Here is a 144,179-nt window from a genome sequence, read left to right on the forward strand (position 1 = left end):
ACTTTTGAGGACTGCTCTAACAAATCTCTTACTAGATCCTGCTAGCTCGCTTTATCTCGCTCTTTGGCACGCCATCAGTGTCAATCATTGTAAACTACCCTGACACCTAGCCTGTCCTAGGGCTGGAGACTTCAGGCTTTCAGTCTCACTGGCTTCCAGGGATGATCGGTACTCATCCTGGGAAATCCAGCTCCCACGGCAGCCTGCATGCAGTTGCTGAGCTCTGACACCTCGGTACCTGTTGAGCAGAAGTGAAAACATAACACACCTCACAAGCTGTACAGATTTTGATGAGACTTGTTCGTAAAACGACCCCTTAAAATAATTCAACCAGTAAGTTTCCCCTTAATTTTTGAGACCTATTTATGCATGAAAATGACTTAAGGAAACCTTCTGTAACTCCCTCGATGCTCCTCTGCTCAATACTGCCCCTGTTGCAGTTCCTGTTCCCTCCCATGTCTCATGTACCCCACCCAGGTCCCTTCACAAGCTGCTGCCTGTTAGACAGAACCACGTGCATGCCTGTTCCGTAATTCCTGCCAGACCAAGAGAGAAGGCAGATTTTCCCCTTCGCTTTCTCAGACTTTCTCATAGCACTGGAAGTAGGGGCTTTGACCTAGCAAGAAAACCAGGAGTGCTGTTTTGAGGGTTTTTTCTTTTTTTCTTTTTTTTTTTTTTGAGATATTTGAGCCAATCCACATTTAATTCACATTTTCCCAATGAAATGTTCTTTGCTTTTCCTTTGCTGCCTGCATGCAGAACTAATCAAGAAAGAACATACCTTTTAAACATTACATGCTGTAAACATTGAAGGGGGAAAAAACAAAGCAAGATAATTCTCTTCCAAATTTGGTTGACTGGGGAAAGTTCAGTGAACTCAGAAAATTACAACAAAGGTGTATCACGCAGTAAAAAATGGCGTTTTTTTTTTTTTAAGGTGAAGCAGGAACGCACCAATCTCCTTTTGTTAACCATTCTGAAGAGACCAAGTGTGTGTGCGCACACATGTGTGTAGATGCACTGTAGAGATTTTCCAAGCTAAAGAGATTCAGATTAAGTAATTATAAATAAATTCTTACATTAAAAGAAGAAAACAAGTTAAAGAAATTCTCTAAAGCTTCATTATTGTGGCAGTGTCTCAGTCTCTGGCATGGAATAAGGTCTAACAGACAGCGACTTCAGCCTCATCCCCACCCCACACAAGCAGATCTTTTCAAGCAGCCTTGTTCACTGTAAAAGATTTAATACTGGGAAAACCTTTTCTTGAGATGGACTAGTGGATTTATATACCTGTTCGCAGAGAAAGGTGTAATTCATAATTTTTTCTTCTAGTGTTTCAACAGAACTACTTATTATCTAAGCATAGAATTAGACAAATTATCTGGAGTAAACTAGGGTATGATATTGGAGTGCCTTAAATACTGCAGATAAACAGTGCTTTCAGGTTCTAACACAATAAACACAAGGAAACCTTCAATGAATCAAAGGGATGTTTTTTGTAAGAGAGCTTATAGAATTAATGTAAAACAATAAATATGGCAATCTACAAAGAGTCATATGAGCTGTTATTCCTGCAGGGCAAAGGTGCCTCTTAATCACGTTAAATCACAATATACAGAAATACTACGAAGTGCATTCACTTGACTTTGAAGTTTTGCCATATTTTTTAGTAAGAATGCTATCAGGTTTTGTTTTACTTCATTTACATATTGTATTTGCCAGTGGACATTACCTGATCAAAGAATCATTTTTGGACTTCTCCAACCAATTTTATTGCTCCATTATAGAAAAAGTCTAACAATTCACAAAGGAAAAAAAAAAAGTAATCAGCAACCACCTTCTGACAAAATACTAGAATTATTTTTAAAATCCAAAATTGCGTTTGGAGTATCAAACGGAGACATCCTACTAACATAATCTGAAAATTCACATCCCATGGAGTGTAAGAAGTTATTCATAAATCTCATTTTTAGTAAAATTTTAATAAAAACGATGCTTCGCATTTTCACATTCTGAAGAGCTAAAAATACAACAGAAACTTATTTACATTTTATAACAACAAAAATGTACAAATTACTATACAAAATGTAGTACCACCTAAAGAAAAACAAGTTTTTTAAAGTTCTAGCAGTTAGGACATTAAACCTGCATTTTCTGAAGAGATACCACTTTAGAGACTATGTATCAATAACTGAACAGTGATTTTCTTCACGGAGTTAATAAAAAAAGCTTCCATGCCAATTACAACTATCATTGCTTTTAATTTTGACTGATACAAATATAACCTTATAATAAAAGTTACTGAATTTATAACAAATCAAATTCAATATATATTCTCTCTCTTGAGGTTTTGCCAAGAACTGTTCAAAATGAGAAAAGTAGTATAGAAACTTTTTTTTATGGAAATAAGCCTGGCAAAAATGAGTAAGTTACAGTTTTACAAAAATTCTGGATTTGTAAACATTTAAACCCTGCAGATGTTTGAAGTTATTTGAAAATTATACACATGGCAATTACTGTATGCTATCTGATACAGATGTTTTAGATTGGAAAAAGTTTGGCACATGCTGAACCCATGGAATGGTAAATTTCTGTTCACATTTCTATTTGAAACACGCACTCGTTCTGATATTCAAAAGGAAATCTGACATTTTTACTTCTAAAAATATGGGGCACCATAGTATATAGATGAAAAATTTAAAAGATCAGCTCAGTCAGACCCTTAATTGCTGTTCAAGTCAACCAGGAGACAGTAACACCAATGAATTTGGATGCCTGAGTTGTAAAAATATGTTGATTCACAAGTTTCATGTACGAATGGATCTGATTCTATGAGCAGTTCAGATTGGGTGATCACTGTGATATATGGAGTATAACTTAAGTCGTATCTTGAGTGTATTTCTGATAAAACAGGTAAGAACCTGATGCATTTAATTTAATGTACTGAAGACTAATGCAAGCCCCCTATGTTATATACCATGACCTTTAAAAAGCTGATAGCTATTTATTGATTTGAAAGGCAACCCAAAGAACAGACATCAGGTCACAAAGTAGTACAATGTCAATAAATCTACAGTAGTTGTACTGCAGAAGTGACAGAAAAATGCTTCAAATTGAACAGTGACAGCTTTTACCCATGTAATGCTTCAGGGTCATACAGTTGCTCTTAAAGAGGTTGTGCGTAGAAGGTTTAATCCTACTTTGAGCGGAAAAAACCCCACAGCAATCAAAGTAGTATGAAGAAACACTATTAAAGTGCCCAAACTGTTTTTACATTCATTTGACCCCATGTTTCTGAAAAGGCGAAATATTCTGGTCTGGAATATGTATGGTCTGCAAATCTAATGTTAAAAAATTTGTTACTTTAACCCATGAGGATACTGTATGATTAGTAGAAAATCTTTAGCAGACACAAAAAAAAATGAAAGATGAAACTGCAGCAAGAGAGCATGGCAAACCTGAGAGATCTATTAGTGCATAAATCTGCTTGAAAACTAAAAAGATAGAAAGAGAAAGCTAACAAACTACAATAAAAGTTATGTCTTCAAAGCAGTAAGTTATAACAGGGTGGGAAATGTTTAATATGCACGTTTGCCTGCAAAAGGGTCACTATCTTTCTGAAAATAAAGAGCTGGTATTTTTCACAGCATCAGATTTATGATAAAAAGCCATAAATTGTATTTTTTAATATTATGCTTTTCCCACCCTGGCAGAGAATAAACATGAATTTAGAAGCACAGTAGAAGTGAAAAACAAAGAAGAGGAGAGATAGAAAGCAGCAGAGAAAGACAGAAAAGGTGAATACAGAGCTACAGAAGTGTTTATTGAGCATGCTACAGAGGTAAGCAGAGTACACATAAAATGAAATTAAACAACCATCAAACCTCCCAACTTTGTTAGAAAATTAATTTTTAATTGTGCCACTTTCAAACTATACTGATTTTTACAATTCTAAAGATGTAAAAACTCAACTAATAGAAAATATACATGACCTTTTTTTTCTACATAGATAACAGAATCTATGAATCTTGAAACTAAGTACATCAATTTCAAAAAGTATTGGTCATTTAAACAGAATCAAGGTAACAGTTCAGAGTGACAGAACTGCTTTCAAATTAACTGGATCTGTAGATTCTGAGCCATGTTTATAGTAAAGTCAGATCAATTTCTAAATACAAAATATTTTGAAGAGATTTATTAAAACTGAATATTACAATGCAAGGTAAATTAAGACTAAAGGCACATAAACTTTGGTCCCACCTGGTTGTCAGTTTTAGAAAACTGCCCCAAAATTTCCTGCAAGCATTTGCAGCAAACTTTCTTCATCACTGAAAGATACATGCACCATGTCCTGAACTAGCTTGACCAGTCTGTACATGCTCAGAAATCCACAACCATATTCCATATCTTAATTACAAACTAAAGATGGCAATATATATTGAAATGCACATAAGTCATGTCAACTTCAAAAACATCTACGAAAAATATTCAGCCACAAACAAGACATTACTTAGTGCTGACATTTATATGATACATCCCACAAGAGTGTGTACAAAAAGGTTAAGATTCCACATTGCTCTTCACATGGGGCTCAAAGTCACAGAAGTCACTTTTTGTCCTTTAAGAAATTAATATTCTGTACCTTGTTAATTTTAACTAATGCCTACATTCATAATAGAATCTAGACCAGAACCCTGAAATAAAAAAGGCCTCTTTAAAAAAAGAACACAAAGCAAAAAGTAGCAGAAATCAAATAATGTGATTTTATTCTTTCAGCATAATGCATCTTATCCAATTAAAAAGAAAAATAAGTGACAAGCCAGCAGATGAAGGAATCTATCAAGCAGGAGAAACAAAAGCTTAACCTTTTTACACACCCCTGCCTAAACATATTTAAATTATCATGTAACAATGTGCCCCAGACAACCAAATTTGCTTTTTACTAGTTATGCAACTCCAGCAGTACTAGTTTTCCTTTTTAAGGCACGTACATCAACTAAGTTGAAAAACTGTGGTATTAACTTGAAATCTTTTAAACAGAATGATGGTTTATCTAAACAACAGTTGAACAACAGCAGTTAGTATCACTGCTTTAATTCTTTTTTTTTTTTTTAAAACAACCAAGGAATGATAACAGCATGAAAAAAAAAATAAAAACCAACAGAAGACAAACTCTGGTCCCCACTTTCCTGAACAGTCAATAGGTGACAACACCAAACAATGCAACACATCCTCATTTTCAATCTGTCTTTTTAAATAGTTGACTTAGAGAAAGAAACTCTCAGATGGTGATTTTCTCCAAGATTGTAATTGTGAAGATCAATCAAAGCCTGAATAGCTTCTTCTACTGTTGACATCTGAAGAAGTGCCATCTTGTGATCTCTTCTGAAACAAAATAATGGCATTAGGGACTTGAACACTACAGGGGTTCTCCTAGTATCTGCTATTCTCTATGTACTTTTCCTTAAGACATGCTGCAAAAACGCACTTAAGCAGTGTTTTGTTAAAGCTATGTACAGAAAAGTTACTTACTGAAAAAATTTAAATGCTTTCACAGTGCCTCCAGTGTTGGCAAACAATGTGCGTAGATCCTCTTCTGCTACTGATGGTCTACAGACAGAAAGAAAACAAGCATAGTAAGAAATTATTAGTTAATTCAGTGTGTTGTGATTCACATTAATACTACTGGCTTACGGACAGCCAACACTTACGGAATATTGGACAGATGAAGTGTCGCAGAAGGAGGGAATATATTTTGAAAGTTTTTTGAGCCAGGCTTCTTGAAACGATGAAGAGGTGAATTTCCAAAATCTTTAGTCAGCCCTTGGTCATCAAGTCCCTCTCGAGGTAGCTGTACTGTCTGATGTTTAGACAGAGTAACCCGAATAATCTTTCCATACATTTTTTGTCCATTAAGATGACTCATGGCTAAAAAAGACAAGAGGTTTACTCAATTCAGCGTTACTTTTCAATAGCTTGTGGGACATCACACATAACTCTGCAAACAAGAAAAAAACCCCAAGTAAATCAAAGGGTCAACGTGCTAAAAGACTGGAATCGAGAACTAGGTCTGCAAAATCTGCATGAGTATTTAATTTTATTTATTTAAAGACCATCACATGTGATTCAGCTGCTGAATTCATTTAGGATATTGTGCAGACCTTCTGGAATACAAGTGGATGCAATAAGATTTTGGATCTTGTGGGTAACCAGGATACAAGACAAACTGACAAATGTAAACATGCTTAGTTCACCTGATTTTACAGAGCATAATGTCAAGTACCTAGACTAATGGGAATATAAACAGAAAACCGATCTTACCCAGCTGTGACTGGTTTCCATCAGCCATCTGTATAAGAGCACTGTCTTTCTTATTGTATAAAATCTTCACACGCTGCACATCACCATAAACACCTTTTCAAAGTCAAAGGTAACCCAAAAGAAAAAGTTCATTTTAAAGCCAGTCGTCTAAGTAATATATTTTGACATATTAATGGAACATTCAGACAGCAACAAGATCACTCACTCAAACGCAACACTCTCACAAATGAATAAAGGAGATAAAGATTTTGAATAGTGAATTTTGAAAAGAATAATTTCTGATAAACCCTCAAAGCTATGTGAATGATATTAAATTAAAGACCATGCAAAAATATATTAGCATGCATTAAAAGAAAATTCGTGTCTATGGAGAGTTTTAAACAGCAAAAGAAAAATAGCAAAAGATTTACTATTCGACTTTAAGCCAAAGTGCTAGCTACAAATAAGAATTAAGGTGAAACAAATAAACAACAAAAAAAACCACAACAAAAACAAAAAAAACCAAACCAAAATCAAATCAATAATAAAAGTATAGTGCTAACAATAACATACCGAAGAGGGTAAACAGACTTTGGGGCGTAACCATCTTTAGAAGGAGAGAAGAGCAAGCAGCGTAAGACAAGAAGAGAGAAGAGTCGAGGAAGAGCGGAGATGAACAGATCATCCATAACGAAGGGTGGTTCCCGCAGAATGGTGAGGTGGTCATGGATCATGGTTTCAAGGCGGTTAATTGGGGCAAGTTGGTCCGAGGAACATTTTGTTCAAGCACAGAAGCATGAACATAAGGAATGAAGACAGGGAATGTGGACAAAGACGAGAAGGGTAAGACAGGGAAGGGCACGGGAATTTGGATCAAGACAAGGAAAGGGAAGTTGAACACACGGGGAAAAGGATGAAATGGGGAAGGGAATACAGCAATGCAGAAGAAAAAAATAAGGAAGTGGGGAACAAAAAAAAAAATAAAATATAGGTCAGTACATAGGAAATGCAGGAATTTGGTCAGAAAATGGTTGGTTTATGTACTGTACAAGAAAAACTGAGTAAAATGTAGTCACCCAAGACAAATATGGGTAAAGTACATTCATATCAAGAGTAAACTACAGCATTTCATCTCAACATGAAAATAAATTAAAAAAGCATGCAATAGAAATTTTAAACTTTGAACTTTAACTGCATAAGCATGGCTGGTTATGAAATGCAGGCAAAAAATCTTTCAAAATGGCACTCTGATCTAAAACATTTTAACATGCAAGACTGTGGATGACAAAATAGTACCAGATGATAAAAAAAAAACTTAATGATCTACAGTGACAGAGGCCAGTTAAAAATGGAACAGCTAGACTGATACAAACTTCCCACATTTCATACCAGCTTTCACAGCCATCAAAATAAGTGTACAGGACAGTAAAAATGCAAAACTAAACAAACCCCTCTAGATTTCAGAGTTAGCAAGAAAGATACAGTTAGGGTGAAAATGCTTTGCCATATTTTTTTAATTATTATTTTTTAAAGACAAATGAGTAACTGCAAAGAAAAAAATTACTAAGAGAGACTGGAAGAGTGCCTCGTCAAGATCTTTGGGAGAACCTTCAAAGAAAAATGTGTTAGAGTAGTTTACATAAATTAAGACCTTAAAACATGAGATACAAGCATGAAATGAAACAGCAAACAATTAGAAGAAACAAAACAGAAATTCTAGTTTATGTGATTATAATTGCAAAAGAAAGCACAGTTGGTATTTTGTAAAAATAAAGCTTTCAATTCAAATGTCAAACATGCAGTAGTTACCACATTTTTCATAGAAAAAATAGGTAGCCGACTATCAAAGGACATTTAAAGTTGTTAGCTACCTGGGAAAACAAAAGTATTTAACAATCATGGCTTTAAGATTAACTTTAGGGGATTTTTTAAAAACATAACAACAACAAAAAAACCAGCAAAAATACTTTGAGCTTAAAATACAAATGTAAGAGGCCAAATGCAAAGAAATTATAAAATACTGACAAATGAAATGTGGCTAAAGAGGAAAAAAAGTAAAATTGTTTCACTGACCTCTTCGTTTAAATTGCTGACCAGGAGGACTGTGTTGCCACCAGCCGAAACTCCAGGCATTCCCACACGGCCAGCAGCAGCGGCTGCAGCTGCAGCAGCAGCATTTGGAATAGCCAAAGGACTCAGTGCTCCTGGAACAGCTGCAACAGGAAGCCCTAATTTTAAAATAAAGCATATTTTACGAAACACACACAAGTCGTTTAAAAACGTACCTATATCAATAAAAGTGTTGCATACAACACTCTACGAAGCACACCATTCCACCGTTAAAGTGATCCAAAGGGTTGCGAAATGGGTTGCTATGTTAAAATAAGGGAGGGAAATCTGAAAACTTTTTTGATTCAGACCAAGTTTTCAAAGGTGTAAGCCATGTTTTCTTTCCAAATAAACATTATTGTGCACCAAAACTTTTTCCACTGTACTCCAAAATGTGTCTAGTTTATCAAAACAGTTTAAAGTAAATGTTGATCAAATCAGTAAGAAGAAACACTAATTGTGCATCATTACACCCCTCTTGTCCATCCCCCCTTGAGAGCCATTCCTGTCTCCAACCTGACGCTTCAGACTAAACACACACCTGAGCTGGGGATGTGAACAGGCCCACACATCTCTCAGAGCCTTGGCATAAACAAGGCGAGGAGGTCACCTTCTACACACAACATCCAAGGCAGCACCACTGATGATGCTCTGTGGCTTTTGTAATCCAGTTCCCTGAAGCAGCTGGTTTTCCCTGGTCAAGTCACAGAGAGTGTGCTACTCCCAGGACCTGCGAAAGGTTCTTGTGGCACATATGCACCATACACACTTTATGTAGGAAGAGCTTTATCCCATTTGACCAAAATTTTATTCGCACATTTTAAGAGAGTTCAGTAAAAGGCCACTAACATAGCAAAATGTATATAAAAACAAGGAAACAAATTCAGCATTTTATTTTCCTTTACTGCAATTGGGTTCTGAGATTTCAGTATTTTGACAAAATTTCTAATGTGTATACAATCGTGCTAACACAACTTTTGACCAACCTGCCAAGTAGACGGTCTAAATATAACCTTTACACTATGCACCTCAGACTACTTTCCTTCCCACATTAAGTTTTATTTTAAAGAAAGTCATAAGAGAAAATTCTTCAGTTTCAGTCAGTGCCCAAATATTAGGCAGATAATATTAAATGTAATCAACCCTTAATTAAAAAAAAAAAAAATCAGATTTAGTGTCAAAAAGTAACACGGAGGGGGACAAAGGGGGGCAGTAAGCAAGGTTGCTTTTTTAAAAAATTATTTTTTTATTTCCTAAAATGGCACAAATTTGTGAAAAATTACTAATAAAAAAAAAAGGGGGAGAGATTTTGCTGGGCTGGACAAATGATCCCTCAAAGGGTACAGGACATCATCCATCACTACTTTGCAATAGTGCTTAACAGCATCACTGATCAAGCATTGGAAAATATTTCCTGGTAATTTCCTATCAAAGCACATACAGAATTAAGAACAGTAAGTGTTCTAAGAAAGGAAATTAAAGATATGGAATGCTTGACGAGAAAAGTTTAAAAGATTTAAAATGTTAGTATTCAGGGGTCAAACCAGAGGAACAGTTCTGAGTAGTGACAATTCTAGTCATCTCTCATGATGAGATGAGGGAAAATCTACCTGAATCAAAAGGCAACAAATATGTTCTTTTTGTTCCATTATATGTTGTATTTGTGGGACTGACTGTAATACAAAAACAGAAGGAAACCCCCTATCTTGTCTTCCTTCCATCCTGCAAAAACACTTAATAGATTTGAGAATGTGTTACATGGTCTATGGAAAAAACAGGCAGTTACAATAAACAGGAAATAAAGTGACACCCAATATGCTTGATCACGTAAGACAAGCAGCAGCTACGCTGCCCCAGGGGCCCTGCTGCGTGGTCCCTGTCACGGGGCTGTGCTGGGCCCTGCAGGGACCACAGGGGCTGTCACTGTGAGGATGTGGAATTAGAGGCACCGCTGCTAGTCGAAGCACAGCATTTCACTTCTCAGAGTCCATTTTGTGTGAAAGTGTAATACCATACACTTACACATATTAATAGCAAGAGAAAGATCTAACGTGAATATGATACATGTTTTGCTCGTGGGTTAAAGCTGAAGAATGTAGCTTTACTGTCACGAAAAAACACTTCATAAAAGACGCAGTTAAAGAAAGTACCCCTGTGGAAGACGTAAAGAAGTTTATTCCCAAAAATCAGACTCTAATACACAGGGAAACTTGTGAATATCAAATTAAACTCCTCAAACAACTTAAACACCTCCCAGTTCTGTTCTAAAAAAAAAAAAAAAAAAAAAAAAAAAAAAGTTTTGGAAATGTACTTTTGAGTACTTTGTATTGTATATGCTGAATGTCACGTTTATTTACACTCAGCTACTCCAGAGGTCACACATACAGAGATGTGAAGAATGACAGTCCGGTGTGACAGATGTCCACCTCAAGGGAAACAACTTACTTTATACTACTAGGTCAACAGCAATCATTTAGGTATTAGAAATGCCAAGATAGCAGAGCATTTCAAATCTTCTAACGTGTCTAAGCACCTTTTCGTAGCCTTAGAAGCTTTAAGCCAGTCCAGCACTTTAGGAATAAAGGAATCCGAAGATGACTAATGCAGTTTTTACAGCTCTTTCCATAGTTGGGCAGAGCAGAGCTGAGTAAGTCATACTTTAAAGGGCAAAATTCTTCACAGCATCAAACTCTCTACAGGACATTCTTTGGTTCCACGGAAGTAGTTTAAAAACAAAGATTAACTCAACACCATTCATACAGAAATATTTTCAAACATTATCCTTTGAAACAGACTAAATTAATAAGAATCTTAAGAAGGGGCATTAGTGTAAAGTGCTAATAAAGCAAGCCAGGGATGACAGCAAGGGATAAAGCTGTGGGTGCCCTAACCACAACAACATATTTACACTTGTAATATTAAACAAACATCTAAAGTGGAGTTAAAGTATTATTACATATTAGTATTTGCAATTATAAGCAGTTCAGTATAATACAGTTGCTGTTTATTCCAAGTTTTTTTTCTGTAAGATCTCCTGTAATTTTTTTTTTTTTTTTTGTGGGGAGAACATGTATAACTTTTCCTATGTGAGGTGGAAAGAAAAAAACCCACCACAAAAAAACCCCTCTACCATCTGCTTCTGATACCATTGAAATCAACCCATTCTGTCCATTAGTGATCTTCTTATTCTTTCAAAAGGATAACAAGACGCATTGAAGACATGTCCAATTTACAGTCTCAAAGATTTCTGATACCTTAGTTTCATCACAGCGGAGGATGCAGTAGACAAATGAGCAATGATACACGCAGGCTAGGATCAGCTATGTGACTGATACGTTTCTAACCGCTTACATAGCACACGCAGACCTCATTTCTTTAAAGGTCAGCCAAATTACAAACCCACAGAAAACACAATGCCTGTTCTGTAGGTCTCTACTGCACTGATTTGACATTTTAAGCAAATAAAAAATTTTCATAAATAAAAATAAGAACAACTTGTATTGTGATCACTAGTTATCATGCAACATACTGTTTAAGATTTGAGGACTTATCTGAAAACATTTAGAAATGTTAGCTACTTTGTTAACATGACCGACTGGTATTTGAAAGCTTTGCAACCAGCTTTATTTTAGCTTCCAACAATTACAGATAACAGGTTTTTCTTTTTCTGGATATTAAGGAAAACATACAAATAATATACATTCTTTTTCCTCGTCTTTTTAGGTCTTTCTCCTCAATGAAGTTTAAGCACAGCATGTCACATCACTTACTCCCCTTCAAAGCATCGTTTTGGATGACTTCTGAAATGCAAATTACTAATGCCATTTTGCTAAGAGACAAATTAAAGCTGTACTAAAAGTATATGATGAACTTATCTATGAAAACCATAGGCAGCAGGAGTAGTTGTTTTAATGCAGGTATACACAACTGTGACCGAGAACTGGATTTAGTCCCTAGTCCTGTTATGAACTTTTTTGGTAGCTTTATGTCAAGTCACCACCATCTTTTTGTACTTGTTACTGACCTACTTCTTATACTTAAACTGAACAGGTTTGGGGGAGATACAGGTTCTTTTAAAAAATCTCTGCATAACAGCTTATGAAGCTGCAAGTGTTACCACACTACATCATAAAGTTACATTTACTGAAGAGGAGGGTTGATTCTATCCATAAGGAAACAGAGATATATTATGGTTTAGTATTAATCGAGATATAAACACCAAGAGTAACAAGACTCACATCTTGTCACTAAAACAACTCACAAAATTACATTAAAAGTAAATGTAATTTCTGACATACGAATTACAGTACACTGTTAAAAAACAAAAGGCACCCAAGTTCTACAACTATCCAGCATATAATAGCATAACATAAGCGAAAGTCAGAACTGAGTCCTTACCTCACTTTCTGTTAGTGTTCTTATTATATACATGTAAGAGAACAGCTACAGCAAGCATTTTAACCAGAATGCCACAGATTCAACTTGTGGTATTCTTTCTGAGTAGGCAAAAGAACACGAAGAGCATCACATTAAGCTCAAAATGGAGCTCCCCTCTTTCATGGAGAAACATGCCCTTTGGGAACCATCTGTGAACGGGACATGGTAGACACTCTGACTGAGAACACTCTGAAGATATTCTTTATCAACACGACAGAAATAAGTATTCTAAAGCAAGCAAAATGAAATACTAAGAGAAAAACAAACAGCAGGAAGAAGGTCACTGCTATCATTCTGCCATACTTCACACATCATAGATTGCCAACCTCCATCTTAAAACTCTCCGAACTTTTAAGTGTTCTCACCCTTCCCCTTTTGAGTATCTGAATGAAAATGCAGCTACAAATTGCATGCACCAGCGTCCATTTAGACTTTTGAGTTTTTTCTATCCTTTGCCCTTTCTAATTTACATCACTTATATTTTGTGCCTTTTCGCACAGTAAGCAGCCCACAATGAGAACCCTGTTCTTCCACATTCAAACAAGCACCATTCCCATTTTGACAACTATCCAAATGCTAACGCACTAACAGCACTATGGAGCCTTTTTGTAAAGTTTTTCAGCTGTAGAGCTCAAATTCTGTTAAAAAAAAACCACAAACACAAACAAACACACAACAAAACACCAACCAAACAAGGCAACTAGGAGAAAAAACAAACACCAAAACCCAAACCAAAAATTCCAAACCAAACAAAACCCACAAAAACATAAACTAACAATAAAAACCCCGAGATCACTGTATAATCACACCCACCTGGCAGATCATGCAGAGTTACAGTTTACCAAGCTCACCCAACTGGCCACGAGGGGAATTAGAAAATGTACCCAGCTCCCTTAAGTCTCTTTCAATACAATGAATGGTTTTACAGAAGAAAAAAAAACAACTTTGGTATATAATCTTCACTACTCATCAAAATAAACACGACTGACTCTGAAAATGTTACACAGCTGCAATGCAAGTAACTCATGTTGTGCACCTTTTATTTTCTTGCTGCTTGGAAAAACAGTGCATTTTAAAGAGGTCCATCCAGAGAGTGACAATTAAAATATTTAATTAGCTAGTGACTGCCGTCTTCATAATTTTACTAGCAAAACCCTTTAATATGCACAGAAGAATGAGTCTAATTAAAATCAAAAGGTTAGAAAATTTAAGTATTTTTGCAAGAGATTACAAAAGCATCTAAGTGACTTTCAAGCCTAAAACACTAGAATATAAAGTCAGCTAAAGTAACTTGGATAACTACAACAAGTATAGTAATCACAATTACTAAACGTATCCAAAGTGACGCAATGACCCAAGCATCCTCAGAGTGTGATACCACCATGCCAAGCAAATTAAACCTGTTAATTTGATGCATACTATAAGCATTATATACACAGAAGGATGTTAGGAAGCCTGAGACTGGAAATCAGAATTCAGGAAAATGTTAGAATTCAAGTTACATTGGTAACACTGCAGTTGGCACTCTCTCTTCTCCTAAATCCCCACCCTACAAAACCTAATACGAGAGCAGAGGCCCCCTCTTTGCTACTTAAACTCTGACTTAAAGTTGGCCCATCCTGTACAAAAACCAAAGGATGAAATCCATGTTGTTCTTAAGTTCTCTTTAGTAGAAAATGGGTAACAATGAAAGAAAAAATAATAAGAGCAAAGACAATGATCACAACATAATAAACCAAGTTTTATAAAAGTCATGAGATTATGTCTGAGTACTATTAAATCTAAAGAGTGAAAGGTGTTCTCACCAAAGAACAGCAACTTGACAGAAGTAGGAGTGAAATTTATGCAATGAATTGTGATAAATTAAAAAAAAAAAAAAAAAAATTACAAATTTCCCCCAAAGCACACAGAACATGCTGAATTAATTAGTTTACTAACAGTCAGAAGATGTATTTATCTGTATCTTTCTCAGAGCATTTCACCTACTTCTTCAGATGAACTTGAAAGCTGACAGGATATTAGAACTCATGTACCAGAGCACAAGTGCAACTACAGATTTTTTTCCTGTTATTTACAGAAACTATAAAGTAGCACCTTTTTTTCTTTTAAGCAAAGAACATAATCTTTCCTTATTGAAGGAAACCAATAAAATGTTATTTTCATGATCCGGTATTACAATTAAACAATAGCATGAATGAAACATGTAAATCATGTTAAGTCTCGGGTGAGAGGGTGGACAAGGTAGGCAATAGCAGCTGAGAAGAACATATCAAAGAGGGAAGGACAGATTTGAAAATTAAAATAGAACTAACTTGACTTTTCCATATACGTTGTGTATTTCTCATTTTGTCATACATTCTCTCATTTATTGAGCTACTACAATTCAGATCACAATATAGACCAAACCCTGAATGGGCCTTTGGAGACTATTGCAATTTCAGATCTTTAATTTTTAGAAGGATTAATAAACATTTTTATCAAGTGACTTTGCAATACAAAAGAACAATGTCAGAATCATACCTAGAAGGGAAGTCTCCTTTGCAAATGCTGCAGCAATAGCTGGGTCCAGCGCTGGCTGCCCATCACCAGATGGAAGATCGGGACGAGTGTAGTCCCTGCTTTTATCATTGTTGTACTTGACGTTCAAATTCACCAATTTGGAAAAATCAATTCGCAGGGTACAGCAAGCATTATAAATATTTTGACCATCTAGGGCCTGGAAAAGGAAGTCAGTTTATTTAAAAAGTACACAATACAGGTTGGTTGCACAACATTTTCTTCTTTCAAAATAAACAAGGTCAGCATATATATATATATATATTTATCCATCTTACCATCTAGTTTAAAACCAATTAAGATTAAAATGCAGGAAGCTCGATGTTTACTTCTGTAACCTAGAAACCATTTATACACCAAAGTGGCAAGAGACATTTTAATTCAGTCGAACTTAAAAGTTAGTCTGTTGAATATAGTTAATTAACCTGTATTCCATAGTATACCTTTAAATCAGACATAATGCCAAATAAATTTCTCAAAAAAAAAAGAAAAACACAAAAACCAAAAGAACACACCCCACTATTTAAAAAAAACAAACCAAAAAACAAAAAAAACCCCCACACAAATACTCTTTTACAGGGAAAGCTGACCTGAGGAAAAAAAAATTAAAAATCTAGCCTTAAATACTGTGTTAGATAGCTATCTCTTAAAGCAGAATATTTAAATTATTCCTGCATGTTTTTCTTCTGCCCTGAAATGTCATAAGTGCCAAAATCGAAAGAAAAGCAACTTTATCTGCTAATGTAATGTTACTAACACTTCAAAAAAAAAAAGTTATTTTCACAATTATTTGGTACTTCTGAAAGGATGCCTATTAACAGTAAAATTCACATGAATACTTAACATGACATCACTTACAACTCTCTGAAAATACCCTCTAAAAAGGCCTAATTACATGTTTTGTCCATCTTCATTATATACCATGCAAACTGCTACACATGGATTTTATTCCATTTACATCTTGGGTATACCCTTCTTTCACTTGAAGCACTAACACCCAAGTATGAGACGTTAAAAAACAAAGAAACTTTAATAACTGCTTTATATTATTAAGAAACGCTAGGAAGTGAAGATACAGCTCATCTTAAAAATTAATCCATTCAATCAAGTCATTATGTTAAATAAAAACCTACCTTATATATACACAGCTGGGGGGGGAGGTGTCGGTGGGGGCAGGAGGAAATCACACTTTCAAATACAAAAATCGGATTTTTTTTGTTTCTCTTGATTAACGCTGGGCTGAAATGTATCAGCTTCCTTGGTTACATATGCAGTGCACTTTCCAACACATTCAAGTTCTGGGAGGACTTACTATTTTGAGCCAAGCACTGCACGAAGCTGGTGTGCCTGCTGGCTATGGAAGCAACATCGCTATTTTCAGACAGTGATGCATCTGGAAACTGAACATCCTGCAGACACCCCCTGCTAGGTCTGGGCCAGCAAGGCTGTCCCTTCCTGCAAAATCTATTATCACAGCTGACATCTCCAGGGCTCATGAAATCACTTAAAAGAATTACTGCCATTAGCAGTCAATGCACAAGAATAACTCAGTATTTTTAGAACTTCCAAGTAAAATAATAATGAAAAAGTATAGAAACCTGACAATCTAGACATTGTCTCAACAAATACTTTAGCAATTAAAAAGAAACTCATGTGCTCAAAACTCGGCTTAAACAATGCCTCATACAATATTGGCAAAGCCAAATCTCCTGGCTCACAGAACACAGGCTGAGGATTAATCCTGTATTGTTGAGGTGGTGCCGGGTGTCATCATTACGGAATATAGCATTTGATAGCTTTTTTTATACACAGTGGTAAAGCAGTATCCAAAACGCCTAATGTTGGTATTTGAGAAAAGAATCCCACTTGAACACTTACATCTAAGGAAAGTATACACTGAGAATCGGTCATCACTTTTAGGAGTCTTCTTACCTTCTAAAATCCACTAAGATACAGACTAAAGATAGGTTCAGTTCATGCAGCCAGAGCTTACTTCTTGTCCAAGACAATGCTATTGCCATCAAGGAAACACCCAAACAGCACTATCCGTTCGCTTTGTTCAAATCACACAGCTATGACACAAAGCTTTAAGTCTTTAAAACACAGCCAAGATTCATGTTATACCTCTGTGTGGAATTCGTAGGCACACTGATTTACAGCTGGCATAAGGCTGTTAAGTTGATTAAAAGTTTTCAAAAGTAGCAAATCAAAATATAGCCAGTGTTCGTACTTTCCACAGTAGTCAATGTTTAAAGGGAGCCACATAAGTAACTAAAACATATACTGAAATAACAAAAACTCCTCTTCTGACAAATTCAAAGTGACCAACAGTACATAAAAAAGAATACTGCACAAGAGAAATCCCTTGTAGTTGGGACACAGAGAGTATGAAAGAATATCTTGAACCAGAAAGGCAGGAGATGCACTCCTAATGAGCACTGTAGTCACACTCTGGGAAAGGCTTGTTGCAACAGATCAAAACCAAGAAATCTCACCCCACCCACCTCTACCAGCAGCATCACACACCTCCAACAATAATGGTAGAAAGATTACCAGCAACTAGGCTTTTTTCAAGATTAACTGTTCACATGTAAAGTCACAACTGGGAACATGTGTGTCCTGAGCTCCTTCTTGTATGGCAATAAAAGAATGTGCAACAGACTCCCAAACCCTGCTCCTCTCAAACAGACATCCTGAAAAATGAGAATACAGTTCACAGAATCACAGAATGTTAGGGATTGGAACGGACCTCAAAAGATCATCTAGTCCATTCCCCCTGCCGGAGCAGGAACACCCAGATGAGGCTACACAGGAAGGCGTCCAGGTGCGTTTTGAATGTCTCCAGAGAAGGAGACTCCACAACCTGCCTGGGCAGCCTACTCAGTTGCCGTACTGTTAGTGAATGTACATACAGACATCAGGTCAAAGAACTCTAGGTGTTGCTAAGAGAAACTTCTTTCTTTGAGCATTTATCTATACATACACTCACATGTGATACAGTACCACACCGCTCACATGCCAAACCAAGAAGATCAAGTATCACAGGACACTTCTACAAAACGTATCATTCTTTATCTTGCCTGTGCCAGCAAACCTATTCCTTAAGCCTCAACAACAGAAGTATCAAAACTTATGTCATCATGCCATGCTAAGAGTGTAATGATACTGAATCATTTCCAGGCCACTGCCTTCCCTCTGTCCCCCATGTTACTAAAAAGTACCTTCTTCTTGGACTTTCCCAAGGGGTAAAATGATTCTGGTGAGCAGCTCACCTGCCAAGAGCTTGTCAGCAGTCAGATTCCTGAAAAACTACATTATATTTAGGAGCGCTCAAACAAGATGCAGAAGGCCAGTAGAAAACAGCCACAAAAGAACCACCACCAAAAAAATCTCTTTTTCAATTCAGAATGACATATAACCCAACACAACAACCTCAACTCAGTGCAAACACACTCCCATCCCTATGAGTTTCTCTATAGACACTTCGACTGCTCAAGTTCCAAAATAGCGGAGGTGGCTGGAAAGAAGCTAGTAGTACTAAGTAGAAACATTCAAAATATTTAGAAAGGGTCTTAATAACCAGGGTTATATTCACAAAGAATCCAAAATCTGCTCATGTCTCAAGGCAGCACCTTTCACTGAAGGCGAGAATAAGCAAGCAAGACCTAACACCACAAAAAATAGCAGAAATAGCCTGGGAAGTCATAAGGATCCAGAACAGAGAGATACAATTGTCTGTCACAGACTGTAAAAATGACCATGCAGGGAATATTGATGAAATGGAGGTCTGCACCACAGAACCCAATACTCTCCCATTTCTTAAAATATAATGTCAAACCACCCTTTCTTTTTGCTCATAGCAACCAGGAGGATCAAGAGATGAAAACTCCTGACTGAGAAAAGATCCTACAGATTAAGAGTAAAGACAAGAGACTGTTCCAATGGGGGGCGGCGCGGAAAGAATAGAAAAAAAGAGTTTTCTCCTGCTGCTGACATAATCAACCACATACAAGCTTTTCTGCAAAAGGACAGTAAGAATTTCTATCTAGTCAACATGGATTCACAACACTAGGATGTCTCGTTTCCCAATGTGATTGTGGATGTCGAGAGAATTGAAAACAGCAGCAAAGGTGATCTCATATGACAAAAGTACTCTGCAGAGCTACTAAATGAATGGCGGATGCAGCTCTCTGATGCAGCTTCACGCAGGTTAAGAGTCAGATCTATCGGTAGGCTCCGAAGTGAAGGAAGAACATTGCTAGAATAACTTCTTCTCTCAGGCTTTCCACACCTGAATGAAGGGCTTTCTGATGTAACAGATAGAATTCACTACTCTTCTTCTTACTTTCAGGGTTCAAGACATCTGAAAAACCTCGTGAAAGAAGAGTCCCTTGAAAAGTGCTATACTCATAGGAACTATGCTTTGGTGAGCTTCTCCTAAGGCCTATATAGACCATGAATCTGTGGAATGAAACCCCCATACAGAAGATGGTCAAGGTATCCTCTGAAAATCAGGAAGAGAGATGCCACTTAGAATATTCTTTAGCTAATTCACATATGTTACCTAGAACACAGACGAGAACACAGTTTGGGAGCCACAAATATGACTTTTTGATATTCTCGTTTCCCCGCTCAGAAATAGAGCCTAGAGATTTAGCTAGCAGGTATTTCTAGTGGCACATGGCTTCAAGTCACAACAATTAGTGTATCTGCCCCTTTCTTTGTCAAGCACTGCAGACATCTAAGATGATGATCCAGGACAGGAAATAGAACTCTTGCAGGATAAGGACAGCTTGAAAGCATTTACCACGGTCCAATGAAGAAAAACAATCAAATTAGAGTGGAGAGAAAAAAGTGGCAGAAAGGAACAACAAAACTACTGCCTTCTCTCCAAACTTATAAGGAGAAAAAAAAAGAGAGAGAAATTTAGTCCCTACTCTCTCTCTTCCCAAAGCACATCAAGTGAGAGAAACTATAAACAAGATTTTTAGAAGAATCTAACAGTTTAAGATATTAAGAAAAAGAAGCAATCCTTACAAAACATACTCTAGCTCAAATAAGTACCTCAAAGTAACTGAAGGTCATACCATACGGTAAATATTTATTGGGAGAGATGTATCCCAAGTGCATCCTGCGGGTATGCATTTGAATGAAATTAATTTCTTCTGAGACAAGTGTCTTGGATATGAGAAATTTCTGTGGCTAAAAACTGTATGTATAACACATCCCATTCTCCAAAAATAAGATTTTTGTTTATTTGGGTTTTTTTGTTCCTTGACTGAAGGACCAGTTGCATACCTTTTATTATTTTCTACAAAATTGGAAAATGCAGGAGACAAACACTGCTGCTGCACTTCCTGGGCTTTCTGATTCAACGGCTACAATCCAGCACTCTTCTGTTTACGTCAACACTACTTATCATTTCCGAGCACAAACCGTGCTCTTTAGCATTCAAGATGCCCGAAAATCCTTAATGCAACAATCATGGATAATTGCCCTAAAGCTAAATATCTTATGTGGAGATGTCCTTGTTTTCCATTCTGGTAACAACTACCTGAAGTTCCTATTACAGATTTTAGGGCAATGAAGCCTAGCAGACATCTTTTGCAGACTACCAGTGCAGAGCCACCCTGAGCCCATCAGTCAAAACAACTGGAAGGAAGACATCTTGACTGTAGAGTCAAACCTAAATATCTGTAAACGTACTCTGAAGCACCTACAGGCCAAGCAAGGAGCAACTGGCCAACTAGAACAGAAACTCTCAAATTAGACTTGTGATATTTTTAATGCATGTTGGGTGAAGATGACTGTCCTGTGCTATGTATGAGTCTCAGTTCATCCTCCAGAGATGAGGCATTAATTACTGTCAATACCCAAGACTGGGCATGAGTACTTTCGGTGCATTTACACAAAGACAACTCTGGATTAGCCAGCTGTTCGGACAGGAACACTGGCACTCTCATCTTTCTATGGTATACCAGATTACTGCTATTCAAATACTTAAGTTTGCTGCTTATGCTGAGGGTACTGATCATTTACTATGAAAATGAGCTATTTTTGATGCTTAGAATATCTCTTTATGCGTACAGGCATCTCCAGGACATCACCTTCTGTTTCATTAGGAGAAGTACAGTAGTTCAATGTGCTCTACTGCTGCACATTCTCAGCACTTTCTCCACTCCATGGCTAGACTGCTGCCTTGCACAGAACCTGAAGTTAGTAGTCTTCACCTTTATTTGCCCATGTAATGAAATATAATGATCCCATCTGAGGGTGGTGATGAAACGTGAATCAGTGTAGCCATAATCTGCTTTTACAGGAAATGAGTTTCTCACAAAGCAAGCGGAGCAGGAATGCAATTTTTCACTACTTGCTCATTCAAATAGCAAAAGTGGTCCCACAGGGCTAGAGGCTTCATATTGTACATTCTTGTCAGTGTCACTATTTTCTCAGAACGTTCACATGAATAGCACCGCTCCTTGGTACCTACATCACTCAAGTTTTTCAAATTGCTCTTCAACTTCCTTAATAAGTCTTCAGTTTCTATTAAGGTCACATTCTGATTTCCTGTGAAAAATGCCAGTGGAAAATTAAATTCCCCATTATCTTCTACGGTAACAACTGATGGAAAACAAATTGAAAACTTCTTTATTCTTTTACCATGCTTATAATTTTGAACTCCATACAACTGAAGTGTAGCCACCCCATCTTCTTGTTTCCACTGCGTTTCTGGATTTATTTAAGCTGGAGGGTTTTCTCCTACCACCTGTTTCTTTCCTTTAGGCATTTTTGTTTGGGTGGCACTTCATGTTTTGCCACAGGAGCTCAACCATAAGAACTGTACTTATTTTACTCTATTTAGCTTGGGAGGGTAGCAAGGAAACCAAACCTTTCTTCAAATTTAGCATTCTTCAATACTTGCAGTTGGTATTACTCTTAGCATTTTGTCTATTTATGTATGGATCAGCTAAAATATGAAACTACAAACCTAACACTGTTTCAGTTTGTGTCTAGGATGGGCTCCAACATCACTCTGACGATGACTGTACATTCAAGAGTCACTGCTATTCAATGAAGTTTAGTCATTCACACAAGCTACCACTATTGAACAGCTACCCTAACCAAAACATGCAAAACTGGATAAACAAAAAAACACACTTTAACAACAAAAAATTATGACCAATACAGTATCCCACAAGCGAGCACCAATTTGTCTGAAGTCAACAACAGCAAGAGATTCTTGAGGTTCTTCCCTACTTTTACATACCTCATCTTTTTGTTACTTTGTCACTTATAATATATTCCTAGAATTACACTGATAATTTTCAAATCACTACGGTCTATTTCACAGATGCTGTCTTTCCATTAAATCTTCTGATAATATATGTAAGACTCAAAAAACAAGTCAAGATTTATCACTTGATGTCATATTTTGCTTGAAAAATGCACTTTAAAAGCAGTATTAACACGTATTACTGAAAAATAACTTTCCAAACACAAATCAAGATGGAATTACAACATTCTGTAAACACATTAGCATCCAACTGTGGATCAATATTTCAAATATGAATTAAATTACTATGGTTGATTTCAAAGAAATTATAGGTAAAAGATCTAGTTTCTGTATTACTATTTTAAACCTACTTAAAACCTGAAAGGTATATCCCCTTCCAAGCAAATTTTTACATATTAGTGACATATTTGCGTCTCCCTCTACTCTGAGATACAATCTAATATTTGATACTATTCATCTCTGAAAAGGATATTCCCAATTTAAATTGTAGTCCCAATTGTACTCCCAATCTACAAATATTTCTGGACTACTCCTGCTTTTCAGGAGTAGATTATCTTAAAGTAGAGCATCATAAATCAAGCTGCAAATCTTTTTGTCTCTGGCTAACTTTATTTTTCTCAACAGCATGAAAACTTACACTCTGCTTTTTGAAAACATCTGTCATTTTTTGTGATTCCCTGTCTTGACCACCTCACGTTTTTTTAATCAATACCCAGTATTTCATTTGGTGATGAGGATAAAAAAATGACCATCCTCAATCATTTTAAGGAATGTCTTTATTTCAATATAGTCATCATTCTTCACAACAGAAAACTAGGCCTATTTTTTTCTTTCCTCTAAGATGAATAAGAGATATTCATTGCCAACTTAGTCTGAGGTGAGAGCTTTTCACTTTTTCCTGAAGTTCTCAGCTCTTCTGTCATCTACGGGCAATAGGCACTTTCTGTGCTGCCAAGCAACACTTAGCCAGCACATCAATTTTAATCAGTCTTCCACATGCCTAGACTGCATGTGAAGGTTTGAAAACATAAATTCACTCTATTTATCTCCTGGGGAAAAAAAAAAAAAATAAAAAATAAAAAAAATCTAGCCTTACCCTTTGGTTCAACTTTCCTACTGCCAGAGATGTGAACATATTCCATTCAATTAATTGAAAACATCCAGACTAGATGACATGCTGTTGATCTTTGTCATAATTTATCCATAGGCTCTCTCCTGCTATAATGAATAAAACCAGTTACCTGATTTTCCCTCTCCCACCCAAGACAGGAGAGTTTCCTATAAAACAAAAGTAAGATCCTGCTCTCATCTGTCACTGCTGCAAAGATTCTTCATAGTCCGGTCCCAGGAGTAAGATTTGCTGGTTATAGTGAATTAATTACGCATCAACATTACATCATACATTTTTACTTCTGGTTGACATTTTCACTATTGGAGTCTTGCATGCTATTTCATCTCTGTGCAGTCTTATTAAAATATTTGTTCATAATTAAAGATGTATACAATTCTTTACACATAGTATTCTTAAAGATACTATCTTTTAAACACTGATTTTATGTAATATAACAACATTATATAATAACTTCAAGTTATTTTTTGAATCCCCCCAAAAAATCAAAGAAATGGTGAAGGATTATGACCCATTATTATGGTAAGTAGTCTGTTATATTAATGTTTTACAAATGTTTATAATGCAGGAAGGTCTTCAGCCATAAACAGAACTGCACTTACCAGTTTTGCTTGTTGTGCATTTACTGGATCTCCGTATTGCAGTAAAGCTTGAAACTGGTTATTCTTTGTGAATGTGATTATCTTCAATACAGCACCAAATTTAGAGAATATCTGCCAAAAACATCGTAAAGTTTTACACAAAAGTTCCTCCCAATTATAGCTTAAGTCAAAATGAAATTGGGCTTACCTGATGAAGAACATCCAGGGTTACTGGATAGTACATATTGTCAATAATTATTCTAAGTACTGGACTCTGAGCTGGAGTCACTGCACTCTCACTAACAGTGGTCCCGCTAATGGGAGCATTTGTTGCCTGCACAGCCGTCACTGCCTGAAGAACAGCTTGGGCCCGCTTAAAAAAAGAAAGATAGAAGACAGATTTTTTTAATATTTCTCAAGATGATGGCTAGAAATTAATTAGCAATATTAATATAGTTAACTCCAGAAACATAAAATAGTACACTTATTTAAAACTCAGACCTACAGACATAACATAACAGAAGTGCAATGCAGTGCAACTCTGTGAGAAGAGACAATAGAAATGAAAACATAAAATAATTCTTAAGTCACAGTAAGGAGGGGCTTCAAGTGGCACTAATATCAATCTTCCTAGTAGCAAGCTTATTGTTCTACTAGTAAGGATAAAGAAAGTGAGGATCTTGTAGGTTTCAAGACTCTTTACAAACCTTTTCTTTCAATGGAAAAAACAAAACAAACCACAACCAACCAATCCAAGGCTACAGAAACCAGACATATTTATCCTATTTTTCAAGAGATTGTATTACAGCTAACATTTCACTGACATTTTGATTATGTAAAAGGCTCTGATAGGAAGGGATAATTCTAAACACTTCCAAACTTCTCAGTTTTAACACAATGAAACAATACACAAGACTGACAAGTGTCAGAAAGTCCTATCCACAGACATGTAAAAAAACTTGTGTCTGTTATCAAGCCTCTTTCATAAAAAGAAAATCAAAATCCTCTCCATGTGTGGGGACTTTTTGTTTTTTAAACACAAGCAGGGTTTTAGAAATTCAAAGGTGACCATATGATGACATCACAAGAACACACATCTATGTAAATACTTCCACTGCCAAAAATGACAGTATGAGAAAGATTACATGTCTTTTTCTGAGAAAGAAAAAGTGCAGGAAAAAGGCTTTCCATTTAATGCTTTCATTATAGTAGCCTTATGAAACAAAATGATACAAAACAGAGAGACAAGTGAGCATGCCAGGTAAAAATAATAACCATCATATCAATGCATACTGCATATTTTAAAGGTATTAGAGCTACTACACAATTTCATGTCTCACAACTTACATGATACTCCTCATACTGAAACGAATCAATGAGTAAGGAAAGTGGAGGGAAAAAAAAAAAAAAAAAAAGACCCAGTGAACACCAGTTGGGAAAATGAAATTTCTCTCTATGTTTAACATTCATTACTGTAACTCTGTAAAAACATCTTTTGATAGCAACACTTTTTTTTTTCCCCCCTAATATATGAAATACGCAACTTTCAAGCTGGCCAGATATTTGGCTTCCTACTATTACTTCCTACTACTTCTGTAAGCGCAGATGCAGCACACATCAATTAAAACTCACTCCTTAAAGTGACTGGAAAAGTTTAAACTGTATAACCCAAAGAATCAAAAGTTGTGAAGTCAATTTTAACATGTGACTCTTGTTAGCGCTATCCATCTATGCTTATATATCATATTTCATTCCACTAAAGTGAATGTGAATACATGAAGGAATACAGGACTTAACATTGGCAAATAAGGGTAAAATCTATAAAATTATGATGACAATATTTTGTCAAACAAGTTAAAAATAACACTTAGTATCATATATAAATAGCCACTTTTGAAGACATTTGAGTAGTATGTAAAACTTTTTCTTATTTTTGCAAAATTGAAATTAATTTTAAAAGATCAGCTACATCATTCAGAAAGTATAACATTTATTTATTTCTAACGTTGCAGAAAGACTAAATCCATGCATTTCTGACAGGCTGATGATTAAAAAGAATTACAGTTACAGAGGTCATTCTCTTCTCAATTCATTTGGGTCTAAGTACTCTATGAAACAAACTAAGAGATGTTTGTTTTAAATCTGAGTTTAAATGCTCCTCTCAGTGTTTTGATGTCTCACAGGAAACAGAGTTATAAAGCTGAGATGAAAACTTAAATGGTTCCTTTTGAATCTGCTTATTCAGAGCCAACTCATTCTGAGTACATAACTAAAAATAATCTCAGAAGCTACTATTACTGAGAAATTCAGAATAGCATAGCTTAATGGAACTTTTCATACTTTCATTATTTCTAAAGGCCTTGCTGTTTAAAGTATCCCTTTGGATAAAGATTTTTTTTTCCCTGTCTTCTTTATAATTGAGATACTTGCTCTTTTCTCCAAATTTGTATCCTATCTTTCCAGTTATATGTACTAACATCCTGACTTCTTAATATCTTCCTGCTTGAACATCCAGAAAATTTCAAAATTAATTTGGCTGGATGAGAAAGCTTTTAAATACAGATTAAAAATATAAGTTTTGAGTATCAAGAAAAAGAAAGAAAAAGCAAACCACGGGCAATATCTGCACTATCTTTATTCTTCCTTACAGAGAAAAGAATATCCAACCATCTTGTGTTTTACAGAATGCCTCATGAGACACTAGTTACAGACTACTTACTGCCAAGTACCTATTTCTATTATTTAGTTCTAAATTAAAGAAAACAAGACCTGAAAGACTGGGAATATCTTAAAATCGGGTATTAATGCATATAGTAGCATAAAAACTTCTGAAAAGTCAGCACATCCTGTATGTTGAAAAGATGGGCACGTGAAGTACAAAACCAGTACCACCAGAGAAGCCAGAGGACAGTGTAAGAGGAAGCTTCTTAAGGGAGTATGTCCATCCCTGTATGTGCAGACAGAATTTATCCTCTATTCTCTTTTTTTCAAAAGTAAATAATAGAATCACAGAATAGTTTGGGGAGGAAGGGACCTTCACAAGTCATCAAGTCCACCCTCCCTGCCATGATCAAGAACATCTTCAACTAGATCAGGTTGCTCAGAGCGCTGTCCAGCCTGGCCTTGAATGTCTCCAGGGATGGGGCATCTACCACCTCTCTGGGCAACCTGGCCCAGGGTTTTACCAGCCTCATTGTAAAAAATTTAACCTCATGTCTAGCCTGAGTCTCTCCTCCTTTAGTTTAAAATCATTACCCCTTGTCCTATCGCTACAGGCCCTGCTAAAAAGTCCAACTTCATCTTTCTTATAGGCCCCTTTTAAGTACTGAAAGACCACAATAACCTCTCCCTGGAGCCTTCTCTTCTCCAGGCTGAACAACCCCAACTCTCTCAGCCTGTCCTCACAGGAGAGGTGTTCCATCTCTGATCATTTTTGCGGCTCTCCTCTGGATGTTTTTCTTTATAACTGACATTTTTTGTGGACCAAAAAAAAAAAAAATAATCTTAATTTTTAAAAAAGTACCTTTAGCAGACAAACTACCAAAAGAGTCTAAGGAACTAGAATGTTTAGAAAGATTGACAGGAAAATCAATACTATACTTGATCTGAACCAAGATGTGTTTCAACTGATTACCCTGAAATTGTTTTTAAAGGTAACAGCAATAATTTTACTATTAAAATACCTTACCTAAGACAGGACGCAAGTAACAGAAACTGTAACTTGGTACTTACACTGCCTTTTGTAACATCAAAAAGAAAACATAAAAAATTAACCTTAAACTAATCATCTGACTTGTGGTAAGTTGATGTCTCCTTTCTCCCCCTATAATTTTTTATGAAATGGTCACCACTTTACTTTCGTTAATTTTCCTGTTCTACAAAAATCAGGTATGTGTCTATATTTATTGTGAAATAGGCTCTGCAGAGGCAAGAGGAAAACATTTTTTATTATCAAGAATATTTGTCTCTACAGTGATCATTATGGTATTTTTCTCCAGGAACAGCAAATCACATAAGCTGAGGTTACCAGTGCTACCAGAGCAATCATTCGAGGAACTGAAGCATAGGCATTGGCATTAGTCATTATCACCAGGGAAATACACATTGGCATTAGAATCTCAGGCGTCAGAATAATTAGAAAGCTTTTTCTTATCCTACAGTGTCTAAACCAAGATGAAAACTTATTTTATGAAAAAAAAAAAAGTTAAAAGACACTTCAAAATCTTTTTCTTTTTACATTAAGGTAACATTAAGAAAATTCATTGTAATGGAAAGATCATACAGTGTCTTGGTTTTGGCTAGCGTAGCTATTTTTGTTCACAGTAGCTGGTATGGGGCTGGTTTGGATTTGTGCTGTAAACAGTGTTGATAACATAGGGATGTTTCAGTTACTGCTGAGCGGTGCTTCAACAGAGCCCAGGCCTTTTCTGCCTCTCACACCAGCCCACCAGCGAGCAGGCTGGGGGTGCACGAGGACATGGGATGGGACACAGCTGGGACAGCTGACCCCAACTGACCAAAGGGCTATTCCATAACGTATGAAGTCATGCTCAGCCATAAAACTAGGGGGAAGGTTGGTGGGGAGGCCACTGCTCCAGGACTGGCTGGGTATCAGCCAGTTGGTGGTGAGCAATTGTTTTCATCTGTATCACTTGTCTTTCTTGGGTTTTATATCTCTCTCTCACTTTCCTTTTCATTACAATATTATTACTACTATTACTATTGGTTTATTTTATTTCTATTATTAAACTGTTCTTATCTCATGGGTTTTCTCACTTTTACCCTTCCAATTCTCTTCCTCCACCCTGCTGGGGGGGCAGTGAGTAAGCAGCTGTGTGGTGCTCAGTTGCTGGGGGTGGGGTTAAACCTTGACACACAGAAAGCAAATCCCCTTCAACATCACGAAATGGAATGATCATAGGTAAGACTAAAATAGTGTTAGAATGTGGACAAAACCAAATGATTTAAACACATGCCATGTGCCAAGAATACATGTCACACCTCATTTTCTACCATCTGCATTTGTAATACTAAATAACAGTAAATATACCTGGTTAAGTGTGTTATCAGTCTTCAGTTCTTTATGATTGGAATACTGGATATAGATAGGTTGGTTACGAAGATGAGGTGTCACAGCAGAGTAGTAATTAACCATTGTGACAGCTGCTTCTTCTGTAGCAAGTTCCAAAAATGCCTGTAATTAAACAGTTAATTTCCAGTATTTACAAAGCAGATAATCTTCATATTAACAGCATATAAAAAACACTTAGAAGAGGTTTTAAAAAACACTTAAAGGGTTCAATAACACATTTTAACAAATACCAGTCCTCAGAAGATGTCATTCTCTACCTACCAGCTTTATTTGCTAAGCTATTTCATCTCCAAAAATTAATCTGTGAAGATGCAGGACTAAATATTTATCTTACAGCTAACTTTTCGCTTTATGTAGCTGCCCACCATCCCCGTTCTGAAAAGTAAGTTACTAAAAGACAGTATAATTTCATTAAAAAAATTAAAGGAACAAAGGCTTAATACTTATTGTTATAAGACGTATTTCAACAACATTTTAACAGCATATTTTGAAATTAGTACTAAAAAATGGAAAGCAACAAATTACCTGATTTTTCCCTTTCAGCATCAGGATGTTGGTCACCTTACCAAAAGGTAAACCTAAAGCAATAACTTCTGTTTCTGTCACTTCTCCAGGCAATTTCCTGATATGAAGAACACGAGAAGGAGCCCCATCCATTTTATCATCACCTTTGAATTTCTTGTTGTCATTACCATTGGCTGAAAGACATATTCAGACTCTTATTTGAAAAGTTTGCAGAAATTATTAGTGCTTTATTAAAAATGCTTTTAATTATAAATGAGAATTTTTAAGTAAGCCATCTCTTAGTCTGATCTAACTAAAATTCATGGGTTCGGAACAAATTCTGAAGAGACAAGAGTTACAAGACACAAACCACAGCAAAACCTTTTCACCTCACTTTCAGTGAAGTATCTCATATAATACCATACAAGAATATTTATTATGACTCAGAAGGGCTCACATAACTCACATATGTACTTTCTACATTAAAAAAAAAAAGTGTTAACCAGAGTTTTTTTGGAAGGAGAAAAATGGTGGTGACTTAGTTACTAGAAGAGCTCCTAAAGGAAAGTTTTAAAGACTGTTTGCACTAAGGAACCTGACACGAAAAGTAGAAAAGTATCAAAGCAAAACATGAAGCATTATTAATGCTGAGAAGGATCACACTGGAGAAAGGGGATGACCCAGAGGATTGACTACACAAAAGTCTGATGAAATCCACAACCTTGGAATTTAAGGACCAAGTACAAATAAGTCTGTCATGAACTACAAGCTCACCCATAGAAAAAGAAAAAAAAAAACTAATAAACATGATGCAACTAACATGGGAGGAGGGGGGTTGTGGACAGAAAGACCCAGACAAGATCCTCCTAGCAGAAGCCACAAAGCATTAACATAATTGTACAAAACACCAGAAAGATACTATTCCAAATATTGTCCAGAATTCTAGCAAAATTCCCACTCAAGTTCCTTTTTCTTGAACATAGGCAATAAAGAGCTAGTCAGCTGGATGGAAGAAGTCTTGCTTTGGAAAGAAGGCCAAAAAAAGAAAAAAAGTTATTTACTTTGGTTAGAAGGTAATACAACCACTGCTTACAAATATGTCAGCGGAATAAACATCAGAAAGAGTTAAGAGCTAAAGAACACCACTATCATAAGATATACAGATATTAATGAAGTAAAGTTGGAAATCAGAATGCTTTTAGATATGAAATATCTAAATATGAAAATATTTCTTTATTCTACTCCCAGCTATAAAACATGCAAGTCAGTATGTGAGCTATTCAACCTCTGATTTAATGTTACAAGAGCAGTTCAATGGTTACCTGCATTTCAAAAAAAATACACAAATTTTGACTAGTGGGAAAATATTTGTTAATATTAGGGTTCAAATTCATGGGTTGAGAGCCAATACCAAAGACGATTTAAAAATTAAAAAATATGACCAAGACTACTTTTATTTACTCACTAAAAAAGTAGAAACAATAAATGGGGATTGGGGGAATCAATAGGAAGCATTTATGAGATACTAAATCGTGCAAAAGCCTCATCTTCATTAAAAAGTTGATGACTGCGATTTCCAGAGGGAAGAGAATAAAGGAATCCTCAATTATCGCTCAGTTCTAACTACAGATTATAATTCTGAATTTGTGCCAGGAAAATCATTTATACCTAAACTGACTCCCTGCATAAAAATATTGCATTCATTTATGACCGACTTGAGCACAGAAAGTTTTGCTAAGGGTATGCCTAAATCATAATCAATAATTAAAGTTCTTCACTCAGCTTGCCTAAACCAAGTCAACTTACTTCAGATTAAAAACGCAGAATGAAATGGACTCTAATCTTTACAAGTCAAGAACATCCACACTCCAGATACGTATCTGAAAAGCCAAACCAGGTAAGGCTTTTAACTACCTTTTCAGTGCTATTAGGAAAACTGGCAAAGTCGGGGTCTCTGACCAAAACTATGAACACACACACACACACACACACACACACACACACACACACACACACACTTTTTACTTTTTCAAGAGTAAGGTCATTCTCCCTACTTCCGTTAAAGGAATTGATGGAAAAAGGATAGGTCTATACATCAGGAACTGCCTTCATCACTCTCGTATCTTTTTTCTAACAGCTAAATCTCTTCATTCTAATTTGAATGTCTGTACCTTCCACTTCAGCTATCTTCAGATTTCGGTAAATCTAAAATTCAATATATTCTCTTAGTTAAAAATAGTACGCCTTAGAGGCAGGTCATCCTTTAACTTCCTGTCTTCTCCCGCTCCCCACCTCCCCCATTAAAAAAAAAATAAAAAAAAAATCCAGGACTGACCATTTAAAAAAGTTCTTGCCCTGCAGAACACTTTCTAAATCTTTTCCAATTTACTATAGCAGACAAAACAACAAAAACCTAGCAACATCAGAACTGGTCAAAATTCAGCTAGTAGTATCTCCAGCTGACAATGGTAGAAGGGGCTAAAACCATGCTGTAATAGTATGTATTTTATTTCGGTCTGCTGTACAGAAGGACACATTTTGATGGAACACAAAAGAGTAAAATTTCAAAACTACACACTGAACTAGGATCTGAAGTCCATCCTTAGTCTATACAAGGCTTTAACCTGTATCACTTGGGAAAATGCGGTGAGACTGGGCTCCCAGGTAGCCAGATTTCACTTGTTCACAATTACACAATATAGCACTTTATCCTCAAAACTACAGCCAGTTTATGAAATTTGTGTAATGAGCTTCAGGTGAAAAATAAATAGTCTTCCCTAGTTCTCAATTAAAAACTCTATTAAAAACTAGAAGAAAACATTGTGAAGTGTGACAGGCTTAATAATGTATTACAAACAAACTTGCGACAAATAAGACAGTAGTGATACTGAAACCAGATTTCCAATGCCTTTCATACTTAAGCTTTCTAAATAATATGAATTCACCATAAGTTTCGAAAATTAAATATGAAACATTAACAATTAGAAATGAGAAAGCAAAACCAAAGTTTTTAAACTAAAAGATTTTCTGAAACTGGAAAGCAACCTCTGTTCTTACTACATCACCAGAAAAGTATATAACATGACTGCTCAGACCAGTACTTACAGAGCTGGTTTGTCTTTTGTGTGGTTTTTCAACATATAATTTTGACATATTAACTTTTCCACAGCACAATGTCCAACTTTTTTTTAAAATTAAAGCTTGTATTTGGATTATGCTTTAAGTAAACTCAATGTTACCAGTGATAGTACCACTCGGCAGTATATAATCACTCACATATAGGTATTTGCAAAAAAATGTACCTTTAATAATCACTGTATTACCTGAATAAATTGTTTTTCTATTAGCATTGCTATCTAATATTTGCACTTTACAGTTTTTCAACTTTTGCTGCAATAGGTTAAAACAAAAAAATTAAAAAGTAGTTATTTGCTGTACTATATATCTTTTCCTAAAGAGCAGTTAGCAGCTTTAACTTAACTCACAAATACAAGTCTCTCACACAATTTTTAAAAATATCTGAAACTAAACATCTACTAAACTATTCTTTACACTTTTTTATTTACTGAAAAAGAGCAATATAGACAAGTATCTGTGTTAAAATGTTGAAGTGAAAAAGTAGATATATAAATGTATTAAAATAATATACACAAAAAGACAGAGAATTATGCGCTAAAGAAGGTATGGCAACCAGAAAAAATGGCAGAGGGGGGAGGGAAAGGAGGGAGGGACTGGCAGCAAGCATCCTCAATGCTATGTAAATGCCCAAAGAAAGTTTGACAGTAGGGCAAGCAACTGTGGCAAAAGTTGTTTATTACTTATTGGCAGAAACATACCTTGCACTATAAAAGCTGAACTTCCTAAAGCCCACGTTCTTAAATTAAAATTTACCCAAAAGCATTTAACACTGCGTTTTAAGACAACGCCAGTTATTACTGCTTTTCTTGAAAGCCAAGAGAACGTGTACTGTTTCTACTTTTGATTATCCAGCCAGCACAGCTTAACGCTAATTTACTATTTCAATAATGGCAGTAATAAAGTGTGTGTGTCATGTCCTAAGTATGCATGCAATACACAAGTGAATTTTCCCAAACATTTGTGGAACAAATGAAATTGAGCTTTTAGAATAATTATTAAGAGTTTTTGGCACTGTATGAAACCTTTCTCCCTCTCTTTAGTCTCTTATTTGCCATTTTAAATGGTACTTCTCAGCTGGAGACACATCATTAAACTGCAGTGGGGAATAGAAAACCATGATGTTTAAAACATGGGAACACAACTTGTTCAGAGCCACTGAAAGGTGAATTCAACTACTGCTAAAACAACAACTTCATTCTCTAACAAATTGTATCAGCATAATCAGTGTCCATAAAGGTTAGAACCTAAGTCAAGAAAAGCGACGTACTAGAAGAATAACACTGTCTTGCATCAGAAACAGGCTCTACGGAAATAAACAAGCAACCCAAAAGATCTTCCCATATACAGCAGGAGAGACAAAATTGCAGAAAATTGTTGGGCAGGGTAGTGGCAAGGGGACGTCTGAGAGGAAAACCTCATAAGCCAGCTAATAACTACTGCTGAAGAACTGCTATTAAACTGGAAGCTTAATGTTAGGTAGCTTTTTCATCAGGTAGCTTGGCTTTCACCAGACTCAAAAAGCCTGATCCAATTCAAACCTCTTGCCATTAACATTTTAACAAATATAAAGACACGCTGAAGAGCATGATGCTACAATATCTACATTGGGAAAAAAAAAATAATTTAAAAAAAAAAAAAATCACCAGGAGAACAGCATGAGTATAAGACAGTGTTAGTTCATTTACTGATCAAGTTACAGCCTTCAATATACCATTTTTTAAGAAATCATTAAAAAACCCCAAAAATCTAACCCTGATTATATTCAATTTGGACCACCAAAATCCCCACTCTGTTCTGTAACAGCCACTGCACTGATGTAAGCTGCTTTTGGCTGTCCACCAAGGAGAAGAAAAATCCAGTTTCCACATGACATCAGTTATCTATTTCCAAACAAAAGCTCATCTCTACAAATGGCATTCAAAGCATTATTCTCCCATCTAAATAAGATACTATAGTCTAAACAGAATTGATATATAAGCCACATCCCTCTTGCACAGAGTTCCTTCAATTTAGCATAAATCAAGTTGTCGAAACTGAATGCCTAGGAGTTGACAAAGCCTATAAATAGCCATTATCTAAACAACTTGAGTCCCTGGCATTTTTAGTAAGAAACTCCTATTTTATTAGACACAGAAATAGAAACCTGCATATATATGTAAGCAACAGAATGAAGTGCAACGTACATAAGGTATACTGTAAGTCCGTGGCATTCAATTGTTCAAGCTATGAAGATTCAATGTTCTCAAGTAGTTTTTGCAGAAAAACTGATCCTAAAAGTTCAGCATAACTCCTAGCAAACAGTGAATAACTTACTTACTGCTGAGAACCACTTTTGAAATAATATTTTAATAACATTTCATCCCAGATGAGTTGCTCTCCACACTTTTTTTTCATTTTCTGAGAAATACATAAATACAACCTGAAGTGTTCTGAGGCCACAAATACATAATTTACCTTGAAAATATAGAAAGTTTTTATTTTCCTTCACAGTAACTTTCTTTCATGTTCACACAATTTCCTAAAATACAAATATAACTATGTGGCTATGGGCAAAGATTTTGCATACGAGAAGTTGCCTTCACCTATTATTTCCTGGAAAGAAGGGGAAAAACGTTTAAAAAAAATCAGCACAAGATGCTGATTATAAATCCCTGCCTATCTGCATTAGGGAAACAAATTGACAAATAAATATCCTTTCTTCAGAAGTGAATCTGTTTCGCACCTTTCAGTACAAAACAACAAAAAAGTGCAAATACTTAGGCTTTCCTCAAACAATTTTTCATCCTCCAATACCATGAGTAAAGACAGGAAGCTTAGTAACGTTATTCACTGTTGTTTCTAATGTATAAAGTACTTCTGTTTCACATTAGCCAAATATACAAAATTTAATGTTGTCAACAAGTAGAACATCGGACACATATAAACACAGGAAATAACTGACCAAGATAAAGGCAACAGAATTATGAAACATAGTACAGTTTGGGTTGGAAGGGACCTTCAAAGGTCATCTTGTCCAACCCCCTGCCATGAGCAGGGACATCTTCAACTAGATCAGGTTGCTCCGAGCCCCGTCCAGCCTGGCCTTGAATGTCTCCAGGGATGGGGCACCTACCACCTCTCTGGGCTACCTGGCCCAGGGTTTTACCACCCTCATTGAAAAAATTTCTTCCTCATGTCTAGCCTGAGTCTCCTCTCCTTTAGTTTACTGTGACCACAGAGAAAGATTAAATATTGCAGTGGCTACTGTACACAATCACCTGCATAAAACCACCAGCTAAGGGAATGGCAGGCAACCACAAATTGGGAGGGTATAACAGAGTCTGTCATGGTTCCCTTTCTGAGGTTCTTTCCCTAAATATATACACCCAGCCTGATGTCACAGATAAAATGTAGGAAGAAGAGACCTTTGGTCTGATTCAGTGACAAACTTTTCCATAAGTGCCAACCATGTTTCCAAAACAAGAAAAACAGGACCTTTGTTTTACTACAGACATCTTCAAAAGTTCAAGCTAAAGATAAAATCTGGGATTTAAAATTCTTGAGATAAAGACCAAAAAAGGAGATACTATACTCAAAAATAAGATAAAAACATGAAATATGTGAAGTTCTCCGAAGTCTGCATTTGTTAACCTCAGAATTAAAGGTTACATGTCCGATGTTAATTACACTTGCTTGGTGTGGGAAGCATGTTCTGCAAGACTTTGTACTTCAAAGTACTTCATATCCCATTATCCTTGCCTTGGTAGGCCACTACTACATCATGGAACTCTTAGCACTAGAACTAAAGCATTAATCAGCAGGAATAGATGGATTTCCCTCATGGACATTGGCCATGCGCAAAGGAAAACCTTGACCAATTAATAATAAAACTATCTTATAGTACCAAGAAAACTGCCTATCAGGAATTTGAGCTTAAATAAGTAAACATGGTCAAGCAACTAAAAAATTAACTACACAGCTTTTATTAGGTTGGTGAAAATGTAATTGTGGTTTTTGCATTGTTGAAATTTGCCATTTGATAGTGGAATACATTCTTAAATGTGATTATGTTAGACATTATTTTAATGTGCTTTTCTCACTTTATTTTCTTTTTTGCTACTGACTTATTACTTGCTGTTTATTTTATATTTATTTTAGACTATAGAAATTATGTTAGAGAAAAAGCTAATTCAAGCATTTTCTTATTCGAGTCCAAAATGGGTCATAAAGCAGAGGAAACACCTTGCAACAGCAACAACGCATTTGGCCCAGGAACGGCTAAAAAACATACAGTGCAGCGGTGGTTCCAGAAGTTTCACAAAGGAGATGAGAGCCTTGAAGATGAGGACCGTAGTGGCCGGCCAGCGGGAGTTGACAACGACCAACCGAGAGCAATCATCGAAGCCAATCCTCTTGCAACTATGCAAGAAGTTGCTGAAGAACTCAACATCAACCGTTCTATAGTTGTTGGGCATTGGAAGCAAATTGGAAAGTGAGAAAGCTCAATAAGTGGGTGCCTCATGAGCTGATCGAAAAATGAAAAAAAAAAAAACGTCGTTTTGCAGTGTCGTCATCTTCTATACAACAAACCATTTCTCGATCAGATTGTGATGTGCAACGAAAGGAGGATTTTATCCGACAACCGGTGATGACCAGCTCAGTGGCTGGACTGAGAAGAACCTCCAAAGCACTTCCCAAAGCCAAACTTGCACCTGCAGCCTGTCTGATCCACTACAGCTTTCTGAATCCCTGCAAAACCATTCCATCTGAGAAGGATGCTCAGCAAATCGATGAGATGCACCGAAAACTGCAATGCCTGCAGCCGGCATTGGTCAACAGAAAGGGCTCGATTCTTCACAACAATGCCCGACCATGTCTCGCACAACCAACACTTCAAAAGCTGAATGAATTGGGCTATGAAGTTTTGCCTCATCTGCCACATTCACCTGACCTCTCACCAACTAACTAACACTTCTTCAAGCAACTCAACAACTTGTTCCAGGGAAAATGTCTCCATAATCAGCAGGATGCGGAAAATGCTTTCCAAGAGCTCATTGAAAGCCGAAGCACAAATTTTTACGCTACAGGAATAAACAAACTTATTTCTAATTGGCAAAACTGCGTTGACTGTAATGGTTCCTATCTTGGCTAATAAAGATGTGTTTGAGCCTTGTTACAATGATTTAAAACTCACGGTCCAAAATCGCAACTACTTTTGCACCTAACTACTAACTGGCACATCTACATGTAGGCTACATGTCTGTTTCAAAACCCACTGAGCACCAAGTAAGTTTTCTAATCAACCATGATAATACACTTACAATATGGCATAGTGGCTACTCAATGTTGTACAGTCTAAAATTAATGTACTTCCCTCTGGCCCATAAAATATGTAAAAATACTAGACTGAAATGTAACTGAAGTGGAACTAAAATGAATTACTATGGCATAGCAATGCAGACAGAAATTAACTAATTTAAATAATAGCAGCCACATTTTATTTCTCCTATCCTGAGGGTTTTTGAGGTTTTGTTTGCTTGTTTGTAGGTTTTGTGTGGTATTTTGCTTGTTAGTGTTTTTTGTTGTTTTGTTTGTCTGTTTGTTTGTTTAAGTTTCTTGATTTACAAAGATATATTGTTCAGGCAATCAGAGCATTAAAACTTAGTTCATGCACATGTCCATGTATATCTATAGAAAAATGTACATTATAGGCCATTATTAAATTATTACACTTTCCAATCACATGTGCTATACTTCTTCAAATCTTTCAAATTACTATTAATCATAATCAATTTGCAAACTTCAGAAGTAAATTACCTATGTTTAGGTATCATTAACGTTAACTAATAACCAGTTTTACTTAACATGCCATCAAAACCAGCAGAGCTATGTTTATTCCCCAAGTTAAACACAGCACTTGAAATATTATTAGCTTCTATGCCTCCGTGCTAAGTATTCTGTTAACACAATGAATTACCTACCAAAGTAACTGCTAACATTCCCTGCTAATGAAGTAAAAACAAGATCAAGATTAATAGTATCATTTGAAGCTTCAGGAGTTTGGTGAACTCAGCTGCAAAATGAATTTTGAAATGTTTCTATTGATTGAACTTAAACACACAAACATAAACAACGGAACTGGCAGCAGCTATAATAAAAAAACTTGCCAATTCTGTTTCAATGCCTTGCCTTGGACAAGGCAATTTTTATGAAACTTTCAGAAACATCTTTCACTTTATATCTACGTCCTTCAAAAATTCTAATTTTTTTTGGTGTGGATTTCAGCAATGAAGTTCATGGTATGAGTATTTTCCTACAGACTGTTCCTAAAACTTCCATTAAACAGTCCTCCACCAGAAAAGAAAAAAGCCTCACAAGAAGCTTGGCACAAAAGTAACCCATCACAGAGGAAATGCCTTTTCTAGTTCTTAAAGAGAAGGGACTTTTTTTTCTTACATATAAAAGCTGCAGAATAAGCAACTGCAGTCACATACTGAACATAAAACACTGACAGGTGAAAAAGTTATTTATGTACGATCATTTTCAATGTGCATAACTGATGGCTTTAAAAATCCAGAGTCAAAAATATTTTTTACTATCTTGGCTTTAGTTCTGGTTTCTCAGAATCCTGTAATCAAACCATATTTTAGTTTACCTAAACTGCCTTTCTAGTCGCTGTCTGCTGTGCATCAACATGTCAAAAAAAAAAATTAAAAAAAAAATTCACACACCTTTCTGAGAGGGTTATGTTCTCCAAAGAGATCAAAACCAAGCAAGATTGTGATAGAAAATAAGAACAGACTTTGGCAATATTTTCAGAGAGCTGAAGGAAAACACTAGTAGTAGTTCCAGCAGTAGTAGAAGGCCTGTAGTTCTGACAATACAACTTCAACATTTCAACATCAGCTGGTGCTAAAAAGCTCAGAAACTTAAACATCCAACATCAAAAAGAGAACTTCTTAGAAAAGCTTCAATATTTGCTAACCTAGAACCTTACAAGCTGCCCTCCCTTGAAACAAACTCTGACCTAGTAGATGGGATTCTTCCCTCAACATTCACAGAATGTTCTGCCATACTGCTTATAAACTAATTCGGAAAAAAAAAAAAAAAGTATATTTAAATGTAAGTGCTTAAGTGAAATGAAATTCCACAACAATAAGGACAATAACCAAATTATGTCCAAAACAGGATATAAGGGTTCAGAATTGTGGTAAAAAAACTCACACAGAAGTCATCCGCAATTACCCAGGTCTAACTTTCTTTAAATGATGTTCTTTTACAAAAGACACACAAAGTACTTAAGACAGAAACTTGAGTTGTAGTAAATTTTAATACACCGGACTGCCAATTTCCTCTCATCTACACAATCTCCAAGATGGACACTGATGACAAAGCTGTTTACAAAATGCTCAGTGCTCAGGCCTTGTACTTTAACCAAGTCCTTTGGACAACAGTCCAATATGCTAGCATTTTCCTTAATTCCATATTGTTTATCAAATTACCAGTATTTCAAATAATCAATAAGAACACAAATCAAGTGTTCGTCTGACAATTTTACAAGTTTCTTTCACAAATAGGGAGGGATGCATATGCAAGACTCCCTACAACACCGAGAAAGCATGCCTCTTTCATGTCTTTCTCAGACTAAGAAAGTGAATTAGAGCAAGAGCATCCATAAAAGCATTAAAGAACTACAGTATTCTAACTGACTGGCAGCTGACTATCAGAAAAATCTGATGGAATTGTTACCACGATAAAAGGGTAGGATGATCATTTACAAAAAAAAAAAAACCCTCATTGCCAGTCTAACCCCTAAAGATACAACCCCCAGTTCTACCAAAAATACTCACTTCCATGAAAAGGTCTTTTTTTTGACAACTTAGGCAACTTGGTTTAGGTTAATATTTCTATAGCAGAGATTTAGAAATAAATGAGGCTGTGACTCCCAAGTTTTTGCTCCAAGTTTAGGCCTGCTATGGTACTGCTAGTGACAATCTTTTTTTATTGTGTATATTTTTACCAATAAGGCTCAGAGAATTGCAAAGACAAACTATCTCTTTCCTTTGTTCATCTAGGTATCTGTTTGGAAAAAACAATGGCCAAGTCTCATAAAATCATGACACTTCCAAAATCTAAGAATGAAATGGCCAAGAACAAGTATTTGTTTTAAGAGTTACAGGGTAGGTCAATTGCTACAACATGTGTCCTTACAAAGAATCAATGATTACAGATCTTCTTAAGCCCTAGAAAATCTGAGGAAGAGTCATCACTACCATGCCTTGGTTACAGCAAAAAAACTGTTCACAAAATTCTTAAATTCTTCTAAAGAGAAAAGTAACAGCAGAACTGAAGCAAGAGGAGGACATTAATTTGGACACAAAGAATACCTGAACTCATTTGGCTTCAGGAGATGGGCACAGAAAGATTAACATATGGGTTTGCATTTCAGATCTATTTACTTCTGATTCTACAATCTGAACTTGTAAACTGTGCTATTGGAGGATATATTAGAAAAATAACACTGAACTGTGGATTTAGACTTCTCTACAGTGGTTTTTTTTATGTCATTTAACAAAGGCTGGCAGGGAGAAGCCAAATTTGAGCACAATCCCAAGAAACTGCTTAAAAACAAACAAAAAACCCCAAACAAAACTAGCCCCCTTTCCACTGACCTCTATAGAGAATGGCTTGACTTAAAATACTGCATTCAGATTGGGGTTTTTTGATTGTTTGGTATTATTTTTCCACCCACCTCCTTTATATATTACACAATCAATACGAAATTTTTTATAAGAGGCAACTGATACTACAGGAACCAGGCCACTACTCAGACTGCTGTTGCTTGCTACTGAGATAATTTCTGAGAAGTCATTTGTGGTTCTGCATGCCTAGAGACCTATCAAGAAGTCTTACTTGTATGAAATGAAAAGAATAAATTCATTTGAAAACTACTCTCTCAAAAAATACTTCTTTGGTAACAAAAAAGCTAAAACCTACCGAAACACCCAAACCCTAAATCAGCTTAAAAAAGGCAGTAAACAAAGACAAGGGGAGGGTAGGGGGTGGGAGTGGAGAATCTGTATTTGATAAATGCATCTAACTCCCAAGTCCACATAATGGATTCAAGGCACCCTCTTCTGTTTTAAGATTTTTTTGAGGAGAAAAGAATTTCTGTTTAAAGTTCGAGGCTTCTTAGACAAGCTTCTGTAGTTTTTCTTCTGAAAACTCAGTTACTTCAATTTTTTCTCTTTACTTTTACCATTGTTTCCTTGGATAAATTAACCTGCATTTAGTTTTCCTGACCTAAAGTTTCTCTGAGAATATGTGGAGAATTTGGTAATATTCAGGACTTTGTCCTGGTAACAGTGATCTGCCTCCCACTCCCAAAACCAAACACTCACACACAACCCAAACTTCTTCTCATTCTAGTTTCTCATTTAAGTAAAGCACACTGCTGAAGCACTAATAACCAGAGCTGCAGAGGGCATCAAGAAAATGAAAACAAGAGACATCTTTCAGAATCAGAAAGAATTAAGAAAAGCAGGGGAGATAAACATATGTTCTGGGGTTCTAAAAGGCCTATGAATGCACTACACTGCATTTCTGATCTATTCCAAAGAAGTATAATCTCTTCACTGCTGGTTATAGAACTGCCAATGGAAGTGGCTCTCCTCTCTTCTGTCACCCCACACTGCACTGAATCTGTAACAGCAACTGTGCAGCCACATCACTGCTCAGTAAGTTGCTCCAAGAGAAAACTATGCTTTTTGGCAGTACAGTTTAATGCCAGATTAGCTTATTCTGTAAGTGTACAGGCACTCTAACATAGAGAGTGGAGCAGAAACACGTGAAGGTGGGTTTTTTCTCTGCTTATGCTAAGGACATAGGATGAGAATCACAAAACTTGCCTATTCTGGCAACAGCTGCCACCACAGCACCCTAAACATAACAAGAAATTGCACCCTGAATCCCAATCTTTGGCTACTAGATTAAAAGGAAAGAATCTGCTACCGATATTAATAACTATACTGCTCAGCAGATAAATATAGAAAAATTGATCAGGAACATTAAAGCAGCGGGCCAGGCAACTATTTGGAAAGCCCAGCAACATTGTCTGATGCCATGAACCAATTCCTCCACATCTCTAAGAAGAGAAAAATAGAAAGAAAAAGCAAGACCTTTAAAGTGAGTCCTCCAAGGGAACTCACAGCACATCCAACCTACAGAAGCATTAACTGCAGCAGAAGGCAATTCATGCCAATTCATGAAAAGCCTATCTGGCATCACCAGAAATTTGGCTAAAGAACAACTACACTCACTTTGCATTGACATTTTGAGATTCTACTGCTGAGATCTCAGACTGAAGTAGCAAAGTGAAGTTTCCTGCTTTAGCAGTCTAAACAAGAACAGAGCACAACTCTGTTTTCCTGAATCCATACTTATATTATGAAAGTGGCACAGTGTTCTTCCCAGTAATGCCCAGACTCACAGATGTCTATGTGTGAAAAGGCTGATGTCACAAAGGAGTTGCTAAGCTGTTTATCTTTGCCTCGTAGTTGTGATTCCTTACTTTGAAGGCAGCTGTACAAGACAAGTGTAATTTTTCATCCCATCACCCACCAACAACTTAGCAAACAGACATCTGAAAGTTGCCTCTTGTTTTATGGGATTATTCTTCTCAGATACCCAAGGTTTGTGAATATATACAAGGTCACTACAGTCTAATGCATGCCAACAGTTTATCCCTCTATAACACAACAGATTTTCGTTTCAGTGTTCTCCCCTTGCATACAGGAAATGAGTCCAAGTATAAATGATAGATTTCTCCTTCGAAAGGGCATCACTTACCAGTAACTACCATGCTGCTCATGTTAGAGTTCGGGCTATTGAGTACACTGCCTGAAAGAAGTTCGTCAGATCCTCTCTAAAAAGAAAGAGACAGTAAGAGATTTTTTTTTTCTCTATTTTGTGATTTTTAAAGATATTAAAAATGTCAGTTTGAAAGGGAAAACCTTTAGAAGAACTTAAGCAAGCATAACCAAACCTATTCAGATTTGGCAGACTTCCTCTTTTCAGATAAGTGCAACAACTTGAAATCTAAGTAAAGCAGTATATTTACATGGCAATCTTTGACATGAGAGCAGCTTAAGCACTATTGTTTCACCCACCACTGAAATGTAGCCACCTCCAGACACAATAGGAACTGCTGAACAATAATTTTGTCCAGCATTGCAAATTAAAATATTATTAAAATTAAATGTATTTAGTCTATTTCAAAAGCATTTCGACTAATTTATGGTTTTAGTATTTTAAGATACATATATTAAATTATTGTATATAGCTGAAACTACAAGGGAAAACTATACAAATAGAAATATGTAGTTTAGCCCAATTCTAACACCACTATTTAAAAAAAAAAAAAAAAAAAAAAAAGACTTGTCTTCATAGGAAATGATCAGTTTTCATTTTGGGGACATCAGTTTGACCTACAAAATACAATTTAGGGCAGGGAATTACATCTTCATTGTAATTCTTAAAACACGACAAATACCAATTAAATGGTCTTTTTGAAAATGACTTGAAAGTGCACTCAAATCCTCAGAAGAAGGTTTATCTTGAAAACAGACAACATAATATTTTTCTCTCAAATTATTTGCAAGATAGGCGTTTGACATAGCTGAAGAGCCTTTGGCTTCTTTTCAAGTCTTTTTGTTTGTTTGTTTGTTGCTGTTTTTTCTTTTGCCCCCAAAACCCCTCCATCCCTCAGGACTTCATCTCTCAAAAAGTCCCCAAAATATTTAGATCTTTCCTTAAGAAAAAAAAAAAGGGAGGGGGAATAAACCTGACACCCTTTAAAGATTATCTTTAATCTCTTATTGATTCTTTCCCCACTTCAAAAGTATTTTCCCACCACCCTTAACACTAATCCACATCACTGTTAAAATGGAAGTGAGGAAAGAAAGCAGTTTCTACCCATCTTTATAACAATGAATGTTTTTAGTTCTATTGTAGACACTACAACAGAATCTCAAGAATAGTTAGTGAATGTGTTTTACAGGGCATCTCATTACTGCATACTAAATTAACCTGAGGATATCACCTTCCTAGGCAGCACAGTTACAAGATGCATTTAAAAAATAAAAAAAAAAAAAAAAAAAAAAAATCAAACCTTTACCATTTTATCACTGTGCTGTGTGTGTCCATACACAGAAAATATGTTCAAGTTTGTTTAATCCACACCTGAAATCCAGATGCTCTTAAAAATAGTCTATATGTGTATCCACACATAGAGCCATTAAAGTTCACCTAGTTTTCAACATCAGCTCTGAAGAATCTTAACACAGTTTACTGAATACTCTAAGCTCTTAAGGGTACATAGCAACCAACAACGCTGTGCCTATCAAATCAACAACAGATTTCCTTTAAAACTGAGTAATGCCTAACACTAAGATTAGGTAGGACCATGACAAGAATCACGTCTTGTCCTTCCCAAGGTAAGAACAGATCTGTAATCAGATATAACTAAGGAAAACTGTAGCTGGACAAACCTGAGAAACAAGTTAGAGAAGTTATGGAAACTCTCTGTTATTCAAACTACATTGCTTTCTACCCAGGCACTCAGTATAAGTTGAAACATAAACATTCCTTCTTTCTCTGTAATGTTTTATTTTTCTAACATAATATTTACATAGGTAGAATATTGCAAAGTTCAAGGTTACTAGGTGCATTCGCTCGCTCAGAGATAACCGCCATTATTTCCGCTTGCAGCCGTCCACCTACCACCCTGGCCTTGCTTGGGAGCCATGGTCTGTAGCCTGGACACCTCAACTCAACAAGTGGAAGCAGCACTAGAGGCTGAATCAGTACACAGTCACGCACAATACGATAATTCAGCAGGAATTTTTTTCCTAAATATGCCAGGCATTAATTTGCAACAGTACAGCAGTCACTAAGTGAACAACTGAAGTGTCCCCCATACCAAATGAATGCTCTTCCCAAAACCTGCAGGAACTTTACAATTCTGAAAAATATCAAATTCGAGTTGTTTTCAGCTTCAAAAAGTTACTTACATCAGCAACTGCTAACTAGGGGAATGCAAGAGTGATTACATAAACTGATTCCTAGTAAATCAGGCTTTCAAAACACTGTTAATTTCTTAATCCACAGCACAAAAATCCAAAAGGAGCACAAATTACTCAGAGTGCATTTTCAGTTACTGTATTTGTGTTTCATGAACAGTTAAAAGTTTTCATTTTGAAACACATCATTTTGCATTTCAGGAATACATTCAGAGTAAATCACAAGATTTTGTCATTACACTTGAAAAAATTTTAATAGTTTTGCTTCAGAAGAACCAGTAAATGTGAATTCCTTATATTTGCATGTATCATAAATTCTACATTTGTGTTATTTTCATAAATCAGTGTTCACAAGTCTGATTCACAGATGTACAGGTCCGTGTGTGGAATATTCTTCCACTTCCCCATGCAATCACAAATGTATAGCAAACCTCTGCTAACTCACTCCCATACATACTTGCCAAGCTTTTCGTAAAAAGACAAAGATATTGCCTCATCTTAAGCAGCATAGACAACTCAGCACTTCATTCAGTACATAACTTTAAAACCAGCTACACAGCAAAGGACACATTATGTTTTTGGACACGGAGAAGTTAAATTACAAAATCAAAAGTAGTAATTGTCTCATAATTGTCATTTACTTCAAAAGGGTTAAGATGACTAAGTTGCCTAGTAAAGCAATTTTATATAAGCATTTCGAGTATGCCAATATGTTCTCTTAAACTCACACTACTATGTGATACAAGCACCTCCTGAATTACAGCATAGACAAAAATACTTATTTTACTTACATTTATTCAGCACAGATAATACTTTATTCAATTTGTGGTTTGGGGTGCTTGGCTTTGTTTTTATATGCATCTTTTTTTAGAGGGTGCTAAGCCAAAAAGAACTGGTATCCTGCTCCAAGAGCAAAGCTCTTCATCACTCCACTATCTCACATACAAAACTTCAGAATTATAACCCATTTCCCAAGTATCTTGAACATCCACTAGTCTTATCCTCAAGCACGCCAGTTCTGCTACTCAAATGATGCTAAGCAAAGAAACCTTTAAAATAATTTAGGTAAATTCTATTAAGTGTTTAACAGATAAGGAAACTAAACTCAGGTCTTTGAAGAACATAGCGAATCAGATTCAATGAAGAAAGGAACATCCAAGAGCAATGTTCATTTAACTCTTTTCACCATCTGTGTAAACTGCTGCTTTATAAAGAATCAAAGCAAGTTTGAGATTGTATAACAAGAGTGAAGATCACAAACACATACATCACAGAAATGTCCAAATCTAAGTTAAAATAACAAACAACACCCCAAGGATTTTATTTTGTCATAACCTGCAAAGAAAAGTTCCTATAATAGCATCACAGTAAAGACTAATAGAATATCCATTTTAGCATGAGGAAAGATCACAAAGGACAAAAGTAGTACAAACTGCTATTATACTATTAATAGGTCATCTTTTGAACAGCTAGTCCTCAACAGCACAAGTATTCAATGCTATATTTCTATTCCTACCAATGTCAAGAAGAACATTAATCTATATTAACCTTCCATAAAAGCTAAACCATTAACTGTTCAGATAAGAGATATCTAAACCATTTCTTCATGAAACCAGCATCTGCCAAAATACTCTTACACAAAATAAGCAAGAGAATTGCAAAACTAACTTCTTGCAGTGAGTGAACTTTAAATTCGTTGCGGAGTCGATACAGTCCTTTCAATGAAACCCATGTTCTCACACCCTTGTCCCCATAAGAGCATTTACATCCGTGGTGTGAAAACAGTATGTTAATGAATGGCTTCAACTCATCGAATTACATAAAACTGACATGCAGGATCACTTAAAAAGATAAAAAATATACCAACTCAGACTTTGTATATGTATTTCAGAGAAACTTAAAAATTATACATACAAAAATTATTTTATATACTTTAAATTGAAGATACCACTTTGATATTTCAGTTAATTTCTGTATGCGAATACACTTATTGTATACACTCTGTCTCTTCTACAATTTACAAAATCAATTATACAAAAAGAAAGAAAAAGCTTCTAGCTTAGCAAATTAATCTCATAGCTCCTTGCTTTAACAGTCACAACTAACTTAAAATACCTCGCTACACAAACTGGAGTTACACAGCAGGATTTTGGATTATTTCCACCCCCCCTGTAACAGACTACTATAAAGCTTCATGCTACCACAGGTTATATTAAGTAGCTGTGTAATTTCAGGAAGTCATTACAGTCATACTACCCTTCTAGACTAATAAACAAAACACTATTTAGAAGTCTTTGTCAATTGTTTTCCTCACATTCCAGATAGGGCTTTAAATATTTCAAACATTCCCCAGATTTTGTTACATCCGAGGTAAAAAAAGCCCAAAGAGTAACAACTTCAGCTTGAGACTTACCAAAGGGGTTTAGTGTTTTAAATAAAATACTTTTGGACAACTGTTTATGAAAGAGAAATATTATCAGCTCTTTTCCCAACATTTCAGGGCGATGGAGACTCTTTTTAGAAATTATGGCTGAACCTAATATAACAAACCGAGAGTATTACAGAAGGTTTATTAGAAGCATGTGTAGATTCACTACAAGAACACTAAACCAATACTACTAGAAAGAGTAAACAAATGAAAAACTACACTTTGTTAAAGTCAACAGCATAATCTAAATTTCTTAAATTCCTACTAGAAAAGGTAACTACTCCAAAAATACATTTTCTGATAAATCCTCTCATTTGTGGGGTTCTAATTTGCTGATATTACAAACCTCTCTCAAGAACAGGATGCTCTTGCCCCCACCACTTCCCCTCTCTCCCCCCCATCCTCCCCCAGATGAAAGTGAAAAGGAGAACGTGAGCTGGCACTGCGCATTTACCAGTCATTCTCAGCCTACGGGCATGAATTTCCCAAGGGGTATGACAAGCCACAAGGCTGATCTCGTGATTTAAAGAAATCTAACAGCATTGTAAAATACTTCATTTCTAACATCTCGGAACAATTTAAAAGAGCGAGCCAGAAACCTGATGGTAAGCGAGACAAATAAAAGCATATGAGAATTCCAATCTAGATAGTAAACATTCCCCTCTAACAGATACACACTTGTAAAAACACACAGCTTCAACATTCAATGTCTGAATTAACTCTGGGGACTGAATACTGGAAAAAACATGATGACATACTTCAAACCGCCAAACACAGCATTTAGACTTCCTTCAGTTTACATGTGACGGATCAGAATTTAATTAATGCTTCATTTTTAACAGGATGCATTTTTAATGCAACATTGCTTAAATACACCTCCCCCCACTTTTTAGTGAAGAATACTTTACCTGCATTATGCTCTGACTATACACACTACTGTCCAAATTCATAATCCAAATTACCTAATGAATAGATTGCTACACCTCTCATAGGTACAGGATTCACAGAAAACTCATTCAGGACAGGACAAACATACAATCCAAAAGAAATTCCATGCAGGTTCAAAACTATTTTACAAAGCATACAGTTTAAATTATAAGTTAGTTATCACTTCATCAGAACCTGACATACAAGGAATATGTCTACTTGATTTTTTAAGACTATACTATTTAATTATATTAGCACGAAATCTTATCAAATGAGGCCATGAACTCCATGGGTGCTTAAAACAGCACTTGCTTTTAACTCACTAGGAAGTTAACTGGATAAAATATGACCACCTTTCCATACTTATTCTCTGTATTCTCTTTTTTTCCTCGCTTCAGCTCTTTTTTAGGCTGTCCTCAGCCAATCATACATTGTTTATATATCCTAACAACTAACTTCACTATTTTTACACTCATTTTTTTTCCAGTAAGGAAGGATCTAGGAGAAAATTGAGTTTTTATTCTTTCTTCTTGCAACTATACACATGGTATATGCCATGTACCTAGCATCTGAAGATCAAGATGGACTATTAAACCAGAAAGCTGAATAGCCAAACCTCCACTTAAACTATGCCATCCAGCCTCATTTGGAAACCTTCAAGTTTTTAATTGTAATGAAAGACTGCAGGCAAGAGTCTAGTCGAATACCAGTTGACACTTCAAACATCCAGGCGGAAGAACAAACAAGATAATTTATTCCAGCATTTCAGACTTTTTTTCCACATTTACCAGGAAAGAAAGTGTTACTCTAAAGCAGCTGTACATAACGGGTAGTAAATAGGAATAGGTGAGAAAAACTCACTGGAGCTATCACTTGGATGAGTTCTTAGCTTTCTAGTTAGAGAATTATGTCACCTAGATGTACAGATTTGGTCCTTTAGTAGCAGTTTCTACATCTCAAAATAAGATCCACAAGGAAGGTATTTTCTACTTCATTTTCCACTATTTCACAATAAAAAACCTAAAATCACTAGTGCTGTTTTGTCTATTAACTCAATACTGACATTACACATTCACAGAAAAACTCATTTTATTAAAAGCTAGAAACAGCTTTATGTACTTGCAGCTATAAAAACTACCCAAACCCCTACATCAAACATCATAGTCCCATTAACAGCCTGTGAAATCACAACCTCACTTGAACCATCACCAAAAGCAACACTCCTACCTTCCCTCTTGCCCCAGGAACTTGCTCCTACTCTGTCCTCCCCAGTTTTATATTGCTACAAGTATTTATGCAACCACACGCTTCAGTACAAATGTGACTAAAGAGATGCAACTCACTGTTTTGTCAGCTTAGCTTTATCCTGGTTAAATTCTCAAGAGAGGTTTGTGAAGTGGCTACCCAAACATTTGTTGCACAAGTATTACAGTGACAGATAAAAATGGAATGCAGCTCGATTTGCTTGTGAAAACATGGCCCAAATCTGTGAGAAATGGGAAACGTATTCTCATGCTGGTATCGGTTCATATTTTTTCAGATGGTCCAGGTGATCACATTTCTCTTCCTAGAATCTCCTAAATTAAGATGTAAATATAGGTTTTCTGATACAAATGAAAATTAGGTGATTTCCAATTAGCAACAGACATCAAAACATATCAAATAGGTATACTAAGCCTTCCTTGCAACGATACATACCTGCTACAGAGCACAAACTAATTTTCAACATTTTTCCTTTCTTTTTAATTTTCAGTTCTCCCTGTTTTTCCACATATACTACAGTGGCAGAATGAGCATTAAGAAAAAAAGTTACAAAGAAAATAGAATTGGGGTAGATTGTTCTGGGAATAAATATGAAAGTCATTTCAAACAGGGTCATTTAACAGAAGTTACTGTTAAAAAGAGAGCAGATGTCTTTCACTGTAAGACACTATTTTTTGTCACCAAGGATGTACTCCCCATACCACTGCTGAAAAGGCAAATTCAGGTGCCAGTTCTAGAGTTCTGAACATGGTCACACTTCATTCTTACTTCACTGCCAGAATGATCTGCACATTTTTTGCTGTCTACTGTTGCTACAACTAAGTATCATTAAACACAAAAGTTGATTTTAAAACAATTCCTCCAATTCACAAATGACCCATTTTCCTCATATCACTACCCTTAGCAGACTCTGCCTAATCTACTAGCAATCTACTAGTAACTGTATTAGACATTCAAAGACAGCTCAAAACTATCATTCTGGTATTTTAAATACAATGAAATAAACCACCACATGGCATTTGTCTGTATGAATGAGTCAGTTTTTTATCCTACCACTCCCTTCCTTTTATTTAAGTATCTAGAATTATGGCAGTGAAAGCAAAATAGATTTCAGAAAAATAAGAAGATACTAAAAGGAAAAAGCTATTTAAATACATTTTCTCATTCCTTAAGTTTAGTTTAAACTTATCTTCTGACAACTTGCTAGAATTTCTAACTGACTTTTTTCTACACATATTTTCATTATACAGTGTACAGCTCAAATAAAAAAATCAAAATAAATCTACAAAATTTGTTTCCACCACAAGGAAACTCTCAGTTATTAGTAGCAAAAAAGAGTCAGTGTTCTGTAATTTTGTAAGAGACTACCTCTCAGAACCTGAGTTAAAAAAAAGCGAATGATTCTTCAAGAGTACTTACAGACACTGCTACTTCGTGCTCTCTTCCTTTTTTCCATCAGCTCATATGTCTTCCGGTTCTAGCTACCTCACTTTCACCACATTATTATATTCCTCAAGTTAAATTTCAGCAGTCAGGAAAAAAAGGGGACTTTGTGACACATTACTGATTGGAAAACTATTAGAAAGTACTAGGACAGAGCTTCTTAGCATCTTCTATCCATACCTAACATAATCGACTAAATACAGACCAAGTATTCCCTCTTTTCTTAAGCATCCTGCAAAGGCTGATGCCCTGACTTCTGGGGGAAGAGGCCATTCCCACATCTTTAAACATTACAAAACTATATTTACAGGAATATGAGTTTTCCCTCACAGGTGTAACTGGTGCTGTCCACACCTGGCAGCTAAAGTTCACTTTTCGGCCAGTGTAACCCAAAGCACTGTCAACAATGCCACAAATTCCCAAGTGCTATGTACCAAATAACGCATCCATGAAGGAATGACTGCTTCTTTTCTCCTGCTCAAGTACAAGTACACCTCAGCCACTCTGAAATGTGCAATGCACATACACAAAATGAGTCACTCAATCGTTCAGGCCTCATTTACTGCACAGCTACACATGCCATCCAGAAGAAAGATGATACATTAGACTGAAGTGGCACACACTGAAATACAGTAAAAGAGAACTATTACCTTCAATATGCACCAAAAGTTCACCTAAGTTATTCCCTGCATCTGTGTGATATATAGACTTTACACCACATTTTATACCGCTCCAAAGATTCTTTTAATTACTCTCGAGAAAACTATAACGTACCTTTTACATTCACTTCAACAATTGAAAAGTGGTCTATCACTCCAATACTAAATCGGTTTACCTATCCAGATTAAAGCATCATAACTGTAAAGAAAACACAAGACAGCAACTCAAACTACAGTTACTAGATTCTGATACTTAAACCTATGTAGTCAGTGAGCAATGAGATGTTTGAGACCAGAAGCTAACTAGCAGGCCATTTCATTTTTAGTGACTAAGGACCTTATGTATGAAAAACAAAGCAACTGAGATGTACCTTTAAGAAATATATATAATAAGGCAATTTTTTAAAGTATGCACGAAGAAAACTATAAATTTAAAATGTATAGAACTTCTTCAAGAAACCGAAAAAACCCCAAAATCTATGAACTCTGTAATATACTACCTTTACCAGAATCCTTAGGTCTGTCCTATTCAAAAATGCTTTACACAAACTGCCTATATACAACATGAGTTCACAAAGAAACACCAAACACAGACCTAAAGCTCATTATGTTTGTATGATTTTGTAAATTGTAACGTAAGGAGTGAACTGTGTGCAGAGTGACATTTCCTTGCCTCCATGTATTCTAAAAAGCAAAACAAGAAACTACAGACCAAACTAAATATGAAGTATTTCATATGTACTTACAAGATGATTGGGTTTTGACATGTTCTAACACTTTCAGAAATTAAAGCACACTACTTCTCTGACAGATTATAGCTGGGAAGCGTGCTCCCACTGCATATTTTGAGTTGCACAAAACCCCACATTTACTCTATGTAAACCAAGTTTTCAAATACTATTCGTCATTTTTTTCCACCTCTATTTTGAGTTTTATGTTTTCCTCTGCTTTTGGTGTTAATTTCTAGTGACTCAGCATGTAAATGAAATCAAGATTGAACATTCGACAGTTTGATGAACAAAAGTGTTTTAAATCAATCAAAGCATACAGCACAAATAAATGTTAACAGCTTCCAATTTAGCAGCCTCATTAGCAGGTAACTCTGAGACTATAAAACTGTTAATAAAACATTATAGGCAAGTATTCCTTTTACTTTATATTTGCTTGGCCCACATTCAGTCCCTAAAGCTCAAAAGCTTTTTTTAAATTCAAAGACAATTCCCAGACTACAGTAGTTAACTTCTACTATTACATTTCTAAACCTATTTGTAAAAGAGTAACTAACATGTTCACTTTTCTGTTTAAGAGAGAAGCCAGTCAGACAATAGTTAATATAATTTTCAAATTTGTGTAGATATGACTGATGTGGATAAAATAAAGCAATTTTTTCCAAACAGAAGGGTAATATGTCACAATCCTAGTCGTATGTCACAATCTCTTTCTCCAAGTACAATTGAATATATCACAAATATGCTGTCTAACTGATCAGCATATAGACAGTAGGTGCAATATCTCAAAAAAGCCTCAGGTCAAGCAAGTATCCTGGATGAGTTGATTTCACAAAGGTGAATCCCTGCCCACTTCAATGGCTACCCAGTCACAACAAAAGCACTGTCAAAAGAGCATTAAAACTGCTTATGCAACTCCTTGGACTCTAAACTTGCTCCCTACACATTCCAAAAGCACCCCTAAGAAAAGATAACAGACAAGGAAAGGTAAGATAAATGTTCCCAATTGTTTATATACCACCTACAGGTAAAACATTCCTAAAATTTAAAAACTGTATTAGCATCTTGAGATAACAACAGAAGCTCCAGAACACCATCCAGTTTACCCTTCCCACATCTAAAAGCTTACTTCAGGAAATCATAATCCTTCTTACTTATTCCCATTAAATCTGTGCACAAATGGATTGTTTCCTTTTAAAATCCAGAGTAAGTCCATTTTCACAAGACAAATAACACATCTTTTTGACATTTCTGTGCCTTTCCTTGCATTTCTTTTAATCACTGCTTCTAATACACGTCTTGCCTTCTTATAACTTCTACAATCAACAGAAAGAAGCAGTTTATGTCATCTAAGCGCTTTATTTCATTGTCTGGCTAGTATCTGAAAATATGGTTCCAAAACTGCACTACATGCTTACAACATATTTCATGAATGCTCAAATTCTCATAAGATTCTAAGTCGCTCATAGTTAAGAATAAAAGGGATACTGGATCCATTTACTTCTGCTTAAGTGAGAATGTCAGAAATCAAGGTTCAAGCAATACATGGTCTACCTGAAATTGCTTCTTCATTAGACATGATTGAGGGCAATTTATAAATTGTTTTGCCCCAAAGCTATTAATATGGGGCAGTTTACTTCTGAAAGTCTTCAACTTCCTTAGATATTCCTCCAAACTGTTAAATACACTCCTGAAGTTTTAATCAGTTAAAACTTTGTCCTCCCAAGCAAGGGAGAAACAATCATGCCAATTCACGTTTCTGATTGGGGTTAGCTCCCACAGCTTTCCTCTTGATTCAGAGAGCGATTTTAAGCTTGTCTACAATATTGCATGAACACGTGGAGCCAGACGGGTCCAGAATCTAAATAACTGACTTCTTACAGCTCCTCCTAGAAGCGAGCTTGCTCAGAAACATAATACAGGTCCCTCTGACAGAGTAGCACCTGTATCTACAGGCTAACTGTATTACACAAGAACTAGTCCAAATCCAGACAGACCAACACTGAATCTGAGCCGAAGAGCTTTACTAGACAAAACCTGGCTTACCAAGCAGTTAGAATAGATCAGCTTCAGGGGAAAAGACAGCATGAATGCATGCACTAGAAAACTTTTACATTTCTACCACTGAAACAGAATTGCTTGCATGCATCCATTAACATAACCTAAAGGTCCCTTGTCCCATATATCCTTGCATTCTCACTACTTCTCGGTCTGCTTCTATGAAGTACTGATCTAAATCCTGCAACAGATTTGAATATAGAAGTGAAATAAATAGTAAATTAGCAACTATTTGGAAGCTCTTTCCTTGTTAGAATAAATATGGTAAATACATAACTGAACTTGAGATGTAAAAAGTTAAGCAAAGCAAACACCCACTTCCTTGTCTACATAACAAATTCTACATCCCGTATTTTTGTGTCCTATTATAGACAGTCACTTCTTTTTCAACTTCAGTTGTAACAGTTTTGAAAAAAGGATGGAGGGGAAAGAAGAAAACATGTCTCATACAGTCACCATGCAACAATGAGAAAATGTTGTTTCGAAAAAAATCTGCAAAATTAAGCTTTAAAATAAGAAGCCAACACCACTACATTAGTCTAGAACCACTGTTTACAGTTCAGCATCTAGAACAGTATTTTGTGTAGCGCCTCCAATTTACCCCTAGGGATTTTTGGTTAACAAAACATAGACTGCTGACTAAATATCAGCTGACAATGACTAGTTAAAATCTTACAACTTGCAATTACTGATGGTCAAAGTAGTTCATTTTGTATCAACAATTTGCCCCCTTATTTGCTAAGTGTACATCCTACCTTCACACCAACTGCAACATCAGCGACAATGCTGTAAAAAAAGAAAAAAAAAACAAAAACACAAGTCAAGCCATTTATCCTCATAAAACCAACTTTTTAATGTATTGCAATGCCAAAATAATGAGAACTTGAAAGAGCCAATAACCTCCCCAGTCAAAAAAATATGCTCAAAGAACACAGTAGAGCTGAGGGGAAGTATAAAAGAAACCTACAAAAGCCACTGAGCTCCCCCAACTCATAGGCTTCTCCAAGAGTCCAAAGTTTCAAGTAAACATTACTCTAAAGCAACACTGCCAGGAAATTTATTTAGGAAACTTGGGTTTCTGGACTACATGAGACCACAGGGTGAAAATAAAAGAATTCAAAAATAAGTACAAAGCTTTTCTCGCACACCCCTATTAAGTAGACAGCTAGTTCAGCAACATAGGCTACTCTACAGATCTTACATCAGGAAGAAATTAATGCATTTTTTGAAATTAACTTGGAAAAAATAACACACTGGCAGGTACACCTATATGAAATTGAATGAAATGCCATCAGGTACACCTATACAGAACCCTGCAACAGGTATGTCAAGGTACATCTGTTTCTTAGAGGTTGTGGCATCATAACTCACAGTGTGTAACACAATCCCAAAAGAAACCTAAGTCCACATAAACAAAAATGAGAACAAAACACAAATATGTGAAAGCATTCCACAATATAATAGTCATTAATGACAAGACTTCTCAGACAGGATTTGCAACTCCCAACGTTATAATCACAACTAACCATAAAAAGCCTTTAAAACTCTCACAGTTGAAAGGCTAAATGCTTAAAGCATACCAAAGAGATTGCTCCTCTGTCTGAAGCAGAGTAAACAATTCAACAGGGAATTTGGAAGCCGTTGTATTTACACTGACGAAGCCTACAACCGCCGGGCTGGTTGTGCAGGTCCAGCAGACGGGCCTGTGCACAGGGGCTGCCCCCCCAGCCCGGCCGGGACCGCGGGCCCCGCAGGCATCGGGCTGACTCCTTCCAAACCTTCCCTCCCTGGCTTTCACGGCCAGTCCCCAGCACACACATCTTTCCACCTGGGGAGGAGAGAGGGGAAGCCAGAGGGCTTATTAGGCAGTTTCTGAAAACAAAAGAGCTCGACATCTGGCTCCCGCTGGTATTGCTCCTCCCCTCCAGCCAGCTCCAAAACAAACCCCGGCCCCACCGAGCGCCCCTTCTCACCCCACGGCCGGGGGAGAGAGGGCAAAGGCGGGGGAGAGGGAGAGAACACGAGGCTCTGGAGGAGACTGACGGGGCAGATCGCGCTCCCCCTTCACCGCCAGACCCGCGGTCTCAGCACCACGCTGAGGAGGGGCGGCCCGAGCCCTCGGCACTTTCAAGGGAAGACCCCACCGAGGGGCCCGCGGTACGGGGACCCTGAGCCCCCTCTTCTCCCCCATCCCCGTACTAGGCCTCAGGCTCCAGCTGTCCCGCGGCGGGAACCCCGCCTGTCCCACCGCCGCTCCCCGCACGCCCGGAGACGCCCGCCCGCCGACAGGCAGCCGCGGCGGGGAGCGAGGCACCGGGACAGGTCCCACCACCGACCAGTGGCACAGCCCCGGCAGCAGCTTCGCCCCAACCGCCCCGGTCTTACTCACCCGTCCATCGCCGAGCAGGACAAAGCGCGGGCAAGTAGGACAGACAGCCGCGCAGGCAACGCGTACGGGGAGGCTGTGAGAAAATGGCGGCCTGGCCTGCACGGAAACCGCCGAGCGTTGCCGAGTGCCGGATTCCGTTCCTCGTCCCCCGCCGCTACTGAGCATGCGCCCGCACCCCCGAGCATGCGCACTCCCCGCCGCTGAAGCTTTTGCCATCAGCTGCCCGGGCCGGGCAGGCGCGTGAGGCGGCGCGAGCCTACCCCGCCTGGGGCGGGAAGCGGGAAGGGGCGCGCGGCGGGAAGGCGGCCTGGGTTCCTCAGCGCGGCCCCGCCGTGTGGCGAGCGGGAAGGCTCCCGCTCCTCCCGCCCCAGCGGCGCTCGTGTGTGCGTGCAGGCGAGAGGGGTCTCCTCAGAGCAGCCCCGCTCGCGGTCCTGCCCGGGGAGAGCGCCTGAGGCCGCTGGGGGCGGTGGGTGCGGGCCCCCTCCGGGGGCTCCGCCGCCTGTCGGCGGCTTCTGCCGCCCCGCCCGGGGCCTCAACTGACCGCCGACCGCACTTGTTGAGCGGAGAGACTTCCCGCGGCTGGTGCCGGCGCTTCCCGGCGCCAGGACCCTGTCTCTCCTCGCCGTGGACAACGTTCGGAGCGGCCGCGCCGGGCCCGGGCCCCCCGCGCAGCTCGGCCCCTCAGAGCGCCCAACCCTGACAGGGAGGCCTGTTCTCAGCGCTCGGTGCCATCGGCCACGCTGCCCTTTATAAGCAAGCAACCTGCTGGTTATTTAGCTAACTGCTAATACTTCTTCAGAAAATAATAAAGACGAATGTACAAAGTAACTATTGCAGTGAGTGAGGCTGTTTCTTCACAGAAGCTGGTGTACCCATGGTTCTCTGTAAACTAATGTACCTGGGTACAAACTATTTGCTCTACATGGCCATTAGGAAATATGCTTTTCCCCCCGTTATTTCTTGCCAGTTCTCAATATTTCATCATAAATCTTACAATGCTTGATACAGAGTTTGTAGAAAAAGCTGTTCATGGCACAGTCCTGGAATGCTTTCAAACAAAAAGTAAAACTGAAGATTTTACACCTATGAAGGAAAATTTGAAAATGTGATCCGAGTGTTCCTAAAAGATCCCAAACCCAAAAGGATATGAAAAGGTATTCAAAACATCTGTATTTTCTATATTTTGGTCTGACAATACTGGTTTCAAAAATACAAGTGTAAGCCCCTTGGAGTCTGTCACTGAAACCCTTGCAATGAAGCCTAGTAACGAATTTAAGAGCCAAAAAATTGCGCATATGTCCATAACTAGAAAATTCTCACTGTGCTTTACTAGCCCTGTTTCACTCTCCTCTAACTGACCCCATGAGTAGACCAGTAGCTAACTTGACAACTAAGAGTACATGCAAATTCTCATTTTAGTCTGTGACTTTTGTTGTTCTGTTCTGGAAAAGTACTCTGGTTCCCTGCAACAATCAATTTACTGGTTAGAAAATAAGTAATATTGCTTCTCCTAAGTGCCTTTATCGCTTGGATGTCTGCTGCTACCTTCTCTTTCAGCAACTGTCTTCGGCACCCATCGCTGACCACCAGACTAAATGATTTATTATTCTCATAAACATTTCAGTTGTTTAGGTTGTATATGTAGTTCATCATGCCAAATACTATTCTGTACTTTTTTGCTTTCAACATTATGATATTTGGGTTTTTTTTAAAAAAAATCTGGTTGTAGCATTTTTTACTGGTTGCAGCATTCTTTACTGGTTGCGTGTGTAAGTACTATGCTGGAAAGTAATATCAAGGATTTGAGAGATTTAGAATTGCTTATAACTATCTCTATAAATCAACTGCGTTTGTATATATATACTCCATATATATGTAATTCCTGTAGATTCTGGCATGTTTAGTAGGGCTTGGCACCGTTGGAGGTTGGGGTTATAGTTGGTTTCATTTGCCATTGCCTTTACTCCTCTTTTTGCCACATTTTATTGGGGTTTTTTTAAAAATATTTTTTCCCCCTTATAAATCTAAATACATCTTGTCCAGTTTTGTGTTGGTAGAAGTACTGATCCTTTTACTTCTTAGCACGCAGCAGAAAAACCTGTCTTTCCATCTCACCCGTCTCACTGCCTGTCTTGCTTACCGCCTTTGCCTGCACAGTAATGCCATCTTTGAACCCGTGTTTCTCATCCCTTTTGTAATATTCCTGTTTTCTTCTTTCATGACACCTACCAGAATCCATCTCATTAAGTGAGCTAATACCCATTCAGTTTATCCTCTGAGTTTGATGCACTTCTATACAAGGGAGAGTGAGGAGTGCCTGTTGAGTGTTCATAGCAGAAAAGGCACTGGAACAGAGTTTGCAAATCTTGGTGAAATAATGGATGTGACTTTAGAGAGCAAAACTCTGGTTCCCCTGAAACCACCAATAGAAGTGATAATCAATCAGGATTTTACCTAGAGCATTTAATTTTAGAAGGGAAAAAAAGATACCAACAATCAGTGTGTTACTAATAAAATGCCATAGCAACCTCTTGCTCATTTGTTTGCCAGTGTGGTATTCCAGTATTAGACGATTTTTAGTATGCTTTTGGAAGGCTAGTAAAATATCTACCATATTTTGGGTATTGTGATATTATGAACATTGACTTGGTCATCTGTTTTCTCTCTTGCTCGAGTATGTCTTTGTCTTCCTCATGTTTTAGAAGGTCAGAAAAAAATAGTTGCCAAACACACCCCCTTGTCCTTAGGACCTGTCAGCTTTCTGCAGAAGTCCTGCATCCAATATGTCCAGCTAAAATGTCCAGTAATATGCTACCATTTGGTAAAACACCTCTAGTAAAACCCTCCACATTCAGTTGTTTTATTGTGAAACATGAGGACTTATATCCTCTATCCATTTTATTCTAACCAAAATTTAAGTGTCAATGTTAGTATTAGCTGTACAAAAGCTCTGTACTTTTAAAATCCTAGTAATCTTATTAATATTTTGTTTTCCAATATAATTTCCTTTGATAGTCAATAAATTTATATGTTTCATTTTCGTTGGTTGTTTCCTTTTTATTTCAAGAACAGCCAATAAATAATAGTCTGTGTAGTTCAGCAGCAGTATGAGTAGTTAGTGGTGTATGTTTAGTGAAAGATTGTAGAAATTAGGAAGCACACAAAGATATTTTCTGCAGTACATTGTCCCAAATTGAGTCCCTGGAGTTGCTGGAAAAAAAAATAGCATCCTCACTCTCAGAGAATATCTTGTCCAAGAATTTGCCTGAGCACTTTTTGACATCCACAGCATTCTAGGTCAACAAGTTATGCAATTTAAGAAATCATTGTGTGAAAAATATTTTCTTTTGTTTGTTTCAAGCCCACTGCCTGATACTTTCCTTCAATGTCCGCCAGTTCTTTTCTTAAAAAAAACAGATGGATAATTTTCCCTGTTCACCTAACCACGCCATTCATGAATGCATATACTTTCATCATATCATCTTCAGTTATATTTCAAGAGTCCTAGTAAATTTAATGTCTCCTCTATTAGAAGTTTTCTCATATGTTCAATAATTTGTTTTGCCTTTTTCTACAACTTTCCTATTGCTGTTCTGGAAGACCATAATGGCCCTCATTATTCAAGTTCCAAAATCAATGGCTTTATATAGGTGCATAATAAATGCTTGCTAGTTTATTTCTGGTTTTATATTTTTTTTTTCCGATAATACCGATCTCATTTGCGTGTTTGAATGCTGCTAAGCTGTAAGCTGATGTTTTCACAGAACCCCCCCACAACTCAAGCATTCTTTGTTGTGTGAGAGTCATTCATTTAGATTCCAGGATTTTGCATGTATAGTTTGGCTTGTTTTCTCCCCTGCATATTACTTCAATTTTTCAGCACAGAATTGAACTTGTCATTTTATCATTCAGTCACACAGTATCATGAGAGCTTTCCACAATTCTTCACGGTCAGCTTTTGGTTTTATTACCATGAATAATTCAGCATCATCAGCAAACTTGGTCACCTCGATAATCACTCTTTTTCCAGATCATTTAAGAATATGCTGAACAGCGCATGTCCCTGTGGTACACTACCAGCGACCTCCCTCTCCTGTAAAAAATAAAGCATTTTTTCTTGCTCTTCATTTAATATACTATAATAATCTGCTACTATTAACTGATAATTAGTTATTAATATATCAAAGAATGTACCTGTTAATCCTGTATCAGCTTAGTTTCTCTCAAGAGCTTTGAACAGAGAATTTCAACAAGTTCTTTTTGTGAAATGATATCATGTTGTTTCGATCAGACTATGCTAAAACTTAAACCTAGTAGCTCCTTCAAAGAATATGATACTTTTTGCTATTAGATGCACAACTCTTCGTTTGTCCTTATCACCAAACTAAATAGCCCTGTCTCTTTAGTTCCCCCATATTATTAACAGTGGTGTTCAATGGTGTCGCTTAGTACAACAGATCTTCTGGATATAATGGGAAAGGTTGATCATTCAGTTTACCAGTCTTTGTTATATTAAACCACATTATTCTATCTTAAGCCAGTTCTTATCAACTTCATAAATTCCCCAGATGCCTTTGAGCAAAGTCTCAATGTTTATTAGTAGCTATTCATCTTTTTTGCTCCTGTAAACAATATCCTTAATCAACATTTCTTCCCAGCAGTCTGTGTTGATTTCCTTTGTTTTATTGAGCAAAGTTTTGAAGCTATCGAGTAGCTCTTACAGGCACAGTGCCCTGAATAAATGTCTCTTTTTCAAGTTCAGGTCAGAAATTGTGTTGCTGGTCGGAATCCCACCGGCTGCTCTCCAGCATTTTATTTCTAGCATCCCTGCTAGAAACACAGCTCTCTACCATCTCAAACACCAAAACATATGACATAGCTCATACTGTACTTCAGTAAAACATTCTTATGAGTCCGAAGGTCCATTCTTGACAACTAGATTGTTATTTGCCTGTCCAGTTTCCCCCTCTTGCTCTTGCTTGTACTATATCCACCTGGAAATTTGTTTTCCAGAGCAAATTCACCTTTTTTTACCACTGTTGATTAAATACATGTATTACACATTTACTTTCTTCAGGGCTGGAGATCAGTTTTACTTTTTATTACAAACATGATATGCCAGTGGTGATTGTAAACATCTTTTGTACTATAGGGTTTTCTTTTTTTTCCTCAGCTGTTTAGTAGTGGAGCGAAGATCCTGTTGTGGGGTAGGTACAGCCAGCGCTGCAGCTCTGGGAAGAGAGTGCTGTATTCTGTCATGGAAAAGAAGTGAAACGCATCATCTTTTTTCTGAATGCAAAGGTATCTAGTTTATAAGACAGAGGATAGGAAATCCTCTGCTTCTTGACCTGAAAAAATGTGTAGATCCTTCTGTTGTCACAAACAGGTGTCTAGGTGCTGGCCTAGCACTCTGCAAGACAGAGGTGAAACATTCAGACACTAAAACTATCATGGCTCTCCAAGTATGTTCGTCATTTAATTGAATGTGAGTACCTCTTTTCTGCCCGTCTGTAACGTGGCTGACCAGCACCGATGAGGACTGCTCCCTTCAAGATGTGTGCTTTTACCAGCCTAGATCTTTACCTTGTAGACAGCATAGCTGTCCCACCTGCCAGACAGTCATACAACCCATTAAAAATTTTCTAAGCACAATACTTTTAAAATCATTGGATCACGTTTATTTTTGGTGCCAGTTACCTAAAAGACCCACAATCAGAAAAGACAGGCTTTAATTCTTCAAGACTCCGTCATTATTACAATAGCTATTGCCAATCAGTATTGCAGGTAACAGAGTTTCTCCGTTGGAGGATGCGACAAAGTATAAATTTGAGGACTTCAAGATGGTTTTTATTTTTGAGCTGAGGTGAAGATGCCTGAATTTTGGCTAATGGTACACTTACATAAGGGTATGGCTAACATAACTGCATTCAGCCCAGTGACTCCCTGGCAAGCTGTTGCTTTGTGCACATTAGTGCTCAGACTGGCATAATGTCTCAGGAGCATAGCTGAAGTGGCAATGATTAACCTCATCCAATATGCCTGCTTTGGCAGGGGGGAATTTGCTTCTGTTCCAGTGCAAAATCAAGCAAATCCACTGCTGCAGGTGATCTAAACTCACCTGGTTTGACTTTGCACTGAAGCTATCTAGACAGACTCACAGTCATTTTTATCAGAGGAGAGCCCCAAGACCCCAACCCTCCTGCCTCCAGCTGCACATTTGCAGTCTGAGAGACCTTCCTGCTCTGCACCCTGCAGACGGGAGTGAGCTCAGACCAGAGGTTTAAGCCACAGCCTGAGTACATATCCCAAAACTAGGCTTGGATGTAAGCTTAAGGGGTGTTTCGATGTATTTTGACTCACTCTCTTCCTAACTCACAGACCAGCATTGGACAGGAGACTGTGTAACGTACACAGTGAGCCCAGTTTTGTACAAGTTCTGAGGTTGCCTAGTTTCACAGACATAATTGTGGTTACTAAAAATGTGACAAAAAAGAAATAGAGAAAACATAGATTAAAAAAAAACCACCACACAAAACTCAACACCAGCAAGGAAGAGACTCCAAATCCCCAATAACATAGTAAATTAAAGCAATATGTTCTCAAACAAAGAAAGAAAACTCACAGCAATTTCAAAGAATGTTCTTTGCGCAGCTGGACTGAAGTGGGACTTCTGCTATTGATTTCAGGAATACCAGAACTTGAACTCTGAACTCAAATAATTTAAAACAAGTAAAAAGTATCTCACAGTAATTTTTAAAAGGTCATGTAAGTGACAGATGAGCTCACCTTTCCACTTTATTCTTTGATGTCGGAAAATGGAATTATTTTTGCACCATTTTTCCAAAACTGTGCCCTCATAACATCCCATCCTGCAGAAGTGCTTCCAAACCCTTTTGCACCCTATCTTGGACCAGCATTATGTTCCTGGGCTTTTTTAATAGACAATATTTTATGGACTCCTAGAAGACTGTACAAATTATCAAAAAGAATATCACAGGGGAAAAAATATTTTCAAATGGATGCTGTGCATGGTGGCAAAAGATATTCAAACTGGAAACCTTTTAAGTGTTACAGAAAGATGTCTTAAAAGAGGACACCCCAGAAATATGACTGTTTTTTAAAAAATGAAAATCTTCAAAGTTGACACCTCTCTCTGCGAGAAAATCCTCAAAGGTGCATTCCTTCAGAGTGAGAATCTTTGAAAATGAGATCTCTTAACTGATATGAAAACTTTGAAAGCAATACACCATTCCTAAAATTGAAGGCGATATTTCCTTGGCAGAGTACAGGGTGTTGTTAAAGGAAGAAATGACTGCACCATTGTTAGCTATAGAGGTGATCGACCACTACTTCTCTTACAAGAAAGAATAAAGATTTTTTTAAAAACCTTTTATCATAATAAAAAAGTTTTTAAACTACAATATTACAATATTTTTAATGATAAAAATATTGATGGCAGTATACTCTTTCATCACTGGACAGGCAGTATCATACACACTGCTGACTTGAAAAAAGCTTCTTCATTTTCAAAAATATAAGTAAGAAAGTCCATGGAGTGGAGCTTGTTGGAAATATTTCTGTGAATTATATTCCCATGGAGTAATACTTTTTTTTTGTTTGTCTGTTTGTTTTTGTAAGACTTTTCACAGAAAATGGCAGGTTTGCAGTACATTTTCCAGTGCAGAATAGTGTGGGTTTTGGAATCTGGACTGTTTTTTCAGGATGGGAATCCATTTCCAAACTTTTGCCAACCAGCACAGTCCATGGAGTCATTTCTCATCAAAAGCTTTACAGGGAAGTGATGTAGAAGCATGGATGTGACAACAAAGGAAATAGCCTGTATATAGCTTAGAAAGGAAACAGTGAACAGACAGTTTATTCATTGTGCCATGTTGAAACGTCATGGCCTTTCAGAAGACAGCTGCTGAGGCAGCTCTCTGAGCAGTGCAAGGGGACAGGTCTATAGAGTCGTCTGACTGCTGCGGCACTAGACCAGCTATTGGAGCGTGAGTGAACTGCAGCTAACCCAGAGGCAAGGGCAAGCCAAAATGATTTTTGGGGCAAGACATCAGAGTTTAAAGCAGCCTGGAGAGATGGAGTCTCTCTTGAATTGAGAAATTCAGAAATTAGAAGCTAAAATACATATTTGCTCTCTTGAGTGGCCACTTTCTGTCTTACCTATAAGGCTCACAGAAGCATCGTCTTAGTCAGCTTCTGCTCCTGGCTGTGCGAACCTACAATGGTGTGACCACTGTTACGCAGCTCCTATGCTCAAAAATATAGTGGATATCAAACAACATAGTGTCTCCCCAACTCTTCCTTATTATCTTCTCATGCTGTCCTCACGTGCTCCTCATTTGAGGATATGGCTATCGCAAGCACCCTTAGGAAAATGTAGCTAAAGGCGGCACATTGTGGCATTCTGGTTTTTAATTGGTTTACTGTATATACTCTTCCCATTTGTCTATTTGCTAGCAGCAGTTTAACTGGGATCACTTAGACATCTGTCTCTATTAAATATTCTAGATAAAATTATTCTTTCAGATCTACTCAGCTAAAACACTTTTTAGTATATCAGCTTCACAGAACCATGATTCCTGTAGCGTGCAGTAGTGGGAGATTCAATATGTATACATGGGAGGCGAATTTGACCCAAATGGCATACCCTATATGACAAAATTCTTTAATAGCAACTTGTAACTTGTGCTTTGAGTTTTAGAAAAACTGACAACCACAAAAAGTAGAAGTTGCTGGCATGCCAGAAGGTAGACAGGAATAGTGTTTTTTCTAATACCAAAAAAACACCCACAAAAAACCCACCAACAACGAAACCACAAACAAACAAAACACCCACACTGCAAGGACCAGCTACAGTGTTCAGTTGGTATTACAGTCTCTTCAGTCATTAGATAAATACAGACAGCATAGCTAGCAATGCTTAGAGAATTTAAGTAAAAGCTACGAATATCTCGTGAGACCATTTGGAAGACAATCTGCCCAAAATAGGCAGACACAAAAACCTTTCTGTAGCTCTGCCACTCTGAACAGCAGAGCCCCCGAGCGAAGTGCAGGTTTCCTCCGCCACCCATGGAGCCAGCGCAGGGGCAGCCCCTGCCCCGGTGGGCACCCAAGGGGCGAGCAGCCCGTGCTCTGGCACCTTGTCCCACCTCCTGCGGCCAACATGCAGCCCCTGGAGCTGCCGGAGTCTGGATCCTTAACTGCAGCCACTGTCGAGCTTTTCTACATCTGAAACTCTCCAAGCCTTGCACCCAGCGCTTTCCATCAATCCATGAGAAAATACCAAAGCCTCTTCCCAGGCTCTTGCTGAAGCTTGGACCAGTAAGCTTCCTCCCAGCCTCCAAAAAAGATTTTTGGAGTGGTGGGTGTCCCTGCGGCTCTTATATGGCACAGCTGGCCTGGTGAGCGTGGAGCTGTGGTGTCATGGGCATGAGAGCCTGAGTAATCTTAAGAGACTCACTATCACGAGTAGAACTAGTGACTTCCGCTGTGCCTTAGGCTGCAAGGCCAAAAAAGTACCAGGAAGCAATCCATAAGCTAATGTTTTGAGTTATTTTTTCCTATTCCTCATGCTCCACAGGAATTCCATGCTATGTTAGCTCTAATTTAAAGCTGACCTGCCATAGGAAACAAAAACCTCAGTTACAGTAAAGTGGGGACAACAGATCAGGGACATGTCAGTAATTTTCCTTGTCAAACTTAACTCTACTTGTCCTTGTAATTTGGAAAAAACAGAAAAATCCAAATGTTTCTGAGGTTGCAAATATTCCTTTCTAGACTAAATGCTATTTTCCATTTGAAAATTGTAATTTGCTCTATCAACCATACAAAGCAGATACAGTTTTCTTTCTTACGTAGCATAAACAGTTTCAAAAACATTATGTGGTGAAAGGCACATCAACCCACTGGAAATCTGAAAATGGGTGCTGAATAGAAGATCAACGAATTAGAGATAGAAGTCAGAAATAATCCTGTTCTTAAATTCATTGTGTTTCCAGAATGATTTTGTTTGGTGTGGTTTTTTGTTGTTGTTGTTGTCGTTTTGTTTTTGTTTTTTAACTTCGGTTTGCCACCCCCAAAACTAAGGTACTTTATAATTTTGACAGTAATCTTCTGCGTAATCTGCTGTCCTTTAGGAGTGCTGATGCAGCTGGATGACAAGAGCGGCTTGTCACACTGCATTATTAACCGTCTGCTTGCAAACTTCAGAGAATTTCTGGCCACGTGTGACATAATATCTCATTAACCTTTTGCATTTTCTGAACCCAACAAAGATATCTGCATTTTGAGAATAAACAGCAGCTATCATCTCAACTTCCCCCATGAACAGCAGCAACTTTTAACAAATACCATCAGCAGTATGAGATGCAGTCGAGTGATATGTTGACTCTTCAAGACTTGGACCATTGCAATCATCTTTATGTCAAATTTACATGTCTATAGTTCTTAAGTTCAGATATCAGTCTGATATTGTGCTTGCTGTCTAATGTGGTGAGTTGTCAGATGTCAAATATTTTCACAGGGCAAAATACAAGCGTTATAGGCACAGAGTGTGTAAAATACAAGTTATCCTGTGATAAGTAATCAAAACACTGTATTGCTGTGGTCCTGGTGCAGGTTTTCAAAGGGACTGAAGTATTGGGGTAGTCACATCACTCCTGCTTTCTGCACAAGGGCAGGCAGAGTTAAGCCTTGGCCTCAGGGCACAGGAGCTGGCGTGAGTGAGAAGGGATCGAGGCCACTGACACGTATGAGTTCTCGGTATGAACAGGGTATTCACAGGCACAAAACATTTAACAGCTCCAATCCCACCTGAGACAACGCAGCTCCCTCCGATTAAAGACATGCACTGCTGAACAAAATATGGCTCTGTACAAACATGGTCCTAAAAGCTGTAGAGACTGCTTACTTTTCTCTAGACTTTTTCAGCTCTGCATTATTACTTTAGTTCAGACACAAATTGCCTTGCACTGATTTTCATTCTTAGCTATATTTGTATTTCAAAATGTTGCTGAGGTCATCCCAGACTTAAAGCTTAGACACCACCAGACCTAAACCTTAAAAACTCTGGCTTTTGACTGTCTAACAGTGCTAAAGGCACGTTCTTAATGGTAGAAAAACAGCAGGCATACATGATCAGTTGAAAAGGAAAAGTTTCAGTGTACAGCATATTCAGACACCACATATTTTCATTACTGGTAAAGAGCAGAATTAAACACCAGGCTATCGCTAGAGTATCCAAGGTACGTCTGCTCCTCAGCTTGCTCCTGACTTGTGTCACGCTTCCTCAGCCTGTCACTTTTGGAGTTATATGTGTGCCCCCTTAAAACCATACTCAGCTGGACAATGAATTAATAGCACAGGTTAAGAGTAACAAAAATACAAAGCCAACAACAGCTTCAGGACTGATTTTCACCCTCTTCTGCCTTCTTCACTTTCAGTTGGTTTTGCTCTGTTTTTCTTCTAAGGGCACAAGTAAAATGAAGTGGGATGGAGTACCCCAAAATTAATAAGTTACTAGCACTCATGTGTTAGGGCTTATTTTTCTTGAAGCAAACTGGCCTGAATATTAGCTAAAGTGAAGGTGCTCAGGCACATACAGTGTAGGCCTGACTGGAGCACTCTATTCTGGAGAGGTTTGCAACAAGATGTGAAGATTTAGTAACACATTGCACTTAGATGTCACAAGCACCTTTCATCCTAAGATCACAAATATTGTTCCAGTATAAATTAAGTCTCACAAGTCCTCTGTAAGACATGTAGCTGTTATTATATGTTTTTATTGTTGGTCAAACTGATTCATTTCAAGTCACAGAGCAGCAGTGTGGTAGCAGAGGAAGAAAGAGAGGTTTAGGGTTGAGTCTTGAGTCTTCCATTGTAACCACAATGGTACCTTCAAATCTGTAATACGGTAGGATTCTTTGGTAACATGACAGTCATACTTTTGAATTTCATATCTGCAACAATAAAATACTCCATAAAGAAAAAAAATTAAAGTGCATATTTTATGGGATTTATAAAAACTGTATTTTGAATTCCCAAGTATTCAAGAACGCCTAGATTCTGATCAGCTACATACTCCTTTTTCTGTGGTGGTATTACATTCTGTATTCTTGGCTCTTAGTGAAAAATGTAATGATCCCAACTGTTTTGGTTAGAAAGATAATTTTTAAACAATTTCACTCATGGAGGTACAGACAGCTGACATATTAGTTGTTTGAGCTGTGTGTGCTGCCTTACTAAACTGAAGCTGAAACACCAGCTTAGCGATACAAGTATCAAGATTCTTAACTCTTATAGAGACTATCAGAGTATCTTCTAAAAGGTAGGACATGAAGTCAAACACCCCAGATCTATCATCGTCTTGAAAGGTTGATTACTCTTCTGCATTGTGCCTATCAAGATTCAATAATAAGCTACAAGCATTAATCTCCATTATAGGCTTGTATGAAGTGTGACTCATTTATAGATTCAATGCAGATTTGGACATTGGCTTAGCAAGAAGGTATATCACTCCTCAATGGTCAGTGGTTTTTAACTAGTCTCATTAAGTATAGTGGATTTTGGCACTAAGACTACCAAAAGGAAATGAGCATCTCTGAAAAAGTAAGGGCCCTTAGTCATCCAGAAGGATAATTTTGAAATCGCCACCTAAATTACTTAAGAATCAATAATACATGAGGCAAAGCAGAGGACAGAAGGAATTCGATTTTGAATTACCTGCTGAGCACTCCACAAGACAGGGAAGAGGGAAGAAGAGGAAGGTGGCTGGGGGGCGGTCTCAGCCTGTGGCTCTACCATCATCCAGCCTGGAGACGGGGAGGACATTTCCTTACCATGCGGATTCATTAGCCACCCACAGCCTGTCAGCTGCGTAGACAAAAGAGAGGATAAGAAGGACAAGCTATTAAATTTGATTTTCAGATGAGTGTGCTTCTCTTTCTATATCTGCCATTGTAACTTGGTATATTTTGGATTTTGTATAGAAATGCTTCACCTTTAACATGGCTTCAGGTAAGAGTAAGATTTCAAGGTTAGCGGCTAAAATCACACCATTCTATCACAGTAACTGTAATGATCCCTAAATCCAGGTTACTGGACCCTTTTGCAGTGCCCAGTCTGCATTTCCCTGGGTATTGAAAGGTGGGCTGCACAGTTTAGGCGATGGTGGTACAAGAAGTACCTTTGGCTGAGCCATGCAGACAGCAGAACATGCAGAAAGGAAAGAGAAAAGCACCGGGAAAGAACTATGCTCTGGTTTATTCTCTACATTTACAATTGTCATAGCTTCTTAATAAAAGTATGCAGATTTTAATTAAGCTGAAAGTAGCATAGAATTTCCAGCAGTGCTCCACAGATCTGGCTGCAGAATTTAAACATAGGACCTTTATTAAATGTCACAAGAGTAAATGTAGTTTGAAGACACGGAGAGCTGCTTTTACATCCAGGTTTTTACTTAATTTAAATGTAATTGGGCTAGCAGAAATTCTAACATGACTTGTAACTGAAAAACATTATACACAGTATTAATTCACCCTTCATTAACATTTTAACAAAAACTAGAAAACGGCACTCTTGAAAAGACCAAGAAGCAGAGTGACTGCAGAAACCCCTCTGTGAACCTGTTACATTTATGCAACGGGATTTCTGGTCAGATGAGAGGGAAAGCTGAGGAACAGAAACTTTTCACAATATTTTTCTTTCACAACCAGTTAGAGCTGCCAGAAGAAATTCCTGGCATGTGTAATGCTGACCATAGCTGCGATGCACCAAGCTTTTAGTTACATATTTATCCCCTGAGTCACGCTCTTTGGCAGTCTTTCACATTACTGCCTTGCTCCAGTCTACATCCTAATAAAGAAAGAAGCAGTACTTAAGTATATCATCAATAGCAACACGACACTGGAAGGATCAACCCCTGGCTTTTTGTGCACCACCTTCCTTCACAGAGCAGCACAGGTCTATCTTTTTCTCTGAGCACCCTTCATTTAACGTGATATCAAAAGAAGAAAATAGCTTGTATAAATACTATATCAGACTTATCAGAATCAGTGAGTATGAATGAGGACATAAGCAAACAGATAAACAATATTTTTGCCTTTTTTCTACTTATTTTCAAACACATCAGTGCTGATAACATAATAGCCAGGATATTAGAAGCCAGAGTCTAGAATGCCATTTTTACGTGCGGAAGAAAAAGAAGACAGACAAGGAAAATATTTTTTCAAAATCAAACAGGGCAGTTAGAGACCTGCAAAAAATTAAAATATTTACAAATAACCATAGGTCAAGAGTGCATGTTACCCATCGGCACATTAGAGGCAGCAGCTGAAGCTGCAGTGGCAGCACTGGGCACAGCCCGGGCTCATGGTCATGGGATAGTCCTTCCAAAGCCCTTAGCACAGGGACGAGCAAGTCAGGCTTGGAGAGTTGAAGTGGTAACACAGCTGAGACTGGAGCCCAGCTGTGGTGATGGTCTGTCCGAAGCTCTGAGGAGAAGGGAGGTTCCCTGGGTAGGAGTAAACAAGCTACTTCATTAGTACCGGAATGTTCCCAAACAGTGGACAACCTCCCTGCAGCTTGTGCACGGCCAGCCCGGGTCTGGGAGATGCTGCCTTCCCTGCTGCTGCCTCTACTCTGCAGCCCAGGTTTTGCCTATTGAGCTGTCATTACTTTAGGTTTATTTTGATGTTCTGCCAAAAGACATCGTCATATCCCTCAACAAGCTGGAACGATGTGTATTTCAAGCTTTTAGAACGTAGAAAGTGTGATTTACTTGTAGTGTATATCAGGCCATGGTGTACTTCTTTAGACGCTCTTCTTTCACAATACCTGAAAATAAACAGCAAGCTTTTTTCCATTTAACCAAATTAAAGGATGGCAAAATTTTAATGACTGTTGAGATGAGCACTTCATTACCAAACCTCCAGCCAGTTCACTGAGGACAGTTTTTATTTGAAAGAGCAGCTTGCTGGAGCTATGCTGTAGTACTTGCTTTGAGAGATCGAGCTTGCTCCTTCCTTGAAGAAGCAGTAACTTTCTCATCTGCCTCAAGCAATTCTTTGGAATGTCACACATCAAAACACAGCTTTTCTTCGTTCATCCTAATAGGTGGCAAAAAGTTCAGAGTTTTTAGGTTCAGAAGCTGACGTAGTCTTGTTTTGACCTTTCTCAACAAGCTGAATGCCCGCCAGTGCTCTGCACTGGTGTGTGGCAGGCACAGCAGAGTCCCCATCAATCTCATGAAGAGCTGCAGTACAGCTGAGCTATGCCACCCTTTGAGAGTGTTGCCCCTATATATTAAAATCTGATGTTGCAGCCCATTTGCTGCAATGGTAGGTGCCTTGATAGCTGCAGTTAGTCTTGCTGAATATTTAGCAGCAGCTTTGTGTTCCTCAGCACTGCCAGCTCTCAGTTTACTGGCAACATTTAATATCTTTTAAAGTGAGCAGTATTAACAATATACCTTAACTAAATGTTATAAATAAAAAATGCTTTATTTTCTTTTCTGTTTGGAATTAGAAAGCCATTGCCATCCCTGTAGCATGAAGCATCTTTTCTATCATTTTCTCTGGTTAGGATGTAGATCTTGCCAGAGTGACACATCGTATTATACTTCTAAAGCCTGCATATCCAACAGCTCCTTGCTTCCCCAGGGTTAGAAACTTCTACTAACATTGGATGCTAAATCTATGTAATAGATCATTGTAATGCTTTGGTTTTATTTATAATGCTGCTGTTCTAGCACTTGACAGAGGTACATATCATTGCCATCATTTGGTAGCTGAGGGAGTTGAGACAGGGTGAGCTATTGTGACTGGCCCACTGTCACAGCACAGGGATTTGGAGGAAGAGAGCCTTTCTCATACCACCTCAAGCTTCTTGGAATCAAAATCAAGACAAAACATACATTATTCTTGCAGCTCAGTGGGAGATTTTTCAGCCACTCTGAGGTGTGACAAAGCTTGCTTCAGACAGAAGAATAAGAAATTAGAAGGCAAATAAAGAGTTTGTGAGATAAATGAAATGTGAATAACAAAAAATGGCTGTAGATGTACAAGTTAACTGGAAGACCTCTAAGAAAGGTGCTTACGTAACCTGTTTTAGACAACTTCTGGCATCCAAATGAGGTGTGAGGCATGTTGTTTCACCCCTTATCTACTGTTGGCCTCTCATCCAAAAGGTGGAGCACACTTCATTCACTCATCCACCAGGTAAAGAAAAATACCCCCCCATTAATGGGAAAGATGCATTTGGTCATATGATAGGACATGTGTAGAGTCCTAATTACATGACCAGGCATGCAACTGTCATGCAACAACACATGGAATTCTTGCCAGGAGCAAAGAGGGCAGCAACTTGCATGCAAGATTAGTTGTTCTGAAAGACCTAAGGCAGGGTTTCCTCTGCTTTTCAAAGACAGGAGCATAAGTTTCCTACACTGGTAGTAGATGGTAATTAAAGGGCTAAGTTATACATCTAATGTCAGACATTTCAGTATTAACTACAGAATGCAAAAATACACCTGTAAAGCTCTGTAAAAAAATCTGTAAAACAAGACTTACTACTTGCTATGCAGCGATATCAATCATTTTGATTTACATGTGAGCTGCGTTAAGACATGCTTCATCTGCTCTGCACCACCCACTCAGCAAACATTTTGGGACATCCACAGCTTCTTACTTTCAGGAGATTTCAGCTACACGCAAAGGAGAGAGAATGTGACTCTCTGAGCTGGCACTGGGCAGCAAACTGATCTCAGACTTGACTGCGGTGCCGTGGGGCTGCTCTCATTTGTGTCATGCAGCAAAGAGCCCAAGGCCTGAAAACGCAACCCAGGACCAGGCAGGAATTAGATCACACCGGGCTGACTGAACAGCTGGATGACTCCTGCAGCAGGGCTCAGATATCACAACTACAGGCATTACTGCTAAATAGCCAACAAAACACAATTTGCAGTGCAAAGTAGCTGATAGTTTCTAATTCAGAGCTGAATATTGTTGCAGGAAGAGAAGCTAAAATTACTGTTTATGATAAAGTTAATGGTGTACAGTTCGTAAGTTAGTTATAACAACACCTCAAGCATTTCTACAAAACTTAATTTAATATTCGAACTCATTAAAAATCGTATTATAGAAACCACTTACAGGCTTTATAAATGTGTTTTCATATTATTAGGGAAGGATCTTAATAAGGAACAATTTGAATGCAAAATGCACACGTAGAGTAAGTTGCTTATAGTAAAACTAGCTAAATGAAATTTGCTGTCAGCAAACCTCCCGACTAGTTTCTTCATCTGAGTTACAAATGGACTAAGTTTTTGAGTACTTAGGCCTTTTTCTAATAGAAATAGTGTACCAGAGAATTCAAGCAATTCAGATAATGGTACAAGCATCAGCCATAATCCCCCTCTGAGGACCAAAATATCCCTGAGCAGGCAATGACGAGCATGTGCAGTTGATTATAACAAGTGATGTAACTTGCATCCCTAGAAATTTCTCTCTCAAGCTATAACAATTCTTTAACAGTGAAAATGAGAACCAATATTGAATCTTAGGACAAGGCTTTAATGTAGCTCTGGTGGAAATGAAGTTTTGATCTACTTAGAACAAGATTTGTTGCATTTAGCTACTAAATAAGCTAGTATTTTATTATTTTTATTGATTACCATATTGTGACATTGTGTGGTGATACACCAGTGAAATTATTCATTGAAAGAATGATGGAGAAGTGACCATGTTTCATCTAAATAACTGATTTTTAAATGAGGCAATAGACTAACAGTGATTAATGAATGATTTATTATCAGAATAGAAACCAATAATAGTTTACGTCATCTGTATTCTTCACTGACATTATTTGTAGTTACTATACATAGCATGTAAATTTTAGAAGCCTGTAATATTTGAGTCTTATGTCATTTTATCTTTGTGTTTAAAATTTTGCGCATTAACAGGTTCAAGTAGGTAGCATTTTAAATCTTCATAAGTAACAAAATTTGTTGTTTGCAATAACGCAAACTGTTAATCTGCAGATCCCTGTCTTAATAAGTGTTTTCTATGTAGAAAATAAATGCAAAAGGTCAGCTTATTATCTCCAAAAACTACTGTGAAGTCATCAGAGAATTAGTTTTGTTATTCTGCTGAAACTGCAATGCAATCACTGAGGTTCATACGGGTGAAGTATTATTAAGTTCTGCTCACTGACACATACCACAATACACAAAATAAGAGCTAAGAAGTGCAGGCCACTTAAATTACTCCTACATACGGTCAGACTGTTTTTAAAACAAGCTTTTCAGATACCATGCTCTCTGTTGTTTCTGGCAGCCCCCTCCAGCAGAGTGGAGTGGCCCACACTCCACACAGCCCACATGGAGCTCCCCTGATGCGAGGTTGTGAACACGAGGTTGTGAACAGGTCGTCTGGGCTGGAGAGAGGGCAGGAGAACCTGCTCCACCTCCCACAGCAGTGCAAAAGGCTGGGGAAAGATGGGCAGGGGTGGGGACAGGGCTGCAGGCCCCAGGGTGGGACAGCAGTGAGATATATGTAGTTATTAATACACTGCTGATTATGAAAATACCGTACCAGACAGCAAGACCCGCAGAGCCGCTCGAGGCGGTGTGCTGGGCATCCTTTCCCTAAGTAAACCCTGGGCAAAGCCAGACCGGGCTGGGCAGGCTGCTCTGTTTTTAAACAAACTTTGGGGAGTCGGGATTGTGTTTCATACACCTATGCTACTTCAGCATCCTCTAGTGCATTTGCTCACAACCCTTTCATTTATCGCAGTAACAGGTCTCACATTTACAAGCGTGAAGGACTTGAAAAGAATGGGGTTTTCTTTGTTCTTTTCAATATCTGTTCCATTGATGCTGCCCTTGTGGGCCTTCTACTGCTGTACCTCACTCCCAATGCAAATGTCATCATCAGGTAAAAATAAACTTTAAGACTACCGAACAAAGTAGCTTTGTTTGCCTTTAGCAATTTAATATAGCTTCAGCATAAAAGTTTGCCCACATGTGGATGAAAAAGCTTCAGTGCATCTGTGCACACTCTGGAGCTGACTTTTCTCTCCTCTGGGCTGAACTGATTTAAAGGTGCCTGATCATCTTTTAAGTACATAGCCACAAAGTTCAACTGCTGCTTTGTGATAAAATCTTAGCTCAAAAGCCAGAAAGCTGAAGTGGCAGCACTGAGCCTACAGTCAAAGTGCCTTTAGCTGTTCTTTTGTATGGAGACTGTTGAAACAGAATCTAAGAAAAGATGGTAGAAAAATGTAATTATAATGTAATTATGACCATGCTCCTACATTTTTATAAATGCCTGATATTTAAGCAAAATAACAAATATTCATTCATTACCTGGACTTACTGATGTAAGCCAAAAGCAGATTGAAATGCTGGGTTTTATTCAAGCCGCAGATGTTAGGTTATCTCCAGGAAACGACGGCAGGTTCTGAGGCAGAATGCTGAACTTTTCCACCATATCTGCTGTGCTATCAAATAGGCTGTTGTGATCCTGGTTCTTACTGCCACATGCCAAAAAAACTAGTTTTGTATCACTTCTAAGAGTTCCATAACAGGATGTTATTCACTGCTAATGTATTTTAGTTCATATAAATGCAGAAAGAATCTGTGACAGGTCATAGTGTATCACTCTTATTTTTAGCCCATGTACATAATTTACCTTATTCATTGCTACAGGGGCTCCACAACTGATTCAGGGCTGCGATAGAGGCTCAAATCAAGTTAGAAAAAGAGCATTAGCATTACAATCTGTGCAGAGTATGAACCAGAAAACTCAGATTCAATTTGGGGGATGAGAGTAGGCTGGAGATGCTTCACCTGCTCCTAATAATGTCATGAGTGCTACACAGATACCTTAGATAAGGGTTTCCTGATTTAATGGTGAGCATAAATAAAGAGGAACAGTGCTCTGATGATGCAAAATTACATAGCTCTGTTGAAATAATGGAGCTACAATGATCTAGCAGAGTGTCTGGACACAGTTTAGAGACGCTGTTTTCATGAAACTTGGCAGGATCACTCAAATCAACAAGATGAGAAAGAGCTGGCAAACACTCAGAAAACATTTTGCCTGTCAAAATTCAAAGCTTCAATTCTGGGTTTCCTGAAAAGCAAAGGGTGTGCAGATGGGTTCTGTTTGCTCCTCCTTTAATTCTATCAGCTAAATAGTCAACCAGCAGACTTCCAGTTACCACATCTTGACGTGACAGTTAATCTCTTCTTCTTTCATGACACTGATACATTAAATATTTGGGATCAGGTTTTATTTACTGCTCTCACTTTCTCTAATCCAATCAAATGAGTCTTCCCACCTGCCCTTAAAGCAAAGTAAATCTTCTTTTCTAAACCATTCATAAACAAATCCTCAGTGTTCTTTGTCAGATCTAAGCTAGGAGGTATTTTATGTGACCACGAGCAGATCACTGTCAACAGAAAAATCAGGTGTTACATCCTAAAATACTTTCAAGCATATTTCAACAGACAAGTGTCCATAAATATTATATTTTTTTTTTTGAAACAGAGATATCCTGGCATAAAGTACTACCAGCCAGCCCATGTAGCGTATTCCAGATGTGTGGATGAAATGATACACTAGGGAAGCTACAATATATAATTAATAATTGCCACGTTTCTTTCCTCCTCAAAATCATGTTTCTTCCCATGAAATCAGACTTATTTCCTGATCAAGCTACTGTTCTGCTTGAAAAAATAAGATGCAAAGTATAATGAACAGTAACGAATAACTTCAAGTCTTGCTTTGCATATCCATAATGCTCTGACTCCAAGGATCTCAGATCATGCGCCATAAACTTTAATTGAGCTGCCTATATCCCTGTGACATAGAAAAAAGATTACTTCCTGTGCTTTATAGCTAAATGATAGCAAGAGAAAGAGGCAAATCCTGCCCTCAAGCAAATGGTCAGAGAGTCTCCTCATTGCCTTACCAGTACAGTGCTACTCCGCAAGTAGTATTCTGAATTTATTTTATAGGCAAGGAACAAGAGGAAGATGCTCTAGGTTTCAATACTAATGAGCTGGGCTTTTCTCCGGGGCACCCAGGGGAGGCAAACAAGTGTGTGGTGGAGTGGGAGGCAGAGGTTCTGCAGCTGCCTCCTCCACAGCGCAGTCACACGCGTGGTACCTGCCGCAGCAACCTCGCGGTCTGCAGGCTGGGTTCCCCCCCAGCTCCTCCGCGTGTGTTACCAGACAGCATGCCAGTGGCTGCAAGTGCTCCTCTGGTCTTAAGGAACTTGAAAATTCCCATTTCTATATTTCTAGAATTCTCCCCAACACAAGTGAAATAAAGAATATACATGGAAGTTAATTCTACTGTCTTGAAATTAAGGTTCCTGGGGTGGGCCAAAGATTACAGCTGTTACATAACTTCACATTTCACATCTTAAGTGGTTTCAGAGGCTGTACCATAAGCATGAACAACAAGATTTCTAGGTTAACTCATTATTTAACATTGTTGTTCTTGTTCTCATTGCTCTGCTTTGTGACACCTCCTGATGACCTACAGACACCTGCTCCAGAGCCCTCTATCATTCTGCATGTACAAAAGTACGGTAGACACCTTATGTGAAATAAAGCCACTGCAAATAGAGAAGTCATTTACATAAAAACATACGCAGCACAATGAGCTGCTGACAGTGGCTAAGTTTTCAAATGCACATGAAGTAGAAACCAACTGCAGATAAGTCTAACAAGTGCTCTGAGCACAGTTCTCTCGGCCGTCACCCTCCTCTGCTGTCCAAGACATTGTTATCAACCAAGTCCTGCTTCCACATCATGAATACCCCTGTCATTGCCAGGAGAACAGGACAAGGCTGTATAAGAAACAGGAAGCCCAAGCAATCATTTATTATTCAAATTTCAGTACCACATAAGCTGAGCAACATACAAACAAAAGAATGATCTTGCACTACAGGATGGCGTTAAGTGGCCATAAGAAAAAAAAGCGACAGCTTAACTGAGACAACAACATTGTTATATTTAAGTTAAAGCATAAGTCTCGAACAGGTATAATCGAGAGTAACAAGGCAAGTGTGACAAACAGCAGGACACAAAGCACAAAAGGACTGGAGAAAAAAAGGGCATGATTTGATTAGTGGTCATTTTCAAGACTTATGACTGTCAGTGGTTTCAGCTGCCCCTCACAAAGAGGCATTTAACATTTTTACTACATAAACATTGGGTTTGTTTCCTACTGAGCTCTCTATCTTGTGTTCTGTTTCCAAGCATGTGGGGCAACATCCTTGCTTCTCCAGCAAGTACTTTTTGGGGTTTTTTGGTTAAACTATGGAAAAACAAAAGGTCCTGACCTCACCAGGAGAAATCACCCGCTTTTCCTGTTCTCCTTGCAACAAAATCATCTCCTGTTCAGGCATTTGTTCCTTAACAGAGAAACAACGAATGGTTTGAGCCTCTCCTTAGATATGGCTGCTCCTCACTTCGCTGCCCTGCGGTACAGGGTCCAGAGCTGCCTTGACCTGTCTCTGGACTTCAGGAGTGTTCCCATGGCAGAAACAGCGGCAATGTAACACAGCTTTGTGCAATGCAATTACACTCAGTAGCGCCCCCAAATTGCTGTGTGACAACCATAGGCCAGCCTCCCCATGCAGAGGTGATTCAGAAAAGGCTCTTGAACGAGCATAACTTACCACATCTCCCCATTCCTAAGAAAAAACTGCTTTGCAACTGGCTTTCTAGGATTCTTGCTCAACTGCTTATTCTGCCATTATTGGAGATCAATACCTCTTTCAAAGCGAAAATTTCTATGAATGGCCAGAGTAATATTTTAACTCCAAATAAATTACTTGGAATTCCAATTTGTCCTGAATTCTCTGGAGTTCCCCAAGGTCACATTCTGTCAGGCCAGAGCAATATGCCTGACTGAATCTGTCTGAAAATGCAGAAGACAGGGCACCAGGTCAGGTATGATCTCCAGGTCTCTTGTGTTCATTATAGCAGAAGACTTTATAACCTGGGGAAACAGGCGGTTCTTGTTGCTGCTGATCTCATTTTCTTGGCATGTGCATGATAAGCAGCAAAGCAGATGAACTCTCAAGAAACAAAGATACTTTTTAAATGCAAATGCTTCCAGTAACTCACAATAAGGATAAGGAAATATGGCAAATATAGGCTATATAAGCAGAATTGTTCTGACACAAAGAAACGTCTAGCAAGACTTTCCATAAGGCAGCTGCAGCTCTGTGAAGTCAGCAGAATTGTGAAATGACAACATCCAGTGTTTGTTGTTTATAATTACTGATTTATCTCTTCACTTTGACTTCAGTGGCCATATTACCAGTGGCTGGTAGGAACCCGGCACAATTATCCTCATTTACAGATATTTTGAAAACTATCTTCTACAGATTATAATTCAAACTGATTTTGTGTGTGTATATATATTTAAAAGTGGTAATATTATGGCTAGGATATATACAATCTACAAATAGTAGCCCTCCCCTAAAGCTGTAACTAAACTTTTTACGGAAAGAAAGTTTTTTGTGCTTTATATTTTTTAGGGAATAAATTACATAGGTTCTCAATAACGTGGCATGCAGAACTGAGCGTGCAACTTTCTGATGGGCTCATTAAGTAGGAGGCCAGGTTAGTCTGGCAATTAAAGATGACATACCAAGAAACATCTAGACACCTCTGTACCTCTTTTGTAGAAAGAAAAAGCTCCAAAAGTGCTCATGGTTGACTGGAAAAAATCTGCACTGTAAAGTTTGACACCACGCAGAGTTGAGACGATTTGGCCTTAGAGCCGGGAGCACTGTGTGCTCCACCTCTGCACAAGGCAGCGGGCTCCATCCCGAGCCGGGCAGCCCAGTTGTGACACTGGTGCGACACTGCTGCCAGGAAGACACCCAGCAAAACCAGTTTTGTTTTATACAAAGCTCTGCTTTTCAGTCTTTTTAAATTTCAGGATGCTTCAAAGCCTAAAATTTAAAAATTCTCTATGAAGTGAAATGGTTGGGAGAAATGCCTTGCACACTAACAAGATATTTCTTGTCAACGGAAACAAGATGTCTTTTGGTTTTGACCTTTCTAGCCTTTTACCATAGGAAACCATACTGTGCTGAGAAAAGTCACTTCATAGCTAAAAACTAAAATTAAAAAGCTTTTCCTTTGAATTATCAGAACAAGTTGAAAGGGTTTGGGGTTTTTTTTTGGCTGTTGTTTTCATCACCTTTTTTAGGCACAAAGAAGGTCAGGTTCTGCTCACTAAGAAATCCTTCCTGGTTTGGTGACATTCACGCTGGGCCAGGGAGGCTGCCCTGGTACCAGGGAATTGTTCCTGCGTGCCGTGCTGAGCCTCTGCAGCTGACACCGACCACTGCCAAATGGTTGCGCTCTTTCGACAGCGATTCCTGCCCTTAGTTAGAAAACATCTGAGATGGTGTGTCATGAAAGGCCATGATCTTGCAACAGATAGATCATTATTGCAGAGGCTAATTACCCTTTGCTGATTCCTGGACAATGAGATTAGCATCAATGAGGCTGAGAAAAGCTGTTGGGAACAAAAACGGACACAAAAGGCAAACAATAGAAATTAAATCCCTTGGTTAAACAGAGCAGTGAGACACTATGTGAGACGGAACGAAGTTACAGGCAGGAAAGATGTCGATAAATAACATCTCCTTTGGTACTAGGTACTGTACAGACGAGATCCCTAAATAGCCACTGTGATTCGGGGCTGAGCTGCATGTGCCATATCCTGACCACAGGCATGACTTGGGGACAGCCCAGCAACCCCACTTGAGACAGACCTTTGCTGGAGAGACACTGAAATAACCCACCTGCTGTCTGGAGATTCGTGTATCATAGTCAACAGTGTCTCTCAGGCTCCTGAAGCCAGAAGAATTTGAGCATATATACTTAAAGATAATTATATGCCTACAAATTCAGGTCTTAAGACAGAAAAGTGGGGTGACATTTTTAGAAGCGCTCAGCAGTAATAAACTTCACTTGTATTGAGGTCAATGGGATTTCTTTCTACATGTCTTAAGTGAGAACTGAATTAGGTCAGTGCCAAAGTGCTTTTGTAAATCAGACCTGTGTGGTAAGCAAGCAGGTACAGTGTGTTCCCTGCCTTTAATGCTAGCTTAGGGACCTCTCCGCTGATGCAGTGCAGCATGAAGTCCCTCTTGATGACAAAGATGCTATAGTTTATGTCTAAAAGCTCAAGGTAATTGTATGTATCAGTGAAGAAAAAAAAATTACCAAAACAAACACACACACACAAAACCAACCAAAAAACCTCCCAGCAACAATCAAAACATCTGAAGTGTTCTTAATGGGTAATACATTTCTTAAAATTTCAAATATGTGAAAGATGGAATGTATCTATTTCAATCTCCTCTTTAGAAATTCCCTGCGCAATTAGGAAAAAAGTGCACCAGTGCTAAGAACAAGAATGGAAGAGCAATCTTTCAGGACAGAAGTCCCTTTGAAGTGGAGAACTGTTAACCACTAACAAGTCAGGAAGGTCTGGAACAGAAGAGTTTCCAAATTCTTACTCCTAGCAATAATGTTCCAGTAATGCCACACTAGAGTAACAGCTAAGAAATGAGAAAAATCCTCAGGAAAAAAAAAGGATGATTTATGAAAAGATTAGACACACAAGTGTATGTTGAATATGCATGCACAATTGCATGCTTAATTTGCACACCCAATTATTGCCATTGTGCATAAAATTGAATAATTACCCATGAAAATAACTGATTATGGTTATTTACTTCCATAATTACTTGATTTGCACATACAATCATGGTAATTAGGCACACAAATTAGTCATCACACAATTGCATGCCTAACCTTATTAAGAATCAGAATCAATGCATTTATTTCAAATTGCATTTGTTCAATTCTGTGGTACTATGATTTCTGTTATAGCTGGGTTTGGAACCGATATACATAGCAGGGACCAGTTTCCCAGTGCACCTCTGTCCTGGTGCCACCCTTCGGGCATCAGCAGAGCCTGCAGAATCCCCCGCATGGCACAATGACCAGCTCATACACAAAGAAGGAAATGCCACGAAAAGGGAAAAAAGTCAAAATGTGATAAGATTTTTGGGAACGGCATACAGTGTTCAAGTAGTTACTTTCCATTCAGCAATGAGGTTAATAATAAAGAAAAGTCTCAAGCATTTTTAGGGAGGAAATGGAAAGTAATATAGAGGGAACAATATTTTAACAGTGCTTTTCAGCATTAAAACTTTAAAAATTATTAAGTACTGTAATCAGCATAATGTTTCTGAAAATCCAGATAAACCATTATTTTCACAGAAAAGCCAGTTAAGCATGGAGATATTAAATGCACAGGACTGCATCCGTTCTCTGTTGCACTCCCAGAAATAAAATCCAATTTCAGCTCCCAGATTTGTGATTTCACTTATTAGTCTAAATGTCTTCCCCTTGTAGATATCCTGTCTCCAGGTGCAGTAGGTGAGGATACCTTTATTAACTTTCCTATAAATCACATTTTGCTAGGAAACATAATAAAAGTCTGGGGAATTAGTCAATAAAATAGTGTTGCTTCTTGATCGCTTAATAAATGCCTGGGTCCTACGGTTGGAGCTTGGTATGCTCTCTAATTAAAAAGAACAAATATGAGAAAAATACTGGCAACTTGAAATATTGAGCTGTTTCATGTTTGTTATTGCAGCCTTCTTGAGTACAATTTTCTAATAATTGGACCAGATGGACAAGAAAAAAAAATAGCATGACAGTTTAAACTGAGTATGTTGCTATATAGAAAGGATCATGCATGACAGATCTGTGAATTTCCCTACATAAATCACTAGAAGCCCCACTGCATCTGTGCATATAATCTATATTTTTTCCCCTATCAGTTTTGAGTTAATGCCAAGCTAGCAAGCTAGCTAATGCTGGAAGAAATATAGGGGTTAAAACATTTTGTCCTGAATATATCTTTTTTTGTTGTTGTTAATTATGTGCCTTAATTTAGTTCTTGCTTAATGCACTTTAGAATGAATTGTATTTCTTGTAATTGCTTTATTATTACTTGACATTAGACCTTATGTTAAGCAATCAAAATGGTATGGCAGGATGAAAAGGAGGGAAGATGATAAAGATACAGTGAAGATGAGTTTGCATCTTTAAAGCAATCACATAGTCCCTGACTGCCAGCAACATTATAGGATTAACACTACACTTTCTCTAGATTACATCCTGTCAAAGAAAAGAAGAAAGAAAGAAATCCCTGAGCAAGCAGCTATTTGGTTTCTGTTAGCTTGCAACAAAGTTTTGCTTCGAGTGATTGCGGGTGGGATGTGTTGCCAGCCTGACTCCTCTGCTGCTTTGCAGCGAAACCCACTGCATTCGGGGAGGTGCAGCCCTGGGCTGGGAGGAGCACGCGGTGATTCAAAAGCAGTGTGCGGGTTTGAAACACCCTCCGAAATCAGTAGCAAAAATGCCTTAATGAAACCGGTTAATGTCATGATACAAGAGCTCTCACAAAATCCCTTAAAACGTTAGGTGTCAAAACATGCCAGAAAAATATAGTACCTTTGCGACACAGACCCATTAGTATTTTATAGGCAGTAAGAACCTTAAGACTCCCCAATCTTAAATCCTAGGAAAAGCAATTTCATAGAAATAACTCAGGACTTCCAAAGTAAATGTTAACACCTCTTACTACTTTAATTCTTTCACAAGGCTATTTTTATAAATCACAAGTAAGCGATGGTTTATAATGTAATTGGAATGAGTTTGAACTTAAGACACAAAAGACAAACCCAAGCCCAGGAGACATTTAAAGCATCCATTGTGTAGCGGGTGGTCCTGCTGTAGCCTGACAGCATCCTGATTTGATGTGCTGGTCAAGTGCTAGTCCCATACAGAAAAAAGATTATTTATTTACATGCATAAGGCTACATTAAAGAAAAAATTCCCTATATTTTGTGCTGCTAAGAGGGTATTTGTTTAGTTGATGTAGTATTTTCCATTATGATTTCTGATTGCCAAAATGCATAGTACAAATGGTAATCAGTGCCCCTTTCAAAGCAAATGCTGCTGCTGAGTACTTCCTATGAGTTTAATCACAGTGTGCAATTCACACCGTAATGTGTTATAATTGCCCCCTACAAAGTTGGTCCTTTTTCATTTCAGTATCACTGGACTAACTACTGAAACTCAACATGAATTCCTTGTATGATGCATTCTTCATTGAGAATTTTCCATATGTAGTTAATCTTAAATAAGTGTCCCATAAAAAAGGTGAGGATTTAAGAAATGCCCTGGTTTTTAATAGCTGTAAAAGCAGTAGCACGACTTTGGAAAGTTCACTCTGTCGGACACTTTAGTCTGGGATACAGTCTAATTGCCACTTCCTTCAGATAATTTTACCTATTCTTTTGGCAAGGGAAAGGTACATACTGCTGCAGCAGAAAACTTTGTATTTTGCTGTTTTCTAACATTAGGCAGTTTATCCTGATTTTCACACACCTATGAACACCATTCACACCGAGATGAGATGACAACTCTCACGTTACTTTTTAAAAGAACTGTTAAAAGTACCCAGGGGTATAAGCTGCAGAAGAACATAATGCTCCAGAGTATTTTGAGCCAAAGATCTGAAAAAGCAACTGGAGATGGTGCATGCAACTCACCTGCTGTCAGAATCTATTCAATCCACCTCTAATTTTTATAGCAAATAGTGTTATTTGCATGATCACACAGCTAACGACGTTTTTCATTATGAATAACTTTTGGGCTACTTTTGACTTGTTTGTGAGCCAGTCTTCATATTTTCCTAGTTAATGTGTGTGCTATTCAGAATATTTGAGCATTCCCTCAATGGCTCCATCAGCCAAAGTGCCTGATCATCCGCCCACTTTGCCTGCCCACGACACGGATGCGTTTGGGGTGACCCAGCCCTGCTGCAGCCAGGGGAGCCCTGGAGGTTAATGAGAGCACTGGGTGGAGGACAGGTCAACACCAGCTCAGCCTTCCCGGCTGTTGGTGACTGGCGTTTTTGCTTTTCCTTCACTGGGTGAGTGAAGGTTTTGATCCGAAGAGGAGCAAATGAGAGAGTGTCTTCATCAAGACAGGTCACCAAAGCACAAAACGCTGCCTATTTAACTGCCTTTGCAACTGAAACCCAGCGTCAGGCGTCGCATCAGCATTCCGTGGGCTGCCGGGTCAACTCAGGCAGTCAAAGCACTGTGAGACACAGGTCACCAGTGCTGGAAACGCCTCTTGCCCTGCTGACACTGTGCCTGCTACAAGTGATCACTTTAATTACACTGATTGCATCAGTCAGAGCTGCTGGTGAAATTACCGGGAGGAGCCATGGCCTGGGACTGAAACAGTTTTTAATAAAACTCATGTACTGTTCCCTTTTTGTCTGTCCCTGACCTCCTACAGGGAATTGCCCACACAGTGCCTTCTTTCACAGTGGACCTGCTGCTGAGCCGGGATCTCCCACCTCCCAAGCTGCGGCTCCTGTTGCTGCCCTGCCGAGCGCTTGCTCGAGAGCCCCGCCAGCCCCGGGCTGCTCACCGCTGCCGAGCACCCCACAGCAGGCACGAAACCAGAGCATTTCCAGCCTCTCTTGGCTTCTGGAAGCAAAACTTGGTCCTTTTTTCTTGAATGCAGTGCACAATGATAACCTAGCATGTGCAGGTACAAGAGGCACAACAAAACCCCCGAAGTTTTGAGTAGCTGATGTTGATAGTGCGTGGCTGGTGAGAACTTGTTTGGCTGCAGTGCCTGGAGTGATGGCTAGAAGGGATAGCACATGGGAAGCTCAAACATGATTTTTTGCTTGCGTGTCTACTACCTCCGTCTTTTCCCAAGATCTAAAAAGCACACCATCAGACATTTCTTTGAACTTTCGTTGTTCAGCTTCTAAAAGGCAAAATGACCAGATGGTGGTGACTGATGGCACCTGAAAGCAGGCTGACCCTAAAGGTGGCCTGGGACCTGTGACACGAGTCCTTGCTACTTGCACTGCCCCTCGCGTGACATTTTCTTTCTGTTAGTTTATGTATCCTCTTTCTCCTTATGTCCTTTTTAGCCACATCTCCTTACATCCTTGCACTACAACACTGAGCAACCAGAAAGGACAGTTAGAAGTAACAGCTCAGTCTAACCCTAATACCCTTTCCCTGGGCCTTTGATTAGTGCTAAAATTGTGTGCAATATGTGGCCTTTTTTCATTCTTTCCATCACCAGATTTATCCCAGAGACAGCAAATTGCTCCTAATATTTTTCTGTTTTCTCCCTATCTTCATTCTGGATTTTTATTGTATAAAAAGAAGGAGGAAAAAAAGAAAAAACACAAACAACACAGAACTTGTGCAACCAAATCTTCCACTCCAAACCATTTCAATCATTTAATGCTATCTTGAAAAGTATTTGCTAGTGTCAAATCCAACTGAAAATATTCTGTGCAGCTCCATGAATAGGCAACAAGATATGCATTTACTTTAAAAGTGAAAAATTATTCTGATATGTAAAATATTGTGTACTTTTTCTAACCTGTCATAGGAGATGAAAATAACAGCATTTATCAAAAAGGTGACACGACACTGATAAAGCTTAGAACTGCCCTTGACTGTCTCATGTTGTACCATTAAGTGTTACCAGGATTTTTTCCTGAGCTTAACCCCAGCCTCTCATTGTACCAACATGCCACACTCTGCGCTGGTGTAAAATGCAGAGTTTAGTCTTTTCCTTCTCTCGTGGAAGCTGCTGTGTGTGGAGGAAGCTTTCAGGTGTGCTGGGGTGGAAGGGGGTTGTGAGGGACTGAGCAGCACACAGTATACATGTAAAGAAAGCACAAAGCAGGTGTTCACACAAGCGTTGACTCAGAGGCCTGTCATTCCTGAAGCCTGCTATAACTTAGAACCACACGCAAATGTGCCAATTTTCTATTTTAAGAAAAATTAGTTCAATATGTAACTCTGCAGATTTCAGACCTAAGGACTATTTCGAATGTGAATTTCATAACAGATCTTCCAAAGCCATTATAACCATTGTCAGGGAGCAGTCATGTTTTCAGAAGTAATTAAGACAGAAATTGTTGAGTATATATCTTGCCAAGGTCCTCTGAAGATTGCTCCTGAGCTGCATTGTTTGAGAGGAGGAGAATAAAAAACAGGAAAAAAAAAAAAAAGCAGCGTGAATTGTAATTACTCAAAAGCAGTGCTGAATAAAGCTATGGTAAATTCCTTCACAGTTGAACTCAACTGTTTAACACATGAAAACTCTAATTGACAATCCTGTACCAAAGTATAAATTTGTCAGGGAAGGATATGCAACAAGTTTTTTGGGCTTTGTTTCTTTTTCTCCTTGTACATCATAGTGAGTGCTGTTGTGATTTGGATCTATTACTTCTGAATATTGCATGAAGCTGACAAGCACTTGTCATTTAAAGACCACATGGAGGCATTTAGTTTTCCATTTAGACATAATAACACATTATGCAAATAAGCTTGCCAAGGAAAGCTGGAGGCTTACATGAAATAAACTGTCAAACACCAGTTGCTAATAAATGAACATTTCTTTATAGATTGTCTTAATTTGGGCAACTGGAAAATAAGCATGGCTGCGCAGATAGACAATCTTTCAATATGAAATTCTGTGGATCGTGCAGAGCAGAAATCTTCCCAGAAAATTAATGTTCCTTGCCTTGATGAAGTTAAATAAACACAGGGAACTTTAAGCGACCCTGTGAAATATTTACACTATATTGCACAAAACAAGAAAGGTTTTGAAATCATCTCCCTGCATTGCAGACGCCAAGGGGAGCTTTGCCATGCCTGGGGCCAGAACCAGCTGCCTCTCGCCAGTGCTTTGCCAGGCTGCGGCACCGCCTGGCCCCGTCCTCCTGCTTCCCCCACTGGGAACCTTGCAGCCCTCGGTGCTGCCCGGGGCTGGACGCTGCCTTTCAACCAGGCATGGCTTCCCCGTAGCTCGTCTCTGTGCCCTACACAAAACTCAAGAGTACTTGCAAGAAGGAGACCTCAGGCTAACTTGGTAATGCAGGAGCGAAGTAGAATATTTAAAATAAACAAACCAAAACACAGGCAGCTGGGATCAGTGATGGTCTTAGTCTTTCCTGTGGAGATAACTGGGTAAGAATACATAGATTCTTACATGCACAGTCACCAAAATTAAACACAGACCTCTTAAAACAACTCTCATCAACAAACAGACCGTTATGGCAGCAAAACCGAATAAATATATAAAAACTAGAGGTTACCAGGGTGAAATGAAGGTTTTTGTTCAAGTGAAATGTTCCCTCTTGGCCTGGTAATGCATTATTATAAATTGTGTATCTATTTAATGTGGTGGTAGAAGGGCTCTCATTTTGAGCTGTTCTGTGCCATATTGAAATATTCCATCATTCCAGGAGGAAAAGGAGTTTCTGAATACCAGAGCCTGCTGGGGAGGGATGTACCAGCAAGAAAGGGTCAACCACTCCACCCATTCTCTAAGCAGAATGTGCTGAGAGCTTAAAATGAAGCAGGAAAAACTGAATCAAACCAACCAACCCACCACCAACCAACCCAAAACACACCAGTGTTCGTGCTCTACTTGCGCAAATTAAAAGCTTAATGGAGGATATTGATTTACCAATTCACTCTGTGTAAAAGATGTAAAGCAATTAGGCTATTTTAATATTGCTTTGAAGAGAAACTCAAGCCAAAGTTTAATTCCAGTGGTTAATTTACTATGTCGTTCCTTGTTTCTATTTTTTAATAACATGAGTAACATACAGTTGTTTCTAAATTGGCACCTTTTTATCCTCTAGGAAACTACACCCTAAAGTAATATTCTGTCAGAAATCCGCTCTTAATTGGGCTAATCGAGTAGTATTTCCACTTTAGGAAGGAAGGATTATGGTCTCATTTACTGAGAAGTTCATATGACAGTTAGACATTTATATTTGAGTAGCTGGTTTGGGATCTGTCCCAATCTTTCTTCTCTTGCCTCTTTTTAATTAATATTTCAGGCATGCAGGATGGTTTCTTCTTTTTTGGAAACTGAATTGAAGGATTTGATTTGCACTGGGCATTTTGCCATTTGGGGGGAGGAATAAAAAAATCTAAGAAGGAATTCAGAAAGTTTTGCTTTGTAACTAACTTTAAGTTTTTCACACATGCGGGAAAGTTTACCTGAAGAAACCACTGTCTGCCATGCAGCATGACTGAGGAGACAAGCAATTTACCTGTTATTTTAAGTAAAATTAGGAAGCTGATGCTTTGCATGATCTTAGCAACCCTCCCTAAATGACCAGAAAGGTCGTATTCGGAGTCATTTGAAACTGAAAATTTACATGTAATTTAAGAGCTTTTGCAAAACTTCCTGACAGCATAAAACCTCCCTGTCTTTCACCAGTCTGCACAAACTGTGCTGTACCTTCATTCTCCACAGAGCTGCAAGATTTAAATTTGGTTTTTAATAAAGTCTGTCAACGGCTTGTGGGTGGAACAAGTGCAAAGCTGCATCCTGATTTTATTCAGAATTTATCCCTGTGGTGTGAGAATGAAGAGGCACCTGGTAGAGCATGAAGATTCATTTACAAGAGGTGAAAGACAACACGTCCTTATGCAGCGAGCAGCACGCTTCTGGAAGCTGCTGCCACAGAAGCCTTGAAAAGGACCATGTCAGCAGATGCAAAAAGTGATCAAACAAGTTCATGGACAACAAGGTCCATAAATATCCATATTGGAACCTAGGCAGAAGATTGTAGCTCACAGAGAGTACAGATAATCAGAAATGTAACCAAACCGCCAAATGGAGTGAGGAGCTTTCCAGCCTCCTCCTTCAAATCCCAAGGTTTACTATATCAAGGCATTGCTTTGTTACTTATACATCTATATGCATGGCCCAGAGCCCCAGCACTCAGGAGCAGCAGCAGTGTCTGTCCAAGCACAAAGCAGAAAATGTTGACATAAAAAAAACCTTGCGTACAGCACTGATGGGGTTAGAAGTGAAACCAAAATCTAAACCCAAAGTAAACCCACTTTCCCAGCCTGTATTCTCCCGCTAGTTTTATTAATGTGACAGCTGATTTCAGACAACCACCAGCAGCTCCACTAGCCCTAATCCTCTGTATTGTACTGCAGCATTGCCACAGCCTTATGTGCAGAACAACGCTGACGTTACCAGCTCCAGTCAGTTCACAGAAAGAAGATCCCAATAGCGAGCATGTTTTGGTATAGTCTTAGCACTGCTGATCAAAACTGCTTTTGAATTTGGGAATTATCTGATACAACATGGTAAAAAACAAAACAACTGCCTCTCATTGGGATCAGACAAGCGCAACAGGATAGAATTTCATTGAATTATTATTTACTTGCTCTCCTCTTGACAGAGTCAATCTTTTTTTGCAGGGTTTACATTAATCAATTATTACCTATGGCAAGAGACAGAAATGCATAAAAAGGCCATACAAGTGCTCTCGTATATCAGGCAGCCTTTTAAAAAACAAAGATGGAGGTGAAAAGTTTCACTAATCCAAGCCTTGTCGTCTACAATGCTGTTGAAATAAGCCCCTAAAGCTCTGTTGAAAGGCACAAGAGGAGCACACCAGGCAAGAACTGGTCAGCTTCTAGATGATACTGTCTCAACTATGAGGGAATCTCTTTGTAGCAAAGATTAAAGGGAGAGTGCCTTTTCCTGAACAGTGTTGACTTACACAACTACCATTCAACAATTTGACTTTCTTTTTGTGGTTGAGAAAGTATTATTAATGTGCAGGCCAGTAAAGAATATGCTAAATTCCTCCTGCATTTAGCACTTACAAAACATACAAAGGGGACAGAAGAAAAAAAAAAAAACCAAACCACAACCAAAAAACCCCAAAAAACCCCATGCCAGTCGTTTTCACAGTCTAAACAATGAAAAAGTGCCTCCAGGATTCATTTTAATGAGAAGCGCCAGCGTTGCACTGTGAAAGTCTTGAGATGGGCAACACACACCAGCAGATTAATTATCATTTAGGAGGCAGGAACTATGTGGATTTTATAACACTACTTGTAGAAAATAAATATTCTGTTAATCACTGCAAGAGTTGCATTTCCTCAAAGGTACCATTAACCTATAAATGTATGTGCCACATACATTTAGAAGGAATTGGAAAGAGGATGGGCTCCTTCATTTCCTGAACTACAAGCTAGGAGATGTTCTTCCCTTATAACTAGCAGTTGCTTTTCGATTTCTGTTTTGTTTGGGGTTTTTTTTGTTGTTGTGGGGGTTTTTTTGTGTTTTGTGGGTGGTTTTGTTTTGGTTTTTTTTGTTCTTTTTTTGGTGGTGGTGAGTTGGTTTTGGTTTTTTTTTGGAGGGGGGGGAATGTTTTTTTTTTAGTTTGGGGTTACTACAAATTTTTCTGAGCCTAACAGAGACTTCAGCAGGCATGCAGCATGACACCTGCCAGTCCCAGGCATGTCTGCAGGACAGATTTATCACCGCTGGCATGCCATGTAACTGATGGCTTCAGTCCCTGCCGGAACAGCCATTGACTTGCATGAAGGTTTTATGGATCACTGAGTCCAGCGGTGGCTCCCAATATCTTTTCTGGACTTCTGGATGACATTTGCAAGGCAATGCCCTCTCTCTGCCCTCACACTGGAACTCTCTGTTGAAGAAGGCACTTCCCTGCCTCCAGCAAACCCAGTTGGCAGCCGACCCTCCGGGGGCTGTAGCTTTCAAAATGGGGGGGTGATAAGAGACAGGAATTTTAACAATGCAGTGACTTGATTCATAACCTCACTGAGCATATTTGATAACTACAGTCTAATTTCTGGTTGTAATTCAGAGGAGGACTGCATTGTTTTACAAGATAAATGTATTAATCCCTATTCTTCTGTGGTGGGTATCTAGGAGATTAACTACATTGCTGAATGTGTGAATTTGTCTGTGACCAAAACCTGACATGAATACAAACTATATGAATGATTTCTAAGACTCTTTTGTTAGGGAATAATCTCCAGACAGATGTCCACAATATCTGAACAGTCAGTCCCACACTGTATCAGTGATGTGGAATTTATACTCCAAGTAAAACTGACTTTACTACAGCTGGTTTCATTTCCAACTTCTGCATATTTTAGCAATTTTTACATTCTAGCCTCCCCCGATTCACAGCATTTGGAGAGCTTCAGCTCATGGTCAGGCCCTTCAGAAACCACAGACTCATGAAAAAATAGGTTTGGTACAGTCCTTTGAATAAGACAGTTTGTTTAAAGTAATACTTTGATAGCTTTCTTCAGGAAAGCAGCTCTTGCGAAGTGGAAACATTTTCCATGTACCAGTCACAAGAGCCCAGAAATGTACCTCTTTCTCCTAACGTTTTGAATCCTGCCAATGCTACGGATCTTACCCTCTCACCAACACCTTTCTCTTGGCCCCAGCAGTGACAGTCTTGCTGTCGGATGGCCCAGGTGTGTGTGGGCAGGAGAGCGGGGCTGCTCTCTCCGGTCCCAGCTGAGGACCTGATGCCCCCGGCTCTGGTGTGAGCACTGCAGGGTGCTGGGAGTGCGGGTACCAGCAGGTGAGCTGGAGCTGCTGGCACCAAGAAGCTCCCTCTACCTTGTCGTCATTACTTTGTGACTCAGCTATTAATACCAATTATTTAATCTTAACAACAATAAGAGAAGGGCTTGTTGTGCTGCATGTATACCAGCTGCAGTGTCCACACTGAGCAAGTGCTTTCAATATCCCAGTGTCATATAGAAAGTGACAAAGTCTTTTTTTTCCTGGAACTAGCAATGTGTGATGGTACTGGAGAGTTCTTAATTTCTTCTCAAATTATCTTTTACAACTTCTGCATTTTTTATGTATGCAGACTGATTCTGGTTCCTCTGAACAGATTAGTTACTTATAAACATACAGGTAATCTATGCAAATAGATTGCAGTAAAGTTGTTACACATATAAATTTTTTTTCACCTGCTAGGGGTACATGAGGTGATTTCTCATTTCTGAACAAGTTTTACAAGCAAGTGGAAAAAGTGAATAACAATAAGTAATGCATATTTAAATTACATTTTTGGATACATGTTAAAATTTGTGAAGCTTTTTGAATAAACGAGCATCCCCCTGATTACTTTCAGAGAATGAATTATCTCTACATTTATAATTCAAAATGCCCTAGCTGGGATCCCAGGACAGGGTACAGATGACACTGCATACAGATAAGATCTTCAGAGGAACTGAAACATTGTCTTCTGAAAAATGAAGGGAACAAAGCCTGCACCCCCAAAGCACCCCTCCCAGGTGTCCCCCTCCCAGCTGGCATTTTGGGTGGTACAGAGCAGAGGGCAGAGCAGGGGTGCTGCAGGGGGGCACACTGGGTGTGCCCCTGCGCTCCAAGGTGGGGGCAGCTGTGGCACCCCCCCGCTGCGGGCATCTCCCCCTCCCCAGCCCTGGCTCCCCAGCCCTGGCTGCACAGGTCGGGGGAAGCAAGTTTCTCATTCACCGCTGAGGCCCATGTCTCACAGACACTTGGTCTCACCAAGAAATTTCCCACCATTTGTTTATGCCTAATGCCAGCTCTGCGGAGAGGAGCAGGCTGGTTGGGCAGCAGTTCTTATCTACTTTTTTTATACCTGTGTGTGCCCCCCTCTTCAGGGCACGCTGACATACTCAGAACATTTACCAAGCCTGTGCCTGCTTCAATGGGTACCTGCATGTCTGCTGGCAGGCTTTGGCCAACGGGCAGCCCAGAGCAAGGCTCATCAACACAGAAACATCCTCCTCACCATCCACACCCTGGTATTTGTACATCAACAGCCAAGGCACAAAGCAATCTCAAAGCTAGCACTGAAAATTTTGTAAACCTACAGCCTCGCGGTCACTGCTGTAGCATGTGGGAGCTCCTGTTCAGATCCCTGCTCTTAAGCAATTATTTGAACCAAATACCCTGTGTCTTGGCTGCCAGAGGACTGGGATACTGGCATGGATTTCCTTTCTATTGCAGCTACTTGGTTTTGTACAACTAACTTGAAACTAGTGGAATAAAGCCCCAGACATTATTTCCCCATTCCAGGGAAGTGACCTAAAAGACACGGTTATCTCCATCTGTCCCCACCCTGGAGTAATTTGCCAGCAGCACACCTCCAACAGCAGAGAATGCAGCAAAGCACAACAAACCCAGGAGCCAGGATGTCCTCCCCAGACTGGAGGCGTCAGAGGTTTGGGTCACTTCCCCTGCATACATGCCATGTTTCATGCATGTTCTTAGAGCAGCAAGGCATCTCTTTGTAAATCCTGAGCAGGAGCGAGGACCCTGAGCTGCTCTGAAGTCTCTCAGTATCCACAGCAGAGTAACTACCCTCACCACTGAGCATTTCAGCCAGGAATATTAAAAGCTACTCTGTTAGAATGAGGAAAACTTGAACAATTGTAATTATTAATTTTAGAATAATTAAGTGAGAAGCTGTAAGGCTATCATTTTCTCAGCAGGACCACAAAATCTTTCAGCTCTGTGAAATGTTTTACAATGCCCATATGTTTCACTACAGCTGAGTCCGACTATAGAAGTATGACATCTTTTAATTACATTTTAATGAAAGCTGTAACTACTCCAATAGCTCATTTGTTAGTACCTTGTGGGGGAAAGAAAAGCTCAAGAACAATCTCAGAATTCTTGTTTTCAGAGTCTGTGGAGAGATATAGGAAGCTGATTATGCCAATTTCCCATTAAAAGCCTACAGCATTGGATTTTGTTTGCCAATGACCACAAAATAATCTGCATTTACACAAGTGTATGCTTTGGTGTGTTTCCAGAGTGCTTTTCTCCATTCATCAGCTTTCTCAGACACTAAAGGAAGCAGAGAGATTTACAAAGGGCACGTGGTCCAGGAGCACATGTAGTTTGAAGGGCTGCCCACTGACTTCATAGAGCTTTGAATCAGACATTTACCGAGCCATCTCCTTTTAAGACCTTTCAGAACCCCTTCTTCACCACAGTGAGCAGGATCACTTCAGCTATTACATACATGGAAAAAAAATAGGTTTTGAGCCTTCAATAAACATAATTTCCCCCATCTCTGAAAACTGACATCTCTTTTATGTTCATCATCAATACACCGACTTTTATATCTTGCCTGACTGCCCTATAGACAAATACAGTCTTAGTATTAATAATTGCTGCATATTTCTCTAGAACAAGTGAACTGTATCTTGTGGCTTCAGCCTGAGACTTGAAGAGCTCAAGGACAGTCTGGAGCTGAATGCATCAAGTAGTGGGCCTAAAAAAAAAAAAAAAAAAAAAAAAGGAAAAAATACTTCAGAAAGGAAATCAAGTATTTGGTGGACATAGTTTGGCCCCTAGTGGATAGTAATTCTCATTGTCACACTGAATTGGTAGCCTTTGCTTAAGCAAACACCATGACAGAATAACCCTGGAAACTAAATTACCTCTCAGCTTTGGAGATGAAGCTTGCTTCAAGTCAGACCCGAGATGAATTCGCAGTCTACTGACAGGACTTGAAACTAGACAACGTTTGCCTCCTCAGCAGGGCTGTCAATACATTTAAAATCCACATCCAGAAAATGAATCCTCCTCTTTCCTCTTAAGCTACAAAATATTCATCTCAATGGAAAGGTCAGTGAATATTTTCCTCTTTCCTTGCTAATTAAGAGGCAAGTAATATGCATAATTTGCCAAGAAACCAGATCCTTCTACTTCTCACATTGAGCAGAAGGTTCCAACAATTATACTTGATGGACTCACATCCATGGCATCTCTGTGGATGGCTGCCATCATTCACCCCAATGAAAATGATGCAGTTTGCTTGAGATTATAGACTCTTATTGATTTCCGATTTTCACCAGGCATGCTCGAATCCCTTGGGATCTAAGCATTTGTAGGTCCCTATCAGTCTTGCAGTGAAGAAACAAAAGTGGCAATATAATTGGTGCAGTGTAGCAATAAGACTCTCCCATTCTGCTTTCAATTTAGTCCCTTACTGCAATTTTTTGACAGCAGATTTCTTCTTAGTGTTAATGGCCTCACATAAGGTTCTCAAAGACCAGATTAAGCTTTAAAAAGAAGTATTTGTATTTGGTCTTTTTAAAAACTTAATAGCCACATTCTTAATAGGAATACTATCTCCAGAGTAGACTGTGCTACATAACATTGGCTTTGTTTGGTTTTGCCTTTCACTAGTGATATCAACTAGTGTTTTGTGTGTTGTCGTGCTGCTCAGTCACAATATCTAGCACACATTTGATCAAAGCATTTCACATCAGCAAAGCATACTCATAACAACTGCATACTTGTAGTACTAAAATATGGCATACAAAGCCTCAAGTTGTTGTAAGAGCGATATTTGCACCGACAACAGTAAAACCAAGGTGATGCATACATTATCTCTCTCTGTAAGGTGAAAAGGGAAGGTACATCAGCAGTATTTTTGTTTAGAACAGCTCTTTTAGCACAGAATTAATTCTGGCCCTCCTCTGTAATACCTATGCTCCAATCCGAAAACTTAAACTGCTAACACAGAGTAGGAAGGTTGAAATGTGCTGAAATCATACAGAACAAAGCATTTACACAGAGAAATCAAAGCAAATACATTTCTATTTGCAAGTAGAAAGTGGCATAACATTTCTTGTTGATGTAGGGGCTCTCTTACACACAGTAGACAGCCTGGTAGAACAACATTGGTTTTATGCAAGGGAAGGAAAGATTTTAGCATCTCTGCAGAGCAATGCTGTTTACATCATGACAAAGAGTTCCATCAGGAAGCAAGAGTCTGATTCCATCAAGGCACAAGCAAATACTCACTCAGCTCAGAGTATTTGGAGGCTTAGTGTCTCCGAAACATCTGGGGGGGAATTCAAGCAAAAATAGGGTTTGAACTATAGGTATTGTTCTTCGTTGTTTAGCCAGGTAGTATCTGAACCTATGACCCAGAAACTATGTTTGATCAAATGATCTTTTCTTACAAAGCAAACCCGTCTGAGCAGACATGCAAGAGATACTTCTTATCTACTTGAGATGGAAGAAACACAGATACCCTTAGAGATGCATGGTTCTCCACCACAAATATTTCCTTCAGTGGACAGTAAGATATTTAAGCAGGCATCAGATCCCAGTTCCTGAGAACAGATGATTATAAACAACTCGAGACTGCATTTAAGTGTTTGGAAAGACATAACACCCATTGTAGGCACTACTAGAACTGAAATAAAACTCAAGTGCCTAAATGTATCTGCAGCAGTGAGAATCATGATAACTATAATGATCTAAAGATGCAAGCAAAATAAGTTTTGTAAGCTGAAGTAATATCTTACACTAGACATATGAATATAGAGAGAAAAGCAGATCAGGCATTTAAATCTTTCTTCAGACAATAAATGCTTCAAACTTTCTCTTTGAAACTGTATAAGTATACCTTCTCACAAACCTCATCTAGCTTAAGTGTGACTGAGCACTTTAAAAAAGCTTATCCAAAATATGGGTGCAAGGCTTTCATAGCACAAGATGATAAAAAAAATAAAAACAAAAAACCACACAAAACCACCAAAGCAAAACAAACACCACCACCAAATCAGAACAAAATGGTAGGTGAGCTCATTCAAAACTATCAGGATAGTGGGAAAGAGCCACAAGAGAAAAATGTTCCTTGATTGTTTTATTTTTAAAATAAAGTTCAATTGAAAAATCACAGGTAGAGAAATTCCACTGAAGTCACCCTGAAAAAGTGTATTGCTAATGACAACCTGATTTACTACTTTTTTTTTTTTTTTAAACATTAACATCAATACTAGAACATAAAATATGAGAGAAGTCTTAATAGCTTCCTAAGAGCCCTGTGCAACCCCCTGAAGTCTACAGCAGGAATCTTCTCCCACTGAAGCTCACCAGCATCGAATCAAGACTTAAAGAAACAGGATTTACTGGGCATGAAGCAGCAAGGGCCAAGATTTGAATGCCATTTTTGGAGACAGGAATGCCTTTTAAAAAAAAAAATGAGAAAGAATTCTAGCCAAAAATACTGACAGTAGGGGTAATAACATCCTGGGCTAATCAAAGAATCATTTTAGTTGGAAAAGACCTTTAAGATCATTGAGTCCAACTGTTAACCTGATGCTGCCAAGTATGCCTGACATCCTGGGGCCTTAAACAGTAAAGTAGCTCAGATTCAGTACTGGTAGTAGTAGCTGGTATATTTAGCAAAGAGAGTAAAAAGTACAACGTGAAAACTTGAGGAACACGCATGTTTTCTCTAAATGAAAAGGAACAACTCCTTCACTCAAAGCAATAGACAACAAGACATATAGAAATACGAGCTCACAAAGACTATAGTGTACAGTCAGATGGGAGAATAAAGATGACGGTTACAAGATGCTCATCCTGGGCTTCGTTATGTCAAAATAGTTGGTCTGGCATAAAAACCACCCCACTTTCAAACAAGTGATGAATTAGCAATTTTGTAAAGATCTCATTCAAATGATTGGCTTGAAAACCTCTAACAAGTATTTTCTTGAAGTCTGTATCTGAAAGCTCATCCAAGTCAGAAAAACACACTTGAAGGCTCCGAGTTCAAAGCTGATTTCCAAACTAGATCAAAATTATTAAATTATCAGGTGAAAGCATATTGAAACTTTCTTATTATAAAGAAAAGCCATAAAAGATCACAAAAACCAACGATAATACAACTATGGCAATGTGCTAAGAAAATAAATACTTAAGGGCTACGCAAAGAGAAGGATTGGATAGCTGTGTATTCGACTTCTCCTGAAAACAAAAGCGGTATCACAGGCCTACAGTCTGCAGGGGACAGAGCACCAACATACATCACCTGCTGACCTTACTGTCATGCTCTCCTCACGTGGGAAACAGCAAAATCACAATAACATCTTTTCCTGATGGATCAAAGATCTTCATATTAGCAACTTATTTATAGAAACAAGACATAGTACTTAATTTAAAAAAAACACCACAAAACCAAAAACTATCTTTATAAAAAAAAAAAAAAAAAAAGAAAAGACAACCCATTTAGATTCTCTCTTCTACAGCCAAGATCAAGGCAGGCACTTCCAGTAAGAGAGGCTAGTAGCAATCCTCGATTTCATCAAGTGACTACTGCCTTAGGACATGCAGGTAGTAGACACAAATGTTATTTTAAAACTAACCTTGTGATTATCACAGAGCAAAAATCAGTAAAGTGCTTCTGTTAAGTGAGGACAATGTCCTACCTAGCAGACAGACGTCAGTTCAGAACTCTTAAAAGGAAAACACAGAGACTGAGTAACCTACCACAACACATATCACACCAAATTAGCAACAGCCATGACACAGCAGTAGAGCCAGCAGATCACATCTCAAATTCAGATGAAAAATCTCTGTGATGAATCAAATGGAAGTTAAAGGCTCAACATGGAGACAAAGCAGGACCTGAGCAATGGCACTGCCTGACATTCAGAGAGGCCAAGCTGCAGGAGTTCAGATGAAGCAAAAGGCTAAAGACAGTAAATGGCAGATTTGCTTCATCTGCCATTATTAATCTCTCTCAAAAATAAAGAGTTGCACCTTAAAAAATCCTGGTTACTGGAATAGTCTATTGCGGCATGACTGAGCCCTAATGCTGTAACTTATATCTTAGGTCAACCTCATTTGTAGGCAAACCCAGAATGAGAACAGAGGATGCTGCAGAAATGGTAGCAAGTGTCATAGGCTACAGCACAGGCTGGGGTGTCTCAGGACCATGCATTTTTACCAATATGCCTTTTCCTGCACACGCTTCTACATTTTGTGCCCAGATAAGATACTAATCTGGAAACTTGTGTCTTTGGGTTCCTACAGCCGGCCATTTTCTCTCAGAAGTATAGCTAAGCACTACTGAATATTTTGAGTAAGCAGCATGGCACGATCAACCCCTTTGGTCAAGAGCATGTCCAGCCTCACGCTAAGTGTCAGTAATTACAGAACTGCATCAGTTATCTCACTAGCAGCACTTTGAGCCCCACTGTGCAAAGGCCAGCACTGCTCTTGTCACACCACAACCTTGCCTTGCCCATGACATCCTTAGCAGGGGCAGAAAGGTGAGAAGATGAAGGGCTGGTTTCCCCCGACCTGGGGAATAACAAGCAAGGCAGGGGTTCACGGGGTCCCCCCGACATACTCAGAGCCAATCCTCCCTTCGAACTGACACACTGTGCTCAGCCGTTCTTCATAAAGATTATCTCATCATGTAATTTCTTGAAGTTGAAACCCTGTTTAAGAATATACTCAATCTTCTTCAAGGCACAGGTATTCACACTGAGCTACTCTTGTTGCATTAATGTTTGTGGAAAGGGAAAGAGATGCAGCACTTGTTTGAGAGTGATGATAGGCAAAATACAACAGAATTCCAGGTTATAATTCTAAGCATAACAGTATAGGACACTGTCAACCTGAAATCTGATTAAAAAAAAAAAAAATCCAATTTAAAACATTTCTAGGCGTTGTGCCTGACTGACTTCAAATGAACCATTAAAAATCATTTTACAGTCATATTTTCCTCTTCTAAAGATGTTTTCCTGCTCTGTTGAGGTAGTAAACACAAGGAAAAAAAAAAAAAAAAAAGAAACTGTTTCATTGTAAGGATGCTATTGTCACTATACAAAGCACATACATTTTAAGAAGCAGGAAGTAAACAGCCTCTAATCTCTTCCCATTACAGTTGTCTCCAAGATCTAACTACAGTATATTTCAGACAGAACCAATTCCCATTGTTTACCCAACCTATTACGCATATTAATATGCATATTAGTATATGTACAAGATATGTATATACATATAAATAAGTGCACACACACTAAAGTTGCACAGAAAACATTAGGAGGTGTGTGCTATAGCGCCTTGGTGCTATAACCTGAACTTCAGCTCGTTAACAGCAAAGTTCATAGCATTTCATTTCATTCAAAGAGAGATCTGGGTAATTTTTCGTATCCTTAAGTGGTCTCACTTCTGGTTTAACTTTCAAAACTCAGTGAAGTAAATAATGTGCTGTAGGAATCGATTCCTTCATTTGCTCTCAATTCTGCTTGCCTTTGATAACCTTCTATTAAAAAGCCTCAACAGTAGCATTTTAATAAAGCAAAGTTACAAGAGTTTGGATTGAGGTCTTTATGAAGTATAAAAAATGATCGGTATGAGAGTTTGGTTATTCTAAAAATAGTAGAAGTGAATTTATTAAAATATCTGAAATAGAGTGGATCAGTTATTCCCCATCTCTCTCTACCTTACCAGTAAGTAAAGCTAGTCAGGACCTTCCCTTTACAAAAGGCTTTGCCATAAATGTTTCAATTTGATAATTCAAATCTCTTTTATGCAAAGACTACTCCCATGAAATTAACTCCTTTCCATTCACCACCGCTGTGACAACTCTGGTAATTGCTTTCACGGGGTAAGCAATACTCAGAAAGCATGAATATTCCTTTGTGAAATTTAGCAATTACACATAACTGGAAGGCTTGCGTCGCATGATCACCAGCACTGTGCCACTGGGATGAGCTTTGCAAATGACTGTTTGGAAGCGACGTGCCACCCTGGCCACACACAGAGGAAACCAGTGGGGAAACCATCTTCTTGTGTGCTCGCACTCAGGACCAGCAGGAAGGACAGGGACCCAGCACCGGTACATATGGGCCACCTCAACCCAAGGTGTTCCTCAAGGCACTTGTTTGTGGAGGTCCATCTGCTGGTGTGGCTGCATTGAGTCCCCTCCCAACACACACAGCCCTGCAAACCAAACCACGCGTGAAGCGACAAGCAAGTGCCATGGCACAGTATTACAAGACGGAGGACAACAATGGGCATGGTAACACATGCAACACGCAACTTAAACATCTGCTACACGTTCCAGATGTAAAAAACCCACGGCTTTGCATCACTGTATTAAATACAAGTTTTGAAAATTAGAACTGTTTTAATACCTCCAAGCAAAAAAAGGGTACTGCTGCCTCCAATGTCTCTTCCAATACAGCAATGCCTGGATCATCTCAGAATTAAATATACCTTGATATTTGAACTGCTCAGGCTTCAGTGCCTCAGCCTCTGGCATTTCATAATACTTAGGTAATAAACGAACAATCTTCTTTATCAAAAAAATAAAGAAGGTGGGTGGGGAGGGAAGAATGCGGAGGAAATAGTAGCTGTGAAATGGAATCCAGAGTTTCAGACACCAGGTCTCATTAATCTTACTGATGAATAGGATCTTTATAGAAGGAGACCCTGCAGCCGAGAGAATTGAAAAGAAATAGTATGGAAAGTGAAGCTGCAGTTTCTTGTATGAGTTCTTAGGTGTTTTAAATTAAGTGGCTTTTGGGGAGGCTTGAGTGAAAAAAAAAAAAAAAAAAAAAAGAAAAATCCAAGTAATTCCTGCTTTATAAGAGAAATGCACGTGGAAGACACTAATGCTCCTTTTGCTGCAAGCCTTTTCTGGCAAAGAGATTAGATCAAGAATACAGCCAAAAAAGGAATGGAATTGCACTGTTCGGCGATTAGTTTATGACATTCTACCCTATATATAGTGCCTATTTGGCAAACCCTCCTGCAGTTCTGTGTTTTTCATTGCAAGCAGCTTATATCAGTACTGACATCTTGCAGATGTTAGTAGCTTTGATTTTTTTTTCCCCCATGTTGCAAATGAGTTGGCATGGAAACAACTCTTTTCTGGCAACATGACATATGATTCAAGGCAAAATGCATTTAACACAGATGAATAGTTCAGGAATATGCCTATAACAAAAAGTCATCTTGAAAGCTGCTTTGCATTTGTTGGTGTTTATGACAACTTTTTCAACATGCTCTCAAAAAAAAAAAAAAAAAAAGAAAAAGAATCAACTGTTTAAGACTAGGTACCGATGATGAATTTTTTACTGCTTGATGCTACATACTCTACTTCATCCTCAAAAGATTTGTTTTAGTAACAAGAAGAAAATGTTAAAAGAAAAACATTTTGAGAGGTTGTTTTCCTATTCTTTTAAACAGCCTTTGTCGCATCAGTTGCTACATTTAGTGAGAGATATGTTAGCCCTGAATTAACTCCGGACCTGCTGATGACAGCCAGAGAGCACTACTGCTTCCAGGGACCGACCAGACCATTTCTTGGAAGACCAGCACACTGGGAGTGCGGCAGTAAATCTCACCTGCCCCAGGCATTTCCCAACCCTCTGAGCAACTGCCAACATCGTGCCTGTGGTGCCACTGGACAGCAGCAGGAAGAGGGCATTTGCTGGAGGCTGCTCATGGGGCACAAGCAGGACCTCACCAGGTCCCTCCTCAGCCACTGTCCTCACTGCAACTGGAGCAAATTGGGAAGAAGCAACAAGCTCCCTCCAAGCCTGTCACTGCCAGCTCCAAACTAATCTTGAGCCTTGGAAAAGCTCTGACTATCCTTTTCACCTTCTAAAGGTATCTTTGAAAAAAGCTGGAGGAGCTCTCGTGTTTTGAGCAAGAACAGAACCCTCATCTCACATGGCTAGAGCTCACTAAGGAAAAGCAAGAAGAGAAAGTGTGCCCTCAGCTGCTCCCTCCAGCAGACCCTCTTACTGCAAGCATCATAGTCTTTACCTTTGAGGTTGAACCGAAAGCCACACTTCTGTAAGTCTCCAGCACAGTCTAAAGCCTCCACAGATATCTGGACAAGAGTGCCAAATGCTGCTTGCTCCTGCTAGGGAGCATTTGTGGCATACACTGGGTAAGTACTACACGGTGCCATCAGCTCTGCACTAAAATGCAGTTCTCATGCCAAAAAATTTTGTTTGTGAACTGTAAAAGTGGCCGTGAAGACCTCTATAGTTATTAGGGATTGGGTTTGTTCCTTGTAGTATATATACATCAGGTGGAGATATATAAATTTTTCTGAAAGGTGGCCTTTAAATGCCAGCAAGAGACTTTCAAAGTAGTAAACAAACGAGCTGAACCTGCAGCAGGGAAGAGGAGGTCTTGCACATAAAACCAGAAGAAAGCAAGGTGTGAGAAGCCTCATGGTTTGCAGTCAATGCTGGACACGCAAACGGACCTTCCAGTGCTTGTCCAAACCTAATCCGAACTTCAAACCTTTTGAAATATTATTATTACTGAAGAAGCCTGGCAAGAACTCACCTCAGTGATTAAGAGGAGTCTGCATTCAATAAAATTAGCATTTAAATGAACTCAATTAAGAAATGCTTTAAACTGAGCAAGCAAGAAGGGAATATGGGCGACCTGTCTATTAGAAAGCTCTGGAGTGCTTCTTCATGAAAAGCTAAACCCTTCTGGAGAACTAGTGAGGGCAGTAAACACCAGTTTCTGCAGGTCAAATGCACCGCCTGGTAGCATGGCTAGGTGCATTTTACATTTCATTGTCACAGAAAGAAAACTAAAACAAATTTTGCCCAATTAAAAAAATAAACTAATTGGCAAGGGTGACAGAAAAAGATGGTGACTGCTGCCTGCTCGATATTTATCTGACTTGCCATTTCTGAGCATCCAGATTAGGCTGCAAGAGGTACACAGTGGACATTAACTTCTGTCATGTAACAAGTGTGTATTAAAGCATCTTTTATGTACTTGGCTTCCATAATGTGGAACAACCCAATCACAAGAATAAGAAAACTGAACAGACTCCATTTATTTTACTGGTATTTGAATGCAACTTTTCCCTTAATAAATGCATCTGTTTTGGATGATAAATTGCCCATTAGAGAAAGCTCAGGTATGTTTTTTGTGTTCTGTTTTGATCATGTTGCCATTAACATGTGTTACATTTACTATCAGAATTTTACAATTATTTCTGCCATTGCCTGTGCAGTGCAGAAAAAATTTTGCCAGAGTGAGCTTATAATCACAAGTGTTTTAATTTATTAAACAAATGACCTAATTGCTTGCCTGAGATCTATTTTTCTTCTTTCTCTTGACCCTATTGAGAGTTAATCAGTTTCTTGGTGCTAATTAGATGTCAGCATTAGTAGCCTGCTAATACATAAGAGATAATGACACCATTGTGCAAGACACAGTGTCCAACACATGACCCTGTTTCCTTAAATTATACCCTAAGGATTCATTGGGAAGCCTGAAGGCTTTGTAGTTTTACAGCGGCAGTTCCTTCTGAATGCGGACAGTGGTACGAGTTTGACACACAAGTGGAGAATCAGACACAAAATACACCTTCTCACATGCAGGATTCTAACAGGAGTGCCAGTGACTCTGTTCTTGTCCCACCTTGTAAATTCAGTATGCAGTGTTTGCTCAGTTTAAAACCGATGATACAAAGAAGGTTTAAATAACAATTCTGTGTTTCAATTTTATAGACTAACAAATGGCTGCCAGGAAATTAAAATATACGTCTTTCCTTTATGACTCTGATCCTACCTGTGCCCTCCAGTATGCCAAGGGGGCGGCAGAGAACGTTTTGTGTAAACATTTCTTCCTTCTGCGGCACCAAGAGACACTAGCACAGCAGAGCCAGCTTTCACAGGGGCTTTGCAGCAGGCTACTTGTCACAGGGTGGTCACAGCTGGAGAAGGGAGGTTCTTTGCATGCAGGTGAAAGCTTAGACACACCTGTGACACAGTTTATCATTGCACAGAGTTAAATAGAATTCCTCATTTACAGCCTTATGCAATCATTCAAACTGAGTGCACACTCTTTGGGCAGGGGCTGATGTACATACACGGATGCTTGCAGTTTCCCAACCTTCTCCCATTCCAGCTTTCTGCCCCCCGCAGCTTTCTGTGATGAACCACATCCTCTTCCAGGCTGGTACAATTAACTAAGGGCACCAACGAGGCCATAGTCGCAAACATGCACTCAGCCGTGCCTTAGAAGTTTTGCCAATAGAAACGTCTCTCTGGGGTGCCTGGTAGAAAAGCACAGTGGAGGCCAGCAGGAGAATGGCCATCATAAGGGCCAAGCACAGGATCCCAGGGAGGACCAGCTCAGCAGCACCCCATCAGCAGGTGCTCAGGAGCCCACAGGAGAGCCCCCCGCCCACCCTCCCTCCCACCTGCAAAAAAAAAAAAAAGCATGCAACAACTTTGTTTTGTGGAGAACATAAACTGGGCTGCAGTCAGTGCCAAAGGCCCAGGACAAGGTGTGTAGCATGACCAGGCCTTCTGTAAAAGCTCCTGTGAGAAGCAGCAAACTCAAGAAATTTTGGAGAGCTTTTTTTTCCTCTCTCTCCTCAAGTCTTTACCTTCAGAAAACCATGTTTGGAGCTTGCATCCGAGTCCAAGGCAGCAAACCCCTGCCAGTAAGAACCTGGTATCCTCAGAAACATCCTTCATCATTCAACAACACCACAGTTATTTAAACAAGCTCCTGTGTCTCTACAAGCGGACTGAGAGAGAGCAAGAAATTTTAGAGCAGAACAGCTACAAATCTTACTCTCTGCTGGGACAAGCTCCCTCTGCCCATCCACCCACAGCAAATCGGCTCCACTGCTGAAAACAATCCAGTCCCCAAGTGTCAAAGGAAAAAGTTACCTTATCCAGTAGAAAGTCCTTTCTGGTAGGGAGCGGGACCTCAAACCTTTCTGATATAAATTCGGTGAACACGTAAGCAAAAATACCTGCCAGTATAGAACTGCTGATCAGAGCTGGAGTTTTGGAATAAAGTTTCCGGGTCAACACAAGTTCCTGAAGTGTGAAGTACTTAAACGAAAAAAGTTACCTGCCATCTGACAGCTTCATGATGACAAAAATCTTCCAGAGTGGAGTTGACCTTAAACATAAGTATGTGGAAGACAGGAAGCAGAGTGGGGCAGAGGCAGTGAAATTGCAATATTTTCACAACTGCTTGCTCTCAAAACACCGTGACCAGTTCTGCGCCTGAAAGTCACTAAATGCATTTTCTGTTTGATATTTTTTAAGTGCTGTTATGGCTGAGAGGTGTTAATGGCTCGTCCATTAGCTGTGACCCAGATTTCACAACTTCACCCGGACTTCATTAGAGCAATTTTGGGGGTTAATGCACTCTACTTTTATCTAGCGGTTAAACCTCCAAGGTTCATTTGTATCAAAGCTGCCATACAAATGAAGGGTCTCCTTTGAAGGCCCATGGTCCTACAGAGGGATCTTTGAACTAGGGACAATTCAAAAAGGAAAGCCTGAAGTATGAAGGGAAGCCTCATTTGGTGTATGGAAAGCAACAGAAACTCCTCCAGAAAGATACCACACCTAGAGGTGGTCACCTCTAGCAGGAGTGCAATGATACCTCACCAGGCTTCTGCAAAAAGCCTGCCAAAGAGTTCGATTTGTCTGTGCTTCACAAACAAATAAGAAAAAGTTATTACCCCTGTCTCTTGCAGCAGAGGAAAAGGTACAATATCAGCCTCAGTGCAGAAGGCTGGAAGGAATCTGCAATTTATGGGCCTCCAGGCTCTATGCAGCAGGCAGCTTTCAACACGCAAATCACGAGGCTGGTCAACACATCCACTAGCAGATGGGAAACTTTGTGAGCGTCTATTTGCACCAATTCCTACCATCCAAGTGAAGATACTTTACAAATCATGGCATGGTCCTTGGAGTGCAGAATGCTAAGCTTACCTACTTCATAAAGGTAAAAAACAACTAACCAAACAACCAATCACCAAAATAGAAGGCGGAGAAAATAAATTAGGTTGGCTCACTTATGGGCACTCAAGGAGTCTGTGCCTACAGACAGCCTCTCAGAAACATTCTCACTGCAACAAACCCTCTACATTATTGGAAGAAGAAAATTATGTTGTCAATTACTAATATTAAGCATGACTAACACAGAAGTTACACTTAAAACATACCCAGATCTTAGCATCCAGCTCCAAAGCTATTTTCATGGGGAAGAAGAGGTTGGGAAGCAGTAATCCAGCCCTTCACAATGTATCTGGATCCCCAACACGCCCTGTGTGTGGACAGATACAGACACATATCCCACAGAGGCCCAAAGGAAGCCAAGCAAGGAAAGAGAATAAAAAAGACAAAGATAGTGGGCTTTTTAAACTCTGAACATATTAACATATGTACCCTCAAGCTGGATTTGCTGTGGTTCTCAGAGAAACACACATGAAATTCTCTATGTGAGAGAAAGCACTTTTATGAAGAAATACTGCATTGTCAAACACACACATTGTCCCCAACTGGACAACATGGAGAGTTCTTGCATTTAAACAAAATAGAATTATAGATACCCCACAGCCCAAGTTCAGCAATTAAAGAACTTGAAGCACAAATTAACATGAAGAGAAGGATGAGAAATGAAGGGCAGGAGCAGGGGTGACCCTCCCCTGCCCGTGGCATCTCCCCACTGGGAGCAGAGGTAGGTGCTGGAGTTGGCTCCTGAGTAGCACCTCAGGTGCTTGGCCACCAGTCAAGCCCCAGCAAAGGCACTGGGCTCTGCCCTAGTGAAGTGGGCAGGATGGGTCTTTGTAGGCTGGGCAACCCACCTCCCGCTGGTGACTGGTGAGACCCACAATGGTGGCAGGTCGGTTATCCCGGCTCGCCAGAGGCAGCAAACAGAGCAACATATCCCTTGTCACAGGAGCCAGGACCACATCCCCATGTTGGGACAGGCATGCGGCCACAGTGTTGTAGGCTGATGAGAGGTTGCGTGTCACTTTTCAGCCCTGGATTTCCACTCACTTCACTCTTCTCACATGCGCACATCAAGGGGGTACATGAATATAACCAGACCCAGTATTACTACTAATATATACAAGAGACTGATTCATACATTGCAGCAGTGGAAATATTTATATAACTTACAGAACAATTTAAAGACTTTAATTCCACTTGCAAGACTAAAGATGAGAGGACAACAGTTAGATCGTAGCTTAAAGCTGAACATCCTTCCAGAAAGAGAGAAAAATAAGTCCACGCACCTTTTTTTTTTTTTTTTTCCCTTTTGTCATGCTAAGTGAACTCTTACGAACAATTTTGGTGTTCAATGAAACACTGCTCCCCAAAATGACACTCGTCCACGGTAGCTCAAGGCCCCTTGTTCAAGGAAGACTTCCTTGAGGCTGAGAGTCATGGTCCAGCTCTGCACAGCTCCCAAACTGCTCCCTGGGAGCACACTTGTGCCAGACTCATGTACTCCAGTACACCCAGCAAAGAATTTTCTGGAGCAAAATGAGGAAGGAGGTATTAAACCTAGAACTGCTCCTGCTTAGGGAGAAAGTTTGTAACTGCATATGTAAACTTGGTCTTTGATATTTCCAGCAAGATGTCCAAAATGCAGTGTAATTCTCTGAGTACATCACAGTATTCAGGACGATGTGTAGCCCTGCTATGAATTATTCTCTGTAAATATCTATTATATTTAAGCAAAGGGAAAATCTGAAAGGAAAAAGGGAACCAGGCAACATATTTGCCAAAAGCCATGGGAAAAAGAAACTAAAAATTAAAAGAAAAAATAAAATAACCCAGAGTCAAATAATAATAGATCCCTAATTAGCAAGCTCTTGCGCTTACTTACTGAATAGGTGACAAGTTAACCAATGCATGCCTGACCTTTTTAAGTTGTATTTCTAGCCAGGAAAGTCATGGCTATTAACTGCTACCAGAGTGCCATGGGATTTGTGTTCAGAGGCTTCCTTTTCACTTTGTTGTTGTAGCCTCTCATCTTTTACTGACATTACACACCACTCATCATGATCAGTGTCAGAAGCTATAACAGCATCTGTTGCAGTGGCAGCTTCTGCTGGATGAAGAGCCTCCATCTTTACCTTAAAGAATGTCAATCATTTCTCCTTCTCAGCATCCAGACTTGCTCATCAGTTAGTAACAACACTGCCAGCTACAGCGAACATGATTTTTGAATAAACACCGGACTGAGATCATTGGAAGTGAGTGACAGCTTATAAACCACACTTTTCAGAAACCAGTAAGGAAGGAAAAAACCTGTCTTTCCCTACTTCTAATGTTTCGCTGTCATTTGAAACAGCTTCTACCTGAGGGGACAGAAAACTTGATTTTTGACATGTGGAGGCCTTACAGGTAGCTTTCTGCAGGGTACCTTACAGGGCCTCCCATCTGCTTTCTGCTAGTAGGCACACTGCAGAGGAAGGAGAGGCATCAGAAGTTAAATTATCTTAATTTTCTTTAACTATCAGACACCTAAATATCCAGTTAAGTTTTCCCTCTGGAATAGTGGATATTCATTATTCTCTGCATAACCATCCCCTTACAAGCTTTATCTGTGTGCTTTCCATGGAGTATTTCCAACAGCATCAGTCCCAGATGTGCCCGTGTAACCGCCAGGAGGGCAGGTGCCCACCTCACACACTGGGACGCTGCCCTGGGCTGCCCTTCCTTGACTGCTGAGGAGTGACAAGCAGGGACCTGAGGGTGATAAGCTGCATGCATAAAAAAGTTATTTCCAAAACCAGACCGAGTGGAACAGATCAATATGGGCACAAGAGAGAAAGAATCTATAGAAGTGAAAAATCGTAGCAATCTGTTATTTCCAGGGAAATAAAACTTGCCTCTCTAGGGGTGTGCCGATTAGCCCACGCTGGTGGCAGGTGTTGTGCCCCATCTTGCAGATCTGCCTGCTGCTCTCATGCCATCACGTTTCCCCAGGTCAGGGACTACTGCCCCCCCAGCCCTTGGGTCTGTAAGCACAGCTCAGCTGCATCGGCACTTGCTCCTGCCCAGAGCCAAGGCCCAGCTGTGGTACCGGGGCTCTTTCCCTCTCTTGAGAGAGAAGAGTGTGTGAACATATGAATCACAGCTTGGAAAAAGAAAAATTGCAAGCAATTGAGCAAGGAGGAAAACAAAGCATTTACGGTCCTCTGCTTCTTGCATCTGAAGTTTTCACTCAAAACCTTCGCATTGTTTTTCGGGGTTTTCCTTCAGCTTTGCTGGATATCAAGAGCTGCTGTCTCACAAGCAAGCCTGAAGAGTGACACACTTTCCTAAAGTTGCGTGCAATTTACAGAGGCTTCATACATCCTCTTTTGCTTTGACATGGATTAAACAGGCACTTCTTCAGGGGCTCCCTTCACCTCCCATTAATTATCAGCTCATCATGTCGTCCTGAAGCACATGCTGACCCCACCTCGTGCCCCAGAGAGGAGGGTGGTCACTGCTGCAGCAGGAGGGTCTCGCTCAGGGTTGAGCACCAGCCCAGGCGGGGAGAGGAGCACATCTAATGAACCTGGGGGAGCTAAGGCTTTCAGGACAAGGCTTTCTGCTTGGTGGCATTTATGCCCTTTGATCATCAGGACCCAAGTACCCAGCTGAGGCCAAAAAGTTCTCGGCAGGCACCTGCCCCACACTCTACAGCCAACAAGTTTTAACCTCACCTCAGAGCACAGAAGCTGTGCTGGAGAAGTTGCCTCCCCAGAACTCAGCAGTAACATAGCAAAATAAAATAAGAGATCACTTTTGCTCGTTTTTGTTTTTAAGAAAGATGTACTTTATGATAATGTTTCCTATAACAGCCATTTTTTTCAAAGCTTCCTGTGCTATTTATGTGCTACACTCAATTCTTCTTTTCCCTTTCTTTTTGTATGTAGCTTGATAAAAATGCTCACTATGAAGTCTCTCTTAAATAATAATTTTTAAAAAGCCTTTTTTTTTTCCTTTGTAAAAACATATAGGCTTCTTTTAAAATAGAGAACACAAGAAATCTCTGGAAACCATTTATTATATAATCCTCCACAAGCAAAGCTTATCTCTCATTCCTTTGCAAACACACCAGCAGGACCATAGCTCACCAATGCAGAATCAGCTACACTTGAAGTAGTCAAACCTTCTCTAGCTCCTTACACATTCCTCCCAAGAATGAACAAGATAGCTCAAAATACAGAGCAGAGATTTACCCCAGGTTCCCAGACAGGCTTAAATGGCAATGTTTTTTAATGGGAAAAAAGTGGACACTTCTCACTTACCAAAAGATATTTTTCTATTTCAACAGAAGCTTTTGAGGAGAAAACAAGGAAACAAACAACAAAAACCAAACAAAAAAACAACCAACCAAAACAAACAAACACAAACAACTAAACAAAAAACCTCCCACAAACCTACACCCATAATTTTTTTATCCAATTAGAAGACTGGTTCACCTTTCATTTGATAAGCACACATAGCTAACTACAGTACTTGCAGAGCAAAATTGTCAATAGTAGCTCCTAACGCAGGTACTTACTCTGTGGGTATGTAGAGCTGCTTCTTCCTGAATTTCTCAACTCTGAAAGAGCTTGTTGATTTACAAAGTCATATCTTCAAAAAAAGTAACCCAAATAATTTTCTTGATCTTTTCACCACCAGAGATGCCCTCCCACCTCCCTACATAATAGCAGGAGGGAGAGAGGAAGAAGAAAAAGAAAAGGTGAGGTGGGGCGGGGCAGAGGCTCCTTAGCTCACCTGGTCCAGCTCTGCATAATCCTTTGCTCTTCCTACACAGCTGGCTTCTGAAAACTTTCTCCCCCACACACCATTTTCCTTTTAACAGTGCTCCTAGTAGGTATCTTATTGAGAGAACGATCATACTCATTGTCTTCTCAAGCCATTGTCAACTGTCTTTCCCTTCCCTCTCCTGAAAGCCTGTGGGAGGTCTAAGGTCTCGAGAGAGCTGGAGACAGGGATAGGAGGAGAACCTCATTTAAAGTTCCCCTCCTCTGCTTTACAAAAGTCAGTGTTGACACAATAGGAACAACCTTAATCTAGAAAACTGATCCAAAAAATCTCCATGTTAAAGCCTGCAAATGCCACATAACCTACTGCTGCTTCTTGTGAATGCCATTCCTGGAAAAATCTAGAACAGAAAAAGCTTAAGTGTCCTCAGACCGAAGCTGAAGTCAGGCCAAAATGCAAGGCTGGATTGTACTGATAGGTGGATTCAGTAGCTGTTTTCTATTTTCAGAAAAAGTTCTACATTTTAAAATGCTCCTGCATTTGAGTGAGAACTGGATACTCTGTAAAGGGCTCTGAATGTCAGATGCAGGGCAGGCTGAAATCTGTGCAATTCATTAAGGTAGATGGAAATTCTAAATTACTACTTTTTAGTTGCTGTTTGGAATGAGATTTTGCACACTAAGTCTTATCTTCACAGCCATGACCCAAACTCGTAGTGCTCGGACATTTACATCAGTGATGTAGGATTACATTGTCTATTGAACTTTACTGAGCTTTTGAAAATATATATGCAAATACTCAATTTCTCTTACAGAAGTTGCCAAAGATCAAACTAACCCTCAGCAGTTTTTCTTCAAAATTCATCCAGTCCCACATCTGTGGGTTGTCATGGTTTGTTTGCCTACATAATGCTCAGTGTTTTCAGCTGAGCTTGTGACTGAGTGTGCAAAGGTGGTGAACATTCCTGTTCCCCAAAGTTTAGTGCTGTAATTTTGAAAATGGCTGCATGGAGATGTGCTGCTTATAGCCTATAAATGGCAAGATTTGGGGTGATACAGATGTGGCTGGCAGAGAGCAACTGTTGTTATCACTACCTGTGATTTGTTGAATCTTTTAACTAAGCAATTCTGAGAGAGATGGTAGTGTTGCTCAAAACAACTGTTATAGAAAATGATGAAAATAGTAAAAAGTGAGATAATCTTAAAAGAAAAATGGAAAGCATAATCAAACCAGTGTAGAATGACAATATATTTTATGAACAAAAGCATGGGTTAGTAAATTTTCGTTGTTGTTATTTTTTCTTCCTTCTTGCCAATACATTATTTAGCACTTCCAAATTCAAAGTTCTGGGATAACATCTTCACAAATAGAAATTAAGTATTGCTTCATGAAGGTTTTTATTTGTCTATTTTCTATTTATGTTTTACTAACATTGTAAAGTATAAAATAATTATTTTAGGATAGATTAGACTGCCACCAGAAAAAGCATATTCAAAGCAAAAAATAAAATTGGCAAAATTATCATTTTCAGTGAAACAGCTTTCCAAGTCAAGGATTAGTTGCTGAAGAAACACTGGCTGAAGATGCGGCATTATAAATGGTCTTCTCTCAGCCACTTGTACCAGTGGTCAAATAATTCATTTCTTAGTAAAAAATATGATGGTATATTAGCAGAAAGAAAGATTAGGTGCACATTAATCAAACATTTCAGAGACACATAAACATGCATATAGCATCCAGGAATATCCCATTACCCTATTTCAGAAGATATATGTAATCAATATTTCAAATATATCTAGTTAGTTTCATATCATTGAGTTTTAAGTATTTCGCCCCTCTGTAAAATAGGCAGGGCTTTCAAAGGCAGCATTGGTAATTTTCTGAAGTGCTACTTGACCAACACAAGTGTCTGAGCTAGGTTTGCTATGCTGTTCAAACAAACCAAGCAAAGACAAAACCAATGCCATGTCCCACCAACAGATGGAAACAAGAAGAGTCATTAACGACTGTTATCAGAGTTCTGTTTACAGAGTGTGTACTTGAAATGATGTCGGTCCTTCACCTTTTCCTGGCTGAGGAGAACTTCTGAAGCATTGGCTTCCCCCTGCCCACCCCAAGCTAACCGGTGAAAAAGAGTTAAAATATATTTAATGGAAACCAGTCTATCAGAGGCAGTAATTTGTTGTTTGTACTATGTGTGAAAACAGAACGAGGAATTTGCAAACATCAGTCTTTTCACTGCTGTTTGCCTCAAGTAAATATATTTTCATCTGATAGTCGCTCGTGTGTTTCCAAAAAGAGCTCTAGGGAAAGGGAGAGCCCTTGGGCCCACAGCAACGTTTACCTGGGACTTTGCTGACAACCCCTCTTACTATTCCGTGCTTCTTGCAGGAAGAGGACTGGTTTAAGGTAGAAGACTAGCTCATCTCTGGATATCAATTAATACAACCCCAGTGGGCTCTGAACTTCAGTACATATTACATTCTCTTCATAAAAAGCCATTTTTTCATAGCCTGAAACTCAAATATTTTTCTTTTTCTTTTTTTTTTTTCCCCAAAAACCGACATCAAACAGTGCATCTTTCAAGAAGGGCAGTAGAAGCAGCATGTAGGAAAAAATATCTTCTTTCAAAACTGATATCCCCAAACCATTTCTAATAGCCAACAGTTGCAAATTTAAAGAAAAACTCCTATATGGAATTGTCTCACCAAGGTCAGAGGGCTGTTACTTAGTTATTTATTAGGATATATGGAGTCAGGTTTTTCGTAGATGTGAAAAGAATGTGTGTGAAGAAATACAGTTATTATTTCATGTTGTGGTCTACAAAGCCTGGACTATGCAGCACTCTTTTCATTAATTCTGTACATCCCCTCAGGCTTATACAACCTGTACTTCAACACCTTTAATATGGTAGCTCTGTGTCAAGCACATTTCTGAGTTCGGTCACTGAAATGTCTATAGGCATTTGTACTGGTCTCACACATAGATGGACAGCTGGGAGTTGGCTTCATCCCAGCCATGGGGGGATTTAACTTCACACACCTGTACAAGGGACATAGCGGTGAGTCACATAATTTCCTTGATTCCTCCTGACAGCACTTAAGTGGTTCTAAGCTCAAAGTTTACCAATGGGCAGTTTGCATTTGCATTGAAATATGGAAATAGACACTTTAAAAGTACTGAAATTATTGTAGGTCCCATAGAGAAAGGGACATAAACACCAGGATCTTCCTGTCTTTTCTGTGAGAGATTGGACCCTTTGCTGGTGCGAGGTCCCCAAAAAAGACTGCAGGACTTGCCACAGGGCTGGCAAGTTTCAAAAGATGCAAAACGTGGGGAGTGCTTTTTTTTCTGCACATTTTAAGGGTCTGAAGACACTGTGCAGTGTGTCTGGGGACAGGGGACAGCTGCACCGGGAGCCAGCAGCCACGGATCATCAGAGAAAAAGATACTTCCTGGAAAGACCTCCAGCAAAAAATCGTCGGGACTTTTGATAGGACTCACACATGTGGAGATGCATGTGACAACCTTTGGACTTACAGGAAGGACAGCCAGGAGGAGCAAGCAGTCCAGATACTTCTCTTGGATGCCCTCAGTAACAAAACTACCTGAATTGGGGACAGTGGGATGCTCTACTGCAAAAACCAGGCAGAAGTTCCAAAATAATGTGAAAAACACCTTATCACTGCCATGGTCTCTGCAGAGCTGGAGAGATTGTCATCCTTGGACTTCGAGTCAAGCAACACAGTCATTGAGTAGCAAGGATTTGGCAAATGAGGTTTTTTTTATTGAGCACTGCGAAAGCTAAATCAAAAAAAAAAATGAAATATGAACATAATCGTTGCTCTTGAACTGAGACACCCCTGTCTAACGAGGCAGCACCTTCTGCCCTGTTTGCCAAATAGCCAGTGAGTCCATCTGTATTTCCCTCATTAGGCGCTCCCACGCGCGCGCGGTGCCGCCCGGCCCTGCCTGCTCTCGGCAGCCACGGCTGCAGGGACGCGGCGTGCCGGCCGGCCACGGGGCCCGAGCTGCGCGGGGCCGCGCGTCACCCAGCTGCACCTGCCACGGGACAAATGGTTCGAGTTTTGTGAGCCTGCTGGTTTCGTCTGATACGCACAGACAGGCACCCAAACGCCCTGCTTACAGTAACACCCTGCACATCTCTTTCTCTACAGATCTATGGGCTTTCTGAGAAGAAACCAAGGTGATGTTGTACCGTCAAGGGCTCTGTCCGCATGCTGTTTTCCAAAAGCAAGATTCTCTCCTCTTTTGCACATTGAGCAGTCATCCATAAGCCCACAAAGCAAAGGGAAACTGCTGTACATAGCCACTGGTGGCACCATGGAAGATTTGGTTGGGTAGCATGTATAGTCAGGGCATGTGTAGGTGCAGCTATAGTCTGGCATTTCAAAAAATGCTTCTTTGACTTGTGTGGAACATATAGTCTTCTGGGATCCAAGAAGTTTTTTAGGCCTTGCAGGTGCAAGCAGTTAATGGATGCTGTATTTTGCCTGTGGATGATCTTTCCTGCTCACATTAGCTTGGAAAGGGCCAATAAACAAGGGAGAATAATCTGAGACTTTTCAGTTGCTAAGGCAATGAATTAATCAGCATGTATGTGTTCAGCATATTCACATGATCCTGCCAAGGCCCACAGCTTTAGGTGTCCTGCTATATTTTTGCCAGCATGAGGGAAGGGAGCGGCGGAATTGGCAGAGAACAAAGTGTCAGTGGTTAGGACTGTAATAAAATTTTTGGAAGGAGAAAGCAGCACCTACTGCACACACCGCATTCATGTATTATATGGTGTTATAGCATGCCAGCAAAATGTGGCTCTGTGCCACCATTCTGTGTAACAGCTTCATTTAGCCTAATTATTTGGTATAAAATCCTCTTGTCCAGTAAGAGCTGATTTCTTCCAGAGCTATGAATCCAGCCTTAACACTATTCAGTGCATTTGATCAGATTTACAGATCCTGAACCAACTGTGCAACTGACAAGACATTCCTTCACTTGAATCATTAAATTTCTGTCTATCTCAGGAGCTGCATTCTTTAAAGCCTTCTTGGAGTAAGATGCAAACCAGCCAAGCAACACCAACATCATTTCCAAACCCAAGAGCATCAGTGCACGCTCTGGAGGGCTGAGGCTAGCGCAGCAGAGTTGATGTGCTCAGGAAAACCCACGATTTGTAAATGTTTTTGATGCTGATCAGGCAGTCCAACTTAATGGCTATAAATTAGATACTGTGATTACTTCTGTCCCGGTTTTGGCTGATGTATTGCTGTTTACCCACTTAAACACCAGAGATGGGGTCTTTCTTACAGTCCTTTACCACAGGTCAGCAGTTAGCCAAAAAGTCCTGTCCCTGTCACTTTCCTCAGGGCCATAGTCATGGGAATGTTTAGGGGACAGCACTTTGCTCTGTTCTCCCCCAAGCTGACGTGCTTCCTCTTCTCTTTCTCTCATGTACACACACATCATTGTCACTGCGCACAGGCACCTAGCAAACCCCTTCGTTTTCATTTCTGAATGATTTTATGCACGCAGTTGTTGCAGGTGGTGATACACGTCTCCTTTTCAATTTGGAGCCACTTCGGTTTCTTAAAGCAGCTTACCTGCTCTACTATCTGAAATGAATGGTAGCCTTCAGTTAGGGCACATACAACCCCACATATTTAACAAGGCTTCACCCAATCTGAAACAAAAAGGTATCTGTAAAAAGGAAATCCATGGCCTGACCTGTAGTGTCACACTGGGGAGAGAGAGAGCTGTAGAAGCTGCCACATAAGCAGGCAGCCGGTTATCGTTACATCTGGAGCTTTGAGCCCAGTCCTTATCCCAATTCCAGCCTGGCTTTGTGCAAATGTAAATCTCCTTATCAGTAAGGTGAAGATAATGCCACTACAGCACACTGCACAGTGTGGGAGAATTAAATGGATAAACTTTATAAAGTGTTTTAGATGTCAGACAAAATATATAAAACCTAAACAGCCTTACAGAAATCTCCGACAGCTGAATATCAGAAAACTAACCAGGAGAAAGGCATTGCAGACCTAGCAGAGAGACTGGGTCTGATCCTGAATGCTAGTACTTGTGGAAAATCAATTTAATCCCAGAGGAAAGCAGCCTTGGGATGAGATGCAAGCAGGGAAGGAGCTGCCGCGGCACCCCTCACTGCCCTCCCTGGGCCGATGCTGCTGCTCCCTGTGTTACCCACTTGAGAAGACCGTGTCTGGGGGATGTAATTAAAAAACATTTGCAGTTAATTAACCAGTCTAGCATAGTGTGCAGGCCTGGTCTGTGCTCACAGACATTGTTGGGCTGCAGGACAGCACTGAGGACGCCGGTGCTCCACAGCCAGGCTTGCACATCTCCACCCAGAGTGGCAAAGGGATGTACAGCCACAGCCACTGCTGCCCTCCCTCTGCTCGCCTTCACCTCCCATGGCCCTCCCACCCCAGCTCCAGGAACACGCAAATGGCGATAAGGGTGTTAATTCAGATAAAATATTAAATCTGAAAGCCATTTGGTTCTACTGGTTGTTGTGAGGTGGAAGCAGAGCGGCAGCGGAGCTGTGCCTGACGCATAGCTGAAGCTGCAGCTCTCTCTACAGGCTTCACCTACAGTAGCTGCGCAGTCGCAGCCAGCCTGGCACAACCGCAAACCCTGCCCTGGACAATGACTCGTGGACAGCCCTGCTCTCTGCCGTGGTTCAGTGCTTGGGGGCACTGCACCAGGCCTCTGGAGGATGTGGCCATGCTGGGAGAAGGTGTGGAAGCAGGGATGGGGCTGCCTGCTGCAGGGGACCTGGTCCTTGCTGCAGCAGGGTGGCTGCAGCCCACCCAGTTGTGCTCCAGGCGCCGATCAGCTCCAATGTGGCCAACAGCGCAGAACAACCACTGGGGAGCTCTGAGCCAAGGGGCTCGAGCATATCCCGAAGTCACGGGCACGTACATGTGCAGACACATGCCGTGGGGCCAGGGCCACCGCTCCCAGGGCACAAAGCTGCACAGGAGCTCTCCATGTCCTGCGGGCAGCCCGTGGAGGATTCGTAGCCTTCTCCCAGCTCTGGGGTGATGTGGCCATGCAATGGAGAAGCAACTGCTCCAAATGCTCCTCCCTGAGCTCCGGGCACACTGATTATGGGGGAGCAAGCAGAGTGTTTGTAGGGGAGAGAGCAGGAGAGACCACAGCCCCAGAGCCACCAGGAGCAATGTGAGGCCAGGGGCAACGCTGGATCCAGGCTGTCAGTAATGCTATTGCAGCCGGGGTTTTTGATTTGGGACTGGTTTTGCTTTTCCTAATAATTTCTTGATAACAATATAATTGGACAATTCCTTAAGGTCATTTCATGTGGCAGATTTATTGGGAATATTACCTGCATATTCAGAGTTATGAGGGACAAATATTTTAGTTCCTTTTTTATTGCCCCATTGTTTATAAAGTTCTCTTTGAATCTTGTAAATACATTTTTTTTATTTCCCTTCAGAGTTTGTCTTGCTCTTTGGCAAACATTGATTTTTTTTTTCATGTTTTTTCCAGTGAACCTTGAAATTAAAATGTCTTTTTTTGTTTAATTTCTTTTTTGTACACTGGACTCATTGTCAGCACAGCAAGAGCAAGGTGCTTTGTTAGATTACTGCTGCTTCAAAGCTACTGAAAGGAAGAGTTGACCACGTTTTATCATGTGTGTGTAGTTCCTTCATGAGTTGCAATTACTCTCTTTAAAACACAAAGCCAATCCCAAGTTCTCAGCATTTTAAGGAAGCATTTTAAATTTTTTAGTATTTCAGAGTCAATTTTTACCAAATCATACCAGTTTTAAGAGTTGTAGAATTCTTTGGCCTCTTAGTAGACAAATGGCATACAGAGAATCAGCTGCACAGAAAAACAGCAAGATTTGCAGGCAGAGACAATATCTTCTATTAAACCAGCTGATACAGTTGGGAAAAAAAAAAAAAAAGAAAAGCTTCAGATACACTAGCCTCCTGAAAGCATTTCTGTTTGGCTTTGTTTGTTTGTTCTGTTTTCACCTACATAAATTGTTCTAATAAAAAATATTAGCTCTCCCTGCAAAGCTTGCCTCTCTCCTACCCTTCTACCATTGCAGAGACAGCAACACTATTTCTAGTAGAAAAATAATTATATTTGTATAGCAAATAAACCATATTGCCATTTGTCCAAGTGTTTTTCTTCAAACTACTGTCTGTTGCCTTTTCTACAGCAGGGATTTTTTTTTTTAAGTGGAGTATTTTTAGAAAAGAATAATTTTTATGATAATTACTTCATCATTTTATCTGCTGTAACAGAAGAACTCTCTGTTACACAATCTTGACTAAACACTTTTTTCTTTTGCTAAGTAGCCAAGGCATTATAGGTTATAAAATTCAAGCTTAAATTATAGTAGAGTAAAGCGTTTGGACCCAGGAACACAGATACATTGGTATCCCTGGCTGGCCTGATGTGCCATCAGAAAGTTAGGAAATTCTTCAAAATATTCAGCTAAAGTGAAATCCTCCATAAATCGAAAGGGTTTGCTTTAGCTTTGTGACCTAGGGTTATACATTATGCTAAGCAAGTGTAACAGTCTATGTTCAAAGGCTAAAGAGCAGGTAGTAAGTGTTTAACACAGCAAGAGTCATGCTAAAAAAAAAAAGTCTTTAAAAACGGATTGTTCTAGGCTATAATAAACTATGAATTGTAAAAGGTTAATTGACAAAATGATACTCATCTAACACCATCTCTGTAATAGCAATCATTGCTGAATCCATAATTCAGGGGTCTTGCTATATTGACAATTACATTTCCTCAAAAAAGACTCTAGTTATTTCCTCAGTCTGTTTAACCTACGGTAATTAATTATAGATTTACAAGTGGTACAGAGGCAGATACGGGTATCTGCAACCACTGCGCAAAAAAAGCAAAATGCCTGTCTGCAGCCTGGAGCGGCCCAGGTGTCCCTATGAAGATTCACGCCATGAATTGACCTTTGCTTCACTCGCTGTCCGAAACAGAGAGCCAGGGGGTGACGGTAACAACCCTCACTGCACATCTGGCATTCAAGGAAGGGCAGCCTTGCCTCAAGGTTGCTGCACTGAGGTTCGACTCCCATTTTTGCAGCGCCTCTGGCCTGAAAATATGATCTGTTTTCCCCCAAACTGTATTTCTTATTCAATGAGACACAATACTTTAGCAGTGAATAAACTGGCAAGGTTTTAAGAATAGTAACAAGCATTCAGTCGGACTTCTTCCATGTGGCACATACCCTCCTCATGATAGAAAAGATTCTTTTAAAACTTTTTTTTACTAAACATATTATGCCAAATGAGAGCTACTTTGTTTGTTTGTTTGTTTTAAAAAAAGTCCCCCAGCAGGAAGGCAAATGGAGGCATTGGTACTGCTGCTTTGCAGAAAGGACCTGCCAGGTACTGGCTATGTCAGCGACTTTTGTGAGCAGAATGAAGTTCTGCATGTTCACTTCTGTCCATTCCTGCCACAGTCTGTACCCCAAAAAACAGCACAGACTTGCTAAGAAGGGGCTATTACAATGTCTCCTTTATTACAATTCATGATTTTTTTTTAACATTACCAACTTATCAGCTATAACAAAAGACATGTAAGAAACAAACCATGTCAAAATAAATGAATTAAGAGCATTCATCCTTTTCCAGAGTGTGAAAAAGTTCGTAAGGCAATAATGAATTCTATAATGCATTAGCCATACTTCTTAAAACATGTGTACCACTTACTCTATAACTTGCTAAAGTTTTGTCATTCTCACTAAATCTGCAGTTCTGGGTACAAATTAGCAAGTTTTGATCGTAATTGGACTTTGAGCAATTCAGCTATTACCCTGCCAAATGCAGGATGTTTTCTCTGTGCAGAAGCTTGTTAAAGCTGCATGAAATCCATATGAAATCCATAGGCATGCTACCGTTGGGCTTTGCTGTATTACTTGGCAGAGCCTTCTGCTCAGAAGGTGCAGAGCATCTTTTGCTCACCAGGATCCTGCTATGGCTTGAGTTATCCCCACACGTTGGCAGGCAAGTTGTGTCCCAGGAGCTGGGTTAAACCTACTCCCAAGTCAGCACCAGTTCTCCCCAGGAGCTCACCAAAAGTAGGACCAGGCCGTGATTTGGGCTATGCTACCAATGACAACTTGTGGTCTGCTTTCCCAAGTCGTTGCCTTCTTTCCGTATATCAGACACCTTCCACAGTGCCAGGAAATTCAGTCCAGGCACGACTGAACGTTGCTCCAGCAGTCTTACCAGGTCCACCCATGCACACATTGATTTTGGATGCAGCTCCCTCTGCACTTCAGTACTTCTATAATCTGGCACCAGCAAAATCTTGCCAACCCCCAACCCTGCAGCTCATTGACTTTGTTTCCAGAACTACGTCAACATCTGCCTAATGACTCACTTCATGTCCATGTTTTTATCCCCTCACAATAATTCCATGACTGTTGTTTCCCTGAAGGAACAGAGACCTGCAGTGCATGCAACAGATGAACGGCATTTCTGCCTCCCCCAAAGAATGCTTCCCGGACAGCCTGCAGATTGTGAGCTGCCCTCCTGTCCTCCTATTTCATTACTTTTCTTGTAAAGCATCTCACTTCTACCAAATTCATTGCCATCCAGATGTCATCTTCTACCTTCTCATACCATTTTCCTTCCCTTTTGCCAGGATAGTCTTTTCCTTCACTACCAGTTCACAAATTTATGCTTGGCCTCTACCACAGCACCAATCTCAACATTACTTTCAAATACTAGAGCTGCTGAAGAGAGTCACTCTTCTGACAAATTTTGCATTTTTGTGTGCAGTAAATGAGTAATTGGCGCTTTTTCCATGTAGTGAAATCTTTCCAGAAGCAGCACGGCATAGCTCATTTAGCATTTCTTCAGATGAATGCTCATAATACTTAACGCAAAAAATAGATGATGCTGATGACTCTTCCTCATCTAAATGGCTCAAATTCCTGGAGCCTTTTAACACTGTGGCTTTTGTTTCCAAAAACCAAAGGCAGCTTCTGTAGACTCACTCTGGTTTACCCCTCAGAGCACAGCAGTGGCGCTTTTACTGAGTTGCTTTTGTGTGTGCATGGTGGTGGGGCTCGCTGTCACGGTCCTGCCGGGTGCCGGGAAGAGAGGTCAGGTCCCCTCCTCGTCGCTACACCTCCCTCCTGCTGCACTTTGGACAGACAGAAGCACCGATGCCATGCTGGATCCAGGCTTGTCCAGCTCCTGGGCACCTCTGCTCACGGTCCCAGCTTGAGAGCTCAGGTTGAGGTCTGTCCTCATGGGTGGTTGAGCACACATTTGAGAAATGCTCTAGAAAACAAGATTTTGCTGTATTCACTGTGGTGAACCAAATTGAATTTTTAAGGAGCTGAGCTGTTCGCAGTCCAGCTCACACAAAGCGACAGACATCTTCAATCCATGTAGTTTCTGATTCTGATAGAAATTTTCACCTTCTGCTATTTAGAAACAGAGACAGACACTAGGAGGTCAATACTACTGGAGGTCCGGCTTTAGATGTTTGGCATCAGAAACATGAATGAGCAGGGAAACAAAGGCTGTAAAAGATGTATGGGAGAGATGTATCTGAGGTAGGGAAGAAAAAGGGTTGGACAGATATCTAGAGGAACAGTCCAGGACATTGGCCCCTGCTCTGGTCTCCCAGTGATTCCCAGCAAGATGAAGGAAATACAGCACACACAAGAAGAATTTTTCCTAGAGCAATACAACCCAGCTATTGCTGGAGTATGTCTGCTCCTCAGTGTGGTGTACAGAGATTCAGGCTACGTAAAAAGAAGGGAAATCTGGAAAGCTAGCCCTTGATGGCTCTTTCACAGCCCCATGAGGTTATTTCTGGTACCCTACTGCAACGTGCCACACAGAGGCGTATCCCTCACCTGCAGCAGGACCAAACCGTGCAGCAGCAGGAGGAGGAGTTCTGCAGTCCTCAGTTAAGGGAGATGGTAAAAAGCACAGAGCTGTGGAAATGCTGAAATAACAACACATTTTGGAGCTGCTAAGTTACACTGCAGCCATTCCCATCCCCACAGCAGCCAAATTCAAAAAAGTGCAAAAGCAGAATCGCACCAGCCATATTCATTCACAGTGAGCAGAACTGAAATCTAAGCTCCAAACTCGTGATTAAAGTATGTTTTTAGAGTGGCAAATAGATATGAGCATTTGTGCCCAGAACACAGTACGCTGTTTGAATACCGATCTCTGTGGGAGATCCAATATGCCATTGGAAGAGCTGTTCATGAATGTCAAAAATAATTCCAGCACTGAAACAGTTCAATCTGCAGTAATACTTCCTATTAGATATCTCACCGAAACTGCCAGAATTTTAATAAAACATATGGTAATCTTCAGTTAGCAATGTAAAAGGCATTTCTTAAAGTTAGGATATGCCATACCTGTTGACTAGCAAAGAGCTCCCTGGAGGCAGTTTGCCTTGTGGGTGGAGGACATCGCATGTCTCCAGCACGGGAGCTCGCCTCTCTGCAGCCTGGCAGGTGCCACCAGCAAGGACAGGTGGGAGGACAGCCCAGGCACGTACCCTGCACAGCACTCGGAGTAAGCCCCTGTCAGCAGCAGACGCAAACCACCCCCTGGGCTGTGTCCCTGGGGTCAGTTTATGCCCTGAGCCCAGGACTCACCAGCACCGAGTGTGGCCTCATCCCTGCTCCTGTGTGTGCAGGAGCACAGCTTTCCATTGCTCCATCTCCACTCTGCCGAAGTCCTCTCCAGGCACCGTGAGCATCTCAGTCATGGTCTCACCTTTGCAATAAAAGACAGCATTCTTCTCTAGCAACAGTTGTTCCCAGCTTACCATGATATTCGGTGGTAATTATAGCAGTAAAAGTTTGGAGGTTAGGGTGCATTTTCTAAATGCTCAATATTTATAGCTATGGAACAATTCACAAATTGTCACATTCACCTAAAATGATTCACGGTTATAATTGGAGGAGAGCTTCAGCAGGAAAAATTAGGCCATACTGACCCACATAAATGAATTCAGTAAACCACAACAAGCTGTTATAATCTATTTAAAATAATACTTTGCCAGCAGAGCGCAAAAATAGTTTACTGACTGATTAGTCAACTTAAGGTCCATTTCTCATCTATATATATATAAATATTGTGGTAAACCAAGCAAATGTTTTTATTTGCTGGAATAGAGATAGCATGCGCTACTATTGTGGTTCATACACCAACATTAAACAAAAATCCATTATTTTTAGCATGCATTACAGGAGCACTCAACCATTTCTGCAACTCTGTGGCCCACAGAGGAAAACTCTACCTACATTACAAGTAACTGTGAACTCTAGCATTCAACTTAACTAAAAAATATAGCACACACACAAAAAATCTCTCTAACGTGTTACTTAAACGTTTTATTTACTGACTATAGGAAGAACTGAAATTATTTTCACTAGCAATATATGTGTAATTTCATATCACCAGTGAAAACCAGAAGTAGCTGAACCATCTGGGATAAACTCCAAGCACTGTTAATTTTTCAAGTTTTGAACATAAAAAATGAGAGGTAAGCAGAGCTCTTACAGCATCTCTGCAATGATTGCAGCAGTATTTTCTGGAGGAAAGGATGGAAAACCAAAACTGTGCATGGGGAAATAAATGAGCAGAGGAAAACAAATATTCCTCCACCACCCTACTATCAAACTTCTCTTGAATGGATCCATTTCTCAATTCAGTCTTAAATAAAACAGCCATGTATATAGCAGGTCTGGAAAAAGTCACAAGATACTCTACATTTCATATTTCTTCACCTACTCTTGCTCTGCCTAATGCTGTCCCTGAGATCTCACGCTGCATAAGCTCTTTCTCTGCTCAGAACAAGGTCATAACGCTCTGACCTTATATCCTGCAAAACCAAAACCACCCCGTAGCTCACTGCTGACTTTTTTTCCTTGAAATCTCCAGACTAGGTGAAAGTATTGAGAGTGCATGAGTCGTGCTGACCTTTAGAGAAACTTCCCCCACATTGCTGCCTCTTACACTGAAAATAGAGTCTCGTTCCCCTGCCTGATTTATGTTTCCCATTGCAAGCACAGCAGATGCATCCCAGACAACTGAAGAAAGGACAAGCCTGAAGAGCACAACAAACTTTCAAGATATAGCATCCACAGGCTCCTCCATGGTATCCAGAAGGGCTTCCCACTCTGAGCCTGACAGCAGGGTACGCAGCATGCCAGCATGCTCATGTCCTTCTGGAAAGCAAAGGAAACAGTAATCCAGCTTTCCTCTCCACGTGTCCCCTACTCTGAATTTACACCTCAGTGAAAAGCAAGCTAACATCTGTGAAGGTGTCCTGTGTTATTGCTTCTCCTATAGCTTGTGCAGCAGCGTGGTTTGGATTGAGGGTTCCCGGTGCTGCCGGGGATCAGACGTGAAAGTAGGCTGCCAGGGAGAGACAGCAGAGACCTGAGGCGTAAGCCCAGAGATACCAGAGAGCAGCAAGAAAGAGAGCAGCCAAATGCTGTGTAAGTGAAAGGCTATTTCCTTAAAAGCCTTTGAGTTAGACAAATATTTTGTCATTAAAAATGTGCCATTAGTCTCAGATCTTAACGACTCAGGTGCAGTGACCCTGTGCCTGGCAGGCTCTGCCCACTCAGGCGTCTCAGTAGATCGTGAAGGTCTCCCCAAGTCAGCATGTTTGGAAAGGTGCACTCTGCACCCCTGACCCTGGGACAGGCCACTTCAGAGACGCTGTCAGAGACACTGTCTTTGCCATGTTAACAGAGAAATGTGACCACCCAACCCAATGCGCCGTGTGACACAGGCAAGCTGGGTCTGGTGATAAGCCAGATATTTCAGTCCCAGTCCATCTCCATAAAGGAAAAAAAAAAAAAAAAAAAAGTCCTGTTCACGACTTTACATTCATAAATACTCTCACAATGTCAAGAGATGGGGGTTTTCATCAATTCATTAGATCTGCTCCCATGAATTATTTATATGCAGTGCTAAAAATGGTTCTGAAACATTACAAGAATTCAATATCAGTTTTCACAGTGGGATTTCATCATTTTAGCACTGGAGCATAATAGCCTAATGCAATACTAATACGATATGGTGCTAATAGGGTACAATGAGAGTTCTCTCTAATATGCAAACACTTCCATGTTGCATTATTATTTCTTTTAAGTTAATATGATATGGTGATAATATGATGAAATGAATTAGTTTCATATCATTGTTTGCATGAGTTGCGCATATTAAAAGAATATTTCCCCCTCCCCTTGAATTCACTTGGAATGAGCTTGAAAATTTACCCTGTAGTTATTCTTATGCTAATGAGACTGTTTAGTAGGAAACACTCCTACTGTTGCTTAGCCAGCTGAAGAAAGAATAGGCGCATGTCACCTCTTGCTGGAATAAGAATTTTCCTGGCCTATTTTGAAAGCCTCTGTCCTAAACATGTTTGCTTTAACATTTCCCACTAGCTCATAGACTCATTGCATATTTATGATAAATTCCCTGGTCCATATTTATCAGGAGCATTTCTACATAAGTGGGCATGTCTTCCAGTTCAGCTGCTGCAGAGGGGAAAGGTGTGGGGGGGTCACGCACTGCAGCCCCGACAAACACCAACTGTGGAGGTGACCACAGAGATATCATGGCTTTTCTGGTCTGGGGCCCGGTACCTGCTGGGAAGATCTGGATGGCAACTTCACACGCGGGCTCCAGGGTCAATCACAGCACTCTCCTCCCGGCATTGTGACATTTTGCCAAAGCCTGCACTGTGCATGCATTGATGCAAAAAGCCAGGCTGGTATGAAGGTTTTACTCTCTGGCCCACAAAGCAGAATATCCATCTTGGCAAGAAATCCTGTCTGCTCTTCCTGGGAATAAGCCCTGTTCCCTGGCATGTCAGACTGACCTGAGGACCCCTTCGTTTCCTTGCTGTGGTGGCAGACCTGTAGGGAAGGCATTTGAGATTGCCGTGGACATCCTACAGCTGCCTTGGCATCCCGTGCTGGACAGGAGCTGCAGGGCTTGGAACAGCCAAGAAGCCCTATCTAGACCCTCTATAAGCATTTTTCTACCATGCTTAAATGTGCAAACTGGAATAGCTGTAATGGGACTTTATTTGGCCCTTTTCAGAGGGTCTCCCAGGACTCACTGTGCTTGTTAATAAATAGGCACTAAAATGTTGAGGTTTTCTGTTCAGGGATGTTGTGGGATTCCCATACAGGATAATGAGGGAGGATATTCATAACAGCTACCATTCACCTCTGCCTACTCTCTCCCTAACTTCACTATGGAGCAGGAGAACATCCCACATGAGATGGCTTAGAGCAACATCCTGATCTGCCCACACCCCCAACTTTATCTTCATGCAGATCCAGGAATCACCTTCAAATCCCAGCAAATCCAGCATGATTGAATCTGATTTCAGGCTCTATGAACTTTGGTTCACATGTAGTTACTTAAGAAAATTTTACACGTGAGGTTAACAGCACATGTACAACACTGAAAACTTCACCAAATGGTACAGGGGTTTAAAATGTCATAGATAAAAGAGTTCCAAAGTTTTTTTTAATTATCAGATTTCCAAAGCTACTCTGCATAATTCCCTGTATAATCCAAACTTAAACTCAGAAGACGCTCATGCAGATGACATTTCCTCTCTGTTCTGAATGGGGATTATTTTTTAAGAGGATACAGAACCTGGAAATATTTCAATAGGTCTGATATTTAAAGCATATTTAATGGCATTTATGTTTTAATCTTCTTACTGACTAAAGTTTAAGAGAGCTGCAAGGAATTCAACAGTGAAAAAAATAATTAGATGTTAGTTAATAACATAAAATGCATAGGTAATGGCTCAGTTGATCCATGACAAAAATCGCAATGATTGTCAGGGCACTCCAGTGCACCATGCTTTCTGCTCTCCAGGAGTAAGGAGTCACATTGTTCATATTATCCCAACACCTTGAAAGGTTCCTAATGCTTATGGACTTTGGCTTCACTGTTGGTAACAGGATGATCTGAAAGCAATGAGCCAAATTAATCAGATTCCTCATAAACGAGCAGATTAGAGGAGTCTTTGCCAGGCAGAGAGCAGAAGCGGCTGAATAATTCTCATAACTTTCATTCTACACTTTCTAGCCCAAACGCAACATAGCGCAGTCCAAGATCTCTCTGGGGATGACTATTCACATCAAAAAAATCTCACAGAAAATTACATACAAAAATCACAAAGCCTGTTGGTTTTCTGAACTTTGAAGTGTTAGAAACAAAGTCTGATTTTGACCGTGCAGGTAGAGCCTCATTGCCTTGGTGCTGCCAGCTGCTGTTGGGTGGCATGAGTTATATCTGGTTCTGGTGCTCAGCTCCTTAAGCTTTACATACATTCATTTGCTGCTTCAGTCCTGAAAGAGCCTGCGGACAGGCTCCCTGCTTGTTTTTCTTCTCACACTCTACCTAACCCCAGGAGCAAGGAGCTACTTCGTTAGGAGTAAAGGTATTAATTAGCAGTGAACCTGTTTAACCCACATGCTCTTTCATGCAGCTTCATAATGAATCCCAAACAACCTCAGGCTATAACATGACTACTGTTTTCCTAGATTAGAGCATATACTAGTTGTCTTGAAATCAGAGGCACTAGTCCAGCAAAGACCTCTTCCCAAGGGGCGATGCATTGGAATCTGCTGCAATTTCCCCATGGAGGGCTGGGTGTACTCTGGAGTAAGAAACAGAACACATGGCGCTCCAGCAGCTTTCCTCCAGCTTTCTGAAGCTGTGCCCTAAGCCAGCAACAAAAGGGAGGAAGAAAGGAGTAGTGATAACCCGAGAATAAAAAAACCCACTTACCTTGTATCCGACATTACTGTCTGCATCTCTCCCAGCTTCTCTCAAAAAATCACTTTCATCAGTGAAGGTTTATCAAAATTAAGAAATCAGGGCAGGTTTCCAGAGCTACCAACCAGGACATGCTTCCTGGTAACTCCAAGCAGAACACCGTGTCTGCTGGAGGCCAGGCGTGTGTGCTAGCTGCGGTGCCTGGCATGGCCAGGGGTGTGGAGCACACTTTCTGGCACCCTGACCATGGGGCTGCAGCTCTGCAAGCACCATGTGGAGCCCAGCAGCAGGGGCCTTGCTGGTTAGGAGGTCCGAGAAGATCTTTGTAAAGTTGCAGCTTTTTTGCCCAGTTGTACCAGTAATCAGTTATTTCACTGAACAAGCCTCAGAGTGGCCATGAGTGGGCACCAGCTTTAAGCTCTTGGTTTCTGATAAAGAAGACTCTTAGTGAGGTGCCTGGATTCAGATGTGGCTGCCTGAGGAGTGACCTAAGCCTGACCATCACAAAGCACAAATTAGAAAAGCCACATTTTAAAGATTTGGATGCATACTAATTTCTATACTAAAAGAACTGATTTTGCAAAACTTTCCTGTGAGGTTCAGCCAAATCGACGTGATTACTTTTAGCTGTCAGTGGGAACAAATAGGTCTTATACAACTTAAGCACAGTAAGCCTGGCCATTATTTTACTCTGAAAAATCAAAGATTTCTTAGTGTTACCATTACTATTGCTCTGTTACTTGTGGAAAACAATTCCAACTATCAGGAAATAATTATGAATAAAGCCCAGTTAATTATACAAGACATCTCAGCTGCCCTAATTAAGGATCAGTTCAATACTGTTCACTTGGTAATTTTTTTTTTAATTGTGAATAGATTTAGTAGAAGCCTGGCTGATAAACAAATAATGAGATTGGTGGTCCAGAAGGAATCTGATTAATAAAATTATTCACCAATTATTTATTTCCTCTGGTTTCTATCATTCTTCCTTCTGCCTTAGAACAGGAATAGAACAATAGGGGTTGCACTGATTGGCTTCAATACCAACATCCCTTCTTGTCACAAACATCCTACAGTCCTGAGCTGGATGATGAAAGCTTTATTCATGCAACCATGATAAAATGAGGGAACAGTTCAAAGTCAAGAAAACACTAAGTCCTTGGTGCAGCAAAAAGTCACATGCAGATAGATTCCTGGCTCTATACAAGCCTTTGCTGCAAGTACTCACCATGCATAGTGTTCATGGACTTTGTACTCATACATGAGAAAATGGTCGGAGCTGAAAAAAACCCAAAACAAACAAAACCACCAACAACAACTAAAACAAAACAAAAAAAAAACTCAAACCAAAATAAACCAAAACAACAACAACAAAGCCAAAACCAAACACGAACAAAAATGAAACAAATACCATTTCCCCAGGAGAACTTCCGCAGAGCCACAAACAGAAGAAACGGAGACCTTGGCTACTGGGCTCAGCCCCTCAGGGCTGCCAGGGGGCCTCAGCAGAGCCCTGCCCGGAGGGAACAGCAGCAGGGGGACCAGCCACATGAGCAGGGCAGGAGGGGGACACTGGGGTCACACTGGGAGGAAGAGTCTCTGGGTTGAAATGCCTGCAGCTCAGTCCCAGCACATCCCTGTGTGTTACCACCAGATCAGCGATGGATGACTGCAGTTTAAGTAGGAAAACAACATTACATATGTTGTAAACTAGTCTGCTGGCCTCATATTTTAATACGAAACTGAAGCAATTTACTTCCTTTTTAATGGATTATAGAAGGAACTCAAGCATAATGTTTCTACCCTTGTATGATCAATACCTCTAACACATTTATAAATTATTAATATTCTGCTCACAAAATTAACCACCTCTGAAGAAGCAGAATTGCTCAATACAACTCAAAAGAAACAAAATGAAACACAAACATTTAAGGAAGTAAAATGTTTCTTTGCATTTTTAGAAGTTTCTAGTAGCTTTCTAGTATAGCTGAAAAGCTACACTTTTTATTATTCAATGTAACATATTAATTGGAATTTATGAAGGGACTTGGCATATGACTGTTTAATCAGTCAAAATCCCATACCACGAGGACTGTCTCATTACATTCCTCCTAGAAATGAATCTGTTTTCTAGACGGGAAGGCTTTGGGTAAGAGGAAGGGGCTGAGCTGATTTAGGAATTAGCATAAATCAATATTTTTGAGGATTGGTGCGTGCAACATTACACAATATTCCCAGTTCTAGCACCACAGTGATCCTCCTGGCATCTTTTCACCAGTATTGTTCATAAGTATTGTAAAGAGGACATACGTGTTACTGCTAATTAATATCATGTGCTATATTCGCTTAGCTGCATTTCATTAGCTGAACTATCAAATTAGATCATCTTCCAATATGTGTCTCATTTTTAAAACTTGTGTCTCATTTTCTGAAAGGAGAGGAAATATGGAGATCTCAAATCTCTGCCTAGGGACCATGAACTTCCAGTGTAGCCTTGAATCTGCCTTTCTTTTCCCAACTCCTATTCCATGTGTTCTAATGACTTTGAATTAGGACATCTTGGCCAAAAAGTATCAAACTGTAAAGCTTACGAATTTCTTTAAAAATTTCAACTAATGGAGAGCAAATGTGCTCCCACAGCTCGGAGCATCACTTTATGTCTCAGAGGCTCAAGTGATATTCCAGGCAGTGCTAGGAGGATTATGGGGCTCATCTTTCTGTGTTGTAGCTCTCTGGGAGGCAGCAGAACAAGTGAGGGGCAGATCCACTCATGAAACCTCATCCTTGATTTAACAAAAATGAACTAGCTCGATAAATATATTCTTACCTAAACAATAAGTTAATTATTTGGTTATTTTGAATATTTTCAAGGCAACATTTTCATGTCTATGCTTAACAGGCCTGAGATAACACGGGTAAAATTGAAACAAAATAACAAAGAAAATCTTACTTGGTCTTTTACACAGCTCCTCCAGGGCTGAGCAGATCCATAGTTGCTAGCAGCGGTTGAGATCTGTTTGTAAGCTGTTTGCATTGAACTAGCAGCAGCCTCATTTCCACCTCCATGAGAATGTTAACACCTTTGCTGCAGGTACCCTGAGTGGAAAGTTTAATACAAGCTTCTCAGGTGTAAAGCACAAACTTTCAGCTCTGAAACTGATCCTTCCCATCAAAACCACGTCTACAGCCCTGGGGAGGCCTCACTCCTGTGAAGAGAGCTTTCAGACCACAGGTGTTCATGTCAGCGCCACTGACTTTTTTTTTTTCTTTTTTTTCTATTTGTTGTGATTTTTTTTAATCAGAATTACCAGAAAGGTTTGAAACTGTGAGACACAAAACTACTTCCAAATTTTTCCATTACCTGCTATAAACCAGCCTTAAAGAGAGACTTTCTTTACCTTTCATGGATCCTCTGTGTTTCCCCGTATTTCCTTAGCTTGTGCCAATTCTAGAAAATTTTGGATCAGCGTGTGTTGGAAGTGTTCTCAGGCTCTTTACAATCATTTATTTAAAAAGTGTGAACGTATATCTGAAAACAAATGCTGGATTTCAGCAACCTCTTGTGTAGCCTAGTAAAATAGCAGGAAAAATAACATACAATTAACTGGATTGACTTTTCCAACTCAATTATGTTAACAACCTTCATCACTACAAATTTCAATAGATGTTTTAATGTTATAGTGTGAAAACTTATGCATATTTTTTTTTTCAAAGTTTAGAGGCAGAATAAATGGTTGCCAACACAGCCAGAAAGTCCAGGCAGACTCACAAGCAAGAAACTTTATCACTTGCATGAATGCTAAGAAAGTAGCTGTCTTTATACAATTAAAGTTCAAGGTTGCATCTCTAATAGGCTTTTCAGCTGAATTTGAAAGTAGATTTAAATTGTTATTCACCCCAACCTTGTTAGAGATTCATGGTGTCAAGTACGTAAAGCAGAACAGAGTGAAAGGGTTGTAATACATTTACTGAAGGAAAAGAGTCTTATAGCTAGAGAGAATGTGCATGGAAACTACAGGGGTTGGAAAAGCTGCATTTTGTTAGGGGTACATTTATTCTTCAGAGAGAATTTTTTAGAGGTAGTCATGGTCATTTACCAGTTTTCTAAAGATGTTTATTTTCCATCCAGACAAGAAATTCAGCAGGGAGCTGAATTTTTAGACTTGGTTAGTTATGAAATGGGTCCTTGTGTTTCGATCCAACCTTGGCAAGGATATGGGAAAAGATTTTCCTTCAGCAATTCAGATTTTTTTTTTTTTTTTTTTTTTTCAAAAAACTGAGAGAAAAGAAAAAGCTGTGATTACCAACTGGTGCTATCCGTAACAGCTTCTGGGCCCAGAAATACAGCAAATTCTTCTAGACATCTTTGGGAGCTCCTGTGGAATAGCGATATGATTGGAGTTGGTTTTGCTTTGATTACAGGATGTTGCTCACACTGTTCATCAAATAGAAAATGATGTGGGAGCTCTAAGTGAAGAGAATAGAGTGATCAAGATCCCACTCTGTTTCAGGACTTACAGAAAAGAAGGTAGAAAAGAGGAAAAGCAGAAGGAAAAAGGGAAATGCCAGCAGGCGAGCCTAGTCATTTAGAGGGGCACACAGAAACACAAAAAAAGAGAAAGAGGTTGATGAATGGATTATATTAAGTAATGGCATAATGTCTAAATATTTGCAATGTTTGCTTCCAAGCACCTGGCGAAGTCATGTTTCCTGTTAGAGAAAAATGCCAGGGCACCACCCCATGATTCAGCTATGGTCATCTCTGTCTCTTTTCACTGATGAAATACTTGTGTGGCAGCTCTGCAAATTCCACTGTCCAAGTCTTCGCTTCCAGGAGAGGCTGAAATGTCATCTCCTGAAATTTGCAAAATGTCATTTTAAAAGTACAATTTGCTCTACTCCACTCTTTTCATTTAGAGAATCTGAAAAGAGATGGGGATATTTAAATCTTCTAAAGGCTATTCTCACAGCATTTTCAAGAAAGTCAAGAATTTGAAAATGCTGCTACACCTGTGTACCTTTCACACTGCACCCATCACATGGCTTTTGAGCACTTCCAAGGCTCTTGAGTACTTTATGGCCACAACACTTGATAAGACTCCTGGATGCTTTTCTTTTGAAAATAAGAGGTCAGTAGTTTGGAGAGTTGCTTCATTCTAAAGACAAAATCTTGCAAATCACAAACCTGACAAAGCCTGTCAGATGCAAGTTCACTGAAGAAACCTTGTAGCTGTAAGTACATTAGAGATATACAATGTTATCACTGCAAACTGATATTTGACTGCAAACCTTGTTGGCCTATGAATTTCACCACAAAGAATAGTTATTTGGGCTATATATATATATATATATATATATTTATGAGGCTACAGGTTCATGGATTCATAAATTGTAAACTATATTAAATACACTGAAAATTGACTGATGATGAGTGCTGCTCTCCTAGGCTAATTTCTCTTCTAAACCATGACATGAAAATTCCAGCTAATGGGCTTGTGACAACACTAAACAGGGGTAATAGCAGACTTAATCAAGAAAACAAATGGGATTCATTAAAAGCTGACACTCAGCAGATAATCTTTGGAGAGTTCTCACCTCAATCTACATGTCCCTATCAAAAAGAAAAGAAAAAAAAAGAAAAAAAAAAAGAAATATTCAGCTGTTTTTACCTCAGACTGTTAAACCAATTCAGTGGAAATTTGTAGTGGAAAAGTATTAGACAGAGTTTACTTCAAACTCCCTGTTCCATGTTTCAGAAGACGTATCCTCTTTGCAACTCTTTCTATATTCTTTACCACAGTATTAAGGGTAAAATGTTAACTAGAATTTTTGTCTCACAGTTGAGAAGACAAATTAGCTATAGTTTTCCCATCTACCTGTAACAGGTAGCTTAAGAGGATGCTGCAGTCCTAAACATATTTCTTGGCAAATACTACTAAGGAAATACATATATATGTTTTTACGTATATTTGTGTTATACAAAAAGCCTATAAAGCCTATATATATAGGTTGAGCACTGAGACATCCACACACCTACTCTGCATCGGGCATGTTTGCAAGTTGCAAAGTTAGAAATGGAAGCAAAATACTATCCCAAGTTTCAGAAATACTCTTTGTATCTACAGTGAACGAGTCCAAGTTCCTAAATATAAACATCTTCAAATTTCAGCTTAAATTCTGCAGTTCAGGCTCCCATAAAAGGGAAGAAAACTTAGAACTTGATTATCACTCTCCTCCAACAGCTATTATCTTGTTAAAATATGCATATAATTACCAAATGAGCAGATAACTCCTCATAATCAGTAACTAAATATTTCTTTATTTAATGTTACTTTTAAAAAATAAAACAACTGGTAAACTGAATTTTGAATTGCAACAGATACATGTCCAGCCTTGATATACTTTGAATTTGAAAGAAATGAAAAATAATGTTTCAGAGTTTAGTGGGTTTTTTTCTGCTTCTCCTAGAAATGCATGTCGTTTACTGTCCTTGAAATCTATCCCACCTACCTGAGCTCTATAAGGACCAAATGAAGACCTCACTGATGCCGGTGGAAACACTACCGATCTTTTTGGTGTGTTTGGGATCAGGAATTGCTATGTACGTTCAATTTGATCTGTAATTTCCCCTCTTTGCAAAGACACTTTTCCCTTTTGCTGATATCTGAAGTACCACTGTTAAAAGATGGGATTGTCTACCTTCTTTGCAGCTGCAGAAAACCTGACCCCTGGTTTATTTGCTCTCATTTGTTTCACTGCTACTTTATTCTGCAAAAGCTTATTTACTCTCACCACCACCTCCTAATTACTTTGGGGAAGTCATATCATTTTCTCATTATGTTCTTCTATCTCTGTTCCAAGCAAGGCATATTTTCTGTTAAAGTGTCCAAATTCTTTTCAGGTGGCTGCACCCTCTGCAGCATGTGGCTTTACGCACTGTCTAAATTTGCTATGGCAATTTGAGCATTATCTGATTGCTAATTAATGTTCTATAATAATTCTGACCTTTAAAAATTGTATTTTAGCACTGCTGTTCAAGAGGCCTGCTGTGCATATGGTTTGGTTTTTTGTTTTTATTTTTTTGTGAAATTTGCCACCTACAACTTCTGCTGTCAGAGAAGTCTCAGCTCACTTAAGTGTTGCTGATGGAGACTGGGAATGGCCCTGGACAGCATTTTAAAGTTCAGTTTGAGTTTGGTTGGGGTTTTTTGTTGTTGCTGTGTTTTGTTTGTTTGTTTGGGTTTTTCTTTTTCCTCTGTTTGCTTTTAAGGCTTGACTATCACAATAGCACTTGCAGAAAACATTTAGAGAGGAGCCGTCTGCAGTGTCAGAGCACGCTGCAAGCTGGCTCCTTGGCAAGCCACATCCACACACAAGCCCTTCCCATCCAAGTCAGCAGGTCCAAACACATGCAGAACAAAAGCAGAAAAGGTAACGACCACCTGAAAGCTGGGGGTGAGTGACAAACTGGTGCATAAGACCCAGCATTAACATCCCCACCTTTCAGACATGGCCTTTCTGCACGAATTCGGGGGACAGCCATAGGACCTGCATAGTTCTCCAACTCCAAAAGACAACCCTTCTGCTTCAGATGACTATGTATATAACCCTTCTGCAGATAATGTTATTTACTCTGTCTAGCCTGTGTCCTTCCCTGATGAATATTGACTATCTGGGTATGGCTGTAAAAGGTTTATTATGCAAGAATAAAAAGAGAAACTTCCTTTGCAGTATAGTCGTTTGGGAGGTACAGGTGTGCATGCAAAAGTGCATGCTCCTCCAGTCACACAGCTATCTGATACTGTAACTAGCCTTATCAGAATTTTTTTTTATTCTTGAGATCAATCCAGAAAAAGGAAACAATGTGCCAAGTCAGAAACCACCATAACAGTGCTCGCTGTGATCCCAGCTCAGAGGAAACGCTGTGTTTACACCTTACCTTCCCGACGCTCTGAAACAAAGGGTCCAGGACAACAGGCTGCCTTTCTTGGGAAGTTTTGCAAACAAGCCATTTTGTTGCTGCTGAGCAGCGCAAACAGATTGACCTCAGCCCTGTTTTACACATGGCAAAACTGTATAGAAGAGTGAAGTGACTTACTGAGGCTTGTGCTTCGGAGCTGGGAGAAGGCAGCAGATGCCGGGCTGCTGTGCACCCAGGCAGACCCAGCGAGGAGACTGCAGGTGGCCTGTCCCCATGGGCCAGCAGCGGGGTGCCACTGAGCAGCGAGCTGCTACCAGGGCCCCTTGTGCCCACCAGAGAACATTTCCCCTTATCACCACCAGCTGTGTTGAGGTCTTCCCAAATGACAGGACAGCTGGAGCCAATGTTCTCATGTATTGCAAAAAAGAAGCAGAGAAGACTGGTATAAGGGACAAGAATACCTGCAGGGGGAAATGCTGAAGAAAAAACTGTGACAAGGTATCATGCCAGCAACGAAGTTCTATATCTGTTTATGTTGTCAAGGTCATAAACATGGAAAGAGACACAAACTTTCTTACAAAAATAATAGCAGAGATTTCTTTTTAAGACCTCAAAAATGGCAGTGAGGATTTTCTCACGGTCCTGCAGAGCCACCTTTTATGAACCCAACGCCAGGGATTTCCTGTTACACAGTTTCAAAAACAATGTGGATATTCAAGGGTTTTGGTTGTCACACTGCCAGAACTCAGTGAATTATCTGAGGCATGTTTTGCAGCTGTCAGAAATCTGTACCTGTGTGACACAGCACAAAACAGAAGGAAGCTGTCCACAAGAGAGCAGCTACAACTGTATTGACCTGAAAACAAAGAGGGCACGTGAGTAAAAAGAGAAGTATTCCAAAACATGTCACTGGAAAAGACAGCAAAGGATGTTGACCCTTTCTGTAGTTTCACTAAGGATGTCAGCACAGTATTAAAGCTTAAGGAACAGAAATAGTCTCTTTTTACTCCCAAGGTATTTCTATGTTTTTGTTACCGATTGTGAACACAGTTATCTAAAGTCACAATGAATGAGAACAGGCATAAACATGGAACACATCAAACATATACCTGGACAGCTTTCACAGCCTTTGTGTTTTGTAAAGACTTTCTTTAAAATTCTTTACTGTATGTGCAAAATGCCTCTATCGGGTAAAGCCAGTAAATCTGATTACGAAGATATTACACAGGAAAAAAAAATCTTGTCACAGAGACATCAAGCTGGGAAATATGGTATTGACAGAGAGAGATTGCATTGGACAAAGCCACCTTGGCCTGATTCTGGTGTGTAGCTACACAAGAAGTATTTTATCCTGATAAGTTAATGCATAGTGCAGCACACTCGAGAGGAAGAGCAGAGAGAACTGATGGTAAAACCGACACACTGAATGGGATTGAACCTCTGGTAATCGGACACTTCTGGCTGTTCACTGGCTGCATGAGACAAGGCAAACAAGTAAAACCCAAATAGCAGAAAAAAACGAAGCCAGACTCACCAATCTGAGAAACACCAGGAAATGAGATGGTAAAAAGATGAAGTTCTGTCCATGACTGGTGTGTGCCTCACACCATGTGCTGCATTTACCAATGGAAAAAATACCTGCTCTCACAAAACCTACCTGTTCATTAGCCACCCAATTTCTTTGAACTCTTTTCCTGGAGTTTCCCATTTTAACCAGTTTGTACTACACAAACGCATGGGTAGTTGTGAGCCCTTGCTCAAACATGTGAAGGGACTTTGCCACTGTGCAAAGCTACTGAGTGGGAACAATGAAGAGTGCACTCAGCTTTCAGGAGTTCTTTGTGGTAAGGTCCAGGGGGAAGAGCTTGCACAGGTCAACAGGACCACTGCAAAGAGCAGACTATGCGAAGCCTTGGACTGCTGGGCTCATGCAAATCTGACATGACTAGAAGAGAAATCAAGGCCAAAGACTGCAGCCAGGCTTGACCATAATGTCTGCTGCTCATCTCCATCCTGCAAACAGATTACAGATGGATATGTTAACAACCAACACCCAGACTAATTAGGAGAAAGAATGCTGATCTCAGAAGTATGTAGAGACTTTCTTGCTTGCTGCTTCGGAGAGGGCTGAATATGGCATAGACCTGATCTTGCAAAGAATCCTCTGTGAGTGACTTTGATCACATGCGTACATCTCCCACCTAAAGAAACATCTGCATTCACAAATATTTGCAGTTACCAAACAAAAAATTTTAACATCTCAGTCTGTTGCGTCTGTTCAAAATAAAAGGCTTTAGCATAACAAAAAAAAAAAAAATCACTGCTGGAATATTATTCCTAAAGTTGCTCCGCAGTGTCATGGTTTTAGGGGACAGGATCAGAAAGCCTGCTAGATACCACTAAGACTAAAATTGGTGCGTTAAATTTGCGTGGTTTTGTGGGGGTATCAGGGTGATATGTTTAGCCACATTTTTGCCTAAGTAGGGAAATGGTAGAGTACTGAGACCTGAAGTGAAAGGGACTGAAGCCAATGCGCTGTTATCCTGCAGCCGGAGCTGCCTCCGTGTCTGTGCCCCGTGGCAGCAGGGTCCGCGCTGGTCCTGCCCTGTCATGAACAACACGCAGCTCTCGGCAGCCGCTGCCTCTTGGCCTCGCTGTTAGGTTGGCCTTCAGGCAATGAAGACAGACACTGAGCTGTTCTGTCAGCCTGTTCTCCAGCAAAGTTTTAGTGAATTATTAATTTTCTCTGCCTTCAGTTTTTTACCTTCAGATCACCTGTTAGCTTAAATAAAATGTGTCCCAGCGCTCTCTCCAGAGCGGAGAGGCGCTGGAAGGAAGCAGACACCTGCTTGTCTGATGGCTTTGCAAAAACTCCCCCAATTTTCCTGCCTGTAGCTGGAATGGGAGAGTGACAAAAGGGAAAGAGATAAAGTTGTCCTTTGACATTTTACTTCCAAGCCTTACTATGATAACCTTTATGGATAATTTTCCCAGCAGGTGTTAGATGTATCTTGTGAGTATTTTAACAGTGAAACATCATTAAGTGTTCCTGACAAAAGTAATTTTTTACCAAAGTTTTCGGAGGGGCGGAACGAAGACAAATTAGCCTCAGGATTTTAGATACAAAGACGACATGTACTTTTGTACTAATCCTATTACTGTGGATATTCTTTCTAGCATATTTGAAAGCAACTTCACTTGTGCTGAACTTACTGTCATACATTCAAGATTCCAACTTTTAGAGAGAGGGAACTTCAAACAATTACCATTACAAATATTGTAAGGCTTCTGCAACATTCCTACCTGTTTCAAAAGATGTTTTTGCAGCAACATTAGATCAAAATGTTTTCCAGATTTTTTTTAAAAAGTTCAATTCAAATAGTAGAATTAATTCTACCGTTTCAATAATGGTAGTATCATGAAGAACAAATATGTTTTCCATCTTTTAAAGTTCCGCTTGTTGATCTAGAAGGCTACAATCTTAAAGAAGTTGTGGGGCTTTTGTTTGTTTGTTGGTTGGGTTTTGTTTTGGTTTGGGTTTTTTTGTGGTGGGTTGTTGGTTTTGTTGGTTTGTGGCTCTTTTACAAAACAAAAAGTGTCATTGAAGAGGCAAGCTTGCACACACGTGCAGCTGCTGAACCATTCCCAGAGCAAAGTGGTGGCCCCATGCCCATGCCCAGCATGGCATCCTCTGCCACCCGAGCAGAGCAGCTTTCTTACAGACATCATCAGCTTTTCAGATGATAAACACATGCTCCAATAGCTGCAGAGCTTTTCATCTTTAGGGGAGAAAGGCTCGGCCTTGCTCCACACCTGCCTTCATGCTCACCCCCTCCCTGCCCAGCTTTTCTTTCCATTCCTTCCTCTTTCTGTTGAACTAATGTTTTCTCATCGTCTGCTTTCTTGTTCCTCCTCTCCCCCACAGTCAGGCCAGAGTGCTGCTGCAATGCCCATGCCAGGCTTC

General features: G+C 39.4%; 1 protein-coding gene across 6 annotated transcripts; it reads right to left on the reverse strand.

Moving 5' to 3' along the window:
- Nucleotides 1-2,150: 2,150 nt before the first annotated feature.
- On the reverse strand, nucleotides 2,151-58,258 carry PTBP2 (polypyrimidine tract binding protein 2). 6 transcript variants are annotated; one of them, XM_065656207.1, is made up of 14 exons: nucleotides 58,094-58,258; nucleotides 56,460-56,490; nucleotides 43,968-44,043; nucleotides 30,024-30,196; nucleotides 29,457-29,600; nucleotides 24,615-24,779; nucleotides 24,428-24,538; nucleotides 15,367-15,562; nucleotides 8,374-8,513; nucleotides 6,874-6,907; nucleotides 6,322-6,414; nucleotides 5,712-5,928; nucleotides 5,533-5,610; nucleotides 2,151-5,382 (listed from the first exon to the last, which is right to left on the reverse strand). In XM_065656207.1, exons 1-14 carry the CDS (start codon nucleotides 58,099-58,101, stop codon nucleotides 5,253-5,255), a joined length of 1,596 nt encoding a protein of 531 aa, XP_065512279.1. In that variant the 5' UTR covers nucleotides 58,102-58,258; the 3' UTR covers nucleotides 2,151-5,252. The 6 variants fall into 6 exon arrangements, with proteins under 6 accessions (XP_065512279.1, XP_065512278.1, XP_065512277.1 ...); XM_065656206.1 differs by having other exon boundaries at nucleotides 8,374-8,528; XM_065656205.1 differs by having other exon boundaries at nucleotides 2,151-5,385; nucleotides 8,374-8,528.
- Between the last annotated feature and the right edge of the window lie 85,921 nt (nucleotides 58,259-144,179).

This window comes from Caloenas nicobarica, chromosome Z (genome assembly GCF_036013445.1).
Source record: "Caloenas nicobarica isolate bCalNic1 chromosome Z, bCalNic1.hap1, whole genome shotgun sequence".
In the NCBI taxonomy this organism is placed as follows: Eukaryota; Metazoa; Chordata; class Aves; order Columbiformes; family Columbidae; genus Caloenas; species Caloenas nicobarica.

What these genes read in the sequence shown, in the direction of transcription:
- PTBP2 (XM_065656205.1), bottom strand. An exon ending in ATGTTGCAGTTGGTGTGAAG is followed by an intron (nt 44,044 to 56,459) that starts GTAGGATGTACA and finishes CTTTCTTTTTAG; the next exon opens with AGAGGATCTGACGAACTTCT. An exon ending in TGCTGAAAGGGAAAAATCAG is followed by an intron (nt 29,601 to 30,023) that starts GTAATTTGTTGC and finishes GTTTAATTACAG; the next exon opens with GCATTTTTGGAACTTGCTAC.